General features: G+C 58.1%; 1 protein-coding gene across 3 annotated transcripts; it reads right to left on the bottom strand.

Moving 5' to 3' along the window:
- Positions 1–42,695: 42,695 nt before the first annotated feature.
- On the bottom strand, positions 42,696–139,435 carry LOC140424663 (uncharacterized). 3 transcript variants are annotated; one of them, XM_072507916.1, is made up of 5 exons: positions 139,288–139,435; positions 56,172–56,236; positions 47,755–47,841; positions 46,680–46,730; positions 42,696–44,841 (listed from the first exon to the last, which is right to left on the bottom strand). In XM_072507916.1, the coding sequence occupies exon 5, from the start codon at positions 44,790–44,792 to the stop codon at positions 43,608–43,610; it is 1,185 nt and encodes a 394-aa protein (XP_072364017.1). In that variant the 5' UTR covers positions 44,793–44,841; positions 46,680–46,730; positions 47,755–47,841; positions 56,172–56,236; positions 139,288–139,435; the 3' UTR covers positions 42,696–43,607. The 3 variants fall into 3 exon arrangements, with proteins under 3 accessions (XP_072364017.1, XP_072364015.1, XP_072364016.1); XM_072507914.1 differs by lacking the exon at positions 47,755–47,841; XM_072507915.1 differs by lacking the exons at positions 47,755–47,841; positions 139,288–139,435 and adding an exon at positions 139,264–139,284.
- Between the last annotated feature and the right edge of the window lie 3,861 nt (positions 139,436–143,296).

The raw sequence follows: 143,296 nt of genomic DNA, 5'->3' as shown, positions 1-143,296 counted from the left end.
CAGTTGGTTGCAGCTGACTGGGAGCAGAGTCGGAGGGCACAGTTCCAGTTGGTTGCAGCTGACTGGGAGCAGAGTCGGAGGGCGCAGTTCCAGTTGGTTGCAGCTGACTGGGAGCAGAGTCGGAGGGCGCAGTTCCAGTTGGTTGCTGCTGACTGTGAGCATTGTCGGAGGGCGCAGTTCCCAGTTGGTTGCAGCTGACTGGGAGCAGAGTCGGAGGGCACAGTTCCAGTTGGTTGCAGCTGACTGGGAGCAGAGTCGGAGGGCGCAGTTCCAGTTGGTTGCAGCTGACTGGGAGCAGAGTCGGAGGGCGCAGTTCCAGTTGGTTGCAGCTGACTGGGAGCAGAGTCGGAGGGCGCAGTTCCAGTTGGTTGCAGCTGACTGGGAGCAGAGTCGGACGGCGGAGTTCCAGTTGGATGTAGCTGACTGGGAGCAGAGTCGGAGGGCGGAGGGCCAGTTGGATGCAGCTGACTGGGAGCAGAGTCGGAGGGCGGAGTTCCAGTTGGTTGCTGCTGACTGGGAGCAGAGTCAGAGGGCGGAGGGCCAGTTGGATGCAGCTGACTGGGAGCAGAGTCGGAGGGCGGAGTTCCAGTTGGTTGCTGTTGACTGGGAGCAGAGTCGGAGGGCGGAGTTCCAGTTGGTTGCTGTTGACTGGGAGCAGAGTCGGAGGGCGGAGTTCCAGTTGGTTGCTGTTGACTGGGAGCAGAGTCGGAGGGCGGAGGGCCAGTTGGTTGCAGCTGACTGGGAGCAGAGTCGGAGGGAACAGTTCCAGTTGGTTGCTGCTGACTGGGAGCAGAGTCGGAGGGCGGAGGGCCAGTTGGATGCAGCTGACTGGGAGCAGAGTCGGAGGGCGGAGGGCCAGTTGGTTGCAGCTGACTGGGAGCAGAGTCGGAGGGCGCAGTTCCAGTTGGTTGCAGCTGACTGGGAGCAGAGTCGGAGGGCACAGTTCCAGTTGGTTGCTGCTGCCTGGGAGCAGAGTCGGAGTGCGGAGGGCCAGTTGGTTGCTGCTGACCGGGAGCAGAGTCGGAGGGCACAGTTCCTGTTGGTTGCAGCTGACTGGGAGCAGAGTCGGAGGCCGCAGTTCCAGTTAGTTGCAGCTGACTGGGAGCAGAGTCGGAGGGCACAGTTCCAGTTGGTTGCAGCTGACTGGGAGCAGAGTCGGAGGGCGGAGGGCCAGTTAGTTGCTGCTGACTGGGAGCAGAGTCGGAGGGCACAGTTCCAGTTGGTTGCTGCTGACTGGGAGCAGAGTCGGAGGGCGCAGTTCCAGTTGGTTGCTGCTGACAGGGAGCAGAGTCGGAGGGCACAGTTCCAGTTGGTTGCTGCTGACTGGGAGCAGAGTCGGAGGGCGCAGTTCCAGTTGGTTGCAGCTGACAGGGAGCAGAGTCGGAGGGCGGAGTTCCAGTTGGTTGCAGCTGACTGGGAGCAGAGTCGGAGGGCGCAGTTCCAGTTGGTTGCAGCTGACTGGGAGCAGAGACGGAGGGCGGAGGGCCAGTTGGTTGCAGCTGACTGGGAGCAGAGTCGGAGGGCACAGTTCCAGTTGGTTGCAGCTGACTGGGAGCAGAGTCGGAGGGCGGAGTTCCAGTTGGTTGCAGCTGACTGGGAGCAGAGTCGGAGGGCACAGTTCCAGTTGGTTGCAGCTGACTGGGAGCAGAGTCGGAGGGCGCAGTTCCAGTTGGTTGCAGCTGACTGGGAGCAGAGTCGGAGGGCGCAGTTCCAGTTGGTTGCTGCTGACTGTGAGCATTGTCGGAGGGCGCAGTTCCCAGTTGGTTGCAGCTGACTGGGAGCAGAGTCGGAGGGCACAGTTCCAGTTGGTTGCAGCTGACTGGGAGCAGATTCGGAGGGCGCAGTTCCAGTTGGTTGCAGCTGACTGGGAGCAGAGTCGGAGGGCGCAGTTCCAGTTGGTTGCAGCTGACTGGGAGCAGAGTCGGAGGGCGCAGTTCCAGTTGGTTGCAGCTGACTGGGAGCAGAGTCGGACGGCGGAGTTCCAGTTGGATGTAGCTGACTGGGAGCAGAGTCGGAGGGCGGAGGGCCAGTTGGATGCAGCTGACTGGGAGCAGAGTCGGAGGGCGGAGTTCCAGTTGGTTGCTGCTGACTGGGAGCAGAGTCAGAGGGCGGAGGGCCAGTTGGATGCAGCTGACTGGGAGCAGAGTCGGAGGGCGGAGTTCCAGTTGGTTGCTGTTGACTGGGAGCAGAGTCGGAGGGCGGAGTTCCAGTTGGTTGCTGTTGACTGGGAGCAGAGTCGGAGGGCGGAGTTCCAGTTGGTTGCTGTTGACTGGGAGCAGAGTCGGAGGGCGGAGGGCCAGTTGGTTGCAGCTGACTGGGAGCAGAGTCGGAGGGAACAGTTCCAGTTGGTTGCTGCTGACTGGGAGCAGAGTCGGAGGGCGGAGGGCCAGTTGGATGCAGCTGACTGGGAGCAGAGTCGGAGGGCGGAGGGCCAGTTGGTTGCAGCTGACTGGGAGCAGAGTCGGAGGGCGCAGTTCCAGTTGGTTGCAGCTGACTGGGAGCAGAGTCGGAGGGCACAGTTCCAGTTGGTTGCTGCTGCCTGGGAGCAGAGTCGAAGGGCGGAGTTCCAGTTGGTTGCAGCTGACTGGGAGCAGAGTCGGAGGGCGGAGTTCCAGTTGGTTGCAGCTGACTGGGAGCAGAGTCGGAGGGCGGAGTTCCAGTTGGTTGCAGCTGACTGGGAGCAGAGTCGGAGGGCGCAGTTCCAGTTGGTTGCAGCTGACTGGGAGCAGAGTCGGAGGGCACAGTTCCAGTTGGTTGCAGCTGACCGGGAGCAGAGTCGGAGGGCGCAGTTCCAGTTGGTTGCTGCTGACTGGGAGCAGAGTCGGAGGGCGGAGTTCCAGTTGGTTGCTGCTGACTGGGAGCAGAGTCGGAGGGCACAGTTCCACTTGGTTGCAGCTGACTGGGTGCAGAGTCGGAGGGCGCAGGTCCAGTTGGTTGCAGCTGACTGGGAGCAGAGTCGGAGGGCGGATTTCCAGTTGGTTGCAGCTGACTGGGAGCAGAGTCGGAGGGCGGAGTTCCAGTTGGTTGCAGCTGGCTGGGAGCAGAGTCGGAGGGCGGAGATCCAGTTGGTTGCAGCTGACTGGGAGCAGAGTCGGAGGGCGGAGTTCCAGTTGGTTGCAGCTGACTGGGAGCAGAGTCGGAGGGCGCAGTTCCAGTTGGTTGCAGCTGACTGTGAGCAGAGTCGGAGGGCGCAGTTCCAGTTGGTTGCAGCTGACTGTGAGCAGAGTCGGAGGGCGCAGTTCCAGTTGGTTGCAGCTGACTGGGAGCAGAGTCGGAGGGCGCAGTTCCAGTTAGTTGCAGCTGACTGGGAGCAGAGTCGGATTGCGCAGTTCCAGTTAGTTGCAGCTGACTGGGAGCAGAGTCGGAGGGCGGAGTTCCAGTTGTTTGCAGCTGACTGGGAGCAGAGTCGGAGGGCGGAGTTCCAGTTGGTTGCAGCTGACTGGGAGCAGAGTCGGAGGGCGCAGTTCCAGTTGGTTGCAGCTGGCTGGGAGCAGAGTCGGAGGGCGGAGTTCCAGTTAGTTGCAGCTGGCTGGGAGCAGAGTCGGAGGGCACAGGTCCAGTTAGTTGCAGCTGACTGGGAGCAGAGTCGGAGGGCGGAGTTCCAGTTGGTTGCAGCTGACTGGGAGCAGAGTCGGAGGGCGGAGTTCCAGTTGGTTGCAGCTGACTGGGAGCAGAATCGGACGGCGGAGTTCCAGTTAGTTGCAGCTGACTGGGAGCAGAGTCGGAGGGCGCAGTTCCAGTTGGTTGCAGCTGACTGGGAGCAGAATCGCAGGGCGGAGTTCCAGTTGGTTGCAGCTGACTGGGAGCAGAGTGGGAGGGCGGAGGGCCAGTTGGATGCAGCTGACTGGGAGCAGAGTCGGAGTGCGCAGTTCCAGTTGGTTGCAGCTGACTGGGAGCAGAGTCGGAGGGCACAGTTCCAGTTGGTTGCTGCTGACTGGGAGCAGAGTCGGAAGGCACAGTTCCAGTTGGTTGCAGCTGACTGGGAGCAGAGTCGGAGGGCGCAGTTCCAGTTGGTTGCAGCTGACTGGGAGCAGAGTCGGAGGGCGGAGTTCCAGTTGGTTGCAGCTGACTGGGAGCAGAGTCGGAGGGCGGAGTTCCAGTTGGTTGCAGCTGACTGGGAGCAGAGTCGGAGGGCGCAGTTCCAGTTGGTTGCAGCTGACTGGGAGCAGAGTCGGAAGGCGCAGTTCCAGTTGGTTGCAGCTGACTGGGAGCAGAGTCGGAGGGCGGAGGGCCAGTTGGTTGCAGCTGACTGTGAGCAGAGTCGGAGGGCGGAGGGCCAGTTGGATGCAGCTGACTGGGAGCAGAGTCGGAAGGCGCAGTTCCAGTTGGTTGCAGCTGACTGGGAGCAGAGTCGGAAGGCGCAGTTCCAGTTGGTTGCAGCTGACTGGGAGCAGAGTCGGAGGGCACAGTTCCAGTTGGTTGCAGTGACTGGGAGCAGAGTCGGAGGGCGGAGTTCCAGTTGGTTGCAGCTGACTGGGAGCAGAGTCGGAGGGCGCAGTTCCAGTTGGTTGCAGCTGACTGGGAGCAGAGTCGGAGGGCGCAGTTCCAGTTGGTTGCTGCTGACTGGGAGCAGAGTCGGAGGGCGGAGGTCCAGTTGGTTGCTGCTGACTGGGAGCAGAGTCGGAGGGCACAGTTCCAGTTGGATGCAGCTGACTGGGAGCAGAGTCGGAGGGCGCAGTTCCAGTTGGTTGCAGCTGACTGGGAGCAGAGTCGGAGGGCGCAGTTCCAGTTGGTTGCTGCTGACTGGGAGCAGAGTCGGAGGGCGGAGGGCCAGTTGGTTGCAGCTGACTGGGAGCAGAGTCGGAGGGCGGAGTTCCAGTTGGTTGCAGCTGACTGGGAGCAGAGTCGGAGGGCGCAGTTCCAGTTGGTTGCAGCTGACTGGGAGCAGAGTCGGAGGGCAGAGTTCCAGTTGTTTGCAGCTAACTGGGAGCAGAGTCGGAGGGCGGAGGGCCAGTTGGTTGCAGCTGACTGGGAGCAGAGTCGGAGGGCACAGTTCCAGTTGGTTGCAGCTGACTGGGAGCAGAGTCGGAGGGCACAGTTCCAGTTGGTTGCAGCTGGCTGGGAGCAGAGTCGGAGGGCGGAGTTCCAGTTAGTTGCAGCTGGCTGGGAGCAGAGTCGGAGGGCACAGGTCCAGTTAGTTGCAGCTGACTGGGAGCAGAGTCGGAGGGCGGAGTTCCAGTTGGTTGCAGCTGACTGGGAGCAGAGTCAGAGGGCGCAGTTCCAGTTGGTTGCAGCTGACTGGGAGCAGAGTCGGAGGGCGGAGTTCCAGTTGGTTGCAGCTGACTGGGAGCAGAGTCGGAGGGCGGAGTTCCAGTTGGTTGCAGCTGACTGGGAGCAGAATCGGAGGGCGGAGTTCCAGTTAGTTGCAGCTGACTGGGAGCAGAGTCGGAGGGCGCAGTTCCAGTTGGTTGCAGCTGACTGGGAGCAGAGTCGGAGGGCACAGTTCCAGTTGGTTGCAGCTGACTGGGAGCAGAGTCGGAGGGCACAGTTCCAGTTGGTTGCAGCTGACTGGGAGCAGAGTCGGAGGGCACAGTTCCAGTTGGTTGCAGCTGACTGGGAGCAGAGTCGGAGGGCGGAGTTCCAGTTGGTTGCAGCTGACTGGGAGCAGAGTCGGAGGGCGCAGTTCCAGTTGGTTGCAGCTGACTGGGAGCAGAGTCGGAGGGCACAGTTCCAGTTGGTTGCAGCTGACTGGGAGCAGAGTCGGAGGGCGGAGTTCCAGTTGGTTGCTGCTGACTGGGAGCAGAGTCGGAGGGCACAGTTCCACTTGGTTGCAGCTGACTGGGTGCAGAGTCGGAGGGCGCAGGTCCAGTTGGTTGCAGCTGACTGGGAGCAGAGTCGGAGGGCGGATTTCCAGTTGGTTGCAGCTGACTGGGAGCAGAGTCGGAGGGCGGAGTTCCAGTTGGTTGCAGCTGGCTGGGAGCAGAGTCGGAGGGCGGAGATCCAGTTGGTTGCAGCTGACTGGGAGCAGAGTCGGAGGGCGGAGTTCCAGTTGGTTGCAGCTGACTGGGAGCAGAGTCGGAGGGCGCAGTTCCAGTTGGTTGCAGCTGACTGTGAGCAGAGTCGGAGGGCGCAGTTCCAGTTGGTTGCAGCTGACTGTGAGCAGGGTCGGAGGGCGCAGTTCCAGTTGGTTGCAGCTGACTGGGAGCAGAGTCGGAGGGCGCAGTTCCAGTTAGTTGCAGCTGACTGGGAGCAGAGTCGGATTGCGCAGTTCCAGTTGGTTGCAGCTGACTGGGAGCAGAGTCGGAGGGCGGAGTTCCAGTTGTTTGCAGCTGACTGGGAGCAGAGTCGGAGGGCGGAGTTCCAGTTGGTTGCAGCTGACTGGGAGCAGAGTCGGAGGGCGCAGTTCCAGTTGGTTGCAGCTGGCTGGGAGCAGAGTCGGAGGGCGGAGTTCCAGTTAGTTGCAGCTGGCTGGGAGCAGAGTCGGAGGGCACAGGTCCAGTTAGTTGCAGCTGACTGGGAGCAGAGTCGGAGGGCGGAGTTCCAGTTGGTTGCAGCTGACTGGGAGCAGAGTCGGAGGGCGCAGTTCCAGTTGGTTGCAGCTGACTGGGAGCAGAGTCGGAGGGCGGAGTTCCAGTTGGTTGCAGCTGACTGGGAGCAGAGTCGGAGGGCGGAGTTCCAGTTGGTTGCAGCTGACTGGGAGCAGAATCGGAGGGCGGAGTTCCAGTTAGTTGCAGCTGACTGGGAGCAGAGTCGGAGGGCGCAGTTCCAGTTGGTTGCAGCTGACTGGGAGCAGAATCGGAGGGCGGAGTTCCAGTTGGTTGCAGCTGACTGGGAGCAGAGTGGGAGGGCGGAGGGCCAGTTGGATGCAGCTGACTGGGAGCAGAGTTGGAGTGCGCAGTTCCAGTTGGTTGCAGCTGACTGGGAGCAGAGTCGGAGGGCACAGTTCCAGTTGGTTGCTGCTGACTGGGAGCAGAGTCGGAGGGCGCAGTTCCAGTTGGTTGCAGCTGACTGGGAGCAGAGTTGGAGGGCGGAGTTCCAGTTGGTTGCAGCTGACTGGGAGCAGAGTCGGAGGGCGGAGTTCCAGTTGGTTGCAGCTGACTGGGAGCAGAGTCGGAGGGCGCATTTCCAGTTGGTTGCAGCTGACTGGGAGCAGAGTCGGAAGGCGCAGTTCCAGTTGGTTGCAGCTGACTGGGAGCAGAGTCGGAGGGCGGAGGGCCAGTTGGTTGCAGCTGACTGGGAGCAGAGTCGGAGGGCGGAGGGCCAGTTGGATGCAGCTGACTGGGAGCACAGTCGGAAGGCGCAGTTCCAGTTGGTTGCAGCTGACTGGGAGCAGAGTCGGAAGGCGCAGTTCCAGTTGGTTGCAGCTGACTGGGAGCAGAGTCGGAGGGCACAGTTCCAGTTGGTTGCAGTGACTGGGAGCAGAGTCGGAGGGCGGAGTTCCAGTTGGTTGCAGCTGACTGGGAGCAGAGTCGGAAGGCGCAGTTCCAGTTGGTTGCAGCTGACTGGGAGCAGAGTCGGAGGGCGCAGTTCCAGATGGTTGCTGCTGACTGGGAGCAGAGTCGGAGGGCGGAGGTCCAGTTGGTTGCTGCTGACTGGGAGCAGAGTCGGAGGGCACAGTTCCAGTTGGATGCAGCTGACTGGGAGCAGAGTCGGAGGGCGCAGTTCCAGTTGGTTGCAGCTGACTGGGAGCAGAGTCGGAGGGCGCAGTTCCAGTTGGTTGCTGCTGACTGGGAGCAGAGTCGGAGGGCGGAGGGCCAGTTGGTTGCAGCTGACTGGGAGCAGAGTCGGAGGGCGGAGTTCCAGTTGGTTGCAGCTGACTGGGAGCAGAGTCGGAGGGCGCAGTTCCAGTTGGTTGCAGCTGACTGGGAGCAGAGTCGGAGGGCAGAGTTCCAGTTGTTTGCAGCTGACTGGGAGCAGAGTCGGAGGGCGGAGGGCCAGTTGGTTGCAGCTGACTGGGAGCAGAGTCGGAGGGCACAGTTCCAGTTGGTTGCAGCTGACTGGAAGCAGAGTCGGAGGGCGCAGTTCCAGTTGGTTGCAGCTGACTGGGAGCAGAGTCGGAGGGCAGAGTTCCAGTTGTTTGCAGCTGACTGGGAGCAGAGTCGGAGGGCGGAGTTCCAGTTGGTTGCAGCTGACTGGGAGCAGAGTCGGAGGGCGGAGTTCCAGTTGGTTGCAGCTGACTGGGAGCAGAGTGGGAGGGCGGAGGGCCAGTTGGATGCAGCTGACTGGGAGCAGAGTCGGAGGGCGGAGTTCCAGTTAGTTGCAGCTGACTGGGAGCAGAGTCGGAGGGCACAGTTCCAGTTGGTTGCAGCTGACTGGGAGCAGAGTCGGAGGGCACAGTTCCAGTTGGTTGCAGCTGACTGGGAGCAGAGTCGGAGGGCACAGTTCCAGTTGGTTGCAGCTGACTGGGAGCAGAGTCGGAGGGCACAGTTCCAGTTGGTTGCAGCTGACTGGGAGCAGAGTCGGAGGGCACAGTTCCAGCTGGTTGCAGCTGACTGGGAGCAGAGTCGGAGGGCACAGTTCCAGTTGGTTGCAGCTGACCGGGAGCAGAGTCGGAGGGCGCAGTTCCAGTTGGTTGCAGCTGACTGGGAGCAGAGTCGGAGGGCACAGTTCCAGTTGGTTGCAGCTGACTGGGAGCAGAGTCGGAGGGCACAGTTCCAGTTGGTTGCAGCTGACTGGGAGCAGAGTCGGAGGGCGGAGTTCCAGTTGGTTGCAGCTGACTGGGAGCAGAGTCGGAGGGCACAGTTCCAGTTGGTTGCAGCTGACTGGGAGCAGAGTCGGAGGGCGGAGTTCCAGTTGGTTGCAGATGACTGGGAGCAGAGTCGGAGGGCGCAGTTCCAGTTGGTTGCAGCTGACTGGGAGCAGAGTCGGAGGGCACAGTTCCAGTTGGTTGCAGCTGACTGGGAGCAGAGTCGGAGGGCGCAGTTCCAGTTGGTTGCAGCTGACTGGGAGCAGAGTCGGAGGGCGGAGTTCCAGTTGGTTGCAGCTGGCTGGGAGCAGAGTCGGAGGGCGGAGATCCAGTTGGTTGCAGCTGACTGGGAGCAGAGTCGGAGGGCGGAGTTCCAGTTGGTTGCAGCTGACTGGGAGCAGAGTCGGAGGGCGCAGTTCCAGTTGGTTGCAGCTGACTGTGAGCAGAGTCGGAGGGCGCAGTTCCAGTTGGTTGCAGCTGACTGTGAGCAGAGTTGGAGGGCGCTGTCGGAGCTCCTCCTGTATGATGTGGGTGGTGAGGGATACCACCGCTGTCCCCGCTGACTATACCTGCGGGAAGTGCACCCAACTCGAGCTCCTCAGAGACCACGTTGGGGAACTGAAGCTGTAGCTGGATGAACTTCGGATCATCCGGGAGGCAGAGGGGGTGATAGAGAAGAGTTACAGGAAGGTAACCACACCCAAGGTACAGGACAAGAGTAGCTGGGTTACAGTCAGGGGGAAAAAAACAAACAAGCAGACAGTGCAGGGATCCCTTGTGGCCGTTCCCCTTCAAAACAAATATACCGTTTTGGATGCTGTTGCGGGGGGGGGGCTGACCTACTGGGGGAAGGCCCTAGCGGCCAGGTCTCTGGCACTGAGTCTGGCTCTGGGGCTCAGAAGGGAAGGGGGGAGAATAGAAAAGCAATAGTGATCGGAGATTCAATGGTTAGGGGAATAGATCGGAGATTCTGTGGTCGCGAGCGAGACTCCCGTAAGGTATGTTGCCTCCCGGGTGCCGGGGCCCGGGATGTCTCTGATCGAGTCAACAAGATTCTTTAGGGGGAGGGGGAGCAGCCAGAAGTCATGGTGCACATAGGCACCAATGACATAGCTAAGAAAAGGGATGAGGATCTAAAAAGTGATTTTAGAGAGTTAGCTTGGAAGCTAAAGAGCAGGACAAGCAGAGTAGTGATCTCAGGATTGCTACCAGTGCCACGTGCAAGTGAGGCAAGGAACAGAGAGCGAGTGCAGCTCGCTCCTTCCCCACCCGGCACGTCCCCGATCCTGGTCACCCCGATAGCCACAGCTCGCTCCTCCCCCACCCGGCACATCCCCGATCCTGGTCACCCCGATAGCCACAGCTCGCTCCTCCCCCACCCGGCACGTCCCCGATCCTGGTCACCCCGATAGCCACAGCTCGCTCCTCTCCCACCCGGCACGTCCCCGATCCTGGTCACCCCGATAGCCACAGCTCGCTCCTCCCCTACCCGGCACGTCCCCGATCCTGGTCACCCCGATAGCCACAGCTCGCTCCTCCGCCCCCCAGCACGTCACCGATCCTGGTCACCCCGATAGCCACAGCTCGCTCCTCCCCCACCCGGCACGTCCCCGATCCTGGTATCCCCGATAGCCACAGCTCGCTCCTCCCCCACCCGGCACGTCCCCGATCCTGTTCACCCCGATAGCCACAGCTCGCTCCTCCCCCACCCGGCATGTCCCCGATCCGGGTCACCCCGATAGCCACAGCTCGCTCCTCCCCCACCCGGCACGCCCCCGATCCTGGTCACCCCGATAGCCACAGCTCGCTGCTCCCCCACCCGGCATGTCCCCGATCCTGGTCACCCCGATAGCCACAGCTCGCTCCTCCGCCCCCCAGCACGTCACCGATCCTGGTCACCCCGATAGCCACAGCTCGCTCCTCCGCCCCCCAGCACGTCCCCGATCCTGGTCACCCCGATAGACACAGCTCGCTCCTCCCCCACGTCCCCGATCCTGGTCACCCCGATAGCGACAGCTCGCTCCTCCGCCCCCCAGCACGTCCCCGATCCTGGTCACCCCGATAGCCACAGCTCGCTGCTCCCCGACCCGGCATGTCCCCGATCCGGGTCACCCCGATAGCCACAGCTCGCTCCTCCCCCACCCGGCACGTCCCCGATCCTGGTATCCCCGATAGCCACAGCTCGCTCCTCCCCCATCCGGCACGTCCCTGATCCCGGTCACCCCGATAGCCACAGCTCGCTCCTCCCCCACCCGGCACGTCCCCGATCCTGGTCACCCCGATAGCCACAGCTCGCTCCTCCGCCCCCCCCAGCACGTCCCCGATCCTGGTAACCCCGATAGCCACAGCTCGCTCCTCCCCCACCCGGCACATCCCCGATCCTGGTCACCCCGATAGCCACAGCTCGCTCCCCAGCCACGCGGCACGTCCCCAATCCTGGTCACCCCGATAGCCACAGCTCGCTCCACCCCCACCCGGCACGTCCCCGATCCTGGTCACCCCGATAGCCACAGCTCGCTGCTCCCCCACCCGGCATGTCCCCGATCCTGGTCACCCCGATAGCCACAGCTCGCTCCTCCGCCCCCCAGCACGTCAGCGATCCTGGTCACCCCGATAGCCACAGCTCGCTCCTCCGCCCCCCAGCACGTCCCCGATCCTGGTCACCCCGATAGCCACAGCTCGCTCGTCCGCCCCCCAGCACGTCCCCGATCCTGGTCACCCCGATAGCCACAGCTCGCTCCTCCCCCACCCGGCACGTCCCCGATCCTGGTCACCCCGATAGCCACAGCTCGCTCCTCCCCGACCCGGCATGTCCCCGATCCGGGTCACCCCGATAGCCACAGCTCGCTCCTCCCCCACCCGGCACGTCCCCGATCCTGGTATCCCCGATAGCCACAGCTCGCTCCTCCCCCACCCGGCACGTCCCTGATCCCGGTCACCCCGATAGCCACAGCTCGCTCCTCCCCCACCCGGCACGTCCCCGATCCTGGTCACCCCGATAGCCACAGCTCGCTCCTCCGCCCCCCAGCACGTCCCCGATCCTGGTCACCCCGATAGCCACAGCTCGCTCCTCCCCCACCCGGCACATCCCCGATCCTGGTCACCCCGATAGCCACAGCTCGCTCCCCAGCCACGCGGCACGTCCCCAATCCTGGTCACCCCGATAGCCACAGCTCGCTCCTCCCCCACCCGGCACGTCCCCGATCCTGGTCACCCCGATAGCCACAGCTCGCTCCTCCCCGACCCGGCATGTCCCCGATCCTGGTCACCCCGATAGCCACAGCTCGCTCCTCCCCCACCCGGCACGTCCCCGATCCTGGTTACCCCGATAGCCACAGCTCGCTCCTCCGCAATCCGGCACGTCCCCGATCCTGGTCACCCCGATAGCCACAGCTCGCTCCTCCCCCACCCGGCACGTCCCCGATCCTGGTCACCCCGATAGCCACAGCTCGCTCCTCCCCCACCCGGCACGTCCCCGATCCTGGTCACCCCGATAGCCACAGCTCGCTCCTCCCCCACCCGGCACGTTCCCGATCCTGGTTACCCCGGTAGCCACAGCTCGCTCCTACCCCACCCGACATGTCCCCGATCCTGGTCACCCCGATAGCCACAGCTCGCTCCTCCGCAATCCGGCACGTCCCCGATCCTGGTCACCCCGATAGCCACAGCTCGCTCCTCCCCCACCCGGCACGTCCCCGATCCTGGTCACCCCGATAGCCACAGCTCGCTCCTCCCCCACCCGGCACGTCCCCGATCCTGGTCACCCCGATAGCCACAGCTCGCTCCTCCCCCACCCGGCACGTTCCCGATCCTGGTTACCCCGGTAGCCACAGCTCGCTCCTACCCCACCCGACACGTCCCCGATCCTGGTCACCCCGATAGCCACAGCTCGCTCCTCCCCCACCCAGACCATCCCCGATCCTGGTCAGCCCGATAGCCACAGCTCGCTCCTCCCACACCCGGCACGTCCCCGATCCTGGTCACCCCGATAGCCACAGCTCGCTCCTCCCACACCCGGCACGTCGCCGATCCTGGTCACCTCGATAGCCACAGCTCGCTCCTCCCCCACCCGGCACGTCCCCGATCCTGGTCACCCCGATAGTCACAGCTCGCTCCTCCCCCACCCAGACCATCCCCGATCCTGGTCAGCCCGATAGCCACAGCTCGCTCCTCCCCCACCCGGCACGTCCCCGATCCTGGTCACCCCGATAGCCACAGCTCGCTGCTCCCCCAGCCGGCACGTCCCCGATCCTGGTCACCCCAATAGCCACAGCTCGCTCCTCCCCCACCCGGCACGTCCCCGATCCTGGTCACCCCGATAGCCACAGCTCACTCCTCCCACACCCGGCACGTCCCCGATCCTGGTCACCCCGATAGCCACAGCTCGCTCCTCCCCCACCTGGCACGTCCCCGATCCTGGTCACCCCGATAGCCACAGCTCGCTCCACCCCCACCCGGCACGTCCCCGATCCTGGTCACCCCGATAGCCACAGCTCGCTCCTCCTTCACCCGGCACGTCCCCGATACTGGTCACCCCGATAGCCACAGCTCGCTCCCCCGCCACTCGGCACGTCCCCGATCCTGGTCACCCCGATAGCCACAGCTCGCTCCTCCCCAACCCGGCACGTCCCCGATCCTGGTCACCCCGATAGCCACAGCTCGCTCCTCCCCCACCCGGCACGTCCCCGATCCTGGTCACCCCGATAGCCACAGCTCGCTCCTCCCCCACCCGGCACGTTCCCGATCCTGGTTACCCCGGTAGCCACAGCTCGCTCCTACCCCACCCGACACGTCCCCAATCCTGGTCACCCCGATAGCCACAGCTCGCTCCTCCGCCACTCGGCACGTCCCCGATCCTGGTCACCCCGATAGCCACAGCTCGCTCCTCCCCCACCTGGCACGTCCCCGATCCTGGTCACCCCGATAGCCACAGCTCGCTCCTCCCACACCCGGCACGTCCCCGATCCTGGTCACCCCGATAGCCACAGCTCGCTCCCCAGCCACTCGGCACGTCCCCGATCCTGGTCACCCCGATAGCAACAGCTCGCTCCTCCCCCACCCGGCACGTCCCCGATCCTGGTCACCCCGATAGCCACAGCCCGCTCCTCCCCCACCCGGCACGTTGCCGATCCTGTTTACCCCGATAGCCACAGCTCGCTCCTCCGCTATCCGGCGCGTGCCCGATCCCGTTCACCCCGATAGCCACAGCTCGCTCCTCCCCCACCCAGACCATCCCCGATCCTGGTCAGCCCGATAGCCACAGCTCGCTCCTCCCCCACCTGGCACGTCCCCGATCCTGGTCACCCCGATAGCCACAGCTCGCTCCTCCCCCACCCAGACCATCCCCGATCCTGGTCACCCCGATAGCCACAGCTCGCTCCTCCCACACCCGGCACGTCCCCGATCCTGGTCACCCCGATAGCCACAGCGCGCTCCTCCCCCACCCGGCACGTCCCCGATCCTGGTCACCCCGATAGCCACAGCTCGCTCCTCCCCCACCCGGCACGTCCCCGATCCTGGTCACCCCGATAGCCACAGCTCGCTCCTCCCACACCCGGCACGTCCCCGATCCTGGTCACCCCGATAGCCACAGCTCGCTCCTCCCCCACCCGGCACGTCCCCGATCCTGGTCACCCCGATAGCCACAGCTCGCTCCTCCGCAATCTGGCACGTCCCCGATCCTGGTCACCCCGATAGCCACAGCTCGCTCCTCCCCAACCCGGCACGTCCCCGATCGTGGTCACCCCGATAGCCACAGCTCGCTCCTCCCCCACCCGGCACGTCCCCGATCCTGGTCACCTCGATAGCCACAGATCGCTCCTCCCCCACCCGGCACGTCCCCGATCCTGGTCACCCCGATAGCCACAGCTCGCTCCTCCCCCACCCTGCACGTCCCCGATCCTGGTCACCCCGATAGCCACAGCTCGCTCCTCCCCCACCCTGCACGTCCCCGATCCTGATCACCCCGATAGCCACAGCTCGCTCCTCCCCCACCCGGCACGTGCCCGATCCTGGTCACCCCGATAGCCACAGCTCGCTCCTCCCCCACCCGGCACGTCCCCGATCCTGGTCACCCCGATAGCCACAGCTCGCTCCTCCGCAATCCGGCACGTCCCCGATCCCGGTCACCCCGATAGCCACAACTCGCTGCTCCCCCACCCGGCTCGTCCCCGATCCTGGTCAGCCCGATAGCCACAGCTCGCTCCTCCCCCACCCTGCACGTCCCCGATCCTGGTCACCCCGATAGCCACAACTCGCTGCTCCCCCACCCGGCTCGTCCCCGATCCTGGTCAGCCCGATAGCCACAGCTCGCTCCTCCCCCACCCGGCACGTCCCCGATCCTGGTCACCCCGATAGCCACAGCTCGCTCCTCCCACACCCGGCACGTCCCCGATCCTGGTCACCCCGATAGCCACAGCTCGCTCCTCCGCAATCCGGCACGTCCCCGATCCTGGTCACCCCGATAGCCACAGCTCGCTCCTCCCCCACCCGGCACGTCCCCGATCCTGGTCACCCCGATAGCCACAGCTCGCTCCTCCCCCACTCGGCACGTCCCCGATCCCGGTCACCCCGATAGCCACAGCTCGCTCCTCCCCCACCCTGCACGTCCCCGATCCTGATCACCCCGATAGCCACAGCTCGCTCCTCCCCCACCCGGCACGTTCCCGATCCTGGTTACCCCGGTAGCCACAGCTCGCTCCTACCCCACCCGACACGTCCCCGATCCTGGTCACCCCGAAAGCCACAGCTCGCTCCTCACCCACACGGCACGTCCCCGATCCTGGTCACCCCGATAGCCACAGCTCGCTCCTCCCCCACCCGGCACGTCCCCGATCCTGGTCACCCCGATAGCCACAGCTCGCTCCTCCCCCACCCGGCACGTCCACGATCCTGGTCACCCCGATAGCCACAGCTCGCTCCTCCCCCACCCGGCACGTCCCCGTTCCTGGTCACCCCGACAGCCACAACTCGCTGCTCTCCCACCCGGCTCGTCCCCGATCCTGGTCAGCCCGATAGCCACAGCTCGTTCCTCCCCCACCCGGCACGTCCCCGATCCTGGTCACCCCGATAGCCACAGCTCGCTCCTCCCCCACCCGGCACGTCCCCGATCCTGGTCACCCCGATAGCCACAGCTCGCTCCTCCCCCACCCGGCACGTCCCCGATCCCGGTCACCCCGATAGCCACAGCTCGCTCCTCCGCAATCCGGCACGTCCCCGATCCTGGTCACCCCGATAGCCACAGCTCGCTCCTCCCCCACTCGGCACGTCCCCGATCCTGGTCACCCCGATAGCCACAGTTCGCTCCTCCCCCACCCGGCACGTCCCCGATCCTGGTCACCCCGATAGCCACAGCTCACTCCTCCCCCACCCGGCACGTCCCCGATCCTGGTCACCCCGATAGACACAGCTCGCTCCTCACCCACCCGGCACGTCCCCGATCCTGGTCACCCCGATAGACACAGCTCGCTCCTCACCCACCCGGCACGTCCCCGATCCTGGTCACCCCGATAGCCACAGCTCGCTCCTCCGCAATCCGGCTCGTCCCCGATCCTGGTCACCCCGATAGCCACAGCTCACTCCTCCCCCACCCGGCACGTCCCCGATCCTGGTCACCCCGATAGACACAGCTCGCTCCTCACCCACCCGGCACGTCCCCGATCCTGGTCACCCCGATAGACACAGCTCGCTCCTCCCCCACCCGGCACGTCCCCGATCCCGGTCACCCCGATAGCCACAACTCGCTCCTCCCCCACCCGGCACGTCCCCGATCCTGGTCACCCCGATAGCCACAGCTCGCTCCTCCCCCACCCGGCACGTCCCCGATCCCGGTCACCCCGATAGCCACAGCTCGCTCCTCCCCCACCCGGCACGTCCCCGATCCTGGTTACCCTGATAGCCACAGCTCGCTCCTCCCCCACCCGGCACGTCCCGATCCTGGTCACCCCGATAGCCACAGCTCGCTCCTCCGCAATCCGGCACGTCCCCGATCCTGGTCACCCCGATAGCCACAGCTCGCTCCTCCCCCACCCGGCACGTCCCCGATCCTGGTCACCCCGATAGCCACAGCTCGCTCCTCCCCCACCCTGCACGTCCCCGGTCCTGGGCACCCCGATAGCCACAGCTCGCTCCTCCCCCACCCGGCACGTCCCCGATCCTGGTCACCCCGATAGCCACAGCTCGCTCCTCCCCCACCTGGCACGTCCCCGATCCTGGTCACCCCGATAGCCACAGCTCGCTCCTCCCCGACCCGGCATGTCCCCGATCCTGGTCACCCCGATAGCCACAGCTCGCTCCTCCCCCACCCGGCATGTCCCCGATCCTGGTCACCCCGATAGCCACAGCTTGCTCCTCCGCAATCCGGCACGTCCCCGATCCTGGTCACCCCGATAGCCACAGCTCGCTCCTCCCCCACCCGGCACGTCCCCGATCCTGGTCACCCCGATAGCCACAGCTCGCTCCCCCGGCACCCGGCACGTCCACGATCCTGGTCACCCCGATAGTCACAGCTCGCTCCTCCCCCACCCGGCACGTCCCCGATCCTGGTCACCCCGATAGCCACAGCTCGCTCCTCCCCCACCCAGCACGTCCCCGATCCTGGTCACCCCGACAGCCACAGCTCGCTCCTCTCCCACTCGGCACGTCCCCGATCCTGGTCACCCCGATAGCCACAGCTCGCTCCTCCCCCACCCGGCACGTCCCCGATCCTGGTCACCCCGATAGCCACAGCTCGCTCCTCCGCAATCTGGCACGTCCCCGATCCTGGTCACCCCGATAGCCACAGCTCGATCTTCCGCTACTCGGCCCGTCCCCGATCCTGGTCACCCCGATAGCCACAGCTCGCTCCTCCCCCAGCCGGCACGTCGCCGATCCTGGTCACCCCGATAGCCACAGCGCGCTCCTCCCCCACCCGGCACGTCCCCGATCCTGGTCACCACGATAGCCACAGCTCGCTCCTCCCCCACCCGGCACGTCCCCGATCCTGGTCACCCCGATAGCCACAGCTCGCTCCTCCGCAATCCGGCACGTCCCCGATCCTAGTCACCCCGATAGCCACAGCTCGCTCCTCCCCCACCCGGCACGTCCCCGATCCTGGTCACCCCGATAGCCACAGCTCGCTCCTCCCCCACCCGGCACGTCCCCGATCCTGGTCACCCCGATAACCACAGCTCGCTCCTCCGCCACCCGGCACGTCCCCGATCCTGGTCACCCCGATAGCCACAGCTCGCTCCTCCCCCACCCGGCACGTCCCCGATCCTGATCACCCCGATAACCACAGCTCGCTCCTCCCCCACCCGGCACGTCCCCGATCCTGGTCACCCCGATAGCCACAGCTCGCTCCTCCCCCACCCGGCACGTCCCCGATCCTGGTCACCCCGATAACCACAGCTCGCTCCTGCCCCACCCGGCACGTCCCCGATCCTGGTCACCCCGATAGCCACAGCTCGCTCCTCCCCCACCCGGCACGTCCCCGATCCGGGTCACCCCGATAGCCACAGCTCGCTCCTCCCCCACCCGGCACGTCCCCGATCCCGGTCACCCCGATAGCCACAGCTCGCTCCTCCCCCACCCGGCACGTCCCCGATCCTGGTCACCCCGATAGCCACAGCTCGCTCCTCCCCCACCCGGCACGTCCCCGATCCTGGTCACCCCGATAGCCACAGCTCGGTCCTCCCCCACCCGGCACGTCCCCGATCCTGGTCACCCCGATAGCCACAGCTCGCTCCTCTCCCACCCGGCACGTCCCCGATCCTGGTCACCCCGATAGCCACAGCTCGCTCCTCCCCTACCCGGCACGTCCCCGATCCTGGTCACCCCGATAGCCACAGCTCGCTCCTCCGCCCCCCAGCACGTCACCGATCCTGGTCACCCCGATAGCCACAGCTCGCTCCTCCCCCACCCGGCACGTCCCCGATCCTGGTATCCCCGATAGCCACAGCTCGCTCCTCCCCCACCCGGCACGTCCCCGATCCTGGTCACCCCGATAGCCACAGCTCGCTCCTCCCCCACCCGGCATGTCCCCGATCCGGGTCACCCCGATAGCCACAGCTCGCTCCTCCCCCACCCTGCACGTCCCCGATCCTGGTCACCCCGATAGCCACAGCTCGCTGCTCCCCCACCCGGCATGTCCCCGATCCTGGTCACCCCGATAGCCACAGCTCGCTCCTCCGCCCCCCAGCACGTCACCGATCCTGGTCACCCCGATAGCCACAGCTCGCTCCTCCGCCCCCCAGCACGTCCCCGATCCTGGTCACCCCGATAGACACAGCTCGCTCCTCCCCCACCCGGCACGTCCCCGATCCTGGTCACCCCGATAGCCACAGCTCGCTCCTCCCCCACCCGGCACGTCCCCGATCCCGGTCACCCCGATAGCCACAGCTCGCTCCTCCCCCACCCGGCACGTCCCCGATCCTGGTTACCCTGATAGCCACAGCTCGCTCCTCCCCCACCCGGCACGTCCCGATCCTGGTCACCCCGATAGCCACAGCTCGCTCCTCCGCAATCCGGCACGTCCCCGATCCTGGTCACCCCGATAGCCACAGCTCGCTCCTCCCCCACCCGGCACGTCCCCGATCCTGGTCACCCCGATAGCCACAGCTCGCTCCTCCCCCACCCTGCACGTCCCCGGTCCTGGGCACCCCGATAGCCACAGCTCGCTCCTCCCCCACCCGGCACGTCCCCGATCCTGGTCACCCCGATAGCCACAGCTCGCTCCCCCGGCACCCGGCACGTCCACGATCCTGGTCACCCCGATAGTCACAGCTCGCTCCTCCCCCACCCGGCACGTCCCCGATCCTGGTCACCCCGATAGCCACAGCTCGCTCCTCCCCCACCCAGCACGTCCCCGATCCTGGTCACCCCGACAGCCACAGCTCGCTCCTCTCCCACTCGGCACGTCCCCGATCCTGGTCACCCCGATAGCCACAGCTCGCTCCTCCCCCACCCGGCACGTCCCCGATCCTGGTCACCCCGATAGCCACAGCTCGCTCCTCCGCAATCTGGCACGTCCCCGATCCTGGTCACCCCGATAGCCACAGCTCGATCTTCCGCTACTCGGCCCGTCCCCGATCCTGGTCACCCCGATAGCCACAGCTCGCTCCTCCCCCAGCCGGCACGTCGCCGATCCTGGTCACCCCGATAGCCACAGCGCGCTCCTCCCCCACCCGGCACGTCCCCGATCCTGGTCACCACGATAGCCACAGCTCGCTCCTCCCCCACCCGGCACGTCCCCGATCCTGGTCACCCCGATAGCCACAGCTCGCTCCTCCGCAATCCGGCACGTCCCCGATCCTAGTCACCCCGATAGCCACAGCTCGCTCCTCCCCCACCCGGCACGTCCCCGATCCTGGTCACCCCGATAGCCACAGCTCGCTCCTCCCCCACCCGGCACGTCCCCGATCCTGGTCACCCCGATAACCACAGCTCGCTCCTCCGCCACCCGGCACGTCCCCGATCCTGGTCACCCCGATAGCCACAGCTCGCTCCTCCCCCACCCGGCACGTCCCCGATCCTGATCACCCCGATAACCACAGCTCGCTCCTCCCCCACCCGGCACGTCCCCGATCCTGGTCACCCCGATAGCCACAGCTCGCTCCTCCCCCACCCGGCACGTCCCCGATCCTGGTCACCCCGATAACCACAGCTCGCTCCTCCCCCACCCGGCACGTCCCCGATCCTGGTCACCCCGATAGCCACAGCTCGCTCCTCCCCCACCCGGCACGTCCCCGATCCGGGTCACCCCGATAGCCACAGCTCGCTCCTCCCCCACCCGGCACGTCCCCGATCCCGGTCACCCCGATAGCCACAGCTCGCTCCTCCCCCACCCGGCACGTCCCCGATCCTGGTCACCCCGATAGCCACAGCTCGCTCCTCCCCCACCCGGCACGTCCCCGATCCTGGTCACCCCGATAGCCACAGCTCGGTCCTCCCCCACCCGGCACGTCCCCGATCCTGGTCACCCCGATAGCCACAGCTCGCTCCTCTCCCACCCGGCACGTCCCCGATCCTGGTCACCCCGATAGCCACAGCTCGCTCCTCCCCTACCCGGCACGTCCCCGATCCTGGTCACCCCGATAGCCACAGCTCGCTCCTCCGCCCCCCAGCACGTCACCGATCCTGGTCACCCCGATAGCCACAGCTCGCTCCTCCCCCACCCGGCACGTCCCCGATCCTGGTATCCCCGATAGCCACAGCTCGCTCCTCCCCCACCCGGCACGTCCCCGATCCTGGTCACCCCGATAGCCACAGCTCGCTCCTCCCCCACCCGGCATGTCCCCGATCCGGGTCACCCCGATAGCCACAGCTCGCTCCTCCCCCACCCTGCACGTCCCCGATCCTGGTCACCCCGATAGCCACAGCTCGCTGCTCCCCCACCCGGCATGTCCCCGATCCTGGTCACCCCGATAGCCACAGCTCGCTCCTCCGCCCCCCAGCACGTCACCGATCCTGGTCACCCCGATAGCCACAGCTCGCTCCTCCGCCCCCCAGCACGTCCCCGATCCTGGTCACCCCGATAGACACAGCTCGCTCCTCCCCCACGTCCCCGATGCTGGTCACCCCGATAGCGACAGCTCGCTCCTCCGCCCCCCAGCACGTCGCCGATCCTGGTCACCCCGATAGCCACAGCTCGCTGCTCCCCGACACGGCATGTCCCCGATCCGGGTCACCCCGATAGCCACAGCTCGCTCCTCCCCCACCCGGCACGTCCCCGATCCTGGTATCCCCGATAGCCACAGCTCGCTCCTCCCCCATCCGGCACGTCCCTGATCCCGGTCACCCCGATAGCCACAGCTCGCTCCTCCGCCCCCCCCAGCACGTCCCCGATCCTGGTAACCCCGATAGTCACAGCTCGCTCCACCCCCACTCGGCACGTCCCCGATCCTGGTCACCCCGATAGCCACAGCTCGCTCCTCCCCCACCCGGCACGTCCCCGATCCTGGTCACCCCGATAGCCACAGCTCGCTGCTCCCCCACCCGGCATGTCCCCGATCCTGGTCACCCCGATAGCCACAGCTCGCTCCTCCGCCCCCCAGCACGTCAGCGATCCTGGTCACCCCGATAGCCACAGCTCGCTCCTCCCCCACCCGGCACGTCCCCGATCCTGGTCACCCCGATAGCCACAGCTCGCTCCTCCGCCCCCCAGCACGTCCCCGATCCTGGTCACCCCGATAGCCACAGCTCGCTCCTCCGCCCCCCAGCACGTCCCCGATCCCGGTCACCCCGATAGCCACAGCTCGCTCCTCCCCCACCCGGCACGTCCCCGATCCTGGTCACCCCGATAGCCACAGCTCGCTCCTCCGCCCCCCAGCACGTCCCCGATCCTGGTCACCCCGATAGCCACAGCTCGCTCCTCCCCCACCCGGCACATCCCCGATCCTGGTCACCCCGATAGCCACAGCTCGCTCCCCAGCCACGCGGCACGTCCCCAATCCTGGTCACCCCGATAGCCACAGCTCGCTCCTCCCCCACCCGGCACGTCCCCGATCCTGGTCACCCCGATAGCCACAGCTCGCTCCTCCCCGACCCGGCATGTCCCCGATCCTGGTCACCCCGATAGCCACAGCTCGCTCCTCCCCCACCCGGCATGTCCCCGATCCTGGTCACCCCGATAGCCACAGCTCGCTCCTCCGCAATCCGGCACGTCCCCGATCCTGGTCACCCCGATAGCCACAGCTCGCTCCTCCCCCACCCGGCACGTCCCCGATCCTGGTCACCCCGATAGCCACAGCTCGCTCCTCCCCCACCCGGCACGTCCCCGATCCTGGTCACCCCGATAGCCACAGCTCGCTCCTCCCCCACCCGGAACGTTCCCGATCCTGGTTACCCCGGTAGCCACAGCTCGCTCCTACCCCACCCGACATGTCCCCGATCCTGGTCACCCCGATAGCCACAGCTCGCTCCTCCGCAATCCGGCACGTCCCCGATCCTGGTCACCCCGATAGCCACAGCTCGCTCCTCCCCCACCCGGCACGTCCCCGATCCTGGTCACCCCGATAGCCACAGCTCGCTCCTCCCCCACCCGGCACGTCCCCGATCCTGGTCACCCCGATAGCCACAGCTCGCTCCTACCCCACCCGACACATCCCCGATCCTGGTCACCCCGATAGCCACAGCTCGCTCCTCCCCCACCCAGACCATCCCCGATCCTGGTCAGCCCGATAGCCACAGCTCGCTCCTCCCCCACCCGGCACGTCCCCGATCCTGGTCACCCCGATAGCCACAGCTCGCTCCTCCCACACCCGGCACGTCGCCGATCCTGGTCACCTCGATAGCCACAGCTCGCTCCTCCCCCACCCGGCACATCCCCGATCCTGGTCACCCCGATAGTCACAGCTCGCTCCTCCCCCACCCAGACCATCCCCGATCCTGGTCAGCCCGAAAGCCACAGCTCGCTCCTCCCCCACCCGGCACGTCCCCGATCCTGGTCACCCCGATAGCCACAGCTCGCTGCTCCCCCAGCCGGCACGTCCCCGATCCTGGTCACCCCGATAGCCACAGCTCGCTCCTCCCCCACCCGGCACGTCCCCGATCCTGGTCACCCCGATAGCCACAGCTCGCTCCTCCCACACCCGGCACGTCCCCGATCCTGGTCACCCCGATAGCCACAGCTCGCTCCTCCCCCACCTGGCACGTCCCCGATCCTGGTCACCCCGATAGCCACAGCTCGCTCCTCCCCCACCCGGCACGTCCCCGATCCTGGTCACCCCGATAGCCACAGCTCGCTCATCCTTCACCCGGCACGTCCCCGATACTGGTCACCCCGATAGCCACAGCTCTCTCCCCCGCCACTCGGCACGTCCCCGATCCTGGTCACCCCGATAGCCACAGCTCGCTCCTCCCCAACCCGGCACGTCCCCGATCCTGGTCACCCCGATAGCCACAGCTCGCTCCTCCCCCACCCGGCACGTCCCCGATCCTGGTCACCCCGATAGCCACAGCTCGCTCCTCCCCCACCCGGCACGTTCCCGATCCTGGTTACCCCGGTAGCCACAGCTCGCTCCTACCCCACCCGACACGTCCCCAATCCTGGTCACCCCGATAGCCACAGCTCGCTCCTCCGCCACTCGGCACGTCCCCGATCCTGGTCACCCCGATAGCCACAGCTCGCTCCTCCCCCACCCGGCACGTCCCCGATCCTGGTCACCCCGATAGCCACAGCTCGCTCCTCCCACACCCGGCACGTCCCCGATCCTGGTCACCCCGATAGCCACAGCTCGCTCCCCAGCCACTCGGCACGTCCCCGATCCTGGTCACCCCGATAGCCACAGCTCGCTCCTCCCCCACCCGGCACGTCCCCGATCCTGGTCACCCCGATAGCCACAGCTCGCTCCTCCCCCACCCGGCACGTTGCCGATCCTGTTTACCCCGATAGCCACAGCTCGCTCCTCCGCTATCCGGCGCGTGCCCGATCCCGGTCACCCCGAAAGCCACAGCTCGCTCCTCCCCCACCCAGACCATCCCCGATCCTGGTCAGCCCGATAGCCACAGCTCGCTCCTCCCCCACCTGGCACGTCCCCGATCCTGGTCACCCCGATAGCCACAGCTCGCTCCTCCCCCACCCAGACCATCCCCGATCCTGGTCACCCCGATAGCCACAGCTCGCTCCTCCCACACCCGGCACGTCCCCGATCCTGGTCACCCCGACAGCCACAGCGCGCTCCTCCCCCACCCGGCACGTCCCCGATCCTGGTCACCTCGATAGCCACAGATCGCTCCTCCCCCACCCGGCACGTCCCCGATCCTGGTCACCCCGATAGCCACAGCTCGCTCCTCCCCCACCCTGCACGTCCCCGATCCTGGTCACCCCGATAGCCACAGCTCGCTCCTCCCCCACCCGGCACGTCCCCGATCCCGGTCACCCCGATAGCCACAGCTCGCTCCTCCTCCACTCGGCACGTCCCCGATCCCGGTCACCCCGATAGCCACAGCTCGCTCCTCCACCACCCTGCACGTCCCCGATCCTGATCACCCCGATAGCCACAGCTCGCTCCTCCCCCACCCGGCACGTTCCCGATCCTGGTTACCCCGGTAGCCACAGCTCGCTCCTACCCCACCCGACACGTCCCCGATCCTGGTCACCCCGAAAGCCACAGCTCGCTCCTCCCCCACCCGGCACGTCCCCGATCCTGGTCACCCCGATAGCCACAGCTCGCTCCTCCCCCACCCGGCACGTCCCCGATCCTGGTCACCCCGATAGCCACAGCTCGCTCCTCCCCCACCCGGCACGTCCCCGATCCTGGTCACCCCGATAGCCACAGCTCGCTCCTCCGCAATCCGGCACGTCCCCGATCCCGGTCACCCCGATAGCCACAACTCGCTGCTCCCCCACCCGGCTCGTCCCCGATCCTGGTCAGCCCGATAGCCACAGCTCGCTCCTCCCCCACCCTGCACGTCCCCGATCCTGGTCACCCCGATAGCCACAGCTCGCTCCTCCCCCACCCGGCACGTCCCCGATCCTGGTCACCCCGATAGCCACAGCTCGCTCCTCCCACACCCGGCACGTCCCCGATCCCGGTCACCCCGATAGCCACAGCTCGCTCCTCCGCAATCCGGCACGTCCCCGATCCTGGTCACCCCGATAGCCACAGCTCGCTCCTCCCCCACTCGGCACGTCCCCGATCCTGGTCACCCCGATAGCCACAGTTCGCTCCTCCCCCACCCGGCACGTCCCCGATCCTGGTCACCCCGATAGCCACAGCTCACTCCTCCCCCACCCGGCACGCCCCCGATCCTGGTCACCCCGATAGACACAGCTCGCTCCTCCCCCACCCGGCACGTCCCCGATCCTGGTCACCCCGATAGACACAGCTCGCTCCTCCCCCACCCGGCACTTCCCCGATCCCGGTCACCCCGATAGCCACAACTCGCTCCTCCCCCACCCGGCACGTCCCCGATCCTGGTCACCCCGATAGCCACAGCTCGCTCCTCCCCCACCCGGCACGTCCCCGATCCCGGTCACCCCGATAGCCACAGCTCGCTCCTCCCCCACCCGGCACGTCCCCGATCCTGGTTACCCTGATAGCCACAGCTCGCTCCTCCCCCACCCGGCACGTCCCGAACCTGGTCACCCCGATAGCCACAGCTCGCTCCTCCGCAATCCGGCACGTCCCCGATCCTGGTCACCCCGATAGCCACAGCTCGCTCCTCCCCCACCCGGCACGTCCCCGATCCTGGTCACCCCGATAGCCACAGCTCGCTCCTCCCCCACCCTGCACGTCCCCGATCCTGGGCACCCCGATAGCCACAGCTCGCTCCCCCGGCACCCGGCACGTCCCCGATCCTGGTCACCCCGATAGTCACAGCTCGCTCCTCCCCCACCCGGAACGTCCCCGATCCTGGTCACCCCGATAGCCACAGCTCGCTCCTCCCCCACGCGGCACGTCCCCGATCCTGGTCACCCCGACAGCCACAGCTCGCTCCTCTCCCACTCGGCACGTCCCCGATCCTGGTCACCCCGATAGCCACAGCTCGCTCCTCCCCCACCCGGCACGTCCCCGATCCTGGTCACCCCGATAGCCACAGCTCGCTCCTCCGCAATCTGGCACGTCCCCGATCCTGGTCACCCCGATAGCCACAGCTCGATCTTCCGCTACTCGGCCCGTCCCCGATCCTGGTCACCCCGATAGCCACAGCTCGCTCCTCCCCCACCCGGCACGTCCCCGATCCTGGTCACCCCGATAGCCACAGCTCGCTCCTCCCCCACCCGGCACGTCGCCGATCCTGGTCACCCCGATAGCCACAGCGCGCTCCTCCCCCACCCGGCACGTCCCCGATCCTGGTCACCCCGATAGCCACAGCTCGCTCCTCCCCCACCCGAAACGTCCCCGATCCTGGTCACCCCGATAGCCACAGCTCGCTCCTCCGCAATCCGGCACGTCCCCGATCCTAGTCACCCCGATAGCCACAGCTCGCTCCTCCCCCACCCGGCACGTCCCCGATCCTGGTCACCCCGATAGCCACAGCTCGCTCCTCCCCCACCCGGCACGTCCCCGATCCTGGTATCCCCGATAGCCACAGCTCGCTCCTCCCCCACCCGGCACGTCCCCGATCCTGGTCACCCCGATAACCACAGCTCGCTCCTCCCCCACCCGGCACGTCCCCGATCCTGGTCACCCCGATAGCCACAGCTCGCTCCTCCCCCACCCGGCACGTCCCCGATCCTGGTCACCCCGATAACCACAGCTCGCTCCTCCGCCACCCGGCACGTCCCCGATCCTGGTCACCCCGATAGCCACAGCTCGCTCCTCCCCCACCCGGCACGTCCCCGATCCTGGTCACCCCGATAACCACAGCTCGCTCCTCCCCCACCCGGCACGTCCCCGATCCTGGTCACCCCGATAGCCACAGCTCGCTCCTCCCCCACCCGGCACGTCCCCGATCCTGGTCACCCCGATAACCACAGCTCGCTCCTCCGCCACCCGGCACGTCCCCGATCCTGGTCACCCCGATAGCCACAGCTCGCTCCTCCCCCACCCGGCACGTCCCCGATCCTGGTCACCCCGATAACCACAGCTCGCTCCTCCCCCACCCGGCACGTCCCCGATCCTGGTCACCCCGATAGCCACAGCTCGCTCCTCCCCCACCCGGCACGTCCCCGATCCTGGTCACCCCGATAACCACAGCTCGCTCCTCCCCCACCCGGCACGTCCCCGATCCTGGTCACCCCGATAGCCACAGCTCGCTCCTCCCCCACCCGGCACGTCCCCGATCCGGGTCACCCCGATAGCCACAGCTCGCTCCTCCCCCACCCGGCACGTCCCCGATCCTGGTCACCCCGATAACCACAGCTCGCTCCTCCGCCACCCGGCACGTCCCCGATCCTGGTCACCCCGATAGCCACAGCTCGCTCCTCCCCCACCCGGCACGTCCCCGATCCTGGTCACCCCGATAGCCACAGCTCGCTCCTCCCCCACCCGGCACGTCCCCGATCCTGGTCACCCCGATAGCCACAGCTCGCTCCTCCCCCACCCAGCACGTCCCCGATCCTGGTCACCCCGATAGCCACAGCTCGCTCCTCCTTCACCCAGCACGTCCCCGATCCCGGTCACCCCGATAGCCACAGCTCGCTCCCCCGGCACCCGGCACATCCCCGATCCTGGTCACCCCGATAGCCACAGCTCGCTCCTCCCCCACCCGGCCTGCCCCCGATCCTGGTCACCCCGATAGCCACAGCTCGCTCCTCCCCCACCCGGCACGTCCCCGATCCTGGTCACCCCGATAGCCACAGCTCGCTCCCCCCCCACCCGGCACGTCCCCGATCCTGGTCACCCCGACAGCCACAGCTCGCTCCCCCCCCACCCGGCACGTCCCCGATCCTGGTCACCCCGATAGCCACAGCTCGCTCCTCCCCCACCCAGCACGTCCCCGATCCTGGTCACCCCGATAGCCACAGCTCGCTCCTCCTTCACCCAGCACGTCCCCGATCCCGGTCACCCCGATAGCCACAGCTCGCTTCCCCGGCACCCGGCACATCCCCGATCCTGGTCACCCCGATAGCCACAGCTCGCTCCTCCCCCACCCGGCCTGCCCCCGATCCTGGTCACCCCGATAGCCACAGCTCGCTCCTCCCCCACCCGGCACGTCCCCGATCCTGGTCACCCCGATAGCCACAGCTCGCTCCTCCCCCACCCGGCACGTCCCCGATCCCGGTCACCCCGATAGCCACAGCTCGCTCCTCCCCCACCCGGCACGTCCCCGATCCTGGTCACCCCGATAGCCACAGCTCGATCCCCCGGCACCCGGCACGTCCCTGATCCCGGTCACCCCGATAGCCACAGCTCGCTCCTCCCCCACTCGGCACGTCCCCGATCCTGGTCACCCCGATAGCCACAGCTCGCTCCTCCCCCACCCGGCACGTCCCCGATCCCGGTCACCCCGATAGCCACAGCTCGCTCCTCCCCCACCCGGCACGTCCCCGATCCTGGTCTCCCCAATAGCCACAGCTCGCCCCTCCCCCACCCGGCCTGCCCCCGGTCCTGGTCACCCCGATAGCCACAGCTCGCTCCTCCCCCACCCGGCCTGCCCCCGGTCCTGCTCACCCCGATAGCCACAGCTCGCTCCTCCCCCACCCGGCACATCCCCGATCCTGGTCACCCCGATAGCCACAGCTCGCTCCTCCCCCACCCTGCACGTCCCCGATCCTGGTCACCCCAATAGCCACAGTTCGCTCCTCCCCCACCCGGCACGTCCCCGATCCTGGTCACCCCGATAGCCACAGCTCGCTCCTCCCCCACCCGGCACGTCCCCGATCCTGGTCACCCCGATAGCCACAGCTCGCTCCTCCCCCACCCGGCACGTCCCCGATCCTGGTCACCCCAATAGCCACAGCGTGTTCCTACGCCAGCCTGGCGGAGATGCGGATTCCCGAGCGACAACTCCCTGGCGACAGCCATCACTCGTGTGGGACTGCGGCTCGAGGCGACAATGTCAGGGATAATCCAGGGAATTATAGACCGGTGAGCCTGACGTCAGTGGTAGGGAAGTTGCTGGAGAAGATACTGAGGGATAGGATCTATTCACATTTGGAAGTAAATGGGCTTATCAGTGATAGGCAACATGGTTTTGTGCAGGGAAGGTCAGGTCTTACCAACTTAATAGAATTCTTTGAGGAAGTGACAACGTTAATTGATGATGTCATACACATGGACTTCAGTAAGGCGTTTGATAAAGTTCCCCATGGCAGGTTGATGGAAAAAGTGGAGTCAACAAAGAACAAAGAACAAAGAAAGGTACAGCACAGGAACAGGCCCTTCGGCCCTCCAGGCCCGTGCCGACCATGCTGCCCGACTAAACTACAGTCTCTGTATGGGGTTCAGGGTGTACTAGCTAAATGGATAAAGAACTGGCTGGGCAACAGGAGACAGAGAGTAGTGGTGGAAGGGAGTGTCTCAAAATGGAGAAAGGTGACTAGTGGTGTTCCACAGGGATCCGTGCTCGGACCACTGTTGTTTTTGATAGACATAAATGATCTGGATGACGGTATAGGTGGTCTGATTAGCAAGTTTGCAGATGACACGAAGATTGGTGGAGTAGCAGATAGCGAGGGGGACTGTCAGAGAATACAGCAAAATATAGATAGATTGGAGAGTTGGGCAGAGAAATGGCAGATGGAGTTCAATCCAGGCAAATGCGAGGTGATGCATTTTGGAAGATCTAATTCAAGAGCGGACTGTACGGTCAATAGAAGAGTCCTGGGGAAAATTGATGTACAGAGAGATCTGGGAGTTCAGGTCCATTGTACCCTGAAGGTGGCAACGCAGGTCGATAGAGTGGTCAAGAAGGCATACTGCATGCTTTCCTTCACCGGACGGGGTATTGAGTACAAGAGTCGGCAGGTCATGTTACAGTTGTATAGGACTTTGGTTAGGCCACATTTGGAATACTGCGTACAGTTCTGGTCGCCACATTACCAGAAGGATGTGGATGCTTTAGAGAGGGTGCAGAGGAGGTTCACCAGGATGTTGCCTGGTATGGAGGGTGCTAGCTATGAAGAGAGGTTGAGTAGATTAGGATTGTTTTCGTTGGAAAGACGGAGGTTGAGGGGGGACCTCATTGAGCTCTACAAAATTATGAGAGATATGGACAGGGTGGATAGCAACAAGCCTTTTCCAAGAGTGGGGGTGTCAATTACAAGGGGTCACTATTTCAAGGTGAGATGGGGAAAGTTTAAGGGAGATGTGCGTGGAAAGTTTTTTACGCAGAGGGTGGTGGGTGCCTGGAACGCTTTGCCAGCGGAGGTGGTAGAGGCGGGCACGATAGCATCATTTAAGATGCATCTAGACCGATATATGAACGGGCGGGGAACAGAGGGAAGTAGATCCTTGGAAAATAGGTGACAGGTTTAGATAAAGGGTCTGGATCGGGGCAGGCTGGGAGGGCCGAAGGGCCTGTTCCTGTGCTGTAATTTTTCTTTGTTCTTTGTTCTTTGTTCCAGACTTTGAGCAGCGGAAGGAGCTGCTGACGGACTCCGCCCGTTTTTTACAGCGAGTGGAAGAAGGTGGAGCCGCGGTCCATATCCGTAAGTTTCTGGATCCGCGACCTCACATACGCGCCCCGGGACCCAACAAGTTGCAGGTCCCGCAGCACGCCCTTCTTCTCTCTGTCCACCAGCCGCAGGGCCGGGTCCTCATCGGGCTGACCGAGACCTGACTCCAGGTCGAGCACCTCCTTCTCCAACATCCCGACCCTGGATTTCTGCCTCTTTGTCGACCCCCTCGCATACTCCTGACAGAAGGTTCACAGGTGAGTCTTGCCCACGTCCCACCATAGCCTCAAGGAGGGGACGCCTCCCCGCTTCCTTCTCCAGCCGGTCCAGAAGTGACAAAACGAGCCCAGGAACCGCTCGTCCTCCAGCAGCAGGTAGACATTCACAAAGTGAAGTACCTCGATCCCCCGTGCAACAACCGGCCTGACACTGGCTCCTTCACCCCTAAAACCTGCGGCTGAAAATGTGGGGCCAATAAGATAGCCACCCCGCCAAAACGTGAGGTTAGATGCCTCATGTAGACCCCCCCCCCTCGCCACTCCAGCTGCCCACGTGGCTTTGACTCCCGGAGCGAGGTGGGTTTCTTGCAGGAAGCACACCGCATGCATCCCGTCCCGGAGGACCGAGAAGTTCTGGAACCTGCGGAGCGCGTCCCTGCTGCCGTTAATGTTGAGGCTGCCTCTGGTCACCTCCATGTCAGTAGCAAAGTGCTACCTTCACCTTTTCAGAGCGCGGATGGGGCGCGGGCCCCTTTGCCCCCTCAGGAGTCCAGCGAGGAAAGATTTCTGGCAGCGCTGCTCAGAAGTGCCCGCGTCTCCCGCCTCTTTAACGTAGGCCTGGGAAGACCACTGGTCGAGGGCGAGCTGCACTCGGTTTCAGTGACCGCGGTTTGCACGCAGAAAATCCCAGAGTTCCCCGGGGGGGGGGGGTGACGGGCGACTCGGTGTCAGGCACAAGGGAGTCCACCGCCTTGCTGCTGATGGACCCAAAATCATCATCCCACCCGCCCCACCTTTCTTTTTATAAATTTAGAGTACCCAATTCATTTGTAAGTCTCTCTGAGATTCCCCCCTCATTCTTCTGAACTCCAGCGAGAACAATCCCAACCGAGTCGATCTCTCCTCATATGACAGTCCCGCCATCCCTGGAATCAGTCTGGTAAACCTTCGCTGCGCTCCCTCGAGAGCAAGAACATCCTTCCTCAGAGAAGGAGACCAAAACTGCGCACAATACTCCAGGTGTGGCCTCACCAAGGCCCTGTAGAACTGCAGCAACACATCCCTGCTTCTATACTCGAAACCTCTCGCAATGAAGGCCAACATACCATTAGCCTTCTTTACCGCCTGCTGCACCTGCATGCTTACCTTCAGCGAATGGTGCACAAGGACACCCAGGTCCCGCTGCACACTCCCCTCTCCCAATTTACAACCATTCAGGTAGTAATCTGCCTTCCTGTTTTTGCTTCCAAAGTGAATAACCTCACACTTATCCAAATTATACTGCATCTGCCATTGGTTTGCCCACTCGCCCAACCGGTCCAGATCATATTGTAGGATCTCTGCATCCTCGTCACAGTTCACCCTCCCACCTAATCTGGCATCATCTGCAAACTTTGAGATGTTACATTGTGTTCCCTCATCCAAATCATTAATATATATTGTGAATAGGAGGGAGATAGTAAATGGGTGACCAAAAGACAGAGCAAGAGTAGGAAGGCAGTGCAGGCGTCCTCTGCGGTCATCTCCCTGCAAAACAGATATACCGCTTTGGATACTGTTGAGGGAGATGGCTCACCAGGGGAAGGCAGCAGCAGCCAGGTTCATGGCACCGTGGCTGGCTCTGCTGCGCAGCTGGGCAGGAAGAAGAATGGCAGGGCTATAGTGATAGGGGACTCAATTGTAAGGGGAATAGACAGGCGGTTCTGCGGACGCAATCGAGACTCCAGGATGGTATGTTGCCTCCCTGGTGCAAAGGTCAAGGATGTCTCAGAGCGGCTGCAGGGCATTCTGGGGGGTGGGGGGTGAACAGCCAGCTGTCGTGGTGCACATAGGCACAAACGATATAGATGGAAAATGGGATGAGGTCCTACAAGCTGAATTTAGGGAGCTAGGAGTTAAACTAAAAAGTAGGACCTCAAAGGTAGTAATCTCAGGATTGCTACCAGTGCCACGAGCTAGTCAGAGTAGGAATGTCAGGATAGAGAGGATGAATATGTGGCTCGAGAGATGGTGCAAGAGGGAGGGATTCAAATTCCTGGGACATTGGAACTGGTTCTGGGGGAGGTGGGACCAGTACAAGCCGGACGGTCTGCACCTGGGCAGGACTGGATTCTCTGGGAGGCCAGGGAAGAGATTGCTGGGCCTTTGGCTTTGATTTTTAGGTCATCATTGGCTACAGGAATAGTGCCAGAGGACTGGAGGATAGCAAATGTGGTCCCTTTGTTCAAAAAGGAGAGTAGAGACAACCCCGGCAACTATAGACCGGTGAGCCTCACGTCTGTAGTGGGAAAAGTCTTGGAGGGGATTATAAGAGACAAGATTTATAATCATCTAGATAGGAATAATATGATCAGGGATAGTCAGCATGGCTTTGTGAAGGGTAGGTCATGCCTCACAAACCTTATCGAGTTCTTTGAGAAGGTGACTGAACAGGTAGACGAGGGTTGAGCAGTTGATGTGGTGTATATGGATTTCAGTAAAGCGTTTGATAAGGTTCCCCACGGTAGGCTATTGCAGAAAATACGGAGGCTGGGGATTGAGAGTGATTTAGAGATGTGGATCAGAAATTGGCTAGCTGAAAGAAGACAGAGGGTGGTGGTTGATGGGAAATGTTCAGAATGGAGTTCAGTTACAAGTGGCGTACCACAAGGATCTGTTCTGGGGCCGTTGCTGTTTGTCATTTTTATCAATGACCTAGAGGAGGGCGCAGAAGGGTGGGTGAGTAAATTTGCAGACGACACTAAAGTCGGTGGTGTTGTCGACAGTGTGGAAGGAAGTAGCAGGTTACAGAGGGACATAGATAAGCTGCAGAGCTGGGCTGAGAGGTGGCAAATGGAGTTTAATGTAGAGAAGTGTGAGGTGATTCACTTAGGAAGGAATAACAGGAATGCAGAATATTTGGCTAATGGTAAAGTTCTTGAAAGTGTGGCTGAGCAGAGGGATCTAGGTGTCCATGTACATTGATCCCTGAAAGTTGCCACCCAGGTTGATAGGGTTGTGAAGAAGGCCTATGGAGTGTTGGCCTTTATTGGTAGAGGGATTGAGTTCCGGAGTCATGAGGTCATGTTGCAGCTGTACAGAACTCTGGTACGGCCGCATTTGGAGTATTGCGTACAGTTCTGGTCACCGCATTATCGGAAGGATGTGGAGGCTTTGGAGCGGGTGCAGAGGAGATTTACCAGGATGTTGCCTGGTATGGAGGGAAAATCTTATGAGGAAAGGCTGATGGACTTGAGGTTGTTTTCGTTGGAGAGAAGAAGATTAAGAGGAGACTCAATAGAGGCATACAAAATGATCAGGGGGTTGGATAGGGTGGACAGTGAGAGCCTTCTCCCGCGGATGGAAATGGCTGGCACGAGGGGACATAGCTTTAAACTTCGATTTCGGCGGGAGAACAGCTGGTGAGTCAGTTTCAGCTGGAGCATTGCGGAAGTGGCTGCCGGGAGGTAAGTCAACCTTTAAAAGCACTTGTCTTTGCAGGGGCAGGCCAGTCGATTTCGGCGGGAGTGGAGCTGGCTGGTTAGTAAATTTCAGCAGGAGCTGAGAATTTTTCTTTTTTTTAAATTAGTTTTTTAGGCGGGAACAGGAAGTCGACCCGCGGACGTCTGGGAAGACCCTCACCAATAAATTCTGGTGGAGAGGAAACCCATTGGTCTGAGGTAAGTACCATATTTTATTATATTATTATTATTTTTTATAAAAATTTAATTTAGTTGTTAGCCAGATCTTGGTAGAAAGTAAGAGGAATGGCAGGGAAGGGAGTGCAATGTTCCTCCTGCAGGATGTTTGAGGTGAGGGATGCAGTTAGTGTCCCTGCTGATTTTACCTGCAGGAAGTGCTGCCATCTCCAGCTCCTCCAAGACCGAGTTAGGGAACTGGAGCTGGAGTTGGAAGAACTTCGGATCATTCGGGAGGCAGAAGGGGTCATAGATAGCAGCTTCAGGGAATTAGTTACACCAAAGATTGGAGATAGGTGGGTAACTGTCAGAGGGACTGGGAAAAAGCAGTCAGTGCAGGGATCCCCTGCGGTCATTCCCCTGAGAAACAAGTATACCGCTTTGGATACTTGTGGGGGGGGGGGGGGACTTACCAGGGGTAAGCCATGGGGTACGGGCCTCTGGCACGGAGTCTGTCCCTGTTGCTCAGAAGGGAAGGGGGGAGAGGAGCAGAGCATTAGTAATTGGGGACTCTATAGTCAGGGGCACAGATAGGAGATTTTGTGGGAGCGTGAGAGACTCACGTTTGGTATGTTGCCTCCCAGGTGCAAGGGTACGTGATGTCTCGGATCGTGTTTTCCGGGTCCTTAGGGGGGAGGGGGAGCAGCCCCAAGTCGTGGTCCACATTGGCACTAACGACATAGGTAGGAAAGGGGACAAGGATGTCAGGCAGGCTTTCAGGGAGCTAGGATGGAAGCTCAGAACTAGAACAAACAGAGTTGTTATCTCTGGGTTGTTGCCCGTGCCACGTGATAGTGAGATGAGGAATAGGGAGAGAGAGCATTTAAACACGTGGCTACAGGGATGGTGCAGGCGGGAGGGATTCAGATTTCTGGATAACTGGGGCTCTTTCTGGGGAAGGTGGGACCTCTACAGACAGGATGGTCTATATCTGAACCTGAGGGGCACAAATATCCTGGGGGGGAGATTTGTTAGTGCTCTTTGGGGGGGGGTTTAAACTAATGCAGCAGGGGCATGGGAACCTGGATTGTAGTTTTAGGGTAAGGGAGAATGAGAGTATAGAGGTCAGGAGCACAGATTTGACGTCGCAGGAGGGGGCCAGTGTTCAGGTAGGTGGTTTGAAGTGTGTCTACTTCAATGCCAGGAGTGTACGAAACAAGGTAGGGGAACTGGCAGCATGGGTTGGTACCTGGGACTTCGATGTTGTGGCCATTTCGGGGACATGGATAGAGCAGGGACAGGAATGGATGTTGCAGGTTCCGGGGTTTAGGTGTTTTAGTAAGCTCAGAGAAGGAGGCAAAAGAGGGGGAGGTGTGGCGCTGCTAGTCAAGAGCAGTATTACGGTGGCGGAGAGGATGCGAGATGGGGACTCTTCTTCCGAGGTAGTATGGGCTGAAGTTAGAAACAGGAAAGGAGAGGTCACCCTGTTGGGAGTTTTTTATAGGCCTCCTAATAGTTCTAGGGATGTAGAGGAAAGGATGGCGAAGATGATTCTGGATATGAGCGAAAGTAACAGGGTAGTTATTATGGGAGACTTTAACTTTCCAAATATTGACTGGAAAAGATATAGTTCGAGTACAATAGATGGGTCGTTTTTTGTACAGTGTGTGCAGGAGGGTTTCCTGAAACAATATGTTGACAGGCCAACAAGAGGCGAGGCCACGTTGGATTTGGTTTTGGGTAATGAACCAGGCCAGGTGTTGGATTTGGAGGTAGGAGAGCACTTTGGGGACAGTGACCACAATTCGGTGACGTATACGTTAATGATGGAAAGGGATAAGTATACACCGCAGGGCAAGCGTTATAGCTGGGGGAAGGGCAATTATGATGCCATTAGACGTGACTTGGGGGGGATAAGGTGGAGAAGTAGGCTGCAAGTGTTGGGCACACTGGATAAGTGGGGCTTGTTCAAGGATCAGCTACTGCGTGTTCTTGATAAGTATGTACCGGTCAGGCAGGGAGGAAGGCATCGAGCGAGGGAACCGTGGTTTACCAAGGAAGTGGAATCTCTTGTTAAGAGGAAGAAGGAGGCCTATGTGAAGATGAAGTGTGAAGTTTCGGTTGGGGCAATGGATAGTTACAAGGTAGCGAGGAAGGATCTAAAGAGAGAGCTAAGACGAGCAAGGAGGGGACATGAGAAGTATTTGGCAGGAAGGATCAAGGAAAACCCAAAAGCTTTCTATAGGTATGTCAGGAATAAGCGAATGACTAGGGAAAGAGTAGGACCAGTCAAGGACAGGGATGGGAAATTGTGTGTGGAGTCTGAAGAGATAGGCGAGATACTAAATGCATATTTTTCATCAGTATTCACTCAGGAAAAGGATAATGTTGTGGAGGAGAATGCTGAGCCCCAGGCTAATAGAATAGATGGCATTGAGGTACGTAGGGAAGAGGTGTTGGCAATTCTGGACAGGCTGAAAATAGATAAGTCCCCGGGACCTGATGGGATTTATCCTAGGATTCTCTGGGAGGCCAGGGAAGAGATTGCTGGACCTTTGGCTTTGATTTTTATGTCATCATTGGCTACAGGAATAGTGCCAGAGGACTGGAGGAGAGCAAATGTGGTCCCTTTGTTCAAAAAGGGGAGCAGAGACAACCCCGGCAACTATAGACCGGCGAGCCTCACGTCTGTAGTGGGTGAAGTCTTGGAGGGGATTATAAGAGACAAGATTTATAATCATCTAGATAGGAATAATATGATCAGGGATAGTCAGCATGGCTTTGTGAAGGGTAGGTCATGCCTCACAAACCTTATTGAGTTCTTTGAGAAGGTGACTGAACAGGTAGACGAGGGTAGAGCAGTTGATGTGGTGTATATGGATTTCAGCAAAGCGTTTGATAAGGTTCCCCACGGTAGGCTATTGCAAAAAATACGGAGGCTGGGGATTGAGGGTGATTTAGAGATGTAGATCAGAAATTGGCTAGCTGAAAGAAGACAGAGGGTGGTGGTTGATGGGAAATGTTCAGAATGGAGTACAGTCACAAGTGGAGTACCACAAGGATCTGTTCTGGGGCCGTTGCTGTTTGTCATTTTTATCAATGACCTAGAGGAAGGCGCAGAAGGGTGGGTGAGTAAATTTGCAGACGATACTAAAGTCGGTGGTGTTGTCGATAGTGTGGAAGGATGTAGCAGGTTACAGAGGGATATAGATAAGCTGCAGAGCTGGGCTGAGAGGTGGCAAATGGAGTTTAATGTAGAGAAGTGTGAGGTGATTCACTTTGGAAGGAATAACAGGAATGCAGAATATTTGGCTAATGGTAAAGTTCTTGAAAGTGTGGATGAGCAGAGGGATCTAGGTGTCCATGTACATAGATCCCTGAAAGTTGCCACCCAGGTTGATAGGGTTGTGAAGAAGGCCTATGGAGTGTTGGCCTTTATTGGTAGAGGGATTGAGTTCCGGAGTCGGGAGGTCATGTTGCAGCTGTACAGAACTCTGGTACGGCCGCATTTGGAGTATTGCGTACAGTTCTGGTCACCGCATTATAGGAAGGACGTGGAGGCTTTGGAGCGGGTGCAGAGGAGATTTACCAGGATGTTGCCTGGTATGGAGGGAAAATCTTATGAGGAAAGGCTGATGGACTTGAGGTTGTTTTTGTTGGAGAGAAGAAGGTTAAGAGGAGACTTAATAGAGGCATACAAAATGATCAGGGGGTTGGATAGGGTGGACAGTGAGAGCCTTCTCCCGCGGATGGATATGGCTGGCACGAGGGGACATAACTTTAAACTGAGGGGTAATAGATATAGAACAAAGGTCAGAGGTAGGTTCTTTACACAAAGAGGAGTGAGGCCGTGGAATGCCCTACCTGCTACAGTAGTGAACTCGCCAACATTGAGGGCATTTAAAAGTTTATTGGATAAACATATGGATGATAATGGCATAGTGTAGGTTAGATGGCTTTTGTTTCGGTGCAACATCGTGGGCCGAAGGGCCTGTACTGCGCTGTATTGTTCTATGTTCTATGTTCTATTTGTGAAGACAGAACCAAAGTATGTCTTCAATTGCTCAGCCAACTCTTTGTCCCTTATTATGCATTCCCCTGTTTCTGTCTGTAGGGGGCCTACATTTCTCTTTCTCTGCACATACCTACAGAAACTCTTAGTGTCAAGTCTTTATGTTCCCTGCAAGCTTCTTTCGGACTGTACTTTCCCCTTCTTAATCAATCCCGTCGTCCTTCTTTGCTGAATTCTAAACTGCTCCCAATCCTACAACCTATTATGTTTCTTGGCCAATCTGTATGCTTCTTCCTTGTATCGGATAATTTCTAATTTCCTTTGTGAGCCATGGATTGGCCCTCTTACCCCCTTTGCTTTATAGCCAGACAGGAATGAACAGTTGCTGTAGATCCTCCATGTGTTCCTTGAATGTTTGCCATTGTCTATCCATTGTTATCCCTTTTCGTAACTCTCCCCAATCTGTCAAGGCCAACTCATGCCTCATATCCTCTTAGTTCCCTTTATTAAGATTCAGCACCCTAGTCTCCGAATCAACTACTTCACTCTCCATCTTGATCAAAAATTCTATCATGTTATGGTCGCTCATCCCCAAGGGGTCTCGTACAGCCAGATTGGCAATGATTCCCTTCTCATTACACAGTACCCAGTCTAAGACGGCCTGCTCTAGAACATAGAACATTACAGCGCAATACAGGCCCTTCGGCCCTCGATGTTGCGCCGACCTGTGAAACCACTCTAAAGCCCATCTACACTATTCCCTTATCGTCCATATGTCTATCCAATGACCATTTGAATGCCCTTAGTGTTGGCGAGTCCATTACTGTTTCAGGCAAGGCATTCCGTGTCCTTACTACTCTCCAGAACCTACCTCTGACATCTGTCCTATATCTATCTCCCCTCAATTTAAAGCTATGTCCCCTCATGCTAGACATCACCATCCGAGGAAAAAGGCTCTCACTGTCCACCCTATCCAATCCTCTGATCATCTTGTATGCCTCAATTAAGTCACCTCTTAACCTTCTTCTCTCTAACGAAAACAGCCTCAAGTCCCTCAGCCTTTCCTCATAAGATCTTCCCTCCATACCAGGCAACATTTTGGTAAATCTCCTCTGCACCCTTTCCAATGCTTCCACATCCTTCCTATAATGCGGCGACCAGAATTGCACGCAATACTCCAAATGTGGCCGCACCAGAGTTTTGTACAGCTGCAACATTACCTCATGGCTCCTAAACTCTATCCCTCTACCAATAAAAGCTAACACACCGTACGCCTTCTTAACAACCCTCTCAACCTGGGTGGCAACTTTCAGGGATCTATGTACATGGACACCAAGATCTCTCTGCTCATCCACACTGCCAATAATCTTACCATTAGCCCAGTACTCTGTCTTCCTGTTATTCCTTCCAAAATGAATCACCTCACACTTTTCTGCATTAAACTCCATTTGCCACCTCTCAGCCCAGCGCTGCAGCTTATCTATGTCCCTCTGTAACTTGTACCCTTCCGCACTGTCCACAACTCCACCGACTTTAGTGTCATCTGCAAATTTACTCACCCATCCTTCTACGCCCTCCTCCAGGTCATTTGTAAAAATGACAAATAGCAGTGGCCCCAAAACAGATCCTTGTGGTACACCACTAGTAACTGGACTTCAGTCTGAATATTTCCCATCAACCACCACCCTTTGTCTTCTTCCAGCTAGCCAATTTCTGATCCAAACTGCTAAATCACCCTGAATCCCATGCCTCCGTATTTTCTGCAGTAGCCTACCGTGGGAAACCTTATCAAACGCTTTACTGAAATCCATATACACCACATCAACTGCTTTACCCTCATCCACCTGTTTGGTCACCTTCTCAAAGAACTCAATAAGGTTTGTGAGGCACGACCTACCCTTCTCAAAACCGTGTTGATTATCTCTCATCAAATTATTCCTTTCCAGATGATTATACATCCTATCTCTTATAAACCTTTCCAAGGTTTTGACCACAACAGAAGTAAGGCTCACTTGTCTATAGTTACCGGGGTTGTCTCTACTCCCCTTCTTGAACAAGGGGACAACATTTGCTGTCCTCCAGTCTTCCGGCACTTTCCTGTAGACAAAGATGACTTAAAGATCAAAGCCAAAGGCTCGGCAATCTCCTCCCTAGCTTCCCAGAGAATCCTAGGATAAATCCCATCCGGCCCAGGGGACTTATCTATTTTCACACTTTCCAGAATTGCTAACACCTCCTCCTTATGAACCTCAAGCCCTTCTAGTCTAATAGCCTGAATCTCAGTATTCTCCTCGACAACATTGTCTTTTTCCTGTGTGAATACTGACGAAAAATATTCATTTAGCACCTCTCCTATCTCCTCGGACTCCAAGCACAACTTCCCACTACTGTCCTTGACTGGCCCTACTCTTACCCTAGTCATTCATTTATTCCTGACATATCTATATAAAGCTGTAGGGTTATCCTTGATCCTACCTGCCAAAGACTTCTCATGTCCCCTCCTGGCTCTTCTTAGCTCTCTCTTTAGGTAATTCCTAGCTAACTTGTAACTCTTGAGCGCCCTAACTGAACCTTCATGTCTCATCTTTACATAAGCCTCCTTCTTCCTCTTGACAAGTGTTTTGACTGCTTTAGTAAACCACGGTTCCCTTGCTCGGCCACTTCCTCCCTGCCTGACAGGTAGATACTTATCAAGGACACGCAGTTGCTGTTCCTTGAATAAGCTCCACATTTCCATTGTGCCCATCCCCTGCAGTTTTCCTCTCCATCTGATGCATCCTAAGTCTTGCCTCATCGCATCATAATTGCCTTTCCCCCAGATATAACTCTTGCCCTGCGGTATATACCTATCCCTTTCCATCACTAAAGTAAACGTAATCGAATTGTGGTCACTATCACCAAAGTGCTCACCTACCTCCAAATCTAACACCTGTCCTGGTTCATTACCCAGTACCAAATCCAATATGGCCTCGCCTCTCGTTGGCCTATCTACATACTGTGTCAGGAAACCCTCCTGCTCACATTGGACAAAAACAGACCCATCTAAAGCACTCGAACTATAGCGATTCCAGTCAATATTTGGAAAGTTAATGTCCCCCATAACAACTACCCTGTTGCTTTCGCTCCTATCCAGAATCATCTTTGCAATCCTTTCCTCTACATCTCTGGAACTATTCGGAGGCCTATAGAAAACCCCTAACAGGGTGACCTCTCCTTTCTTGTTTCTAACCTCAGCCCATACTACCTCAGTAGACGGGTCCTCATCAAACGTCCTTTCTGCCATCGTAATGCTGTCCTTGACTAACAATGCCACCCCTCCCCCTCTTTTACCACCTTCCCTGAGCTTACTGAAATATCTAAACCCCGGCACCTACAACAATCATTCCTGTCCCTGCTCTATCCATGTCTCCGAAATGGCCACAACATCGAAGTCCCAGGTACCAACCCATGCTGCAAGTTCACCCACCTTATTCCGGATGCTCCTGGCATTGAAGAAGACACACTTTAAACCACCTTCCTGCCTGCCGGTACACTCCTGCAACTTTGAAACCTTACTCATGACCTCACTACTCTCAACCTCCTGTATACTGGAGTTACAATTCAGGTTCCTAAGCCCCAGCTGAACTAGTTTAAACCCTCCCGAAGAGCATTAGCAAATTTCCCCCCCAGGATATTGGTACCCCTCTGGTCATCCCGTTTGTAGAGGTCCCACCGACCCCAGAATGAGCCCCAATTATCCAGGTATCTAAAACCCTCCCTCCTGCACCATCCCTGTAGCCACGTGTTCAACTCTTCTCTCTCCCTATTCCTCGTCTCGCTATCACGTGGCACGGGTAACAACCCAGAGATAATAACTCTGTCCTAGATCTACGTTTCCACCCTAGCTCCCTGAATTCCTGCCTTACATCCCTATCTCTTTTCTCTTGTTGGTTCCTCCACATATTGGTCAAGAAAACCATCCCGTCCAGGAATTCCTCCTCTCCGGCATTGTGACTAATTTGATTTGCCCAATCTGTGTGAAGATTAAAATCACCCATGATCACCGATATTCCCTTGTTTCATTCATCACTAATTTTGTGTTTAATGCCATTCCCAACCTCACCAGTGCAGTTTGGGGGTCTATATATGACACCCACTGATGTTTTTTGCCCCTTGGTATTTCTAACTCCACCCATACAGACTCCACATTGTCAGAGAGTCACCGCCTATTGCCTGATTGAGTTAGTTCAGCACACCGCAGTCAATGGTATGAACCAATTTTATTTCAGCAGTCCCAAGCATTTTAAACAAACCTCAGAAATTATAGAAATTAAACTGGAAAGAGTCGAAGATATTGGACAGAAAGATAATGAATGTCCAATTTACAGAGGCTTCTTCACAGTTACAAACTGAGCTAGTGGCTGAAATCAGATAGTTACAGATGTATTCATTGAAAATTAATTGCACCATCATTGATTACAGAGCTTTTGCAATCCATGTCCGTTGCTTACACAAATGTTAGACGGTATATTCTACATGAGTCAGTGTTCAGTCTGTATATTGACAGTGAACTGTGATAGTGTGGAGATTCCCAATGGAGCTTTGTCATTGGGTAGTGTCAGGACGATGGGCCTTGTGAACTCTGTTGTCTAGAACCCTCCTCACTAGCTGAAGATTCCATGAAATGAAAGCTGGATGTGGTTCATGATGAGCTGAACATACGCACTCAGACACACATATCTGTCACTGAGAATAATGAACCAGTCTGCCCCTTTGCTCTCTGTTGAGCTGGTTCATGTGGGCTCTGCGTAGTGGCCTCCGCCAGACCGTTTATTCCATATGATTCCAGACCGGTCCTCACATAATAACCTCCTTTGTCTCCTCAACTCAAGCTGGCCCCTCAATATGGACCCACCCACTGACCCTCACACACCCTGACAGTGACTTTGAATGGACATGACTGACCAGATTTCTGATTGGATGTAATTAGTTGCTTAGCTCTCAGTAAAGGTTAGGATCATTTTCAGTATCAGAATAATTTTCAGGATTAATTTGTTAGAAGTAGGATAGCGATGAACAATAACGCACTGTGTCCACATATCACAGACACACATTCCCTGGGAACAGCAGCATTGAATCAGGGGCGGAGTAACTGAGAAGCTCAGGGGGACATTTATGTGGAATGGACACACAGGGTCACTCCTGAATAATTTTCCCAGAAATGACTATTTTGGGGAAAGCTCCAGGCCCCCCACAGCCCCTTGTATCGTCTCACTGCGTGTACAACATCCCCCGAGGGAAGGTTATTGCACACAGAGTCAGCAACTTCTCTTGCATCATTCCAGCCATCTTTCCCCTCCATTAACTTCTTGATTTGTGCCTCATTAAGAGCTTTTGGATCAATGGCATAGGAGACAACAGCATTCAGATCATTGAGTCTGAAAAAGTGAAACCGATTGGGACCAATGACACAGTGATTGTTGAACCCAGAGACAGGGTTATAGACCCGCACAGACCAGCAAACCCAGTCATATTTCTTCACCAATCCATCATGTATATAGCTTACACAATCCTGGTTATTTCTCCCACCTTTATCTTGTATCATTTTTTTAACATCTATTTCTGCCTGCTCGGCAAATTCATTTATGCATCGATCTACCATGGATTTCATTCTACTCTCAACCTCACCCAATTTTCCATTCCATTCTTTCTTTAACGCCTCAACGTCAGTTCCAGTGAGGGCAGCGTGACCCAATGTGGCAATCAGGCCAATACAGAAGAGCTGCTTCAGTCGGGAGCAGAGCTCTTCCATGAGGCGTCGATTTCTCTGATCATATAGCATGGCGGTTTCCAGGATGGGTTTTCCAAAGATGGAAGAATGTCCCATCACAGCATCATAGAGAGTGTAAAGGTTCTGGTCACCTTTAGTCGCAGTGAAGTGTGAGAGAAACTCTTGTTTCTCACTCTCCCGGAACTCTGCTGCTACATTCAGGAGGTCCATGTATTTCCTGAACTGATTTTTCAGATTCTCTTCAATGGCGAAATATTGATTATTGACTGTACTGCTCTCAATTGCACGAAGCACTTCGTGAATCTGATCTGAAATAACATCGAGCTGGTTCCTGACTATCTGGAATTGCTCCTTCATGTATTTCAGCTCCGCACTCTCCACATTTCCTAAAATAAGTTTAACAATTGCTGCGGCTATCCCAAAAATAGCCCCCACTATTCCAGCAGCAGATGCTAGCTTTTCTAAACTCTCAATTACTGACATGGCATTTTTCACCACAACAACTGCTTTCACAACCTCAGTGGAGGCTTTTGCCAGTTCCAATGAATTTGTTGCAGTTTCAGACATTCTGAGGATCCGAGTCTCTTGTTTGGATGGTCACTTCCTCCTGTTGTCCCTGAAAAGAAAGTTAGGATAGTTTATATGTGACTCTGTAATTCACTGTTGCTCTTTATAGCGAGAAGATTTGAGTATAGTATCAGGTGGATGTACCTTTAAGAAATGGGTGCTTATCAAATAGCTGCAGTGATGTCAGTGTGTGGGTGGAGCTGGGCTGTCTGACTTTCACTTTCGTTTTTGAGCTGGCAGATGCAGTGTGTTTTTGGTTTTGTTTTCTCTCAACAAGCTAAGCTCTCCAGATCATTGATGATTTCAAAGTAATATCTGTTGCTGTAGAGCATTTAAAACTGCTGTCTTTATTTTAAGAAAAGGATTTAACTTATGGATGTTGTTTGGGAAGTTATTAAGGGTTACCTATAGAATATTGTATTTGAGAAAGTATTAGTGTTTGTAGTTGCTAAGGTATTTACTGTGTGTTTGTAAAATGTTAACTGGGTTCATAGAATAAACATTGTTTTGTTTTAAAAGTACTTTAAAAGATCTCTGTTGCATCACACCTGTAAAGTGGGCCCTTGTGCTCCCCATAACCAAAATCTATTAAAAGTTGTGGGTCAGGTGAACTCCATGATGTACTTTGGGGTTCTCTCAACCCTGGCCCATAATAATAGGAATAGTGATATTTTACTACAATTGTATCGGGCATTGGTGAGGCCACACTTGGAGTATTGTGTGCAGTTTTGGTCTCCTTCTCTGAGGAAGGATGTTCTTGCTGTCGAGGGAGTGCAGCGAAGGTTTACCAGACTGATTCCAGGGATGGCGGGACTGTCATATGAGGAGAGACTAAAACGGTTAGGATTATATTATATAGGGGCTGTTTAGCACAGGGCTAAATTGCTGGCTTTGAAAGCAGGCCAGCAGCACGGTTCAATTCCCGTACCAGCCTTTCCGAACAGGTGCCGGAATGTGGCGACTAGGGGCTTTTCACAGTAACTTCATTTGAAGCCTACTTGTGACAATAAGTGATTTTCATTTCATATTCTTTGGAGTTTGGAAGAGTGAGAGAGGATCTCATGGAAACCTTAACAGGATTAGATTCAGAAAGAATGTTCCCGATGGTGGGTGAGTCCAGAACTAGGGGTCATAGTTTTGTGGATAAGTCCTTTTAAAAACGTAAAGTTAAATAATCTTTATTGTCACAAGTAGGCTTACATTAACACTGCAATGAAGTTACTGTGAAAAGCCCCTAGTCGCCACATTCCGGCGCCTGATCAGGTACACGGAGGGAGAATTCAGAATTCTCAACTGTTACGGGAATTGAACCCGCGCTGGCCTTGTTCTGCATCACAAACCAGCTGTCTAGCCCACTGAGATAAATTTCCAATGTCCTGCAACGCCCCCCCCCCCCCCCTCCTGCTGGCATCGGGATCGAGGTTCGCGCCCCACACAAGTGGATGGGTGAAATTGGGTCAGTAAGACCCATTCGCATCTACGTGGTGGCTCGGGCACTGTATTCTCCAGGTGCGTGTGATTCTCTGGTCCTCTGGGCCGAGAATCACAGGGGTGAGAATTTCTACTGGTCCTGACAATCATGTACCTGACCTCACGGTGGGACAAGGGGGTAATTCTTAAAGGAGCTATCCCAAAGTCCATCTGAGGGTCACCCTCCCCTCACAATGTCAGATCTGCCCACTCCCTAAATAAAGAGAGCCCCCCACAAAGACCTCCTAAATAAGGAGATCTACACCCAGACCCTCCCCCAGAAGAGAGACCCCCGTCAGCAAACCCCCAGAAAAGTGACGTCTGTCAGGAAGCCCCCCAAGAAGAGAGACGCCTGTCAGGAAGCTAGAGAGCAGTACTTACAGAGGCAACAAGAAAAAACACTGCTTTAACACTCACCTGGGTAACACACCTGCTGGCTCAGACACAGGAAGCAGCAACTGTCAATTCCTGGAAAGAGAAAACCAGTCAGCTGTGTTTAAACTCCCTCAGATCTTTGAACTGCAAGCCAGTCATTCATTTCTCTTTGATATTGATTTTCCTAGGCTTTGATTGATAGCTTTCACACACCCCTAGCTGCCAGTATTGTTTTATTCCTTCACGGTAGAGCAACTCTCAATTAATCAAACCATAATGTTTATAAACATCAAGCTTCGATTCACAGATCCTGGACCACCAAGTAGAATTAAGTGCTGACATCAATTAACTCTGTTTGAAGTGGTCCAGGAGCTGTCAGTCAAAGCTGCATGTTTGCAAACAATGCGGTAACACCACCTCAGAGTCTCCACACAGGTAGAAAGCAACTCCTACCTTTCGTCAACGTCAAGAACTAAGGTTCCTCTATCACACCTGATAGATCCCCATACCTGCCTGACTCGGAGATACAACCTCCTGTACCTGACCATTGTCCAACTCCAGGTTTCTGCTTAACCTTAGGGGTGCGTCTGCCAACTGGAAGAAAATGTCCTGGAGTAACTCTTGTACTCCTTAATACTCTGTAACTTGGACTCCAGTTTAGCAACTCTAAGCTGAAATACTGACACTTAACACAGATTTGATTGTCTGGGACTACGGTGCATTCCACTGATTCCCACATGTTGCAGCCATGGAACACCACCATTCTTCCCATGTCTGTCTAACATTATATTAAATAGTTAATTATTAATTTACACAGCAGAATTTATTGAACGTTACAGTCTCCTCGTGGGAAACAAAATAAGAATAATCCCCAGCTGCTGGATTGTAAAAAACCTTTCTAGCCTTATAGAGATCGGATGAGTCCCATCCACTTTCCAACTGATAAGTCAGCTTCCTGCTTCAGTAATTAACATCTGTTAAGGTAAACACTTTGTTTATTGGCAGGTAACTGTCACTGCCAGACAGTTTCTGTTAATTAGCCTCCATATCTAGGTTGCAGTTTTCAATATCTAAGTCAGAGTCTGACTGTTAATCTAAAGGTTTAAGAAAAATTTACCAGAGAGATTTCCTCTTTACCAACTTTCCGACTGAGAACTTTTTGTTCCTCTATGTACACAGTGTCTGCTCGCTCTGTGGTCCAACTCTGTCAACACAATGCTCTGGGAATGAGATCCGGATTTGAATCGAACCATATGAACATACCAATCATGCCCCTCGAGCCTGCTCCACCATTTCTAATCTCCATCTTAAATGGAGCCCCCTTATTTTTAAACTCTGCTCCCTCGTGCTAGTCCCTTCCGTAAGAGAAAACATCCTCTCAACGTCCATCATGTCTTGGCCCCGCTGGATCAATTCTTCTAAACTCCAATGGATACAGGTCTAATTTGTCTTTCCTCTTCAGACAACCTCCTCATCCCAGGGATCAGCCCACTGAACCTCCTCTGACATGCTTCGAATGCAATTATATCCTTTCTTAATAAAGGCAACCAAAACTGTGCACACTGCTCCAGATGTGGTCTTCCCAAGGCCCTGTACAGCTGCAGTGAAACCTCCCCAATATTCCATTCCCCTCATAATAACAAACACCAACATTCCATCTGCCTCCCTCAACACTTGCTGTAGCTGCAGATTAACCTTATGTGATTCTGTAATCTCTCCATTTGAATAATTTTTTAATTCTTCCTGTCAACGTGGCTAAGTTTGCATTTTCCACATTAAATAGAGTAGTGGGTTTTTATTAAGGAGAGCATTGCAGTTCTGGAGGGAGGGGATATGTCCCAGAAGAGTCAAGGACAGAATCAAATCAAAGAGCTAAAGATCAAAAAAGGTTGCTCAGTGGTCTGTGTGTTACTGACAGTGAGAAAGATGTTGAGGATCAGATCTTCAAGGAAGTTACAGAGCAGTGGGCAAATAATAGAGTGGCTGTAATGGGGGTCTTTAATAATCCAACTGTAGACTGGGACAGCAGTTGTGTAAAGGGCAGAGAGGGGCAAGAGTTCTTAGAGTGTGTTCAGGAGAATTTTCTACCGCAGCGCGTGCCCAGGCCAATGGGAAAGGAGGTAGTGCTGGACTTGCTTCTTGGGAATGAAGTGGATCAAGAGTCAGTAGAAGAACATTTAGGAAACAGTGATCATTATGTCAGAATGTTTCAGCTCTCTATGAATCTATCCCTCAATGCCAGCAAAACTAAAGAGCCGGTCATTGACTTCAGGAAGCAAAGTACTGTACACACCCCTGTCTGCATCAATGGGGCCGAGGTGGAGATGGTTAGCAGTTTCAAATTCCTAGGTGTGCACATCTCCAAAAATCTGTCCTGGTCCACCCACGTCGACACTACCACCAAGAAAGCACAACAGCGCCTATACTTCCTCAGGAAACTAAGGAAATTTGGCATGTCCACATTGACTCTTACCAACTTTTACAGATGCACCATAGAAAGCATCCTATCGGGCTGCATCACAGCCTGGTATGGCAACTGCTCGGCCCAGGACCGCAAGAAACTTCAGAGAGTCGTGAACACCGCCCAGTCCATCACACGAACCTGCCTCCCATCCATTGACTCCATCTACACCTCCCGCTGCCTGGGGAAAGCGGGCAGCATAATCAAAGATCCCTCCCACCCGGCTTACTCACTCTTCCAACTTCTTCCATCGGGCAGGAGATACAGAAGTCTGAGAACACGCACGAACAGACTCAAAAACAGCTTCTTCCCCACTGTCACCAGACTCCTAAATGACCCTCTTATGGGCTGAACTGATCTCTTCACACATCTTCTCTACTGAGCAGTACTACACTCTGTACGCTTCACCCGATGCCTGTGTCTATGTGTGTTTGCCCTATTATGTATTTTCTTTTCATGTCCGGAATGATCTGTTTGAGCTGCACGCAGAACAATACTTTTCACTGTACCTCGGTACACGTGACAATAAACAAATCCAATCCAATCCAATCCAGAGAAGGACAAGGAACAACCCAGAACAAGAATAATTAACTGGGGGAAAGCCAAATTCAATAGGTAAAGAACGGAACCAGCATCAGAGAAAAATACAGAGCAGAAAAGGCCCATCGGCCCATCGAGTCTGCACTGCCACATGAAAGGCACCTGACCTGTAAAAATAATAATAGGGTAATTATATTAGGTGATTTCAATTTTCCAACATTAACTGGGATGGTCATTGTGTTCAGGGCTTAGATGAAGCAGAGTTCGTAAAATGTATACAGGAGAATGTTTCAGCTCAATATGTAGAGGATCCAACAAGGAATGGTGGAGAACTGGAGCTAACTCTGGGGAATGAAGCCGGGTAGAACATAGAACATTACAGCGCAGTACAGGCCCTTCAGCCCTCGATGTTGCGCCGACCTGTGAAACCACTCTAAAGCCCATCTACACTATTCCCTTATCGTCCATATGTCTATCCAATGGCCATTTGAATGCCATGATGTGGAGATGCCGGCGTTGGACTGGGGTGAGCACAGTACGAAGTCTTACAACACCAGGTTAAAGTCCAACAGGTTTGTTTCGATGTCACTAGCTTTCGGAGCGCTGCTCCTTCCTCAGGTGAATGAAGAGGTCTGTTCCAGAGACACATATATAGACAGATTCAAAGATGCCAGACAATGCTTGGAATGCGAGCATTAGCAGGTGATTAAATCTTTACAGATCCAGAGATGGGGTAACCCCAGGTTAAAGAGGTGTGAATTGTACCAAGCCAGGACAGTTGGTAGGATTTCGCAGGCCAGATGGTGGGGGATGAATGTAATGCGACATGAATCCCAGGTCTCCAGGAAGATCGCGCATATAGACACTGACATTAAGTTTCTACAAAGATGCAAGAAAGCAGACAAGATCCCGAAAGGGCTACAGATCACAAACCCACTCAAGTCGACCTACAACACAGACTTCGCTGAGAGACTCTGCCGTCGCACCTCTCTCACGCTCCTCAACCACCTCGTCCGCCAGCTCTACAGCAGACGACGCAACCTGGAAACCAAGATAGAGGCCATATTCTCAACTTGCGCTCAGGACGCAGCAGACCAGCTGCGGAACACCGCCAAACAGATGAGACAACAATACTATGCCACCTATATGCACACCAAGAACAGAAAGCTTGAGAAACTTGGCATCACCACCGGCAGCAACCAAGCCACCCCCGGTGTCACAGTAGAAAACAATACAGGGAAATCTATTGTCAACTTGTCAGACTGCACCCTTCAACCAGATGAAATCGAAGTCCTCAGCAGAGGGCTTAATTTCTGTACCACCACCAAAATGGACCCCATCAGTCTCGCGGCAGACACGGAGGAATTCATCAGGCGAATGAGGCTCCGGGAATTCTTCCACAGACCCCAAGAGGCCAACAGCGAACCCAAGCAGACTACCAATGAACCGGAACAGCAGACCGAGAGATCTGCGGTGCGGCAACCGAAGAGGAAAGAGTCGAATTGGACCCCTCCGGAAGGCCGCTGCCCTAGACTCGACATGTATGCTCAAGCCGTCAGGAGTCGCGTCAATGCCAGGTTCATCAGTCGCATTCACAAGACAGCCCCGAACATCACCCAAGCACAACGCAATGCCATCCGCGCTCTCAAGACCAACCGCAGCATCGTCATCAAACCAGCAGACAAAGGGGGGGCCACTGTCGTACTGAACAGAACGGACTACTGCAAAGAAGTATACCGACAACTGAACAACCAAGAACACTACAGACAGTTACCCGCAGATCCGACCAAGGAACACATCCGCCAACTTAACAGACTGATCAAGACCTTGGATCCAGATCTTCAGAGCACCCTACGTGCTCTCATCCCACGTACTCCCCGCATTGGAGATCTCTACTGCCTCCCGAAAATACATAAGGCCAACACACCAGGCCGCCCTATCGTTTCAGGCAATGGGACCCTGTGTGAGAACCTCTCTGGCTACATCGAGGGCATCTTGAAACCCATCGTACAAGGAACGCCCAGCTTCTGTCGCGACACGACAGACTTCCTACAGAAACTCAGCACCCATGGACCAGTTGAACCAGGAACATTCCTCGTCACAATGGACGTCTCGGCACTCTACACCAGCATCCCCCATGACGACGGCAATTGCTGCAACAGCCTCAGTACTCAACACCGACAACTGCCAATCTCCAGATGCAATTCTGCAACTCATCCGCTTCATTCTGGATCACAACGTCTTCACCTTCGATAACAAGTTCTTAATCCAGACGCACGGAACAGCCATGGGGACCAAGTTCGCACCCCAATACGCCAACATCTTCATGCACAAGTTTGAACAGGACCTACTCACCGCACAGGACCTTCAACCGATGTTATACACCAGATACATCGATGATATTTTTTTCCTTTGGACCCACGGCGAAGAATCACTGAAACGACTACACGATGACATTAATAAGTTCCATCCAACCATCAGACTCACCATGGACTACTCTCCAAAATCAGTTGCATTCTTGGACACACTCGTCTCCATCAAGGACGGTCACCTCAGCACTTCGCTTTACCGCAAACCCACGGATAACCTCATGATGCTCCACTTCTCCAGCTTCCACCCTAAACACATTAAAGGAGCCATCCCCTATGGACAAGCGCTCCGTATACACAGGATCTGCTCAGACGAGGAGGAGCGTAACAGACATCTACAGACGTTGAAAGATGCCCTCGTACGAACGGGATATGGCACTCGACTCATCGATCGACAGTTCCAACGCGCCACAGCGAAAAACCGGACCGACCTCCTCAGAAGACAAACATGGGACACAACCGACAGAATACCCTTCGTCGTCCAGTACTTCCCCGGAGCGGAGAAACTACGTCATCTTCTTCACAGCCTTCAACACGTCATTGATGACGATGAACATCTTGCCAAGGTCATCCCCACACCCCCACTACTTGCCTTCAAACAACCGCACAACCTCAAACAAACCATTGTTTGCAGCAAACTACCCAGTCTTCAGAACAGTGACCACGACACCACACAACCCTGTCATGGCAATCTCTGCAAGACGTGCCAGATCATTGACATGGATACCACTATTACACGTGAGAACACCACCCACCAGGTACGCGGTACATACTCGTGCGACTCGGCCAACGTTGTCTACCTCATACGCTGCAGGAAAGGATGTCCCGAAGCGTGGTACATTGGCGAGACCATGCAGACGCTGCGACAACGAATGAACGGACATCGCGCAACAATCACCAGGCAGGAATGTTCCCTTCCAGTCAGGGAACACTTCAGCAGTCAAGGGAATTCAGCCTCTGATCTCCGGGTAAGCGTTCTCCAAGGCGACCTTCAGGACGCGCGACAACACAGAATCGCCGAGCAGAAACTTATAGCCAAGTTCCGCACACATGAGTGCGGCCTCAACCGGGACCTGGGATTCATGTCGCATTACATTCATCCCCCACCATCTGGCCTGCGAAATCCTACCAACTGTCCTGGCTTGGTACAATTCACACCTCTTTAACCTGGGGTTACCCCATCTCTGGATCTGTAAAGATTTAATCACCTGCTAATGCTCGCATTCCAAGCATTGTTTGGCATCTTTGAATTTGTCTATATATGTGTTTCTGGAACATACCTCTTCATTCACCTGAGGAAGGAGCAGCGCTCCGAAAGCTAGTGACATCGAAACAAACCTGTTGGACTTTAACCTGGTGTTGTAAGACTTCGTACATTTGAATGCCCTTAGTCTTGGCGAGTCCACTACTGTTGCAGGCAGCGCATTCCACACCCTTACTACTCTCTGAGTAAAGAACCTACCTCTGACATCTGCCTTATATCTATCTCCCCTCAATTTAAAGCTATGTCCCCTCGTGCTAGACATCACCATCCGAGGAAAAAGGCTCTCACTGTCCACCCTATCCAATCCTCTGATCATCTTGTATGCCTCAATTAAGTCACCTCTTAACCTTCTTCTCTCTAACGAAAACAGCCTCAAGTCCCTCAGCCTTTCCTCATAAGATCATCCCTCCATACCAGGCAACATTCTGGTAAATCTCCTCTGCACCCTTTCCAATGCTTCCACATCCTTCCTATAATGTGGCGACCAGAATTGCACGCAATACTCCAAATGTGGTCTCACCAGAGTTTTATACAGCTGCAACATGACCTCATGGCTCCTAAACTCTATCCCTCTACCAATAAAAGCTAACACACCGTATGCCTTCTTAACAACCCTCTCAACCTGGGTGGCAACTTTCAGGGATCTATGTACATGGACACCGAGATCTCTCTGCTCATCCACACTGCCAAGAATCTTACCATTAGCCCAGTACTCTGTCTTCCTGTTATTCCTTCCAAAATGAATCACCTCACACTTTTCTGCATTAAACTCCATTTGCCACCTCTCAGTCCAGCGCTGCAGATTATCTATGTCCCTGTGTAACTTATAACATCCTTCCGCACTGTCCGCAACTCCACCGACTTTAGTGTCGTCTGCAAATTTACTCACCCATCCTTCTACGCCCTCCTCCAGGTCATTTATAAAACTGACAAACAGCAGTGGCCCCAAAACAGATCCTTGTGGTACACCACTAGTAACTGGACTCCAGTCTGAACATTTCCCATCAACCACCACCCTTTGTCTTCTTCCAGCTAGCCAATTTCTGATCCAAACTGCTAAATCACCCCCTGAATCCCATGCCTCCGTATTTTCTGCAGTAGCCTACCGTGGGGAACCTTATCAAACGCTTTACTGAAATCCATATACACCACATCAACTGCTTTACCCTCATCCACCTGTTTGGTCACCTTCTCAAAGAACTCAATAAGGTTTGTGAGGCACGACCTACACTTCACAAAACCATGTTGACTATCTCTAATCAAATTATTCCTTTCCAGATGATTATACATGCTATCTCTTGTAAACCTTTCCAAGATTTTTCCCACAACAGAAGTAAGGCTCACTGGTCTATAGTTACCGTGGTTGTCTCTCCTCCCCTTCTTGAACAAGGGGACAACATTTGCTATCCTCCAGTCTTCTGGCACTATTCCTGTCGACAAAGATGACTTAAAGATCAAAGCCAATGGCTCAGAAATCTCCTCCCTAACTTCCCAGAGAATCCTAGGATAAATCCCATCCGGCCCAGGGGACTTATCTATTTTCACACTTTCCAGAATTGCTAACACCTCTTCCTTATGAACCTCAAGCCCTTCTAGTCTAGTAGCCTGAATCTCAGTATTCTCCTCAACAACATTGCCTTTTTCCAGTGTGAATACTGACGAGAAATATTCATTTAGCACCTCTCCAATCGCCTCGGACTCCAAGCACAACTTTCCACTACTGTCCTCGACTGGCCCTACTCTTAAACTAGTCATTCTTTTATTCCTGACATATCTATAGAAAGCTTTAGGGTTATCCTTGATCCTACCTGCCAAAGACTTCTCATGTCCCCTCCTGGCTCTTCTGAGCTCTCTCTTTAGGTCCTTCCTAGCTAACCTGTTACTCTCGAGCGCCCTAACTGAACCTTCATGTCTCATCTTTACATAAGCCTCCTTCTTCCTCTTGACAAGTGTTTTGACTGCTTTAGTAGACCACGGTTCCCTTGCTCGACCACTTCCTCTGTGCCTGACAGGTACATACTTATCAAGGACACGCAGTAGCTGTTCCTTGAACAAGCTCCACATTTCCATTGTGCCCATCCCCTGCAGTTTTCCTCTCCATCCGATGCATCCTAAGTCTTGCCTCATCGCATCATAATTGCCTTTCCCCCAGATATAACTCTTGCCCTGCGGTATATACCTGTCCCTTTCGATCACTAAAGTAAACATAATCGAATTGTGGTCACGATCACCGAAGTGCTCACCTACTTCCAAATCTAACACCTGTCCTGGTTCATTACCCAGTACCAAATCCAATATAGCCTCGCCTCTCGTTGGCCTATCTACATACTGTGTCAGGAAACCCTCCTGCACACATTGGACAAAAACAGACCCATCTAAAGTACTTGAACTATAGCGTTTCCAGTCAATATTTGGAAAGTTAAAGTCCCCCATAACAACTACCCTGTTGCTTTCGCTCCTATCCAGAATCACCTTTGCAATCCTTTCCTCTACATCTCTGGAACTTTTCGGAGGCCTATAGAAAACCCCTAACAGGGTGACCTCTCCTTTCCTGTTTCTAACCTCAGCCCACATGACCACAGGGGATCCCTGTACTGACTGCTTCCTCCCAGCCCCTCTCACCGTCACCCATCTATCTTTATTCTTCGGAGTAACTAACATCTCTGAAGCTACTATCTATGACCACCTCTGCCTCCCGAATGATCCGAAGTTCATCCAGCTCCAGCTCCAGTTCCCTAACGCGGTTTCTGAGGAGCTGGAGATGGGTGCACTTCCCACAGATGAAATCAGCAGGGACACTGACAGCGTCCCTCACCTCAAACATTCTGCAGGAGGAACATTGCACTACCCTCCCTGCCATCCCCTCTAGATAAAAAACGAAAAAGAAAGAAAGAGCTTACCTGTTATTCACTCCCCTACTCAGCAAGCACTCACTCAGCAACCTCTGCGCCCCGCACGATAACACCTGAGGGAAAATAAAAGATAAACTACTTAACAGTTTTTCACCAGGCTGTGACATCACGGTTCAACTTCTTTCTATTTCTACCTGCCCTCGAGCCTTCCTCTTGATCTTTACAGCGGTTGTTTTTTTTTGTTAGAGGATGGGGTAGGGAGGGAAACACTGAAGAAGTGTTTCGGGTTTAAGTGGCACTTGACAACAGCTCCTCCACAAACCACCTTCAAGTTAGGAGGACCACAATGCACGTATGCAAATCAGAAGCTCTGCTCTACTTCCCTCTGCTGGATGCTTGTCTTCACTTGAACAGCTAGGGTCTCTTGCTCAGGTACACCTTCAAGTTAGAATGACCACAATGCACGTATGCAAATCAGAAGCTCTGCTCTACTGCTCTCTGCTGGATGCTTGCCTTCACTTGAACAGCTAGGGTCTCTTGCTCAGGTACACCTTCAAGTTAGAATGACCGCAATGCACGTATGCAAATCAGAAGCTCTGCTCTACTGCCCTCTGCTGGATGCTTGTCTTCACTTGAACAGCTAGGGTCTCTTGCTCAGGTACACCTTCAAGTTAGGAGGACCACAATGCACGTATGCAAATCAGCAGCTCCGCTCTACTGCCCTCTGCTGGATGCTTGTCTTCACTTGAACAGCTAGGGTCTCTTGCTCAGATACACCTTCAAGTTAGGAGGACCACAATGCACGTATGCAAATCAGCAGTCCCGCTCTACTGCCCTCTGCTGGATGATTGTCTTCACTTGAACAGCTAGGGTCTCTTGCTCAGTTACACCTTCAAGTTAGGATGACCACAATGCACGTATGCAAATCAGCAGCTCCGCTCTACTGACCTCTGCTGGATGATTGTCTTCACTTGAACAGCGAGGGTCTCTTGATCAGGTCCACCTTCAAGTTAGGATGACCACAATGCAAGTATGCAAATCAGCAGCTCCGCTCTACTGCCCTCTGCTGGATGCTTGTCTTCACTTGAACAGCTAGGGACTCTTGCTCAGGTACACCTTCAAGTTAGAATGACCACAATGCACGGATGCAAATCAGCAGCTCCGCTCTACTGCCCTCTGCTGGATGCTTGTCTTCACTTGAACAGCTAGGGTCTCTTGCTCAGGTATACCTTCAAGTTAGGAGGACCACTATGCACGTATGCAAATCAGCAGCTCTGCTCTACTGCCCTCTGCTGGATGCTTGTCTTCACTTGAACAGCTAGGGTCTCTTGCTCAGGTACACCTTCAAGTTAGGATGACCACAATGCACGTATGCAAATCAGTAGCTGCGCTCTACTGCCCTCTGCTTGATGCTTGTATTCACTTGAAAAGCTAGGTTTTCTTGCCCAGGTACACCTTCAAGTTAGGATGACCACAATGCACGTATGCAATTCAGCAGTTCCGCTCTACTGCCGTCTGCTGGATGCTTGTCTTCACTTGAACAGCTCGGGTCTCTTGCTCAGGTACACCTTCAAGTTAGGAGGACCACAATGAACGTATGCAAATCAGCAGCTACGCTCTACTTCCCTCTGCTGGATGCTTGTCTTCACTTGAAAAGCTAGGGTCTCTTGCTCAGGTACACCTTCACGTTAGGATGACCACAATGCACGGATGCAAATCAGCAGCTCTGCTCTACTGCCCTCTGCTGGATGCTTGTCTTCACTTGAACAGCTAGGGTCTCTTGCTCAGGTACACCTTCAAGTTAGGATGACCACAATGCACGTATGCAAATCAGTAGCTGCGCTCTACTGCCCTCTGCTTGATGCTTGTATTCACTTGAAAAGCTAGGTTTTCTTGCCCAGGTACACCTTCAAGTTAGGATGACCACAATGCACGTATGCAATTCAGCAGTTCCGCTCTACAGCCCTCTGCTGGATGCTTGTCTTCACTTGAACAGCTAGGGTCTCTTGCTCAGGTACACCTTCAAGTTAGGATGACCACAATGCACGTATGCAAATCAGAAGCTGCGCTCTACTGCCCTCTGCTGGATGCTTGTATTCACTTGAAAAGCTAGGTTTTCTTGCCCAGGTACACCTTCAAGTTAGAATGACCACAATGCACGTGTGCAATTCAGCAGTTCCGCTCTACTGCCGCCTGCTGGATGCTTGTCTTCACTTGAACAGCTAGGTTTTCTTGCTCAGGTACACCTTCAAGTTAGGAGGACCACAATGAACATATGCAAATCAGCAGCTACGCTCTACCTCCCTCTGCTGGATGCTTGTCTTCACTTGGAAAGCTAGGGTCTCTTGCTCAGGTACACCTTCACATTAGGATGACCACAATGCACATATGCAAATCAGCAGCTCCGCTCTAGTTTCCTCTGCTGGAAGCTTGTCTTCACTTGAACAGCTAGGGTCTCTTGCTCAGGTACACCTTCAAGTTAGGATGACCACAATGCACGTATGCAAATCAGCAGCTACGCTCTACAGCCCTCTGCTGGATGCTTGTCTTCACTTGAACAGCTAGGTTTTCTTGCTCAGGTACACCTTCAAGTTAGGATGACTACAATGCACGGACGAAATTCAGCAGTTCCGCTCTACTGCCCTCTACTGGATGCTTGTCTTCACTTGAACAGCTAGGGTATCTTGCTCAGGTACACCTTCACGTTAGGATGACCACAATGCACGTATGCAAATCAGCAGCTACGCTCTACAGCCCTCTGCTGGATGCTTGTCTTCACTTGAACAGCTAGGTTTTCTTGCTCAGGTACACCTTCAAGTTAGGATGACTACAATGCACGGACGAAATTCAGCAGTTCCGCTCTACTGCCCTCTACTGGATGCTTGTCTTCACTTGAACAGCTAAGGTATCTTGCTCAGGTACACCTTCAAGTTAGGATGACCACAATGCACGTATGCAAATCAGCAGCTCTGCTCTACTACCCTCTGCTGGATAGGTCGTTCATTTGATGGTGGGGGAGCATTTTGGTGATAGCGACTTCAACATGGCACAATTTAAGTTTATGGACAAGGAGATGAGAAATTGCAGGAAACGGTTTTGGATTGTGGAGAGCAAATTTTTACAAAATTAGGCAGGACCAGGCCAAGGTAGATTGGGAAGAGTTACTTGTGGGAAAATTGACAGAAGAGCAATGGGGGACATTCAAAAAGGAAATGGGGAGGGTGCCGGCCTAACATGTTCCCTCTAGGGTAACAGGAAGGACTAACAAGCCCAGAGAACCATGGACGACCAGAGACAATCAGGATGCAAAGAGAAGGAAAAGAGAGACTTTTAGCAAATACAAACAGAGCAAATCAACAGAGGTATTAATGGAGTACAGAAAGTGCAGAACCGGGAGTGCACTCAGCTCGCTGTCTACAACGGGAGTGCACTCAGCTCGCTGTCTACACCGGGAGTGCACTCAGCTCACTGTCTACACCGGGAGTGCACTCAGCTTGCTGTCTACACCGGGGGTGCACTCAGCTCGCTGTCTACACCGGGAGTGCACTCAGCTCGATGTCTACACCGGGAGTGCACTCAGCTCGCTGTCTACACCGGGTGTGCATTCAGCTCGCTGTCTACACCGGGAGTGCACTCAGCTCCCTGTCTACACCGGGAGTGCACTCAGCTCACTGTCTACACCGGGAGTGCACTCAGCTTGCTGTCTACAACGGGAGTGCACTCAGCTCGCTGTCTACACCGGGAGTGCACTCAGCTTGCTGTCCACACCGGGAGTGCACTCAGCTCGCTGTCTACACCGGGAGTGCATTCAGCTCGCTGTCTACACCGGGAGTGCACTCAGCTCACTGTCTACACCGGGAGTGCATTCAACTCACTGTCTACACCCGGAGTGCACTCAGCTCGCTTTCTACACCGGGAGTGCATTCAGCTCACTGTCTACACCGGGAGTGCACTCAGCTTGCTGTCTACACCGGGAGTGCACTCAGCTCGCTGTCTACACCGGGAGTGCACTCAGCTTGCTGTCTACACCGGGAGTGCACTCAGCTCGCTGTCTACACCAGGAGTGCATTCAGCTCGCTGTCTACACTGAGAGTGCATTCAGCTCGCTGTCTACACCGGGTGTGCGCTCAGCTAGCTGTCTACACCGTGAGTGCATTCAGCTCGCTGTCTACACCGGGAGTGCACTCAGCTTGCTGTCTACACCGGGAGTGCATTCAGCTCGCTGTCTACACCGGGAATGCACTCCGCTCGCTGTCTACACCGGGGTGAGCACTCAGCTCGCTGTCTACACCGGGAGTGCACTCAGCTCGCTGTCTACACCGGGAGTGCATTCAGCTCGCTGTCTACACCGGGAGTGCACTCAGCTCGCTGTCTACACCGGGAGTGCATTCAGCTCGCTGTCTACACCGGGAGTGCACTCAGCTCGCTCTCTACTCCGGGAGTGCACTCAGCTCGCTGTCTACACCGGGAGTGCACTCAGCTCGCTGTCTACACCGGGTGTGCGCTCAGCTAGCTGTCTACACCGTGAGTGCATTCAGCTCGCTGTCTACACCGGGAGTGCACGCAGCTTGCTGTCTACACCGGGAGTGCATTCAGCTCGCTGTCTACACCGGGAATGCACTCCGCTCGCTGTCTACACCGGGAGAGCACTCAGCTCGCTGTCTACACCGGGAGTGCACTCTGCTCGCTGTCTACACCGGGAGTGCATTCAGCTCGCTGTCTACACCGGGAGTGCACTCAGCTCGCTCTCTACTCCGGGAGTGCACTCAGCTCGCTGTCTACACCGGGGGTGCACCCAGCTTGCTGTCGACACCGGGTGTGCATTCAGCTCGCTGTCTACACCGGGAGTGCATTCAGCTCGCTGTCGACACCCGGAGTGCACTCAGCACGCTGTCTACACCTGGAGTGCATTCAGCTCGCTGTCTACACCAGGAGTGCATTCAGCTCGCTGTCTACACCGGGAGTGCACTCAGCTTGCTGTCTACACCAGGAGTGCATTCAGCTCGCTGTCTACACCGGGAGTGCACTCAGCTTGCTGTCTACACCGGGAGTGCATTCAGCTCGCTGTCTACACCGGGAGTGCACTCAGCTTGCTGTCTACACCGGGAGTGCACTCAGCTTGCTGTCTACACCGGGAGTGCATTCAGCTCGCTGTCTACACCGGGAGTGCACTCAGCTTGCTGTCTACACCGGGAGTGCATTCAGCTCGCTGTCTACACCGGGAATGCACTCCGCTCGCTGTCTACACCGGGGTGAGCACTCAGCTCGCTGTCTACACCGGGAGTGCACTCAGCTCGCTGTCTACACCGGGAGTGCATTCAGCTCGCTGTCTACACCGGGAGTGCACTCAGCTCGCTGTCTACACCGGGAGTGCATTCAGCTCGCTGTCTACACCGGGAGTGCACTCAGCTTGCTGTCTACACCAGGAGTGCATTCAGCTCGCTGTCTACACCGGGAGTGCACTCAGCTTGCTGTCTACACCGGGAGTGCATTCAGCTCGCTGTCTACACCGGGAATGCACTCCGCTCGCTGTCTACACCGGGGTGAGCACTCAGCTCGCTGTCTACACCGGGAGTGCACTCAGCTCGCTGTCTACACCGGGAGTGCATTCAGCTCGCTGTCTACACCGGGAGTGCACTCAGCTCGCTGTCTACACCGGGAGTGCATTCAGCTCGCTGTCTACACCGGGAGTGCACTCAGCTCGCTCTCTACTCCGGGAGTGCACTCAGCTCGCTGTCTACACCGGGAGTGCACTCAGCTCGCTGTCTACACCGGGTGTGCGCTCAGCTAGCTGTCTACACCGTGAGTGCATTCAGCTCGCTGTCTACACCGGGAGTGCACGCAGCTTGCTGTCTACACCGGGAGTGCATTCAGCTCGCTGTCTACACCGGGTGTGCACTCAGCTCGCTGTCTACACCGGGTGTGCGCTCAGCTAGCTGTCTACACCGTGAGTGCATTCAGCTCGCTGTCTACACCGGGAGTGCACTCAGCTTGCTGTCTACACCGGGAGTGCATTCAGCTCGCTGTCTACACCGGGAATGCACTCCGCTCGCTGTCTACACCGGGGTGAGCACTCAGCTCGCTGTCTACACCGGGAGTGCACTCAGCTCGCTGTCTACACCGGGAGTGCATTCAGCTCGCTGTCTACACCGGGAGTGCACTCAGCTCGCTGTCTACACCGGGAGTGCATTCAGCTCGCTGTCTACACCGGGAGTGCACTCAGCTCGCTCTCTACTCCGGGAGTGCACTCAGCTCGCTGTCTACACCGGGAGTGCACTCAGCTCGCTGTCTACACCGGGTGTGCGCTCAGCTAGCTGTCTACACCGTGAGTGCATTCAGCTCGCTGTCTACACCGGGAGTGCACGCAGCTTGCTGTCTACACCGGGAGTGCATTCAGCTCGCTGTCTACACCGGGAATGCACTCCGCTCGCTGTCTACACCGGGAGAGCACTCAGCTCGCTGTCTACACCGGGAGTGCACTCAGCTCGCTGTCTACACCGGGAGTGCATTCAGCTCGCTGTCTACACCGGGAGTGCACTCAGCTCGCTGTCTACACCGGGAGTGCATTCAGCTCACTGTCAACACCGAGAGTGCACTCAGCTCGCTCTCTACTCCGGGAGTGCACTCAGCTCGCTGTCTACACCGGGGGTGCACCCAGCTTGCTGTCGACACCGGGTGTGCATTCAGCTCGCTGTCTACACCGGGAGTGCATTCAGCTCGCTGTCGACACCCGGAGTGCACTCAGCACGCTGTCTACACCTGGAGTGCATTCAGCTCGCTGTCTACACCGGGAGTGCACTCAGCTCGCTGTCTACACCAGGAGTGCATTCAGCTCGCTGTCTACACCGGGAGTGCACTCAGCTCGCTGTCTACACCGGGAGTGCATTCAGCTCGCAGTCTACACCGGGAGTGCACTCAGCTCGCTGTCTACACCGGGAGTGCATTCAGTTCGCTGTCTACACCGGGAGTGCACTCAGCTCGCTGTCTACACCGGGAGTGCATTCAGCTCGCTGTCTACACCGGGAGTGCACTCAGCTCGCTGTCTACACCGGGAGTGCACTCAGCTCGTTGTCTACACCGGGAGTGCACTCAGCTCGCTGTCTACACCGGGAGTGCACTCAGCTCGCTGTCTACACCGGGAGTGCACTCAGCTCGCTGCCTACACCGGAAGTGCACTCAGCTCGCTGTCTACACCGGGAGTGCACTCAGCTCGCTGTCTACACCGGGAGTGCACTCAGCTCGCTGTCACACCGGGAGTGCACTCAGCTCGCTGTCTACACCCGGAGTGCACTCAGCTCGCTGTCTACACCGGGAGTGCACTCAGCTCGCTGTCTAAACCGGGAGTGCACTCAGCTCGCTGTCTACACCGGGAGTGCACTCAGCTCGCTGTCTACACCGGGAGTGCACTCAGCTCGCTGTCTACAGCGGAAGTGCACCCAGCTCGCTGTCTACACCGGGAGTGCATTCAGCTCGCTGTTGACACCGGGAGTGCAGTCAGCTCGCTGTCTACACCGCGAGTGCATTCAGCTCGCTGTCTACACCGGGAGTGCACTCCGCTCGCTGTCTACAACGGGAGTGCACTCAGCTCGCTGTCTACACCGGGAGTGCGCTCAGCTCGCTGTCTACACCGGGAGTGCGCTCAGCTCGCTGTCTACCCCGGGAGTGCGCTCAGCTCGCTGTCTACACCGGGAGTGCACTCAGCTCGCTGTCTACACCGAGAGTGCACTCAGCTTGCTGTCTACACCGGGAGTGCGCTCAGCTCGCTGTCTACACCGGGAGTGCGCTCAGCTCGCTGTCTACACCGGGAGTGCGCTCAGCTCGCTGTCTACAACGGGAGTGCGCTCAGCTCGCTGTCTACACCGGGCGTGCGCTCAGCTCGCTGTCTATCCCGGGAGTGCGCTCAGCTCGCTGTCTACACCGGGAGTGCGCTCAGCTCGCTGTCTACAACGGGAGTGCGCTCAGCTCGCTGTCTACACCGGGAGTGCGCTCAGCTCGCTGTCTACCCCGGGAGTGCGCTCAGCTCGCTGTCTACACCGGGAGTGCACTCAGCTCGCTGTCTACACCGGGAGTGCACTCAGCTCGCTGTCTACACCGGGAGTGCATTCAGCTCGCTGTCTACACCGGGAGTTCACTCAGTTCGCTGTCTACACCGGGAGTGCACTCAGCTCGCTGTCTACACCGGGAGTGCATTCAGCTCACTGTCTACACCGGGAGTGCACTCAGCACCCTGTCTACACCGGGAGTGCACTCAGCTCGCTGTCTACACCGGGAGTGCACTCAGCTCGCAGTCTACACCGGGAGTGCATTCAGCTCGCTGTCTACACTTGGAGTGCACTCAGCTCGCTGTCTACACCGGGAGTGCATTCAGCTCGCTGTCTACACCGGGAGTGCATTCAGCTCGCTGTCTACACCGGGAGTGCATTCAGCTCGCTGTCTACACAGTGAGTGCACTCAGCTCGCTGTCTACACCGGGAGTGCACTCAGCTCACTGTCTACACCGGGAGTGCACTCAGCTCGCTGTCTACACCGGGAGTGCATTCAGCTCGCTGTCTACACCGGGGGTGCATTCAGCTCGCTGTCTAAACCGGGAGTGCACTCAGCTCGCTCTCTACACCGGGAGTGCACTCAGCTCGCTGTCTACACCGGGAGTGCACTCAGCTCGCTGTCTACACCGGGAGTGCATTCAGCTCGCTGTCTACACTGGGAGTGCACTCAGCTCGCTGTCTACACCGGAAGAGCATTCAGCTCGCTGTCTACACCGGGAGTGCATTCAGCTCGCTGTCTGCACCGGGAGTACACTCAGCTCGCTGTCTACACCGGGAGTGCACTCAGCTCGCTGTCTACACCGGGAGTGTATTCAGCTCGCTGTCTACACCGGGAGTGCATTCAGCTCGCTGTCTACACCGGGAGTGCATTCAGCTCGCTGTGTACACCGGAAGTGCACCCAGCTCGCTGTCTACACCGGGAGTGCACTCAGCTCGCTGTCTACACCGGGAGTGCACTCAGCTCGTTGTCTACACCGGGAGTGCACTCAGCTCGCTGTCTACACCGGGAGTGCACTCAGCTCGCTGCCTACACCGGAAGTGCACTCAGCTAGCTGTCTACACCGGGAGTGCACTCAGCTCGCTGTCTACACCGGGAGTGCACTCAGCTCGCTGTCACACCGGGAGTGCACTCAGCTCGCTGTCTACACCGGGAGTGCACTCAGCTCGCTGTCTACACCGGGAGTGCACTCAGCTCGCTGTCTACACCGGGAGTGCACTCAGCTCGCTGTCTACACCGGGAGTGCACTCAGCTCGCTGTCTACACCGGGAGTGCACTCAGCTCGCTGTCTACACCGGAAGTGCACCCAGCTCGCTGTCTACACCGGGAGTGCATTCAGCTCGCTGTTGACACCGGGAGTGCAGTCAGCTCGCTGTCTACACCGCGAGTGCATTCAGCTCGCTGTTTACACCGGGAGTGCACTCCGCTCGCTGTCTACAACGGGAGTGCACTCAGCTCGCTGTCTACACCGGAAGTGCGCTCAGCTCGCTGTCTACACCGGGAGTGCACTGAGCTCGCTGTCTACACCGGGAGTGTATTCAGCTCGCTGTCTACACTGAGAGTGCATTCAGCTCGCTGTCTACACCGGGAGTGCACTCAGCTTGCTGTCTACACCGGGAGTGCATTCAGCTCGCTGTCGACACCGGGAGTGCACTCAGCTCGCTGGCTACACCGGGAGTGCATTCAGCTCGCTGTCTACACCGGGAGTGCACTCAGCTCGCTGTCACACCGGGAGTGCACTCAGCTCGCTGTCTACACCGGGAGTGCACTCAGCTCGCTGTCTACACCGGGAGTGCACTCAGCTCGCTGTCTACACCGGGAGTGCACTCAGCTCGCTGTCTACACCGGGAGTGCACTCAGCTCGCTGTCTACACCGGGAGTGCACTCAGCTCGCTGTCTACACCGGAAGTGCACCCAGCTCGCTGTCTACACCGGGAGTGCATTCAGCTCGCTGTTGACACCGGGAGTGCAGTCAGCTCGCTGTCTACACCGCGAGTGCATTCAGCTCGCTGTCTACACCGGGAGTGCACTCCGCTCGCTGTCTACAACGGGAGTGCACTCAGCTCGCTGTCTACACCGGAAGTGCGCTCAGCTCGCTGTCTACACCGGGAGTGCGCTCAGCTCGCTGTCTACACCGGGAGTGCGCTCAGCTCGCTGTCTACACCGGGAGTGCACTCAGCTCGCTGTCTACACCGGGAGTGCACTCAGCTTGCTGTCTACACCGGGAGTGCGCTCAGCTCGCTGTCTACACCGGGAGTGCGCTCAGCTCGCTGTCTACACCGGGAGTGCGCTGAGCTCGCTGTCTACAACGGGAGTGCGCTCAGCTCGCTGTCTACACCGGGAGTGCGCTCAGCTCGCTGTCTATCCCGGGAGCGCGCTCAGCTCGCTGTCTACACCGGGAGTGCGCTCAGATCGCTGTCTACAACGGGAGTGCGCTCAGCTCGCTGTCTACACCGGGAGTGCGCTCAGCTCGCTGTCTACCCCGGGAGTGCGCTCAGCTCGCTGTCTGCACCGGGAGTGCACTCAGCTCGCTGTCTACACCGGGAGTGCACTCAGCTCGCTGTCTACACCGGGAGTGCATTCAGCTCGCTGTCTACACCGGGAGTGCACTCAGTTCGCTGTCTACACCGGGAGTGCACTCAGCTCGCTGCCTACACCGGGAGTGCATTCAGCTCGCTGTCTACACCGGGAGTGCACTCAGTTCGCTGTCTACACCGGGAGTGCGCTCAGCTCGCTGTCTACACCGGGAGTGCGCTCAGCTCGCTGTCTACAACGGGAGTGCGCTCAGCTCGCTGTCTACACCAGGAGTGCGCTCAGCTCGCTGTCTACCCTGGGAGTGCGCTCAGCTCGCTGTCTGCACCGGCAGTGCACTCAGCTCGCTGTCTACACCGGGAGTGCACTCAGATCGCTGTCTACACCGGGAGTGCATTCAGCTCGCTGTCTACACCGGGAGTGCACTCAGTTCGCTGTCTACACCGGGAGTGCACTCAGCTCGCTGCCTACACCGGGAGTGCATTCAGCTCGCTGTCTACACTTGGAGTGCACTCAGCTCGCTGTCTACACCGGGAGTGCATTCAGCTCGCTGTCTACACCGGGAGTGCATTCAGCTCGCTGTCTACACCGGGAGTGCATTCAGCTCGCTGTCTACACAGTGAGTGCACTCAGCTCGCTGTCTACACCGGGAGTGCACTCAGCTCGCTGTCTACACCGGGAGTGCACTCAGCTCACTGTCTACACCGGGAGTGCACTCAGCTCGCTGTCTACACCGGGAGTGCATTCAGCTCGCTGTCTACACCGGGAGTGCATTCAGCTCGCTGTCTACACCGGGAGTGCACTCAGCTCGCTCTCTACACCGGGAGTTCACTCAGCTCGCTGTCTACACCGGGAGTGCACTCAGCTCGCTGTCTACACCGGGAGTGCATTCAACTCGCTGTCTACACTGGGAGTGCACTCAGCTCGCTGTCTACACCGGAAGAGCATTCAGCTCGCTGTCTACACCGGGAGTGCATTCAACTCGCTGTCTGCACCGGGAGTACACTCAGCTCGCTGTCTACACCGGTAGTGCACTCAGCTCGCTGTCTACAACGGGAGTGTATTCAGCTCGCTGTCTACACTGAGAGTGCATTCAGCTCGCTGTCTACACCGGGAGTGCACTCAGCTCGCTGTCTACACTGGGAGTGCATTCAGCTCGCTGTCGACACCGGGAGTGCACTCAGCTCGCTGTCTACACCGGGAGTGCATTCAGCTCGCTGTCTACACCGGGAGTGCATTCAACTCGCTGTGTACACTGGAAGTGCACCCAGCTCGCTGTCTACACCGGGAGTGCACTCAGCTCGCTGTCTACACCGGGAGTGCATTCAGCTCGCTGTCTACACCGGGAGTGCACCCATCTCGCTGTCTACACCGGGAGTGCACTCAGCTCGCTGTCTACACCGGAAGTGCACCCAGCTCGCTGTCTACACCGGGAGTGCATTCAGCTCGCTGTCGACACCGGGAGTGCAGTCAGCTCGCTGTCTACACCGCGAGTGCATTCAGCTCGCTGTCTACACCGGGAGTGCACTCAGCTCGCTTTCTACACCGGGAGTGCACCCAGCTCGCTGTCTACACCGGGAGTGCACTCCGCTCGCTGTCTACACCGGGAGTGCACTCAGCTCGCAGTCTACACCGGGAGTGCACTCAGCTCGCTGTCTACACCGGAAGTGTACCCAGCTCGCTGTCTACACCGGGAGTGCACTCAGCTCGCTGTCTACACCGGGAGTACACTCAGCTCCCTGTCTACACCGGGAGTGCACTCAGCTCGCTGTCTACACCGGAAGTGCACCCAGCTCGCTGTCTACACCGGGAGTGCATTCAGCTCGCTGTCGACACCGGGAGTGCAGTCAGCTCGCTGTCTACACCGGGAGTGCATTCAGCTCGCTGTCTACACCGGGAGTGCACTCAGCTCAATGTCTACACCGAGAGTGCACCCAGCTCGCTGTCTACACCGGGAGTGCACTCAGCTCGCTGTCTATACCAGGATTACACTCAGCTTGCTGTCTACACCGGGAGTGCGTTCAGCTCGCTGTCTACACCGGGAGTGCACTCAGCTCGCTGTCTACACCGGGAGTGCGCCCAGCTCGCTGTCTACACCGGGAGTGCGCTCAGCTCGCTGTCTACACCGGGAGTGCGCTCATCTCGCTGTCTACACCGGGAGTGCGCTCAGCTCGCTGTCTACACCGGGAGTGCGCTCAGCTCGCTGTCTACACCGGGAGTGCGCTCAGTTCGCTGTCTACACCGGGTGTGCGCTCAGCTCGCTGTCTACACCGGGAGTGCGCTCAGCTCGCTGTCTACCCCGGGAGTGCGCTCAGCTCGCTGTCTACACCGGGAGTGCACTCAGCTCGCTGTCTACACCGAGAGTGCACCCAGCTCGCTGTCTACACCAGGAGAGCACTCAGCTCGCTGTGTACACCGGGAGTGCATTCAGCTCGCTGTCTACACCCGGAGGGCACTCAACACGCTGTCTACACCGGGAGTGCAGTCAGCTCGCTGTCTACACCGGGAGTGCGCACAGCTCGCTGTCTACCCCGGGAGTGCGCTCAGCTCGCTGTCTGCCCCGGGAGTGCGCTCAGCTCGCTGTCTGCACCGGGAGTGCACTCAGCTCGCTGTCTACACCGAGAGTGCACGCAGCTCGCTGTCTACACCGGGAGTGCACTCAGCTCGCAGTCTACACCGGGAGTGCACTCAGGTCGCTGTCTACACCGGGAGTGCACTCAGCTCGCTGTCTACACCGGGAGTGCACTCAGCTCACTGTCTAGACCGGGAGTTCACTCAGCTCACTGTCTAGACCGGGAGTGCATTCAGCTCGCTGTCTACAACAAGAGTGCATTCAGCTCGCTGTCTACACCGGGAGTGCGTTCAGCTCACTGTCTACACCGGGAGTGCACTCAGCTCGCTGTCTACACCGGGAGTGCACTCAGCTCGCTGTCTACACCGGGAGTGCATTCAGCTCGCTGTCCACATGGGGAGTGCATTCTGCTCGCTGTCTCCACCGTGAGTGCACTCAGCTCGCTGTCTACACAGGGAGTGCACTCAGCTCACTGTCTACACCGGGAGTGCACTCAGCTCGCTGTCTGCACCGGGAGTGCATTCTGCTCGCTGTCTACACCGGGAGTGCATTCTGCTCGCTGTCTCCACCGGGAGTGCATTCAGCTCGCTGTCTACACCGGGAGTGCACTCAGCTCGCTGTCTACACCGGGAGTGCACTCAGCTCGCTGTCTACACCGCGAGTACACTCAGCTCCCTGTCTACACCGGGAGTGCACTCAGCTCGCTGTCTACACCGGAAGTGCACGCAGCTCGCTGTCTACACCGGGAGTGCATTCAGCTCGCTGTCGACACCGGGAGTGCAGTCAGCTCGCTGTCTACACCGGGAGTGCATTCAGCTCGCTGTCGACACCGGGAGTGCAGTCAGCTCGCTGTCTACACCGTGAGTGCATTCAGCTCGCTGTCTACACCGGGAGTGCACTCAGCTCAATGTCTACACCGAGAGTGCACCCAGCTCGCTGTCTACACCGGTAGTGCACTCAGCTCGCTGTCTATACCAGGATTAGACTCAGCTTGCTGTCTACACCGGGAGTGCGTTCAGCTCGCTGTCTTCACCGGGAGTGCACTCAGCTCGCTGTCTACACCGGGAGTGCGCCCAGCTCGATGTCTACACCGGGAGTGCGCTCAGCTCGCTGTCTACACCGGGAGTGCGCTCAGCTCGCTGTCTACACCGGGAGTGCGCTCAGCTCGCTGTCTACACCGGGAGTGCGCTCAGCTCGCTGTCTACACCGGGAGTGCGCTCAGTTCGCTGTCTACACCGGGTGTGCGCTCAGCTCGCTGTCTACACCGGGAGAGCACTCAGCTCGCTGTGTACACCGGGAGTGCATTCAGCTCGCTATCTACACCCGGAGGGCACTCAACACGCTGTCTACACCGGGAGTCCAGTCAGCTCGCTGTCTACACCGGGAGTGCGCTCAGCTCGCTGTCTACCCCGGGAGTGCGCTCAGCTCGCTGTCTGCACCGGGGGTGCACTCAGCTCGCTGTCTACACAGGGAGTGCACTCAGCTCACTGTCTACACCGGGAGTGCATTCAGCTCGCTGTCTACACCGGGAGTGCGCTCAGCTCGCTGTCTACCCCGGGAGTGCGCTCAGCTCGCTGTCTGCACCGGGGGTGCACTCAGCTCGCTGTCTACACCGAGAGTGCACCCAGCTCGCAGTCTACACCGGGAGTGCACTCAGCTCGCTGTCTACACCGGGAGTGCATTCAGCTCGCTGTCTACAACAAGAGTGCATTCAGCTCGCTGTCTACACCGGGAGTGCGTTCAGCTCACTGTCTACACCGGGAGTGCACTCAGCTCGCTGTCTACACCGGGAGTGCACTCAGCTCGCTGTCTACACCGGGAGTACATTCAGCTCGCTGTCCACATGGGGAGTGCATTCTGCTCGCTGTCTCCACCGGGAGTGCATTCAGCTCGCTGTCTACACCGTGAGTGCACTCAGCTCGCTGTCTACACAGGGAGTGCACTCAGCTCACTGTCTACACCGGGAGTGCACTCAGCTCGCTGTCTGCACCGGGAGTGCATTCTGCTCGCTGTCTACACCTGGAGTGCATTCTGCTCGCTGTCTCCACCGGGAGTGCATTCAGCTCGCTGTCTACACCGGGAGTGCACTCAGCTCGCTGTCTACACCGGGAGTGCACTCAGCTCGCTGTCTACACCGGGAGTGCACTCCGCTCGCTGTCTACACCGGGAGTGCACTCAGCTCGCTGTCTACACCGGGAGTGCACTCAGCTCGCTGTCTACACCGGGAGTGCACTCAGCTCGCTGTCTACACCGAGAGTGCACTCAGCTCGCTGTCTACACCGGGAGTGCACTCAGCTCGCTGTCTACACCGGGAGTGCACTCAGCTCGCTGTCGACACCGGGAGTGCAGTCATCTCGCTGTCTACACCGGGAGTGCATTCAGCTCGCTGTCTACACCGGGAGTGCACTCCGCTCGCTGTCTACACCGGGAGTGCACTCAGCTCGCTGTCTACACTGGAAGTGCACTCAGCTCGCTGTCTACACTGGGAGTGCACCCAGCTCGCTGTCTACACCGAGGGTGCACTCAGCTCGCTGTCTACACCGGGAGTGCACTCAGTTCGCTGTCTACACCGGGAGTGCACTCAGCTCGCTGTCGACACCGGGAGTGGAGTCAGCTCGCTGTCTACACCGCGAGTGCATTCAGCTCGCTGTCTACACCGAGTGTGCACTCAGCTCGCTGTCTACACCGGGAGTGCACTCAGCTCGCTGTCTACACCGGAAGTGCACCCAGCTCGCTGTCTGCACCGGGATTGCATTCAGCTCGCTGTCTACACCGTGAGTGCACTCAGCTCGCTGTCTACACAGGGAGTGCACTCAGCTCACTGTCTACACCGGGAGTGCACTCAGCTCGCTGTCTGCACCGGGAGTGCATTCTGCTCGCTGTCTACACCGGGAGTGCATTCTGCTCGCTGTCTCCACCGGGAGTGCATTCAGCTCGCTGTCTACACCGGGAGTGCACTCAGCTCGCTGCCTACACCGGGAGTGCACTCAGCTCGCTGTCTACACCGGGAGTGCACTCCGCTCGCTGTCTACACCGGGAGTGCACTCAGCTCGCTGTCTACACCGGGAGTGCACTCAGCTCGCTGTCTACACCGGGAGTGCACTCAGCTCGCTGTCTACACCGAGAGTGCACTCAGCTCGCTGTCTACACCGGGAGTGCACTCAGCTCGCTGTCTACACCGGGAGTGCACTCAGCTCGCTGTCGACACCGGGCGTGCAGTCATCTCGCTGTCTACACCGGGAGTGCATTCAGCTCGCTGTCTACACCGGGAGTGCACTCCGCTCGCTGTCTACACCGGGAGTGCACTCAGCTCGCTGTCTACACCGGAAGTGCACTCAGCTCGCTGTCTACACTGGGAGTGCACCCAGCTCGCTGTCTACACCGAGGGTGCACTCAGCTCGCTGTCTACACCGGGAGTGCACTCAGTTCGCTGTCTACACCGGGAGTGCACTCAGCTCGCTGTCGACACCGAGGGTGCACTCAGCTCGCTGTCTACACCGGGAGTGCACTCAGTTCGCTGTCTACACCGGGAGTGCACTCAGCTCGCTGTCGACACCGGGAGTGGAGTCAGCTCGCTGTCTACACCGGAAGTGCACCCAGCTCGCTGTCTACACCGGGAGTGCATTCAGCTCGCTGTCTACACCGGGAGTGCATTCAGCTCGCTGTCTACACCGAGTGTGCACTCAGCTCGCTGTCTACACCGGGAGTGCACTCAGCTCGCTGTCTACACCGGAAGTGCACCCAGCTCGCTGTCTGCACCGGGATTGCATTCAGCTCGCTGTCGACACCGGGAGTGCAGTCAGCTCGCTGTCTACACCGGGAGTGCATGCAGCTCGCTGTCTACACCGGGAGTGCATTCATCTCGCTGTCTACACCGTGAGTGCACTCAGCTCGCTGTCTACACCGGGAGTGCATGCAGCTCTCTGTCTGCACCAGGAGTGCATGCAGCTCGCTGTCTACACCGAGAGTGCATTCAGCTCGCTGTCTACACCGGGAGTGCACTCAGCTCGCTGTCTACACCGGGAGTGCACTCAGCTCGCTGTCTACACCAGGAGTGCATGCAGCTCGCTGTCTACACCGAGAGTGCATTCAGCTCGCGGACTACACCGGAAGTGCACCCAGCTCGCTGTCTACACCGGGAGTGCACTCAGCTCGCTGTCTACACCGGGAGTGCATTCAGCTCACTGTCTACACCGGGAGTGCACACAGCTCGCTGTCTACACCGGGAGTGCACTCAGCTCGGTGTCTACACCGGGAGTGCATTCAGCTCGCTGTCTACACCGGGAGTGCACTCAGCTCGCTGTCTACACCGGGAGTGCACTCAGCTCGCTGTCTACACCGGAAGTGCACCCAGCTCGCTGTCTACATCGGGAGTGCATTCAGCTCGCTGTCGACACCGGGAGTGCAGTCAGCTCGCTCTCTACACCGGGAGTGCATTCAGCTAGCTGTCTCCACCGGGAGTGCACTCAGCTCGCTGTCTACACCGGGAGTGCACTCAGCTCGCTGTCGACACCGGGAGTGCAGTCATCTCGCTGTCTACACCGGGAGTGCATTCAGCTCGCTGTCTACACCGGGAGTGCACTCCGCTCGCTGTCTACACCGGGAGTGCACTCAGCTCGCTGTCTACACCGGGAGTGCACTCAGCTCGCTGTCTACACCGGGAGTGCATTCAGCTCACTGTCTACACCGGGAGTGCACACAGCTCGCTGTCTACACCGGGAGTGCACTCAGCTCGGTGTCTACACCGGGAGTGCATTCAGCTCGCTGTCTACACCGGGAGTGCACTCAGCTCGCTGTCTACACCGGGAGTGCACTCAGCTCGCTGTCTACACCGGAAGTGCACCCAGCTCGCTGTCTACATCGGGAGTGCATTCAGCTCGCTGTCGACACCGGGAGTGCAGTCAGCTCGCTCTCTACACCGGGAGTGCATTCAGCTCGCTGTCTCCACCGGGAGTGCACTCAGCTCGCTGTCTACACCGGGAGTGCACTCAGCTCGCTGTCGACACCGGGAGTGCAGTCATCTCGCTGTCTACACCGGGAGTGCATTCAGCTCGCTGTCTACACCGGGAGTGCACTCCGCTCGCTGTCTACACCGGGAGTGCACTCAGCTCGCTGTCTACACTGGAAGTGCACTCAGCTCTCTGTCTACACTGGGAGTGCACCCAGCTCGCTGTCTACACCGAGGGTGCACTCAGCTCGCTGTCTACACCGGGAGTGCACTCAGTTCGCTGTCTACACCGGGAGTGCACTCAGCTCGCTGTCGACACCGGGAGTGGAGTCAGCTCGCTGTCTACACCGCGAGTGCATTCAGCTCGCTGTCTACACCGAGTGTGCACTCAGCTCGCTGTCTACACCGGGAGTGCACTCAGCTCGCTGTCTACACCGGAAGTGCACCCAGCTCGCTGTCTGCACCGGGATTGCATTCAGCTCGCTGTCGACACCGGGAGTGCAGTCAGCTCGCTGTCTACACCGGGAGTGCATTCATCTCGCTGTCTACACCGTGAGTGCACTCAGCTCGCTGTCTACACCGGGAGTGCATGCAGCTCGCTGTCTACACCAGGAGTGCATGCAGCTCGCTGTCTACACCGAGAGTGCATTCAGCTCGCTGTCTACACCGGGAGTGCACTCAGCTCGCTGTCTACACCGGGAGTGCACTCAGCTCGCTGTCTACACCAGGAGTGCATGCAGCTCGCTGTCTACACCGAGAGTGCATTCAGCTCGCGGTCTACACCGGAAGTGCACCCAGCTCGCTGTCTACACCGGGAGTGCACTCAGCTCGCTGTCTACACCGGGAGTGCATTCAGCTCACTGTCTACACCGGGAGTGCACACAGCTCGCTGTCTACACCGGGAGTGCACTCAGCTCGGTGTCTACACCGGGAGTGCATTCAGCTCGCTGTCTACACCGGGAGTGCACTCAGCTCGCTGTCTACACCGGGAGTGCACTCAGCTCGCTGTCTACACCGGAAGTGCACCCAGCTCGCTGTCTACATCGGGAGTGCATTCAGCTCGCTGTCGACACCGGGAGTGCAGTCAGCTCGCTCTCTACACCGGGAGTGCATTCAGCTCGCTGTCTCCACCGGGAGTGCACTCAGCTCGCTGTCTACACCGGGAGTGCATTCAGCTCGCTGTCTACACCGGGAGTGCATTCAGCTCGCTGTCTACACCGGGAGTGCACTCAGCTCGCTGTCTACACCGGGAGTGCATTCAGCTCGCTGTCAACACCGGGAGTGCATTCAGCTCGCTGTCTACACCGGGAGTGCATTCAGCTCGCTGTCTACACCGGGAGTGCATTCATCTCGCTGTCTACACCGGGAGTACACTCAGCTCGCTGTCTACACCGGGAGTGCACACAGATCGCTGTCTACACCGGGAGTGCATTCAGCTCGCTGTCTACACCGGGAGTGCACTCAGCTCGCTGTCTACACCGGGAGTGCATTCAGCTCGCTGTCTACACCGGGAGTTCATTCAGCTTCCTGTCTACACCGGGAGTGCATTCAGCTCGCTGTCTACACCGGGAGTGCATTCAGCTCGCTGTCTATACCGGGAGTGCACCCAGCTCGCTGTCTACACCGGGAGTGCACTCAGCTCGCTGTCTACACCGGGAGTGCATTCAGCTCGCTGTCGACACCGGGAGTGCAGTCAGCTCGCTGTCTACACCGGAAGTGCACCCAGCTCGCTGTCTACACCGGGAGTGCATTCAGCTCGCTGTCGACACCGGGAGTGCAGTCAGCTCGCTGTCTACACCGCGAGTGCATTCAGCTCGCTGTCTACACCGGGAGTGCACTCAGCTCGCTTTCTACACCGGAAGTGCACCCAGCTCGCTGTCTACACCGGGAGTGCATTCAGCTCGCTGTCGACACCGGGAGTGCATTCAGCTCGCTGTCTACACTGCGAGTGCATTCAGCTCGCTGTCTACACCGGGAGTGCACTCCGCTCGCTGTCTACACCGGGAGTGCACTCAGCTCGCTGTCTACACCGGGAGTGCATTCAGCTCGCTGTCTACACCGGGAGTGCACTCAGCTCGCTGTCTACACCGGGAGTGCACTCAGCTCGCTGTCTACACCGGGAGTGCATTCAGCTCGCTGTCTACACCGGGAGTGCACTCAGCTCGCTGTCTACACCGGAAGTGCACCCAGCTCGCTGTCTACACCGGGAGTGCATTCAGCTCGCTGTCTACACCGGGAGTGCACTCAGCTCGCTGTCTACACCGGGTGTGCACTCCGCTCGCTGTCTACACCGGGAGTGCACTCAGCTCGCTGTCTACACCGGGAGTGCACTCAGCTCGCTGTCTACACCGGGTGTGCACTCAGCTCGCTGTCTACACCGGAAGTGCACCCAGCTCGCTGTCTACACCGGGAGTGCATTCAGCTCGCTGTCGACACCGGGAGTGCAGTCAGCTAGCTGTCTACACCGGGAGTGCACTCAGCTCGCTGTCTACACCGGGTGTGCACTCCGCTCGCTGTCTACACCGGGATTGCACTCAGCTCGCTGTCTATACCAGGAGTACACTCAGCTTGCTGTCTACACCGGGAGTGCGTTCAGCTCGCTGTCTACACCGGGAGTGCACTCAGCTCGCTGTCTACACCGGGAGTGTGCCCAGCTCGCTGTCTACACCGGGAGTGCGCTCAGCTCGCTGTCTACACCGGGAGTGCGCTCAGCTCGCTGTCTACACCGGGAGTGCGCTCAGCTCGCTGTCTACACCGGGAGTGCGCTCAGCTCGCTGTCTACACCGGGAGTGCGCTCAGTTCGGTGTCTACACCGGTTGTGCGCTCAGCTCGCTGTCTACACCGGGAGTGCGCTCAGCTCGCTGTCTACCCCGGGAGTGCGCTCAGCTCGCTGTCTACACCGGGAGTGCACTCAGCTCGCTGTCCACACCGAGAGTGCACCCAGCTCGCTGTCTACACCGGGAGTGCACTCAGCTCGCTGTCTACACCGGGAGTGCACTCAGCTCGCTGTCTACACCGGAAGTGCACCCAGCTCGCTGTCTACATCGGGAGTGCATTCAGCTCGCTGTCGACACCGGGAGTGCAGTCAGCTCGCTCTCTCCACCGGGAGTGCATTCAGCTCGCTGTCTCCACCGGGAGTGCACTCAGCTCGCTGTCTACACCGGGAGTGCACTCAGCTCGCTGTCGACACCGGTAGTGCAGTCATCTCGCTGTCTACACCGGGAGTGCATTCAGCTCGCTGTCTACACCGGGAGTGCACTCCGCTCGCTGTCTACACCGGGAGTGCACTCAGCTCGCTGTCTACACCGGGAGTGCACTCAGCTCGCTGTCTACACCGGGAGTGCATTCAGCTCACTGTCTACACCGGGAGTGCACACAGCTCGCTGTCTACACCGGGAGTGCACTCAGCTCGGTGTCTACACCGGGAGTGCATTCAGCTCGCTGTCTACACCGGGAGTGCACTCAGCTCGCTGTCTACACCGGGAGTGCACTCAGCTCGCTGTCTACACCGGAAGTGCACCCAGCTCGCTGTCTACATCGGGAGTGCATTCAGCTCGCTGTCGACACCGGGAGTGCAGTCAGCTCGCTCTCTACACCGGGAGTGCATTCAGCTCGCTGTCTCCACCGGGAGTGCACTCAGCTCGCTGTCTACACCGGGAGTGCACTCAGCTCGCTGTCGACACCGGGAGTGCAGTCATCTCGCTGTCTACACCGGGAGTGCATTCAGCTCGCTGTCTACACCGGGAGTGCACTCCGCTCGCTGTCTACACCGGGAGTGCACTCAGCTCGCTGTCTACACTGGAAGTGCACTCAGCTCGCTGTCTACACTGGGAGTGCACCCAGCTCGCTGTCTACACCGAGGGTGCACTCAGCTCGCTGTCTACACCGGGAGTGCACTCAGTTCGCTGTCTACACCGGGAGTGCACTCAGCTCGCTGTCGACACCGGGAGTGGAGTCAGCTCGCTGTCTACACCGCGAGTGCATTCAGCTCGCTGTCTACACCGAGTGTGCACTCAGCTCGCTGTCTACACCGGGAGTGCACTCAGCTCGCTGTCTACACCGGAAGTGCACCCAGCTCGCTGTCTGCACCGGGATTGCATTCAGCTCGCTGTCGACACCGGGAGTGCAGTCAGCTCGCTGTCTACACCGGGAGTGCATTCATCTCGCTGTCTACACCGTGAGTGCACTCAGCTCGCTGTCTACACCGGGAGTGCATGCAGCTCGCTGTCTACACCAGGAGTGCATGCAGCTCGCTGTCTACACCGAGAGTGCATTCAGCTCGCTGTCTACACCGGGAGTGCACTCAGCTCGCTGTCTACACCGGGAGTGCACTCAGCTCGCTGTCTACACCAGGAGTGCATGCAGCTCGCTGTCTACACCGAGAGTGCATTCAGCTCGCGGTCTACACCGGAAGTGCACCCAGCTCGCTGTCTACACCGGGAGTGCACTCAGCTCGCTGTCTACACCGGGAGTGCATTCAGCTCACTGTCTACACCGGGAGTGCACACAGCTCGCTGTCTACACCGGGAGTGCACTCAGCTCGGTGTCTACACCGGGAGTGCATTCAGCTCGCTGTCTACACCGGGAGTGCACTCAGCTCGCTGTCTACACCGGGAGTGCACTCAGTTCGCTGTCTACACCGGAAGTGCACCCAGCTCGCTGTCTACATCGGGAGTGCATTCAGCTCGCTGTCGACACCGGGAGTGCAGTCAGCTCGCTCTCTACACCGGGAGTGCATTCAGCTCGCTGTCTCCACCGGGAGTGCACTCAGCTCGCTGTCTACACCGGGAGTGCATTCAGCTCGCTGTCTACACCGGGAGTGCATTCAGCTCGCTGTCTACACCGGGAGTGCACTCAGCTCGCTGTCTACACCGGGAGTGCATTCAGCTCGCTGTCAACACCGGGAGTGCATTCAGCTCGCTGTCTACACCGGGAGTGCCTTCAGCTCGCTGTCTACACCGGGAGTGCATTCATCTCGCTGTCTACACCGGGAGTACACTCAGCTCGCTGTCTACACCGGGAGTGCACACAGATCGCTGTCTACACCGGGAGTGCATTCAGCTCGCTGTCTACACCGGGAGTGCACTCAGCTCGCTGTCTACACCGGGAGTGCATTCAGCTCGCTGTCTACACCGGGAGTTCATTCAGCTTCCTGTCTACACCGGGAGTGCATTCAGCTCGCTGTCTACACCGGGAGTGCATTCAGCTCGCTGTCTATACCGAGAGTGCACCCAGCTCGCTGTCTACACCGGGAGTGCACTCAGCTCGCTGTCTACACCGGAAGTGCACCCAGCTCGCTGTCTACACCGGGAGTGCATTCAGCTCGCTGTCGACACCGGGAGTGCAGTCAGCTCGCTGTCTACACCGCGAGTGCATTCAGCTCGCTGTCTACACCGGGAGTGCACTCAGCTCGCTTTCTACACCGGGAGTGCATTCAGCTCGCTGTCTACACCAGGAGTGCACTCAGCTCGCTGTCTCCACCGGGAGTGCACTCAGCTCGCTGTCTACACCGGGAGTGCATTCAGCTCGCTGTCTACACCGGGAGTGCACTCAGCTCGCTGTCTACACCGGGAGTGCACTCAGCTCGCTGTCTACACCGGGAGTGCATTCAGCTCGCTGTCTACACCGGGAGTGCACTCAGCTCGCTGTCTACACCGGGAGTGCACTCAGCTCGCTGTCTACACCGGGAGTGCACTCAGCTCGCTGTCTACACCGGGAGTGCAGTCAGCTCGCTGTCTACACCGGGAGTGCACTCAGCTCGCTGTCTACACCGGGAGTGCACTCAGCTCGCTGTCTACACCGGAAGTGCACCCAGCTCGCTGTCTATACCGGGAGTGCATTCAGCTCGCTGTCGACACCGGGAGTGCATTCAGCTCGCTGTCTACACCGGGAGTGCACTCAGCTCGCTGTCTACACCGGGAGTGCATTCAGCTCGCTGTCTACACCGGGAGTGCAGTCAGCTCGCTGTCTACACCGCGAGTGCATTCAGCTCGCTGTCTACACCGGGAGTGCACTCAGCTCGCTGTCTACACCGGGAGTACACTCAGCTCCCTGTCTACACCGGGAGTGCGCTCAGCTCGCTGTCTACACCGGGAGTGCACTCAGCTCGCTGTCTACACCGGGAGTGCACTCAGCTCGCTGTCTACCCCGGGAGTGCACTCAGCTCGCTGTCTACACCGGGAGTGCACTCAGCTCGCTGTCTACACCGGGAGTGCATTCAGCTCGCTGTCTACACCGGGAGTGCACTCAGCTCGCTGTGTACACCGGGAGTGCACTCAACTCGCTGTCTACACCGGGAGTGCATTCAGCTCGCTGTCTACACCGGAAGTGCACCCAGCTCGCTGTCTACACCGGGAGTGCATTCAGCTCGCTGTCGACACCGGGAGTGCATTCAGCTCGCTGTCTACACCGGGAGTGCACTCAGCTCGCTGTCTACACCGGGAGTGCATTCAGCTCGCTGTCTACACCGGGAGTGCAGTCAGCTCGCTGTCTACACCGCGAGTGCATTCAGCTCGCTGTCTACACCGGGAGTGCACTCAGCTCGCTGTCTACACCGGGAGTACACTCAGCTCCCTGTCTACACCGGGAGTGCGCTCAGCTCGCTGTCTACACCGGGAGTGCACTCAGCTCGCTGTCTACACCGGGAGTGCACTCAGCTCGCTGTCTACCCCGGGAGTGCACTCAGCTCGCTGTCTACACCGGGAGTGCACTCAGCTCGCTGTCTACACCGGGAGTGCATTCAGCTCGCTGTCTACACCGGGAGTGCACTCAGCTCGCTGTGTACACCGGGAGTGCACTCAGCTCGCTGTCTACACCGGGAGTGCATTCAGCTCGCTGTCTACACCGGGAGTGCATTCAGCTCGCTGTCTACACTGGGAGTGCACTCAGCTCGCTGTCTACACCGGAAGTGCACCCAGCTCGCTGTCTACACCGGGAGTGCATTCAGCTCGCTGTCGACACCGGGAGTGCATTCAGCTCGCTGTCTACACTGCGAGTGCATTCAGCTCGCTGTCTACACCGGGAGTGCACTCCGCTCGCTGTCTACACCGGGAGTGCACTCAGCTCGCTGTCTACACCGGGAGTGCATTCAGCTCGCTGTCTACACCGGGAGTGCACTCAGCTCGCTGTCTACACCGGGAGTGCATTCAGCTCGCTGTCTACACCGGGAGTGCACTCAGCTCGCTGTCTACACCGGAAGTGCACCCAGCTCGCTGTCTACACCGGGAGTGCATTCAGCTCGCTGTCTACACCGGGAGTGCACTCAGCTCGCTGTCTACACCGGGTGTGCACTCCGCTCGCTGTCTACACCGGGAGTGCACTCAGCTCGCTGTCTACACCGGGAGTGCACTCAGCTCGCTGTCTACACCGGGTGTGCACTCAGCTCGCTGTCTACACCGGAAGTGCACCCAGCTCGCTGTCTACACCGGGAGTGCATTCAGCTCGCTGTCGACACCGGGAGTGCAGTCAGCTAGCTGTCTACACCGGGAGTGCACTCAGCTCGCTGTCTACACCGGGTGTGCACTCCGCTCGCTGTCTACACCGGGATTGCACTCAGCTCGCTGTCTATACCAGGAGTACACTCAGCTTGCTGTCTACACCGGGAGTGCGTTCAGCTCGCTGTCTACACCGGGAGTGCACTCAGCTCGCTGTCTACACCGGGAGTGTGCCCAGCTCGCTGTCTACACCGGGAGTGCGCTCAGCTCGCTGTCTACACCGGGAGTGCGCTCAGCTCGCTGTCTACACCGGGAGTGCGCTCAGCTCGCTGTCTACACCGGGAGTGCGCTCAGCTCGCTGTCTACACCGGGAGTGCGCTCAGTTCGGTGTCTACACCGGTTGTGCGCTCAGCTCGCTGTCTACACCGGGAGTGCGCTCAGCTCGCTGTCTACCCCGGGAGTGCGCTCAGCTCGCTGTCTACACCGGGAGTGCACTCAGCTCGCTGTCCACACCGAGAGTGCACCCAGCTCGCTGTCTACACCGGGAGAGCACTCAGCTCGCTGTCTACAGCGGGAGTGCATTCAGCTCGCTGTCTACACCGGGAGTGCACTCAGCTCGCTGTCTACACCGGGAGTGCACTCAGCTCCCTGTCTACACCGGGAGTGCACTCAGCTCGCTGTCTACAGCGGGAGTGCATTCAGCTCGCTGTCTACACCGGGAGTACCCTCAGCTCGCTGTCTACACCGGGAGTACACTCAGCTCGCTGTGTACACCGGGAGTGCATTCAGCTCGCTGTCTACACCGGGAGTGCGCTCAGCTCGCTGTCTACCCCGGGAGTGCACTCAACTCGCTGTCTACACCGGGAGTGCAGTCAGCTCGCTGTCTACACCGGGAGTGCGCTCAGCTCGCTGTCTACCCCGGGAGTGCGCTCAGCTCGCTGTCTGCACCGGGAGTGCACTCAGCTCGCTGTCTACACCGAGAGTGCACCCAGCTCGCTGTCTACACCGGGAGTGCACTCAGCTCGCAGTCTACACCGGGAGTGCACTCAGGTCGCTGTCCACATGGGGAGTGCATTCTGCTCGCTGTCTCCACCGGGAGTGCATTCTGCTCGCTGTCTCCACCGGGAGTGCATTCAGCTCGCTGTCTACACCGTGAGTGCACTCAGCTCGCTGTCTACACAGGGAGTGCCCTCAGCTCACTGTCTACACCGGGAGTGCACTCAGCTCGCTGTCTGCACCGGGAGTGCATTCTGCTCGCTGTCTACACCGGGAGTGCATTCTGCTCGCTGTCTCCACCGGGAGTGCATTCAGCTCGCTGTCTACACCGGGAGTGCACTCAGCTCGCTGTCTACACCGGGAGTGCACTCAGCTCGCTGTCTACACCGGGAGTGCACTCCGCTCGCTGTCTACACCGGGAGTGCACTCAGCTCGCTGTCTACACCGGGAGTGCACTCAGCTCGCTGTCTACACCGGGAGTGCACTCAGCTCGCTGTCTACACCGGGAGTGCACTCAGCTCGCTGTCTACACCGGGAGTGCACTCAGCTCGCTGTCGACACCGGGAGTGCAGTCAGCTGGCTGTCTACACCGGGAGTGCATTCAGCTCGCTGTCTACACCGGGAGTGCACTCCGCTCGCTGTCTACACCGGGAGTGCACTCAGCTCGCTGTCTACACTGGAAGTGCACTCAGCTCGCTGTCTACACTGGGAGTGCACCCAGCTCGCTGTCTACACCGAGGGTGCACTCAGCTCGCTGTCTACACCAGGAGTGCACTCAGTTCGCTGTCTACACCGGGAGTGCACTCAGCTCGCTGTCGACACCGGGAGTGGAGTCAGCTCGCTGTCTATACCGCGAGTGCATTCAGCTCGCTGTCTACACCGAGTGTGCACTCAGCTCGCTGTTTACACCGGGAGTGCACTCAGCTCGCTGTCTACACCGGAAGTGCACCCAGCTCGCTGTCTGCACCGGGATTGCATTCAGCTCGCTGTCGACACCGGGAGTGCAGTCAGCTCGCTGTCTACACCGGGAGTGCATGCAGCTCGCTGTCTACACCGGGAGTGCATTTATCTCGCTGTCTACACCGTGAGTGCACTCAGCTCGCTGTCTACACCGGGAGTGCATGCAGCTCGCTGTCTACACCAGGAGTGCATGCAGCTCGCTGTCTACACCGAGAGTGCATTCAGCTCGCTGTCTACACCGGGAGTGCACTCAGCTCGCTGTCTACACCGGGAGTGCACTCAGCTCGCTGTCTACACCAGGAGTGCATGCAGCTCGCTGTCTACACCGAGAGTGCATTCAGCTCGCGGTCTACACCGGAAGTGCACCCAGCTCGCTGTCTACACCGGGAGTGCACTCAGCTCGCTGTCTACACCGGGAGTGCATTCAGCTCACTGTCTACACCGGGAGTGCACTCAGCTCGCTGTCTACACCGGGAGTGCACTCAGCTCGGTGTCTACACCGGGAGTGCATTCAGCTCGCTGTCTACACCGGGAGTGCACTCAGCTCGCTGTCTACACCGGGAGTGCACTCAGCTCGCTGTCTACACCGGAAGTGCACCCAGCTCGCTGTCTACATCGGGAGTGCATTCAGCTCGCTGTCGACACCGGGAGTGCAGTCAGCTCGCTGTCTACACCGGGAGTGCACTCAGCTCGCTGTCTACACCGAGAGTGCACCCAGCTCGCTGTCTACACCGGGAGTGCACTCAGCTCGCAGTCTACACCGGGAGTGCACTCAGGTCGCTGTCCACATGGGGAGTGCATTCTGCTCGCTGTCTCCACCGGGAGTGCATTCTGCTCGCTGTCTCCACCGGGAGTGCATTCAGCTCGCTGTCTACACCGTGAGTGCACTCAGCTCGCTGTCTACACAGGGAGTGCACTCAGCTCACTGTCTACACCGGGAGTGCACTCAGCTCGCTGTCTGCACCGGGAGTGCATTCTGCTCGCTGTCTACACCGGGAGTGCATTCTGCTCGCTGTCTCCACCGGGAGTGCATTCAGCTCGCTGTCTACACCGGGAGTGCACTCAGCTCGCTGTCTACACCGGGAGTGCACTCAGCTCGCTGTCTACACCGGGAGTGCACTCCGCTCGCTGTCTACACCGGGAGTGCACTCAGCTCGCTGTCTACACCGGGAGTGCACTCAGCTCGCTGTCTACACCGGGAGTGCACTCAGCTCGCTGTCTACACCGGGAGTGCACTCAGCTCGCTGTCTACACCGGGAGTGCACTCAGCTCGCTGTCGACACCGGGAGTGCAGTCAGCTGGCTGTCTAGACCGGGAGTGCATTCAGCTCGCTGTCTACACCGGGAGTGCACTCCGCTCGCTGTCTACACCGGGAGTGCACTCAGCTCGCTGTCTACACTGGAAGTGCACTCAGCTCGCTGTCTACACTGGGAGTGCACCCAGCTCGCTGTCTACACCGAGGGTGCACTCAGCTCGCTGTCTACACCAGGAGTGCACTCAGTTCGCTGTCTACACCGGGAGTGCACTCAGCTCGCTGTCGACACTGGGAGTGGAGTCAGCTCGCTGTCTATACCGCGAGTGCATTCAGCTCGCTGTCTACACCGAGTGTGCACTCAGCTCGCTGTCTACACCGGGAGTGCACTCAGCTCGCTGTCTACACCGGAAGTGCACCCAGCTCGCTGTCTGCACCGGGATTGCATTCAGCTCGCTGTCGACACCGGGAGTGCAGTCAGCTCGCTGTCTACACCGGGAGTGCATGCAGCTCGCTGTCTACACCGGGAGTGCATTTATCTCGCTGTCTACACCGTGAGTGCACTCAGCTCGCTGTCTACACCGGGAGTGCATGCAGCTCGCTGTCTACACCAGGAGTGCATGCAGCTCGCTGTCTACACCGAGAGTGCATTCAGCTCGCTGTCTACACCGGGAGTGCACTCAGCTCGCTGTCTACACCGGGAGTGCACTCAGCTCGCTGTCTACACCAGGAGTGCATGCAGCTCGCTGTCTACACCGAGAGTGCATTCAGCTCGCGGTCTACACCGGAAGTGCACCCAGCTCGCTGTCTACACCGGGAGTGCACTCAGCTCGCTGTCTACACCGGGAGTGCATTCAGCTCACTGTCTACACCGGGAGTGCACTCAGCTCGCTGTCTACACCGGGAGTGCACTCAGCTCGGTGTCTACACCGGGAGTGCATTCAGCTCGCTGTCTACACCGGGAGTGCACTCAGCTCGCTGTCTACACCGGGAGTGCACTCAGCTCGCTGTCTACACCGGAAGTGCACCCAGCTCGCTGTCTACATCGGGAGTGCATTCAGCTCGCTGTCGACACCGGGAGTGCAGTCAGCTCGCTGTCTACACCGGGAGTGCATTCAGCTCGCTGTCTACACCGGGAGTGCACTCAGCTCGCTGTCTACACCGGGAGTGCATTCAGCTCGCTGTCTACACCGGGAGTGCATTCAGCTCGCTGTCTACACCGGGAGTGCACTCAGCTCGCTGTCTACACCGGGAGTGCATTCAGCTCGCTGTCAACACCGGGAGTGCATTCAGCTCGCTGTCTACACCGGGAGTGCATTCAGCTCGCTGTCTACACCGGGAGTGCATTCATCTCGCTGTCTACACCGGGAGTACACTCAGCTCGCTGTCTACACCGGGAGTGCACACAGATCGCTGTCTACACCGGGAGTGCACTCAGCTCGCTGTCTACACCGGAAGTGCACTCAGCTCGCTGTCTACACCGGGAGTGCATTCAGCTCGCTGTCTACACCGGGAGTTCATTCAGCTTCCTGTCTACACCGGGAGTGCATTCAGCTCGCTGTCTACACCGGGAGTGCATTCAGCTCGCTGTCTATACCGGGAGTGCACCCAGCTCGCTGTCTACACCGGGAGTGCACTCAGCTCGCTGTCTACACCGGAAGTGCACCCAGCTCGCTGTCTACACCGGGAGTGCATTCAGCTCGCTGTCGACACCGGGAGTGCAGTCAGCTCGCTGTCTACACCGCGAGTGCATTCAGCTCGCTGTCTACACCGGGAGTGCACTCAGCTCGCTTTCTACACCGGGAGTGCATTCAGCTCGCTGTCTACACCAGGAGTGCACTCAGCTCGCTGTCTACACCGGGAGTGCACTCAGCTCGCTGCCTACACCGGGAGTGCATTCAGCCTGCTGTCTACACCGGGAGTGCACTCAGCTCGCTGTCTACACCGGGAGTGCACTCAGCTCGCTGTCTACACCGGGAGTGCATTCAGCTCGCTGTCTACACCGGGAGTGCACTCAGCTCGCTGTCTACACCGGGAGTGCACTCAGCTCGCTGTCTACACCGGGAGTGCATTCAGCTCACTGTCTACACCGGGAGTGCATTCAGCTCGCTGTCTACACCGGGAGTGCACTCAGCTCGCTGTCTACACCGGGAGTGCACTCAGCTCGCTGTCTACACCGGAAGTGCACCTAGCTCGCTGTCTACACCGGGAGTGCATTCAGCTCGCTGTCGACACCGGGAGTGCATTCAGCTCGCTGTCTACACCGGGTGTGCACTCAGCTCGCTGTCTACACCGGGAGTGCATTCAGCTCGCTGTCTACACCGGGAGTGCAGTCAGCTCGCTGTCTACACCGCGAGTGCATTCAGCTCGCTGTCTACACCGCGAGTGCACTCAGCTCGCTGTCTACACCGGGAGTACACTCAGCTCCCTGTCTACACCGGGATTGCGCTCAGCTCGCTGTCTACACCGGGAGTGCACTCAGCTCGCTGTCTACACCGGGAGTGCACTCAGCTCGCTGTCTACCCCGGGAGTGCACTCAGCTCACTGTCTACACCGGGAGTGCACTCAGCTCGCTGTCTACACCGGGAGTGCATTCAGCTCGCTGTCTACACCGGGAGTGCACTCAGCTCGCTGTCTACACCGGGAGTGCATTCAGCTCGCTGTCTACACCGGGAGTGCACTCAGCTCGCTGTGTACACCGTGAGTGCACTCAGCTCGCTGTCTACACCGGGAGTGCATTCAGCTCGCTGTCTACACTGGGAGTGCACTCAGCTCGCTGTCTACACAGGAAGTGCACCCAGCTCGCTGTCTACACCGGGAGTGCATTCAGCTCGCTGTCGACACCGGGAGTGCATTCAGCTCGCTGTCTACACTGCGAGTGCATTCAGCTCGCTGTCTACACCGGGAGTGCACTCCGCTCGCTGTCTACACCGGGAGTGCACTCAGCTCGCTGTCTACACTGGGAGTGCATTCAGCTCGCTATCTACACCGGGAGTGCACTCAGCTCGCTGTCTACACCGGGAGTGCATTCAGCTCGCTGTCTACACCGGGAGTGCACTCAGCTCGCTGTCTACACCGGAAGTGCACCCAGCTCGCTGTCTAAACCGGGAGTGCATTCAGCTCGCTGTCGACACCGGGAGTGCAGTCAGCTCGCTGTCTACACCGGGAGTGCACTCAGCTCGCTGTCTACACCGGGTGTGCACTCCGCTCGCTGTCTACACCGGGAGTGCACTCAGCTCGCTGTCTACACCGGGAGTGCACTCAGCTCGCTGTCTACACCGGGTGTGCACTCAGCTCGCTGTCTACACCGGAAGTGCACCCAGCTCGCTGTCTACACCGGGAGTGCATTCAGCTCGCTGTCGACACCGGGAGTGCAGTCAGCTAGTTGTCTACACCGGGAGTGCACTCAGCTCGCTGTCTACACCGGGTGTGCACTCCGCTCGCTGTCTACACCGGGATTGCACTCAGCTCGCTGTCTATACCAGGAGTACACTCAGCTTGCTGTCTACACCGGGAGTGCACTCAGCTCGCTGTCTACACCGGGAGTCTGCCCAGCTCGCTGTCTACACCGGGAGTGCGCTCAGCTCGCTGTCTACACCGGGAGTGCGCTCAGCTCGCTGTCTACACCGGGAGTGCGCTCAGCTCGCTGTCTACACCGGGAGTGCGCTCAGCTCGCTGTCTACACCGGGAGTGCGCTCAGTTCGCTGTCTACACCGGGAGTGCGCTCAGCTCGCTGTCTACCCCGGGAGTGCGCTCAGCTCGCTGTCTACACCGGGAGTGCACTCAGCTCGCTGTCCACACCGAGAGTGCACCCAGCTCGCTGTCTACACCGGGAGAGCACTCAGCTCGCTGTCTACAGCGGGAGTGCATTCAGCTCGCTGTCTACACCGGGAGTGCACTCAGCTCGCTGTCTACACCGGGAGTGCACTCAACTCGCTGTCTACACCGGGAGTGCACTCAGCTCACTGTCTAGACCGGGAGTGCATTCAGCTCGCTGTCTATACCGGGAGTGCACCCAGCTCGCTGTCTACACCGGGAGTGCACTCAGCTCGCTGTCTACACCGGAAGTGCACCCAGCTCGCTGTCTACACCGGGAGTGCATTCAGCTCGCTGTCGACACCGGGAGTGCAGTCAGCTCGCTGTCTACACCGCGAGTGCATTCAGCTCGCTGTCTACACCGGGAGTGCACTCAGCTCGCTTTCTACACCGGGGGTGCATTCAGCTCGCTGTCTACACCAGGAGTGCACTCAGCTCGCTGTCTACACCGGGAGTGCACTCAGCTCGCTGCCTACACCGGGAGTGCATTCAGCCTGCTGTCTACACCGGGAGTGCACTCAGCTCGCTGTCTACACCGGGAGTGCACTCAGCTCGCTGTCTACACCGGGAGTGCATTCAGCTCGCTCTCTACACCGGGAGTGCACTCAGCTCGCTGTCTACACCGGGAGTGCACTCAGCTCGCTGTCTACACCGGGAGTGCACTCAGCTCGCTGTCTACACCGGGAGTGCATTCAGCTCGCTGTCTACACCGGGAGTGCACTCAGCTCGCTGTCTACACCGGGAGTGCACTCAGCTCGCTGTCTACACCGGAAGTGCACCTAGCTCGCTGTCTACACCGGGAGTGCATTCAGCTCGCTGTCGACACCGGGAGTGCATTCAGCTCGCTGTCTACACCGGGAGTGCACTCAGCTCGCTGTCTACACCGGGAGTGCATTCAGCTCGCTGTCTACACCGGGAGTGCAGTCAGCTCGCTGTCTACACCGCGAGTGCATTCAGCTCGCTGTCTACACCGGGAGTGCACTCAGCTCGCTGTCTACACCGGGAGTACACTCAGCTCCCTGTCTACACCGGGAGTGCGCTCAGCTCGCTGTCTACACCGGGAGTGCACTCAGCTCGCTGTCTACACCGGGAGTGCACTCAGCTCGCTGTCTACCCCGGGAGTGCACTCAGCTCGCTGTCTACACCGGGAGTGCACTCAGCTCGCTGTCTACACCGGGAGTGCATTCAGCTCGCTGTCTACACCGGGAGTGCACTCAGCTCGCTGTCTACACCGGGAGTGCACTCAGCTCGCTGTCTACACCGGGAGTGCATTCAGCTCGCTGTCTACACCGGGAGTGCACTCAGCTCGCTGTGTACTCCGTGAGTGCACTCAGCTCGCTGTCTACACCGGGAGTGCATTCAGCTCGCTGTCTACACTGGGAGTGCACTCAGCTCGCTGTCTACACCGGAAGTGCACCCAGCTCGCTGTCTACACCGGGAGTGCATTCAGCTCGCTGTCGACACCGGGAGTGCATTCAGCTCGCTGTCTACACTGCGAGTGCATTCAGCTCGCTGTCTACACCGGGAGTGCACTCCGCTCGCTGTCTACACCGGGAGTGCACTCAGCTCGCTGTCTACACCGGGAGTGCATTCAGCTCGCTGTCTACACCGGGAGTGCACTCAGCTCGCTGTCTACACCGGGAGTGCATTCAGCTCGCTGTCTACACCGGGAGTGCACTCAGCTCGCTGTCTACACCGGAAGTGCACCCAGCTCGCTGTCTACACCGGGAGTGCATTCAGCTCGCTGTCGACACCGGGAGTGCAGTCAGCTCGCTGTCTACACCGGGAGTGCACTCAGCTCGCTGTCTACACCGGGTGTGCACTCCGCTCGCTGTCTACACCGGGAGTGCACTCAGCTCGCTGTCTACACCGGGAGTGCACTCAGCTCGCTGTCTACACCGGGTGTGCACTCAGCTCGCTGTCTACACCGGAAGTGCACCCAGCTCGCTGTCTACACCGGGAGTGCATTCAGCTCGCTGTCGACACCGGGAGTGCAGTCAGCTAGCTGTCTACACCGGGAGTGCACTCAGTTCGCTGTCTACACCGGGTGTGCACTCCGCTCGCTGTCTACACCGGGATTGCACTCAGCTCGCTCTCTATACCAGGAGTACACTCAGCTTGCTGTCTACACCGGGAGTGCGTTCAGCTCGCTGTCTACACCGGGAGTGCACTCAGCTCGCTGTCTACACCGGGAGTGTGCCCAGCTCGCTGTCTACACCGGGAGTGCGCTCAGCTCGCTGTCTACACCGGGAGTGCGCTCAGCTCGCTGTCTACACCGGGAGTGCGCTCAGCTCACTGTCTACACCGGGAGTGCGCTCAGCTCGCTGTCTACACCGGGAGTGCGCTCAGTTCGCTGTCTACACCGTGAGTGCGCTCAGCTCGCTGTCTACCCCGGGAGTGCGCTCAGCTCGCTGTCTACACCGGGAGTGCACTCAGCTTGCTGTCCACACCGAGAGTGCACCCAGCTCGCTGTCTACACCGGGAGAGCACTCAGCTCGCTGTCTACAGCGGGAGTGCATTCAGCTCGCTGTCTACACCGGGAGTGCACTCAGCTCGCTGTCTACACCGGGAGTGCACTCAACTCGCTGTCTACACCGGGAGTGCACTCAGCTCACTGTCTAGACCGGGAGTGCACTCAGCTCACTGTCTAGACCGGGAGTGCATTCAGCTCGCTGTCTACAACAAGAGTGCATTCAGCTCGCTGTCTACACCGGGAGTGCGTTCAGCTCACTGTCTACACCGGGAGTGCACTCAGCTCGCTGTCTACACCGGGAGTGCACTCTGCTCGCTGTCTACACCGGGAGTGCAATCAGCTCGCTGTCCACATGGGGAGTGCATTCTGCTCGCTGTCTCCACCGGGAGTGCATTCAGCTCGCTGTCTACACAATGAGTGCACTCAGCTCGCTGTCTACACTGGGAGTGCACTCAGCTCGCTGTCTACACCGGGAGTGCACTCAGATCGCTGTCTACACCGGGAGTGCACTCAGCTCGCTGTCTACACCGGGAGTGCACTCAGCTCGCTGTCTACACCGGGAGTGCACTCAGCTCGCTGTCTACACCGGGAGTGCACTCAGCTCGCTGTCGACACCGGGAGTGCACTCAGCTCGCTGTCTACACCGGGAGTGCATTCAGCTCGCTGTCTACACCGGGAGTGCACTCAGCTCGCTGTCTACACCGGGAGTGCACTCAGCTCGCTGTCTACACCGGGAGTGCACTCAGATCGCTGTCTACACCGGGAGTGCACTCAGCTCGCTGTCTACACCGGGAGTGCACTCAGCTCGCTGTCTACACCGGGAGTGCACTCAGCTCGCTGTCTACACCGGAAGTGCGCCCAGCTCGCTGTCTACACCAGGATTGCATTCAGCTCGCTGTCGAAACCGGGAGTGCAGTCAGCTCGCTGTCTACACCGCGAGTGCATTCATCTCGCTTTCTACACCGGGAGTGCACTCAGCTCGCTGTCTACACCAGGAGTGCACTATGCTCGTTGTCTACACCGGGAGTGCACTCAGCTCGCTGTCTACACCGGGAGTGCATTCAGCTCGCTGTCTACACCGGGAGTGCACTCAGCTCGCTGTCTACACCGGGAGTGCACTCAGCGCGCTGTCTACACCGGGAGTGCATTCAGCTCGCTGTCTACACCGGGAGTGCACTCAGCACGCTGTCTACACCGGGAGTGCACTCAGCTCGCTGTCTACACCGGGAGTGCATTCAGCTCGCTGTCTACACCGGGAGTGCACTCAGCTCGCTGTCTACACCGGGAGTGCACTCAGCTCGCTGTCTACACCGGAAGTGCACCCAGCTCGCTGTCTACACCGAGAGTGCATTCAGCTCGCTGTCTACACCGGGAGTGCACTCAGCTCGCTGTCTACACCGGGAGTGCATTCAGCTCGCTGTCTACACCGGGAGTGCATTCAGCTCGCTGTCTACACCGGGAGTGCATTCAGCTCGCTGTCTACACCGGGAGTGCATTCAGCTCGCTGTCCACACCGGGAGTGCATTCAGCTCGCTGTCGACACCGGGAGTGCAGTCAGCTCGCTGTCTACACCGGAAGTGCATCCAGCTCGCTGTCTACACCGGGAGTGCATTCAGCTCGCTGTCGACACCGGGAGTGCAGTCAGCTCGCTGTCTACACCGCGAGTGCATTCAGCTCGCTGTCTACACCGGGAGTGCACTCAGCTCGCTGTCTACACCGGGAGTGCATTCAGCTCGCTGTCTACACCGGGAGTGCACTCAGCACGCTGTCTACACCGGAAGTGCACCCAGCTCGCTGTCTACACCGGGAGTGCACTCAGCTCGCTGTCTACACCGGGAGTGCACTCAGCTCGCTGTCTACACCGGGAGTGCATTCAGCTCGCTGTCTACACCGAGAGTGCATTCAGCTCGCTGTCTACACCGGGAGTGCATTCAGCTCGCTGTCTACACCGGGAGTGCATTCAGCTCGCTCTCTACACCGGGAGTGCATTCAGCTCGCTGTCTACACCGGGAGTGCATTCAGCTCGCTGTCCACACCGGGAGTGCATTCAGCTCGCTGTCGACACCGGGAGTGCAGTCAGCTCGCTGTCTACACCGGAAGTGCATCCAGCTCGCTGTCTACACCGGGAGTGCATTCAGCTCGCTGTCGACACCGGGAGTGCAGTCAGCTCGCTGTCTACACCGCGAGTGCATTCAGCTCGCTGTCTACACCGGGAGTGCACTCAGCTCGCTGTCTACACCGGGAGTGCATTCAGCTCGCTGTCTACACCGGGAGTGCACTCAGCACGCTGTCTACACCGGAAGTGCACCCAGCTCGCTGTCTACACCGGGAGTGCACTCAGCTCGCTGTCTACACCGGGAGTGCACTCAGCTCGCTGTCTACACCGGGAGTGCATTCAGCTCGCTGTCTACACCGAGAGTGCATTCAGCTCGCTGTCTACACCGGGAGTGCATTCAGCTCGCTGTCTACACCGGGAGTGCATTCAGCTCGCTCTCTACACCGGGAGTGCATTCAGCTCGCTGTCTACACCGGGAGTGCATTCAGCTCGCTGTCCACACCGGGAGTGCATTCAGCTCGCTGTCGACACCGGGAGTGCAGTCAGCTCGCTGTCTACACCGGAAGTGCATCCAGCTCGCTGTCTACACCGGGAGTGCATTCAGCTCGCTGTCGACACCGGGAGTGCAGTCAGCTCGCTGTCTACACCGCGAGTGCATTCAGCTCGCTGTCTACACCGGGAGTGCACTCAGCTCGCTGTCTACACCGGGAGTGCATTCAGCTCGCTGTCTACACCGGGAGTGCACTCAGCTCGCTGTCTACACCGGGAGTGCACTCAGCTCGCTGTCTACACCGGGAGTGCATTCAGCTCGCTGTCTACACCGGGAGTACACTCAGCTCGCTGTCTACACCGGGAGTGCACACAGATCGCTGTCTACACCGGGAGTGCACTCAGCTCGCTGTCTACACCAGGAGTGCACTCAGCTCGCTATCTACACCGGGAGTGCACTCAGCTCGCTGTCTACACCGGGAGTGCACCAAGCTCGCTGTCTCCACCGAGAGTGCACTCAGCTCGCTGTCTACACCGGGAGTGCACTCAGCTCGCTGTCTACACCGGGAGTGCACTCAGCTCGCTGTCTACACCGGAAGTGCACCCAGCTCGCTGTCTACACCGGTAGTGCACTCAGCTCGCTGTCTACACCGGAAGTGCATTCAGCTCGCTGTCTACACCGGAAGTGCACCCAGCTCGCTGTCTACACCGGAAGTGCACCCAGCTCGCTGTCTACACCGGGAGTGCATTCAGCTCGCTGTCGACACCGGGAGTGCAGTCAGCTCGCTGTCTACACCGCGAGTGCATTCAGCTCGCTGTCTACACCGTGAGTGCATTCAGCTCGCTGTCTACACGGGGAGTGCATTCAGCTCGCTGTCTACACCGGGAGTGCACTCAGCTCGCTGTCTACACCGGGAGTGCACTCAGCTCGCTGTCTACACCGGGAGTGCATTCAGCTCGCTGTCTACACCGGGAGTGCACTCAGCTCGCTGTCTACACCGAGAGTGCACTCAGCTCGCTGTCTACACCGGGAGTGCACTCAGCTCGCTGTCTACACCGGGAGTGCACTCAGCTCGGTGTCTACACCGGGAGTGCATTCAGCTCGCTGTCTACACCGGGAGTGCACTCAGCTCGCTGTCTACATCGGGAGTGCACTCAGCTCGCTGTCTACACCGGAAGTGCATCCAGCTCGCTGTCTACATCGGGAGTGCATTCAGCTCGCTGTCGACACCGGGAGTGCAGTCAGCTCGCTGTCTACACCGGGAGTGCATTCAGCTCGCTGTCTACACCGGGAGTGCACTCCGCTCGCTGTCTACACCGGGAGTGCACTCAGCTCGCTGTCTACACCGGGAGTGCACTCAGCTCGGTGTCTACACCGGGAGTGCACTCAGCTCGCTGTCTACACCGGGAGTGCACTCAGCTCGCTGTCTACACCGGGAGTGCACTCAGCTCGCTGTCTACACCGGAAGTGCACCCAGCTCGCTGTCTACATCGGGAGTGCATTCAGCTCGCTGTCGACACCGGGAATGCAGTCAGCTCGCTGTTTACACGCGAGTGCATTCAGCTCGCTGTCTACACCGGGAGTGCACTCCGCTCGCTGTCTACACCGGGAGTGCACTCAGCTCGCAGTCTACACCGGGAGTGCATTCAGCTCGCTGTCTACACCGGGAGTGCACTCAGCTCGCTGTCTACACCGGGTGTGCATTCAGCTCGCTGTCTACACCGGGAGTGCACTCAGCTCGCTGTCTACACCGGAATGTGCACCCAGCTCGCTGTCTACACCGGGAGTGCATTCAGCTCGCTGTCGACACCGGGAGTGCACTCAGCTCGCTGTCTACACCGGGAGTGCACTCAGCTCACTGTCTATACCGGGAGTGCACTCCGCTCGCTGTCTACACCGGGAGTGCACTCCGCCCGCTGTCTACACCGGGATTGCACTCAGCTCGCTGTCTATACCAGGAGTACATTCAGCTCGCTGTCTACACCGGGAGTGCGTTCAGCTCGCTGTCTACACCGGGAGTGCACTCAGCTCGCTGTCTACCCCGGGAGTGCGCTCAGCTCGCTGTCTACACCGGGAGTGCGCTCAGCTCGCTGTCTACACCGGGAGTGCGCTCAGCTCGCTGTCTACACCGGGAGTGCGCTCAGCTCGCTGTCTACACCGGGAGTGCGTTCAGCTCGCTGTCTACACCGGGAGTGCGCTCAGCTCGCTGTCGACACCGGGAGTGTGCTCAGCTCGCTGTCTACACCGGGAGTGCGCTCAGCTCGCTGTCTACACCGGGAGTGCGCTCAGCTCGCTGTCTACACCGAGAGTGTACCCAGCTCGCTGCCTACACCGGGAGTGCACTCAGCTAGCTGTGTACACCGGGATTGCATTCAGCCCGCTGTCTACACCGGGAGCGCACTCAACTCGCTGTCTACAGGGGGAGTGCATTCAGCTCGCTGTCTACACCGGGAGTGCGCACAGCTCGCTGTCTACCCCGGGAGTGCGCTCAGCTCGCTGTCTGCACCGGGAGTGCACTCAGCTCGCTGTCTACACCGGGAGTGCACTCAGCTCGCTGTCTACACCGGAAGTGCACCCAGCTCGCTGTCTACACCGGGAGTGCATTCAGCTCGCTGTCGACACCGGGAGTGCAGTCAGCTCGCTGTCTACACCGCGAGTGCATTCAGCTTGCTGTCTACATCGGGAGTGCACTCAGCTCGCTGTCTACACCGGGAGTGCACTCAGCTCGCTGTCTACACCGGGAGTGCATTCAGCTCGCTGTCTACACCGGGAGTGCACTCAGCTCGCTGTCTACACCGGGAGTGCATTCAGCTCGCTGTCTACACCGGGAGTGCACTCAGCTCGCTGTCTACACCGGGAGTGCACTCAGCTCGCTGTCTACACCGGGAGTGCATTCAGCTCGCTGTCTACACCGGGAGTGCACTCAGCTCGCTGTCTACACCGGGAGTGCACTCAGCTCGCTGTCTACACCGGGAGTGCATTCAGCTCGCTGTCTACACCGGGAGTGCACTCAGCTCGCTGTCTACACCGGGAGTGCATTCAGCTCGCTGTCTACACCGGGAGTGCACTCAGCTCGCTGTCTACACTTGGAGTGCACTCAGCTCGCTGTCTACACCGGGAGTGCACTCAGCTCGCTGTCTACACCGGGAGTGCATTCAGCTCGCTGTCTACACCGGGAGTGCACTCAGCTCGCTGTCTACACCGGGAGTGCACTCAGCTCGCTGTCTACACCGGAAGTGCACCCAGCTCGCTGTCTACATCGGGAGTGCATTCAGCTCGCTGTCGACAGCGGGTGTGCAGTCAGCTCACTGTCTACACCGGGAGTGCACTCCGCTCGCTGTCTACACCGGGAGTGCACTCCGCTCGCTGTCTACACCGGGATTGCACTCAGCTCGCTGTCTACACCGGGAGTGCACTCAGCTCGCTCTCTACACCGGGAGTGCACTCAGCTCGCTGTCTACACCGCGAGTGCATTCAGCTCGCTGTCTACACCGGGAGTGCACTCAGCTCGCTGTCTACACCGGGAGTGCACTCATCTCGCTGTCTACACCGGAAGTGCACCCAGCTCGCTGTCTACACCAGGAGTGAATTCAGCTCGCTGTCTACACCGGGAGTGAATTCAGCTCGCTGTCGACACCGGGAGTGCAGTCAGCTCACTGTCTACACCGGGATTGCATTCAGCTCGCTGTCTACACCGGGAGTGCACTCCGCTCGCTGTCTACACCGGGATTGCACTCAGCTCGCTGTCTATACCAAGAGTACACTCAGCTCGCTGTCTACACCGGGAGTGCACTCAGCTCGCTGTCTACACCGGGAGTGCGCTCAGCTCGCTGTCTACACCGGAAGTGCACTCAGCTCGCTGTCTACACCGGGAGTGCATTCAGCTCACTGTCTACACCGGGAGTGCACTCAGCTCCATGTCTACACCGGGAGTGCAGTCAGCTCGCTGTCTACACCGCGAGTGCATTCAGCTTGCTGTCTACAACGGGAGTGCACTCAGCTCGCTGTCTACACCGGGAATGCATTCAGCTCGCTGTCTACACTGGGAGTGCACTCAGCTCGCTGTCTACACCGGGAGTGCACTCAGCTTGCTGTCTACACCGGGAGTGAAATCAGCTCGCTGTCTACACCGGGAGTGCACTCAGCTCGCTGTCTACACCGGGAGTGCACTCAGCTCGCTGTCTACACCGGGAGTGCACTCAGCTCGCTGTCTACACCGGGAGTGCACTCAGCTCGCTGTCTACACCGGGAGTGCACTCAGCTCGCTGTCTACACCGGGAGTGCACTCAGCTCGCTGTCTACACCGGAAGTGCACCCAGCTCGCTGTCTACATCGGGAGTGCATTCAGCTCGCTGTCGACACCGGGAGTGCAGTCAGCTCGCTGTCTACACCGCGAGTGCATTCAGCTCGCTGTCTACACCGGGAGTGCACTCCGCTCGCTGTCTACACCGGGAGTGCACTCAGCTCGCTGTCTACACCGGGAGTGCATTCAGCTCGCTGTCTACAGCGGGAGTGCACTCAGCTCGCTGTCTACACCGGGAGTGCACTCAGCTCGCTGTCTACACCGGGAGTGAATTCAGCTCGCTGTCGACACCGGGAGTGCAGTCAGCTCGCTGTCTACACCGGGAGTGCACTCCACTCGCTGTCTACACCGGGAGTGCACTCCGCTCGCTGTCTACACCGGAAGTGCACTCCGCTCGCTGTCTACACCGGGATTTCACTCAGCTCGCTGTCTATACCAGGAGTACACTCAGCTTGCTGTCTACACCAGGAGTGCGTTCAGCTCGCTGTCTACACCGGGAGTGCACTCAGCTCGCTGTCTACACCGGGAGTGCATTCAGCTCGCTGTCTACACCGGGAGTGCACTCAGCTCGCTGTCTACACCGGGAGTGCATTCAGCTCGCTGTCTACACCGGGAGTGCACTCAGCTCGCTGTCTACACTTGGAGTGCACTCAGCTCGCTGTCTACACCGGGAGTGCACTCAGCTCGCTGTCTACACCGGGAGTGCATTCAGCTCGCTGTCTACACCGGGAGTGCACTCAGCTCGCTGTCTACACCGGGAGTGCACTCAGCTCGCTGTCTACACCGGAAGTGCACCCAGCTCGCTGTCTACATCAGGAGTGCATTCAGCTCGCTGTCGACAGCGGGAGTGCAGTCAGCTCACTGTCTACACCGGGAGTGCACTCCGCTCGCTGTCTACACCGGGAGTGCACTCCGCTCGCTGTCTACACCGGGATTGCACTCAGCTCGCTGTCTACACCGGGAGTGCACTCAGCTCGCTCTCTACACCGGGAGTGCACTCAGCTCGCTGTCTACACCGCGAGTGCATTCAGCTCGCTGTCTACACCGGGAGTGCACTCAGCTCGCTGTCTACACCGGGAGTGCACTCAGCTCGCTGTCTACACCGGAAGTGCACTCCGCTCGCTGTCTACACCGGGATTGCACTCAGCTCGCTGTCTATACCAGGAGTACACTCAGCTCGCTGTCTACACCGGGAGTGCACTCAGCTCGCTGTCTACACCGGGAGTGCGCTCAGCTCGCTGTCTACACCGGAAGTGCACTCAGCTCGCTGTCTACACCGGGAGTGCATTCAGCTCACTGTCTACACCGGGAGTGCACTCAGCTCCATGTCTACACCGGGAGTGCACTCAGCTCGCTGTCTACACCGGGAGTGCACTCAGCTTGCTGTCTACACCGGGAGTGCACTGAGCTCGCTGTCTACACCGGGAGTGCATTCAGCTCGCTGTCGACACCGGGAGTGCAGTCAGCTCGCTGTCTACACCGCGAGTGCATTCAGCTTGCTGTCTACAACGGGAGTGCACTCAGCTCGCTGTCTACACCGGGAATGCATTCAGCTCGCTGTCTACACTGGGAGTGCACTCAGCTCGCTGTCTACACCGGGAGTGCACTCAGCTTGCTGTCTACACCGGGAGTGAAATCAGCTCGCTGTCTACACCGGGAGTGCACTCAGCTCGCTGTCTACACCGGGAGTGCACTCAGCTCGCTGTCTACACCGGGAGTGCACTCAGCTCGCTGTCTACACCGGGAGTGCACTCAGCTCGCTGTCTACACCGGGAGTGCACTCAGCTCGCTGTCTACACCGGGAGTGCACTCAGCTCGCTGTCTGCACCGGAAGTGCACCCAGCTCGCTGTCTACATCGGGAGTGCATTCAGCTCGCTGTCGACACCGGGAGTGCAGACAGCTCGCTGTCTACACCGCGAGTGCATTCAGCTCGCTGTCTACACCGGGAGTGCACTCCGCTCGCTGTCTACACCGGGAGTGCACTCAGCTCGCTGTCTACACCGGGAGTGCATTCAGCTCGCTGTCTACACCGGGAGTGCACTCAGCTCGCTGTCTACACCGGGAGTGCACTCAGCTCGCTGTCTACACCGGGAGTGCACTCAGCTCGCTGTCTAAACTGGAAGTGCACCCAGCTCGCTGTCTACATCGGGAGTGCACTCAGCTCGCTGTCTACACCGGAAGTGCACCCAGCTCGCTGTCTACATCGGGAGTGTACTCCGCTCGCTGTCTACACCGGGAGTGCACTCAGCTCGATGTCTACACCGGGAGTGCATTCAGCTCGCTGTCTACACCCGGAGTGCATTCAACTCGCTGTCTACACCGGGAGTGCACTCAGCTCGCTGTCTACACCGGAAGTGCACCCAGCTCGCTGTCTACACCGGGAGTGCATTCAGCTCGCTGTCGACACCGGGAGTGCAGTCAGCTAGCTGTCAACGCCGGGAGTGCACTCAGCTCGCTGTCTACACCGGGAGTGCACTCCGCCCGCTGCCTACACCGGGAGTGCACTCCGCTCGCTGTCTACACCGGGAGTGCACTCAGCTCGCTGTCTACACCGGGAGTGCACTCCGCTCGTTGTCTACACCGGGATTGCACTCATCTCGCTGTCTACACCGGGAGTGCACTCAGCTCGCTGTCTACACCGGGAGTGCACTCCGCTCGCTCTCTACACCGGGATTGCACTCAGCTCGCTGTCTATACCAGGAGTACACTCAGCTTGCTGTCTACAACGGGAGTGCGTTCAGCTCGCTGTCTACACCGGGAGTGCACTCAGCTCGCTGTCTACACCGGGAGTGCACTCAGCTCGCTGTCTACACCGGGAGTGCACTCAGCTCGCTGTCTACACCGGGAGTGCATTCAGCTCGCTGTCTACACCGGGAGTGCACTCAGCTCGCTGTCTACACCGGGAGTGCACTCAGCTCGCTGTCTACACCGGAAGGGCACTCAGCTCGCTGTCTACACCGGGAGGGCATTCAGCTCGCTGTCTACACCGGGAGTGCACTCAGGTCGCTGTCTACACCGGGAGTGCACTCAGCTCGCTGTCTACACCGGAACTGCACCCAGCTCGCTGTCTACATCGGGAGTGCACTCAGCTCGCTGTCTACACCGGAAGTGCACCCAGCTCGCTGTCTACATCGGGAGTGCACTCCGCTCGCTGTCTACACCGGGAGTGCACTCAGCTCGCTGTCTACACCGGGAGTGCATTCAGCTCGCTGTCTACACCGGGAGTGCACTCAGCTCGCTGTCTACACCGCGAGTGCATTCAGCTCGCTGTCTACACCGGGAGTGCACTCCGCTCGCTGTCTACACCGGGAGTGCACTCAGCTCGCTGTCTACACCGGGAGTGCATTCAGCTCGCTGTCTACACCGGGAGTGCACTCAGCTCGCTGTCTACACCGGGAGTGCACTCAGCTCGCTGTCTACACCGGGAGTGCACTCAGCTCGCTGTCTAAACTGGAAGTGCACCCAGCTCGCTGTCTACATCGGGAGTGCAGTCAGCTCGCTGTCTACACCGGAAGTGCACCCAGCTCGCTGTCTACATCGGGAGTGTACTCCGCTCGCTGTCTACACCGGGAGTGCACTCAGCTCGATGTCTACACCGGGAGTGCATTCAGCTCGCTGTCTACACCGGGAGTGCATTCAACTCGCTGTCTACACCGGGAGTGCACTCAGCTCGCTGTCTACACCGGAAGTGCACCCAGCTCGCTGTCTACACCGGGAGTGCATTCAGCTCGCTGTCGACACCGGGAGTGCAGTCAGCTAGCTGTCAACGCCGGGAGTGCACTCAGCTCGCTGTCTACACCGGGAGTGCACTCCGCTCGCTGCCTACACCGGGAGTGCACTCCGCTCACTGTCTACACCGGGAGTGCACTCAGCTCGCTGTCTACACCGGGAGTGCACTCCGCTCGTTGTCTACACCGGGATTGCACTCATCTCGCTGTCTACACCGGGAGTGCACTCAGCTCGCTGTCTACACCGGGAGTGCACTCCGCTCGCTCTCTACACCGGGATTGCACTCAGCTCGCTGTCTATACCAGGAGTACACTCAGCTTGCTGTCTACAACGGGAGTGCGTCCAGCTCGCTGTCTACACCGGGAGTGCACTCAGCTCGCTGTCTACACCGGGAGTGCACTCAGCTCGCTGTCTACACCGGGAGTGCACTCAGCTCGCTGTCTACACCGGGAGTGCATTCAGCTCGCTGTCTACACCGGGAGTGCACTCAGCTCGCTGTCTACACCGGGAGTGCACTCAGCTCGCTGTCTACACCGGAAGGGCACTCAGCTCGCTGTCTACACCGGGAGGGCATTCAGCTCGCTGTCTACACCGGGAGTGCACTCAGGTCGCTGTCTACACCGGGAGTGCACTCAGCTCGCTGTCTACACCGGAACTGCACCCAGCTCGCTGTCTACATCGGGAGTGCACTCAGCTCGCTGTCTACACCGGAAGTGCACCCAGCTCGCTGTCTACATCGGGAGTGCACTCCGCTCGCTGTCTACACCGGGAGTGCACTCAGCTCGCTGTCTACACCGGGAGTGCATTCAGCTCGCTGTCTACACCGGGAGTGCCCTCAGCTCGCTGTCTACACCGGGTGTGCATTCAACTCGCTGTCTACACCGGGAGTGCACTCAGCTCGCTGTCTACACCGGAAGTGCACCCAGCTCGCTGTCTACACCGGGAGTGCATTCAGCTCGCTGTCGACACCGGGAGTGCAGTCAGCTCGCTGTCAACACCGGGAGTGCACTCAGCTAGCTGTCTACACCGGGAGTGCACTCCGCTCGCTGTCTACACCGGGAGTGCACTCAGCTCGCTGTCTACACCGGGAGTGCACTCCGCTCGCTGTCTACACCGGGATTGCACTCAGCTCGCTGTCTATACCAGGAGTACACTCAGCTTGCTGTCTACACCGGGAGTGCGTTCAGCTCGCTGTCTGCACCGGGAGTGCACTCAGCTCGCTGTCTACACCGGTAGTGCGCTCAGCTCGCTGTCTACACCGGGAGTGCGCTCAGCTCGCTGTCTACACCGGGAGTGCGCTCAGCTCGCTGTCTACACCGGGAGTGCGCTCAGCTCGCTGTCTACACCGGGAGTGCGCTCAGCTCGCTGTCTACACCGGGAGTGCGCTCAGCTCGCTGTCAACACCGGGAGTACGCTCAGCTCGCTGTCTACACCGGGAGTGCGCTCAGCTCGCTGACTACACCGGGAGTGCGCTCAGCTCGCTGTCTACACCGGGAGTGCGCTCAGCTCTCTGTCTACCCCGGGAGTGCGCTCAGCTCGCTGTCTACACCGGGAGTGCACTCAGCTCGCTGTCTACACCGAGAGTGCACCCAGCTCGCTGTCTACACCGGGAGTGCACTCAGCTCGCTGTGTACACCGGGAGTGCATTCAGCTCACTGTCTACACCGGGAGTGCACTCAGCTCGCTGTCTACACCGGGAGTGCACTCAACGCGCTGTCTACACCGGGAGTGCATTCAGCTCGCTGTCTACACCGGGAGAGCGCTCAGCTCGCTGTCTACCCCGGGAGTGCGCTCAGCTCGCTGTCTGCACCGGGAGTGCACTCAGCTCGCTGTCTACACCGAGAGTGCACCCAGCTCGCTGTCTACACCGGGAGTGCACTCAGCTCGCTGTCTACACCGGGAGTGCATTCAGCTCGCTGTCTACACCGGGAGTGCACTCAGCTCGCTGTCTACACCGGGAGTGCATTCAGCTCGCTGTCTACACCGGGAGTGCACTCAGCTCGCTGTCTACACCGGGAGTGCAGTCAGCTCGCTGTCTACACCGGGAGTGCACTCAGCTCGCTGTCTACACCGGGAGTGCACTCAGCTCGCTGTCTACACCGGGAGTGCATTCAGCTCACTGTCTACACCGGGAGTGCACTCAGCTCCATGTCTACACCGGTGGTGCACTCAGCTCGCTGTCTACACCGGGAGTGCACTCAGCTCGCTGTCTACACCGGGAGTGCACTCAGCTCGCTGTCTACACCGGGAGTGCACTCAGCTCGCTGTCCACACCGGGAGTGCACTCAGCTCGCTGTCTACACCGGGAGTGCATTCAGCTCACTGTCTACACCGGGAGTTCACTCAGCTCGCTGTCTACACCGGGAGTGCACTCAGCTCGCTGTCTACACCGGGAGTGCACCCAGCTCGCTGTCTACATCGGGAGTGCACTCCGCTCGCTGTCTACACCGGGAGTGCACTCAGCTCGCTGTCTACACCGGGAGTGCATTCAGCTCGCTGTCTACACCGGGAGTGCACTCAGCTCGCTGTCTACACCGGGTGTGCATTCAACTCGCTGTCTACACCGGGAGTGCACTCAGCTCGCTGTCTACACCGGAAGTGCACCCAGCTCGCTGTCTACACCGGGAGTGCATTCAGCTCGCTGTCGACACCGGGAGTGCAGTCAGCTCGCTGTCAACACCGGGAGTGCACTCAGCTAGCTGTCTACACCGGGAGTGCACTCCGCTCGCTGTCTACACCGGGAGTGCACTCAGCTCGCTGTCTACACCGGGAGTGCACTCCGCTCGCTGTCTACACCGGGATTGCACTCAGCTCGCTGTCTATACCAGGAGTACACTCAGCTTGCTGTCTACACCGGGAGTGCGTTCAGCTCGCTGTCTGCACCGGGTGTGCACTCAGCTCGCTGTCTACTCCGGTAGTGCGCTCAGCTCGCTGTCTACACCGGGAGTGCGCTCAGCTCGCTGTCTACACCGGGAGTGCGCTCAGCTCGCTGTCTACACCGGGAGTGCGCTCAGCTCGCTGTCTACACCGGGAGTGCGCTCAGCTCGCTGTCTACACCGGGAGTGCGCTCAGCTCGCTGTCAACACCGGGAGTACGCTCAGCTCGCTGTCTACACCGGGAGTGCGCTCAGCTCGCTGTCTACACCGGGAGTGCACTCAGCTCGCTGTCTACACTGGAAGTGCACCCAGCTCGCTGTCTACACCGGGAGTGCACTCAGCTCGCTGTCTACACCGGGAGTGCACTCAGCTCGCTGTCTACATCGGGAGTGCACTCAGCTCGCTGTCTACATCGGGAGTGCACTCAGCTCGCTGTCTACACCGGAAGTGCACCCAGCTCGCTGTCTACACCGGGAGTGCACTCAGCTCGCTGTCTACATCGGGAGTGCACTCAGCTCGCTGTCTACACCGGAAGTGCACCCAGCTCGCTGTCTACATCGGGAGTGCACTCAGCTCGCTGTCTACATCGGGAGTGCACTCAGCTCGCTGTCTACACCGGAAGTGCACCCAGCTCGCTGTCTACATCGGGAGTGTACTCCGCTCGCTGTCTACACCGGGACTGCACTCAGCTCGATGTCTACACCGGGAGTGCATTCAGCTCGCTGTCTACACCGGGAGTGCATTCAACTCGCTGTCTACACCGGGAGTGCACTCAGCTCGCTGTCTACACCGGAAGTGCACCCAGCTCGCTGTCTACACCGGGAGTGCATTCAGCTCGCTGTCGACACCGGGAGTGCAGTCAGCTAGCTGTCAACGCCGGGAGTGCACTCAGCTCGCTGTCTACACCGGGAGTGCACTCCGCTCGCTGCCTACACCGGGAGTGCACTCCGCTCGCTGTCTACACCGGGAGTGCACTCAGCTCGCTGTCTACACCGGGAGTGCACTCCGCTCGTTGTCTACACCGGGATTGCACTCATCTCGCTGTCTACACCGGGAGTGCACTCAGCTCGCTGTCTACACCGGGAGTGCACTCCGCTCGCTCTCTACACCGGGATTGCACTCAGCTCGCTGTCTATACCAGGAGTACACTCAGCTTGCTGTCTACAACGGGAGTGCGTCCAGCTCGCTGTCTACACCGGGAGTGCACTCAGCTCGCTGTCTACACCGGGAGTGCACTCAGCTCGCTGTCTACACCGGGAGTGCACTCAGCTCGCTGTCTACACCGGGAGTGCATTCAGCTCGCTGTCTACACCGGGAGTGCACTCAGCTCGCTGTCTACACCGGGAGTGCACTCAGCTCGCTGTCTACACCGGAAGGGCACTCAGCTCGCTGTCTACACCGGGAGGGCATTCAGCTCGCTGTCTACACCGGGAGTGCACTCAGGTCGCTGTCTACACCGGGAGTGCACTCAGCTCGCTGTCTACACCGGAACTGCACCCAGCTCGCTGTCTACATCGGGAGTGCACTCAGCTCGCTGTCTACACCGGAAGTGCACCCAGCTCGCTGTCTACATCGGGAGTGCACTCCGCTCGCTGTCTACACCGGGAGTGCACTCAGCTCGCTGTCTACACCGGGAGTGCATTCAGCTCGCTGTCTACACCGGGAGTGCCCTCAGCTCGCTGTCTACACCGGGTGTGCATTCAACTCGCTGTCTACACCGGGAGTGCACTCAGCTCGCTGTCTACACCGGAAGTGCACCCAGCTCGCTGTCTACACCGGGAGTGCATTCAGCTCGCTGTCGACACCGGGAGTGCAGTCAGCTCGCTGTCAACACCGGGAGTGCACTCAGCTAGCTGTCTACACCGGGAGTGCACTCCGCTCGCTGTCTACACCGGGAGTGCACTCAGCTCGCTGTCTACACCGGGAGTGCACTCCGCTCGCTGTCTACACCGGGATTGCACTCAGCTCGCTGTCTATACCAGGAGTACACTCAGCTTGCTGTCTACACCGGGAGTGCGTTCAGCTCGCTGTCTGCACCGGGAGTGCACTCAGCTCGCTGTCTACACCGGTAGTGCGCTCAGCTCGCTGTCTACACCGGGAGTGCGCTCAGCTCGCTGTCTACACCGGGAGTGCGCTCAGCTCGCTGTCTACACCGGGAGTGCGTTCAGCTCGCTGTCTACACCGGGAGTGCGCTCAGCTCGCTGTCTACACCGGGAGTGCGCTCAGCTCGCTGTCAACACCGGGAGTACGCTCAGCTCGCTGTCTACACCGGGAGTGCGCTCAGCTCGCTGACTACACCGGGAGTGCGCTCAGCTCGCTGTCTACACCGGGAGTGCGCTCAGCTCTCTGTCTACCCCGGGAGTGCGCTCAGCTCGCTGTCTACACCGGGAGTGCACTCAGCTCGCTGTCTACACCGAGAGTGCACCCAGCTCGCTGTCTACACCGGGAGTGCACTCAGCTCGCTGTGTACACCGGGAGTGCATTCAGCTCACTGTCTACACCGGGAGTGCACTCAGCTCGCTGTCTACACCGGGAGTGCACTCAACGCGCTGTCTACACCGGGAGTGCATTCAGCTCGCTGTCTACACCGGGAGAGCGCTCAGCTCGCTGTCTACCCCGGGAGTGCGCTCAGCTCGCTGTCTGCACCGGGAGTGCACTCAGCTCGCTGTCTACACCGAGAGTGCACCCAGCTCGCTGTCTACACCGGGAGTGCACTCAGCTCGCTGTCTACACCGGGAGTGCATTCAGCTCGCTGTCTACACCGGGAGTGCACTCAGCTCGCTGTCTACACCGGGAGTGCATTCAGCTCGCTGTCTACACCGGGAGTGCACTCAGCTCGCTGTCTACACCGGGAGTGCAGTCAGCTCGCTGTCTACACCGGGAGTGCACTCAGCTCGCTGTCTACACCGGGAGTGCACTCAGCTCGCTGTCTACACCGGGAGTGCATTCAGCTCACTGTCTACACCGGGAGTGCACTCAGCTCCATGTCTACACCGGTGGTGCACTCAGCTCGCTGTCTACACCGGGAGTGCACTCAGCTCGCTGTCTACACCGGGAGTGCACTCAGCTCGCTGTCTACACCGGGAGTGCACTCAGCTCGCTGTCCACACCGGGAGTGCACTCAGCTCGCTGTCTACACCGGGAGTGCATTCAGCTCACTGTCTACACCGGGAGTTCACTCAGCTCGCTGTCTACACCGGGAGTGCACTCAGCTCGCTGTCTACACCGGGAGTGCATTCAGCTCGCTGTCTACACCGGGAGTGCACTCAGCTCGCTGTCTACACCGGGAGTGCATTCAGCTCACTGTCTACACAGGGAGTGCACTCAGCTCGCTGTCTACACCGGGAGTGCATTCAGCTCGCTGTCTACACTGGGAGTGCACTCAGCTCGCTGTCTACACCGGGAGTGCACTCAGCCCGCTGTCTACACCGGGAGTGCATTCAGCTCGCTGTCTACACCGAGAGTGCACCCAGCTCGCTGTCTACACCGGGAGTGCACTCAGCTCGCTGTGTACACCGGGAGTGCATTCAGCTCACTGTCTACACCGGGAGTGCACTCAGCTCGCTGTCTACACCGGGAGTGCACTCAACTCGCTGTCTATACCGGGAGTGCATTCAGCTCGCTGTCTACACCGGGAGAGCGCTCAGCTCGCTGTCTACCCCGGGAGTGCGCTCAGCTCGCTGTCTGCACCGGGAGTGCACTCAGCTCGCTGTCTACACCGAGAGTGCACCCAGCTCGCTGTCTACATCGGGAGTGCACTCAGCTCGCTGTCTACACCGGGAGTGCATTCAGCTCGCTGTCTACACCGGGAGTGCACTCAGCTCGCTGTCTACACCGGGAGTGCATTCAGCTCGCTGTCTACACCGGGAGTGCACTCAGCTCGCTGTCTACACCGGGAGTGCAGTCAGCTCGCTGTCTACACCGGGAGTGCACTCAGCTCGCTGTCTACACCGGGAGTGCACTCAGCTCGCTGTCTACACCGGGAGTGCATTCAGCTCACTGTCTACACCGGGAGTGCACTCAGCTCCATGTCTACACCGATGGTGCACTCAGCTCGCTGTCTACACCGGGAGTGCACTCAGCTCGCTGTCTACACCGGGAGTGCACTCAGCTCGCTGTCTACACCGGGAGTGCACTCAGCTCGCTGTCCACACCGGGAGTGCACTCAGCTCGCTGTCTACACCGGGAGTGCATTCAGCTCACTGTCTACACCGGGAGTTCACTCAGCTCGCTGTCTACACCGGGAGTGCACTCAGCTCGCTGTCTACACCGGGAGTGCATTCAGCTCGCTGTCTACACCGGGAGTGCACTCAGCTCGCTGTCTACACCGGGAGTGCATTCAGCTCACTGTCTACACAGGGAGTGCACTCAGCTCGCTGTCTACACAGGGAGTGCACTCAGCTCGCTGTCTACACCGGGAGTGCATTCAGCTCACTGTCTACACAGGGAGTGCACCCAGCTCGCCGTCTACACAGGGAGTGCACTCAGCTCGCTGTCTACACCGGGAGTGCATTCAGCTCGCTGTCTACACCGGGAGTGCACTCAGCTCGCTGTCTACACCGGGAGTGCATTCAGCTCGCTGTCTACACCGGGAGTGCACTCAGCTCGCTGTCTACACCGGGAGTGCAGTCAGCTCGCTGTCTACACCGGGAGTGCACTCAGCTCGCTGTCTACACCGGGAGTGCACTCAGCTCGCTGTCTACACCGGGAGTGCATTCAGCTCACTGTCTACACCGGGAGTGCACTCAGCTCCATGTCTACACCGGTGGTGCACTCAGCTCGCTGTCTACACCGGGAGTGCACTCAGCTCGCTGTCTACACCGGGAGTGCACTCAGCTCGCTGTCTACACCGGGAGTGCACTCAGCTCGCTGTCCACACCGGGAGTGCACTCAGCTCGCTGTCTACACCGGGAGTGCACTCAGCTCGCTGTCTACACCGCAGTGCACTCAGCTCGCTGTCTACACCGGGAGTGCTTTCAGCTCGCTGTCTACACCGGGAGTGCATTCAGCTCGCTGTCTACACCGGGAGTGCACTCAGCTCCCTGTCTACACCGTGAGTGCACTCAGCTCGCTGTCTACACCGGGAATGCACTCAGCTCGCTGTCTACACCGGGAGTGCACTCAGCTCGCTGTCTACACTGGGAGAGCACTCAGCTCGCTGTCTACACCGGGTGCGCACCCAGCTCGCTGTCTACACCGAGAGTGCACTCAGCTCGCTGTCTACACCGGGAGTGCACTCAGCTCGCTGTCTACACCGGGAGTGCACTCAGCTCGCTGTCTACACCGGAAGTGCACCCAACTCGCTGTCTACACCGGGAGTGCATTCAGCTCGCTGTCGACACCGGGAGTGCAGTCAGCTCGCTGTCTACACCGCGAGTGCATTCAGCTCGCTGTCTACACCGAGAGTGCATTCAGCTCGTTGTCGACACCGGGAGTGCATTCAGCTCGCTGTCTACACCGGGAGTGCATTCAGCTCGCTGTCTACACCGGGAGTGCACTCAGCTCGCTGTCTACACCGGGAGTGCATTCAGCTCGCCGTCTACACCGGGAGTGCACTCAGCTCGCTGTCTACACCGGGAGTGCATTCAGCTCGCTGTCTACACCGGGAGTGCATTCAGCTCGCTGTCTACACCGGGAGTGCATTCAGCTCGCCGTCTACACCAGGAGTGCACTCAGCTCGCTGTCTACACCGGGAGTGCATTCAGCTCGCTGTCTACACCGGGAGTGCACTCAGCTCGCTGTCTACACCGGGTGTTCACTCAGCTCGCTGTCTACACCGGGAGTCCATTCAGCTCGCTGTCTACACCGGGAGTGCACTCAGCTCGCTGTCTACACCGGGAGTGCATTCAGCTCGCTGTCTACACCGGGAGTGCACTCAGCTCGCTGCCTTCAACGGGAGTGCATTCAGCTCGCTGTCTACACCGGGAGTGCACTCAGCTTGCTGTCTACACCAGGAGTGCACTCAGCTCGCTGTCTACACCGGGAGTGCATTCAGCTCGCTGTCTACACCGTGAGTGCATTCAGCTCGCTGTCTACACCGGGAGTGCATTCAGCTCGCTGTCTACACCGGGAGTGCACTCAGCTCGCTGTCTACACCGGGAGTGCATTCAGCTCGCTGTCTACACCGGGAGTGCATTCAGCTCTCTGTCTACACCGGGAGTGCACTCAGCTCGCTGTCTGCACAGGGAGTGCACTCAGCTCGCTGTCTACCCCGGGAGTGCACTGAGCTCGCTGTCTACACCGGGAGTGCATTCAGCTCGCTGTCTACACCGGGAGTGCAGTCAGCTCGCTGTCGACACCGGGAGTGCACTCAGCTCCATGTCTACACCGATGGTGCACTCAGCTCGCTGTCTACACCGGGAGTGCACTCAGCTCGCTGTCTACACCGGGAGTGCACTCAGCTCGCTGTCTACACCGGGAGTGCACTCAGCTCGCTGTCCACACCGGGAGTGCACTCAGCTCGCTGTCTACACCGGGAGTGCATTCAGCTCACTGTCTACACCGGGAGTTCACTCAGCTCGCTGTCTACACCGGGAGTGCACTCAGCTCGCTGTCTACACCGGGAGTGCATTCAGCTCGCTGTCTACACCGGGAGTGCACTCAGCTCGCTGTCTACACCGGGAGTGCATTCAGCTCACTGTCTACACAGGGAGTGCACTCAGCTCGCTGTCTACACAGGGAGTGCACTCAGCTCGCTGTCTACACCGGGAGTGCATTCAGCTCACTGTCTACACAGGGAGTGCACCCAGCTCGCTGTCTACACCGGGAGTGCACTCAGCTCGCTGTCTACACCGGGAGTGCATTCAGCTCGCTGTCTACACCGGGAGTGCACTCAGCTCGCTGTCTACACCGGGAGTGCACTCAGCTCGCTGTCTACACCGGGAGTGCACTCAGCTCGCTGTCTACACCGGGAGTGCACTCAGCTCGCTGTCTACACCGGGAGTGCACTCAGCTCGCTCTCTACACCGGGAGTGCACTCAGCTCGCTGTCTACACCGGGAGTGCACTCAGCTCGCTGTCTACACCGGGAGTGCACTCAGCTCGCTGTCCACACCGGGAGTGCAGTCAGCTCGGTGTCTACACCGGGAGTGCACTCAGCTCGCTGTCTACACCGGGAGTGCACTCAGCTCGCTGTCTACACCGGGAGTGCACTCAGCTCGCTGTCCACACCGGGAGTGCATTCAGCTCGCTGTCTACAGCGGGAGGTCATTCAGCTCGCTGTCCACACCGGGAGTGCAGTCAGCTCGCTGTCCACACCGGGAGTGCACTCAGCTCGCTGTCCACACCGGGAGTGCACTCAGCTCGCTGTCTACAGCGGGAGGTCATTCAGCTCGCTGTCTACACCGGGAGTGCACTCAGCTCGCTGTCTACACCGGGAGTGCACTCAGCTCGCTGTCTACACCGGGAGTGCATTCAGCTCGCTGTCTACACCGGGAGTGCATTCAGCTCGCTGTCTACACCGGGAGTGCATTCAGCTCGCTGTCTACACCGGGAGTGCATTCAGCTCGCTGTCTACACCGGGAGTGCACTCAGCTCGCTGTCTACACCGGGAGTGCACTCAGCTCGCTGTCTACACAGAGTGCACTCAGCTCGCTGTCTACACCGGGAGTGCACTCAGCTCGCTGTCTACACCGGGAGTGCATTCAGCTCGCTGTCTACACCGGGAGTGCACTCAGCTCGCTGTCTACACCGGGAGTGCATTCAGCTCGCTGTCTACACCGGGAGTGCACTCAGCTCGCTGTCTACACGGGAGTGCACTCAGCTCGCTGTCTACACCGGGAGTGCACTCAGCTCGCTGTCTACACCGGGAGTGCACTCAGCTCGCTGTCTACACCGGGAGTGCACTCAGCTCGCTGTCTACACCGGGAGTGCACTCAGCTCGCTGTCTACACCGGGAGTGCACTCAGCTCGCTGTCTACACCGGGAGTGCACTCAGCTCGCTGTCTACACCGGGAGTGCACTCAGCTCGCTGTCTACACCGGGAGTGCACTCAGCTCGCTGTCTACACCGGGAGTGCACTCAGCTCGCTGTCTACACCGGGAGTGCACTCAGCTCGCTGTCTACACCGGGAGTGCACTCAGCTCGCTGTCTACACCGGGAGTGCACTCAGCTCGCTGTCTACACCGGGAGTGCACTCAGCTCGCTGTCTACACCGGGAGTGCACTCAGCTCGCTGTCTACACCGGGAGTGCACTCAGCTCGCTGTCTACACCGGGAGTGCACTCAGCTCGCTGTCTACACCGGGAGTGCATTCAGCTCGCTGTCTACACCGGGAGTGCACTCAGCTCGCTGTCTACACCGGGAGTGCATTCAGCTCGCCGTCTACACCGGGAGTGCACTCAGCTCGCTGTCTACACCGGGAGTGCATTCAGCTCGCTGTCTACACCGGGAGTGCATTCAGCTCGCTGTCTACACCGGGAGTGCATTCAGCTCGCTGTCTACACCGGGAGTGCACTCAGCTCCATGTCTACACCGGGTGTTCACTCAGCTCGCTGTCTACACCGGGAGTCCATTCAGCTCGCTGTCTACACCGGGAGTGCACTCAGCTCGCTGTCTACACCGGGAGTGCATTCAGCTCGCTGTCTACACCGGGAGTGCACTCAGCTCGCTGCCTTCAACGGGAGTGCATTCAGCTCGCTGTCTACACCGGGAGTGCACTCAGCTTGCTGTCTACACCAGGAGTGCACTCAGCTCGCTGTCTACACCGGGAGTGCATTCAGCTCGCTGTCTACACCGTGAGTGCATTCAGCTCGCCGTCTACACCGGGAGTGCATTCAGCTCTCTGTCTACACCGGGAGTGCACTCAGCTCGCTGTCTGCACAGGGAGTGCACTCAGCTCGCTGTCTACCCCGGGAGTGCACTGAGCTCGCTGTCTACACCGGGAGTGCATTCAGCTCGCTGTCTACACCGGGAGTGCAGTCAGCTCGCTGTCGACACCGGGAGTGCACTCAGCTCCATGTCTACACCGATGGTGCACTCAGCTCGCTGTCTACACCGGGAGTGCACTCAGCTCGCTGTCTACACCGGGAGTGCACTCAGCTCGCTGTCTACACCGGGAGTGCACTAAGCTCGCTGTCCACACCGGGAGTGCACTCAGCTCGCTGTCTACACCGGGAGTGCATTCAGCTCACTGTCTACACCGGGAGTTCACTCAGCTCGCTGTCTACACCGGGAGTGCACTCAGCTCGCTGTCTACACCGGGAGTGCAGTCAGCTCGCTGTCTACACCGGGAGTGCACTCAGCTCGCTGTCTACACCGGGAGTGCATTCAGCTCACTGTCTACACAGGGAGTGCACTCAGCTCGCTGTCTACACAGGGAGTGCACTCAGCTCGCTGTCTACACCGGGAGTGCATTCAGCTCACTGTCTACACAGGGAGTGCACCCAGCTCGCTGTCTACACCGGGAGTGCACTCAGCTCGCTGTCTACACCGGGAGTGCATTCAGCTCGCTGTCTACACCGGGAGTGCACTCAGCTCGCTGTCTACACCGGGAGTGCATTCAGCTCGCTGTCTACACCGGGAGTGCACTCAGCTCGCTGTCTACACCGGGAGTGCAGTCAGCTCGCTGTCTACACCGGGAGTGCACTCAGCTCGCTGTCTACACCGGGAGTGCACTCAGCTCGCTGTCTACACCGGGAGTGCATTCAGCTCACTGTCTACACCGGGAGTGCACTCAGCTCCATGTCTACACCGGTGGTGCACTCAGCTCGCTGTCTACACCGGGAGTGCACTCAGCTCGCTGTCTACACCGGGAGTGCACTCAGCTCGCTGTCTACAGCGGGAGTGCACTCAGCTCGCTGTCCACACCGGGAGTGCACTCAGCTCGCTGTCTACACCGGGAGTGCACTCAGCTCGCTGTCTACACCGCAGTGCACTCAGCTCGCTGTCTACACCGGGAGTGCTTTCAGCTCGCTGTCTACACCGGGAGTGCATTCAGCTCGCTGTCTACACCGGGAGTGCACTCAGCTCCCTGTCTACACCGTGAGTGCACTCAGCTCGCTGTCTACACCGGGAATGCACTCAGCTCGCTGTCTACACCGGGAGTGCACTCAGCTCGCTGTCTACACTGGGAGAGCACTCAGCTCGCTGTCTACACCGGGTGCGCACCCAGCTCGCTGTCTACACCGAGAGTGCACTCAGCTCGCTGTCTACACCGGGAGTGCACTCAGCTCGCTGTCTACACCGGGAGTGCACTCAGCTCGCTGTCTACACCGGAAGTGCACCCAACTCGCTGTCTACACCGGGAGTGCATTCAGCTCGCTGTCGACACCGGGAGTGCAGTCAGCTCGCTGTCTACACCGGGAGTGCATTCAGCTCGCTGTCTACACCGAGAGTGCATTCAGCTCGTTGTCGACACCGGGAGTGCTGTCAGCTCGCTGTCTACACCGCGAGTGCATTCAGGTCGCTGTCTACACCGGGAGTGCATTCAGCTCGCTGTCTACACCGGGAGTGCACTCAGCTCGCTGTCTACACCGGGAGTGCATTCAGCTCGCCGTCTACACCGGGAGTGCACTCAGCTCGCTGTCTACACCGGGAGTGCATTCAGCTCGCTGTCTACACCGTGAGTGCACTCAGCTCCCTGTCTACACTGGGAGTGCACTCAGCTCGCTGTCTACACCGGGAGTGCACTCAGCTCCCTGTCTACACCGGGAGTGCATTCAGCTCGCTGTCTACACTGGGAGTGCACTCAGCTCGCTGTCTACACCGGGAGTGCACTCAGCTCGCTGTCTACACCGGGAGTGCACTCAGCTCGCTGTCTACACCGGGAGTGCATTCAGCTCGCTGTCTACACCGGGAGTGCATTCAGCTCGCCGTCTACACCAGGAGTGCACTCAGCTCGCCGTCTACACCGGGAGTGCACTCAGCTCGCTGTCTACACCGGGAGTGCATTCAGCTCGCTGTCTACACCGGGTGTTCACTCAGCTCGCTGTCTACACCGGGAGTGCATTCAGCTCGCTGTCTACACCGGGAGTGCACTCAGCTCGCTGTCTACACCGGGAGTGCATTCAGCTCGCTGTCTACACCGGGATTGCACTCAGCTCGCTGCCTACACCGGGAGTGCAGTCAGCTCGCTGTCTACACCGGGAGTGCACTCAGCTCGCTGTCTACACCGGGAGTGCATTCAGCTCGCTGTCTACACCGGGAGTGCATTCAGCTCGCTGTCTACACCGGGAGTGCACTCAGCTCGCTGTCTACACCGGGAGTGCACTCAGCTCGCTGTCTACACCGGGAGTGCACTCAGCTCGCTGTCTACATCGGGAGTGCACTCAGCTCGCTGTCTACACCGGGAGTGCATTCAGCTCGCTGTCTACATCGGGAGTGCACTCAGCTCGCCGTCTACACCGGGAGTGCACTCAGCTCGCCGTCTACACCGGGAGTGCACTCAGCTCGCTGTCTACATCGGGAGTGCACTCAGCTCGCTGTCTACACCGGGAGTGCATTCAGCTCGCTGTCTACACCGGGAGTGCACTCAGCTCGCTGTCTACACCGGGAGTGCATTCAGCTCGCTGTCTACACCGGGAGTGCATTCAGCACGCTGTCTACACCGGGAGTGCACTCAGCTTGCTGTCTACTCCGGGAGTGCATTCAGCTCGCTGTCTACACCGGGAGTGCATTCAGCTCGCTGTCTACACCGGGAGTGCACTCAGCTCGCTGTCTACACCGGGAGTGCACTCAGCTCCCTGTCTACACAGGGAGTGCATTCAGCTCGCTGTCTACACCGGGTGTGCGCTCAGCTCGCTGTCTACACCGGGAGTGCATTCAGGTCGCTATTTACACCGGGAGTGCACTGAGCTCGCTGTCTACACCGGGAGTGCATTCAGCTCGCTGTCTACACAGGGAGTGCACTCAGCTCGCTGTCTACACCGGGGGTGCACTCAGCTCGCTGTCTACACCGGGAGTGCACTCAGCTCGCTGTCTACACTGGGAGTGCACTCAGCTCGCTGTCTACACCGGGAGTGCACTCAGCTCGCTGTCTACACCGGGAGTGCATTCAGCTCGCTGTCTACACCGGGAGTGCATTCAGCTCGCTGTCTACACCGGGAGTGCACTCAGCTCGCTGTCTACACCGGGTGTGCACTCAGCTCGCTGTCTACACCGGGAGTGCATTCAGCTCGCTGTCTACACTGGGAGTGCACTCAGCTCGCTGTCTACACCGGGAGTGCTCTCAGCCCGCTGTCTACACCGGGAGTGTACTCAGCTCCCTGTCTACACCGGGAGTGCATTCAGCTCGCTGTCTACACCGGGAGTGCATTCAGCTCTCTGTCTACACCGGGAGTGCATTCAGCTCGCCGTCTACACCGGGAGTGCATTCAGCTCGCTGTCTACACCGGGAGTGCACTCAGCTCCCTGTCTACACCGTGAGTGCACTCAGCTCGCTGTCTACACCGGGAGTGCATTCAGCTCGCTGTCTACACCGGGAGTGCACTCAGCTCGCTGTCTACACCGCAGTGCACTCAGCTCGCTGTCTACACCGGGAGTGCATTCAGCTCGCTGTCTACACCGGGAGTGCATTCAGCTCGCTGTCTACACCGGGAGTGCACTCAGCTCCCTGTCTACACCGTGAGTGCACTCAGCTCGCTGTCTACACCGGGAGTGCACTCAGCTCGCTGTCTACACCGGGAGTGCATTCAGCTCGCTGTCTACACCGGGAGTGCACTCAGCTCGCTGTCTACACCGGGAGTGCATTCAGCTCGCCGTCTACACCGGGAGTGCACTCAGCTCGCTGTCTGCACCGGAAGTGCATTCAGCTCGCCGTCTACACCGGGAGTGCACTCAGCTCCCTGTCTACACCGTGAGTGCACTCAGCTCGCTGTCTACACCGGGAGTGCACTCAGCTCGCTGTCTACACCGGGAGTGCATTCAGCTCGCTGTCTACACCGGGAGTGCATTCAGCTCGCCGTCTACACCGGGAGTGCACTCAGCTCGCCGTCTACACCGGGAGTGCACTCAGCTCGCTGTCTACACCGGGAGTGCATTCAGCTCGCTGTCTACACCGGGAGTTCACTCAGCTCGCTGTCTACACCGTGAGTGCATTCAGCTCACTGTCTACATCGGGAGTGCATTCAGTTCGCTGTCTACACCGTGAGTGCACTCAGCTCGCTGTCTACACCGTGAGTGCATTCAGCTCGCTGTCTACACCGGGAGTGCATTCAGCTCGCTGTCTACACCGGAAGTGCACTCAGCTCGCTGTCTACACCGGGTGTTCACTCAGCTCGCTGTCTACACCGGGAGTCCATTCAGCTCGCTGTCTACACCGGGAGTGCACTCAGCTCGCTGTCTACACCGGGAGTGCATTCAGCTCGCTGTCTACACCGGGAGTGCACTCAGCTCGCTGCCTTCAACGGGAGTGCATTCAGCTCGCTGTCTACACCGGGAGTGCACTCAGCTTGCTGTCTACACCAGGAGTGCACTCAGCTCGCTGTCTACACCGGGAGTGCATTCAGCTCGCTGTCTACACCGTGAGTGCATTCAGCTCGCTGTCTACACCGGGAGTGCATTCAGCTCTCTGTCTACACCGGGAGTGCACTCAGCTCGCTGTCTGCACAGGGAGTGCACTCAGCTCGCTGTCTACCCCGGGAGTGCACTGAGCTCGCTGTCTACACCGGGAGTGCATTCAGCTCGCTGTCTACACCGGGAGTGCAGTCAGCTCGCTGTCGACACCGGGAGTGCACTCAGCTCCATGTCTACACCGATGGTGCACTCAGCTCGCTGTCTACACCGGGAGTGCACTCAGCTCGCTGTCTACACCGGGAGTGCACTCAGCTCGCTGTCTACACCGGGAGTGCACTCAGCTCGCTGTCCACACCGGGAGTGCACTCAGCTCGCTGTCTACACCGGGAGTGCATTCAGCTCACTGTCTACACCGGGAGTTCACTCAGCTCGCTGTCTACACCGGGAGTGCACTCAGCTCGCTGTCTACACCGGGAGTGCATTCAGCTCGCTGTCTACACCGGGAGTGCACTCAGCTCGCTGTCTACACCGGGAGTGCATTCAGCTCACTGTCTACACAGGGAGTGCACTCAGCTCGCTGTCTACACAGGGAGTGCACTCAGCTCGCTGTCTACACCGGGAGTGCATTCAGCTCACTGTCTACACAGGGAGTGCACCCAGCTCGCTGTCTACACCGGGAGTGCACTCAGCTCGCTGTCTACACCGGGAGTGCATTCAGCTCGCTGTCTACACCGGGAGTGCACTCAGCTCGCTGTCTACACCGGGAGTGCATTCAGCTCGCTGTCTACACCGGGAGTGCACTCAGCTCGCTGTCTACACCGGGAGTGCAGTCAGCTCGCTGTCTACACCGGGAGTGCACTCAGCTCGCTGTCTACACCGGGAGTGCACTCAGCTCGCTGTCTACACCGGGAGTGCATTCAGCTCACTGTCTACACCGGGAGTGCACTCAGCTCCATGTCTACACCGGTGGTGCACTCAGCTCGCTGTCTACACCGGGAGTGCACTCAGCTCGCTGTCTACACCGGGAGTGCACTCAGCTCGCTGTCTACACCGGGAGTGCACTCAGCTCGCTGTCCACACCGGGAGTGCACTCAGCTCGCTGTCTACACCGGGAGTGCACTCAGCTCGCTGTCTACACCGCAGTGCACTCAGCTCGCTGTCTACACCGGGAGTGCTTTCAGCTCGCTGTCTACACCGGGAGTGCATTCAGCTCGCTGTCTACACCGGGAGTGCACTCAGCTCCCTGTCTACACCGTGAGTGCACTCAGCTCGCTGTCTACACCGGGAATGCACTCAGCTCGCTGTCTACACCGGGAGTGCACTCAGCTCGCTGTCTACACTGGGAGAGCACTCAGCTCGCTGTCTACACCGGGTGCGCACCCAGCTCGCTGTCTACACCGAGAGTGCACTCAGCTCGCTGTCTACACCGGGAGTGCACTCAGCTCGCTGTCTACACCGGGAGTGCACTCAGCTCGCTGTCTACACCGGAAGTGCACCCAACTCGCTGTCTACACCGGGAGTGCATTCAGCTCGCTGTCGACACCGGGAGTGCAGTCAGCTCGCTGTCTACACCGGGAGTGCATTCAGCTCGCTGTCTACACCGAGAGTGCATTCAGCTCGTTGTCGACACCGGGAGTGCTGTCAGCTCGCTGTCTACACCGCGAGTGCATTCAGGTCGCTGTCTACACCGGGAGTGCATTCAGCTCGCTGTCTACACCGGGAGTGCACTCAGCTCGCTGTCTACACCGGGAGTGCATTCAGCTCGCTGTCTACACCGGGAGTGCATTCAGGTCGCTGTCTACACCGGGAGTGCATTCAGCTCGCTGTCTACACCGGGAGTGCATTCAGCTCGCTGTCTACACCGGGAGTGCATTCAGCTCGCCGTCTACACCGGGAGTGCACTCAGCTCGCTGTCTACACCGGGAGTGCATTCAGCTCGCTGTCTACACCGGGAGTGCATTCAGCTCGCCGTCTACACCAGGAGTGCACTCAGCTCGCCGTTGTCATGATATTCAAACACACACATCATGATGGACACACTAACAGGCAAATCAGAGTACACAACACCACAACCAATCACAGACAAGAACACCAACCACATAAAAAGCACGAGCACGACACCTGGAGGTCAGTAGGTCTGGGGAGAAGGAAGCATGAAAGAGCTGTTGAAACACAACAAGCAGGGAGCCCCCCACGTGCAGAGTGCAAAGACCAAGTTGTAAATAGTGAGTTTAAATAAACAAGTGTTGTACCATATGCAACTGTGTTGGCTCTAGCCGTCTACACCGGGAGTGCACTCAGCTCGCTGTCTACACCGGGAGTGCATTCAGCTCGCTGTCTACACCGGGTGTTCACTCAGCTCGCTGTCTACACCGGGAGTGCATTCAGCTCGCTGTCTACACCGGGAGTGCACTCAGCTCGCTGTCTACACCGGGAGTGCATTCAGCTCGCTGTCTACACCGGGATTGCACTCAGCTCGCTGCCTACACCGGGAGTGCAGTCAGCTCGCTGTCTACACCGGGAGTGCACTCAGCTCGCTGTCTACACCGGGAGTGCATTCAGCTCGCTGTCTACACCGGGAGTGCATTCAGCTCGCTGTCTACACCGGGAGTGCACTCAGCTCGCTGTCTACACCGGGAGTGCACTCAGCTCGCTGTCTACACCGGGAGTGCACTCAGCTCGCTGTCTACATCGGGAGTGCACTCAGCTCGCTGTCTACACCGGGAGTGCATTCAGCTCGCTGTCTACATCGGGAGTGCACTCAGCTCGCCGTCTACACCGGGAGTGCACTCAGCTCGCCGTCTACACCGGGAGTGCACTCAGCTCGCTGTCTACATCGGGAGTGCACTCAGCTCGCTGTCTACACCGGGAGTGCATTCAGCTCGCTGTCTACACCGGGAGTGCACTCAGCTCGCTGTCTACACCGGGAGTGCATTCAGCTCGCTGTCTACACCGGGAGTGCATTCAGCACGCTGTCTACACCGGGAGTGCACTCAGCTTGCTGTCTACTCCGGGAGTGCATTCAGCTCGCTGTCTACACCGGGAGTGCATTCAGCTCGCTGTCTACACCGGGAGTGCACTCAGCTCGCTGTCTACACCGGGAGTGCACTCAGCTCCCTGTCTACACAGGGAGTGCATTCAGCTCGCTGTCTACACCGGGTGTGCGCTCAGCTCGCTGTCTACACCGGGAGTGCATTCAGGTCGCTATTTACACCGGGAGTGCACTGAGCTCGCTGTCTACACCGGGAGTGCATTCAGCTCGCTGTCTACACCGGGAGTGCATTCAGCTCGCTGTCTACACCGGGAGTGCATTCAGCTCGCTGTCTACACCGGGGGTGCACTCAGCTCGCTGTCTACACAGGGAGTGCACTCAGCTCGCTGTCTACACCGGGGGTGCACTCAGCTCGCTGTCTACACCGGGAGTGCACTCAGCTCGCTGTCTACACTGGGAGTGCACTCAGCTCGCTGTCTACACCGGGAGTGCACTCAGCTCGCTGTCTACACCGGGAGTGCATTCAGCTCGCTGTCTACACCGGGAGTGCATTCAGCTCGCTGTCTACACCGGGAGTGCACTCAGCTCGCTGTCTACACCGGGTGTGCACTCAGCTCGCTGTCTACACCGGGAGTGCATTCAGCTCGCTGTCTACACCGGGAGTGCATTCAGCTCGCTGTCTACACCGGGAGTGCACTCAGCTCCCTGTCTACACCGTGAGTGCACTCAGCTCGCTGTCTACACCGGGAGTGCACTCAGCTCGCTGTCTACACCGGGAGTGCATTCAGCTCGCTGTCTACACCGGGAGTGCACTCAGCTCGCTGTCTACACCGGGAGTGCATTCAGCTCGCCGTCTACACCGGGAGTGCACTCAGCTCGCTGTCTGCACCGGAAGTGCATTCAGCTCGCCGTCTACACCGGGAGTGCACTCAGCTCCCTGTCTACACCGTGAGTGCACTCAGCTCGCTGTCTACACCGGGAGTGCACTCAGCTCGCTGTCTACACCGGGAGTGCATTCAGCTCGCTGTCTACACCGGGAGTGCATTCAGCTCGCCGTCTACACCGGGAGTGCACTCAGCTCGCCGTCTACACCGGGAGTGCACTCAGCTCGCTGTCTACACCGGGAGTGCATTCAGCTCGCTGTCTACACCGGGAGTTCACTCAGCTCGCTGTCTACACCGTGAGTGCATTCAGCTCACTGTCTACATCGGGAGTGCATTCAGTTCGCTGTCTACACCGTGAGTGCACTCAGCTCGCTGTCTACACCGTGAGTGCATTCAGCTCGCTGTCTACACCGGGAGTGCATTCAGCTCGCTGTCTACACCGGGAGTGCATTCAGCTCGCTGTCTACACCGGGAGTGCACTCAGCTCGCTGCCTACACCGGGAGTGCATTCAGCTCGCTGTCAGCACCGGGAGTGCACTCAGCTTGCTGTCTACACCGGGAGTGCACTCAGCTCGCTGTCTACACCGGGAGTGCACTCAGCTCGCTGTCTACACCGGGAGTGCACCCAGCTCGCTGTCTACACCAGGAGTGCACTCAGCTCGCTGTCTACACCGGGAGTGCATTCAGCTCGCTGTCTACACCGTGAGTGCATTCAGCTCGCTGTCTACACCGGGAGTGCACTCAGCTCGCTGTCTACACCGGGAATGCACTCAGCTCGCTGTCTACATCGGGAGTGCACTCAGCTCGCAGTCTACCCCGGGAGTGCACTCAGTTCGCTGTCTACACCGGGAGTGCATTCAGCTCGCTGTCTACACCGGGAGTGCAGTCAGCTCGCTGTCGACACCGGGAGTGCACTCAGCTCGCTGTCTACATCGGGAGTGCACTCAGCTCGCCGTCTACACCGGGAGTGCACTCAGCTCGCTGTCTACACCGGGAGTGCATTCAGCTCGCTGTCTACACCGGGAGTGCACTCAGCTCGCTGTCTACACCGGGAGGGCATTCAGCTCGCTGTCTACACCGGGAGTGCACTCAGCTCGCTGTCTACACAGGGAGTGCACTCAGCTCGCTGTCTACACCGGGAGCGCATTCAGCTCGCTGTCTACACCGGGAGCGCATTCAGCTCGCTGTCTACACCGGGAGCGCATTCAGCTCGCTGTCTACACTGGGAGCGCATTCAGCTCGCTGTCTACACTGGGAGTGCACTCAGCTCGCTGTCTACACCGGGAGTGCACTCAGCCCGCTGTCTACACCGGGAGTGCACTCAGCTCCCTGTCTACACCGGGAGTGCATTCAGCTCGCTGTCTACACCGGGAGTGCATTCAGCTCACTGTCTACACCGGGAGTGCATTCAGCTCGCCGTCTACACCGGGAGTGCACTCAGCTCCCTGTCTACACCGTGAGTGCACTCAGCTCGCTGTCTACACCGGGAGTGCACTCAGCTCGCTGTCTACACCGCAGTGCACTCAGCTCGCTGTCTACACCGGGAGTGCTTTCAGCTCGCTGTCTACACCGGGAGTGCATTCAGCTCGCTGTCTACACCGGGAGTGCACTCAGCTCCCTGTCTACACCGTGAGTGCACTCAGCTCGCTGTCTACACCGGGAATGCACTCAGCTCGCTGTCTACACCGGGAGTGCACTCAGCTCGCTGTCTACACTGGGAGAGCACTCAGCTCGCTGTCTACACCGGGTGCGCACCCAGCTCGCTGTCTACACCGAGAGTGCACTCAGCTCGCTGTCTACACCGGGAGTGCACTCAGCTCGCTGTCTACACCGGGAGTGCACTCAGCTCGCTGTCTACACCGGAAGTGCACCCAACTCGCTGTCTACACCGGGAGTGCATTCAGCTCGCTGTCGACACCGGGAGTGCAGTCAGCTCGCTGTCTACACCGCGAGTGCATTCAGCTCGCTGTCTACACCGAGAGTGCATTCAGCTCGTTGTCGACACCGGGAGTGCTGTCAGCTCGCTGTCTACACCGGGAGTGCATTCAGCTCGCTGTCTACACCGCGAGTGCATTCAGGTCGCTGTCTACACCGGGACTGCATTCAGCTCGCTGTCTACACTGGGAGTGCACTCAGCTCGCTGTCTACACCGGGAGTGCATTCAGCTCGCCGTCTACACCGGGAGTGCACTCAGCTCGCTGTCTACACCGGGAGTGCATTCAGCTCACTGTCTACACCGGGAGTGCACTCAGCTCCCTGTCTACACCGTGAGTGCACTCAGCTCCCTGTCTACACCGGGAGTGCACTCAGCTCGCTGTCTACACCGGGAGTGCATTCAGCTCGCTGTCTACACCGGGAGTGCATTCAGCTCGCCGTCTACACCAGGAGTGCACTCAGCTCGCCGTCTACACCGGGAGTGCACTCAGCTCGCTGTCTACACCGGGAGTGCATTCAGCTCGCTGTCTACACCGGGAGTGCACTCAGCTCGCTGTCTACACCGGGAGTCCATTCAGCTCGCTGTCTACACCGGGAGTGCATTCAGCTCGCTGTCTACACCGGGAGTGCATTCAGCTCGCTGTCTACACCGGGAGTGCACTCAGCTCGCTGTCTACACCGGGTGTTCACTCAGCTCGCTGTCTACACCGGGAGTCCATTCAGCTCGCTGTCTACACCGGGAGTGCATTCAGCTCGCTGTCTACACCGGGAGTGCACTCAGCTCGCTGTCTACACCGGGAGTGCATTCAGCTCGCTGTCTACACCGGGAGTGCACTCAGCTCGCTGCCTTCACCGGGAGTGCATTCAGCTCGCTGTCTACACCGGGAGTGCACTCAGCTTGCTGTCTACACCAGGAGTGCACTCAGCTCGCTGTCTACACCGGGAGTGCATTCAGCTCGCTGTCTACACCGTGAGTGCATTCAGCTCGCTGTCTACACCGGGAGTGCATTCAGCTCGCTGTCTACACCGGGAGTGCACTCAGCTCGCTGTCTGCACAGGGAGTGCACTCAGCTCGCTGTCTACCCCGGGAGTGCACTGAGCTCGCTGTCTACACCGGGAGTGCATTCAGCTCGCTGTCTACACCGGGAGTGCAGTCAGCTCGCTGTCGACACCGGGAGTGCACTCAGCTCGCTGTCTACACCGGGAGTGCACTCAGCTCCCTGTCTACACCGGGAGTGCGTTCAGCTCGCCGTCTACACCGGTAGTGCACTCAGCTCGCTGTCTACACCGGGAGTGCACTCAGCTCGCTGTCTACACCGGGAGTGCACCCAGCTCGCTGTCTACACCGGGAGTGCATTCAGCTCACTGTCTACACCTGGAGTGCACTCAGCTCGCTGTCTACACCGGGAGTGCACTCAGCTCGCTGTCTACACCTGGAGTGCACTCAGCTCGCTGTCTACACCGTGAGTGCACTCAGCTCGCTGTCTACATCGGGAGTGCACTCAGCTCGCTGTCTACACCGGGAGTGCACTCAGCTCGCTGTCTACACCGGGAGTGCACTCAGCTCACTGTCTACACCGGGAGTGCACTCAGCTCGCTGTCTACACCGGGAGTGCATTCAGCTCGCTGTCTACACCGGGAGTGCACTCAGCTCACTGTCTACACCGGGAGTGCATTCAGCTCGCTGTCTACACCGGGAGTGCATTCAGCTCGCTGTCTACACCGGGAGTGCACTCAGCTCGCTGTCTACACCGGGAGTGCATTCAGCTCGCTGTCTACACCGGGATTGCACTCAGCTCGCTGCCTACACCGGGAGTGCAGTCAGCTCGCTGTCTACACCGGGAGTGCACTCAGCTCGCTGTCTACACCGGGAGTGCATTCAGCTCGCTGTCTACACCGGGAGTGCATTCAGCTCGCTGTCTACACCGGGAGTGCACTCAGCTCGCTGTCTACATCGGGAGTGCACTCAGCTCGCTGTCTACACCGGGAGTGCACTCAGCTCGCTGTCTACATCGGGAGTGCACTCAGCTCGCTGTCTACACCGGGAGTGCATTCAGCTCGCTGTCTACATCGGGAGTGCACTCAGCTCGCCGTCTACACCGGGAGTGCACTCAGCTCGCCGTCTACACCGGGAGTGCACTCAGCTCGCTGTCTACATCGGGAGTGCACTCAGCTCGCTGTCTACACCGGGAGTGCATTCAGCTCGCTGTCTACACCGGGAGTGCACTCAGCTCGCTGTCTACACCGGGAGTGCATTCAGCTCGCTGTCTACACCGGGAGTGCATTCAGCACGCTGTCTACACCGGGAGTGCACTCAGCTTGCTGTCTACTCCGGGAGTGCAATCAGCTCGCTGTCTACACCGGGAGTGCATTCAGCTCGCTGTCTACACCGGGAGTGCACTCAGCTCGCTGTCTACACCGGGAGTGCACTCAGCTCCCTGTCTACACAGGGAGTGCATTCAGCTCGCTGTCTACACCGGGTGTGCGCTCAGCTCGCTGTCTACACCGGGAGTGCATTCAGGTCGCTATTTACACCGGGAGTGCACTGAGCTCGCTGTCTACACCGGGAGTGCATTCAGCTCGCTGTCTACACAGGGAGTGCACTCAGCTCGCTGTCTACACCGGGGGTGCACTCAGCTCGCTGTCTACACCGGGAGTGCACTCAGCTCGCTGTCTACACCGGGAGTGCACTCAGCTCGCTGTCTACACCGGGAGTGCATTCAGCTCGCTGTCTACACTGGGAGTGCACTCAGCTCGCTGTCTACACCGGGAGTGCACTCAGCTCGCTGTCTACACCGGGAGTGCACTCAGCTCGCTGTCTACACCGGGAGTGCATTCAGCTCGCTGTCTACACTGGGAGTGCACTCAGCTCGCTGTCTACACCGGGAGTGCTCTCAGCCCGCTGTCTACACCGGGAGTGTACTCAGCTCCCTGTCTACACCGGGAGTGCATTCAGCTCGCTGTCTACACCGGGAGTGCATTCAGCTCTCTGTCTACACCGGGAGTGCATTCAGCTCGCCGTCTACACCGGGAGTGCATTCAGCTCGCTGTCTACACCGGGAGTGCACTCAGCTCCCTGTCTACACCGTGAGTGCACTCAGCTCGCTGTCTACACCGGGAGTGCATTCAGCTCGCTGTCTACACCGGGAGTGCACTCAGCTCGCTGTCTACACCGCAGTGCACTCAGCTCGCTGTCTACACCGGGAGTGCATTCAGCTCGCTGTCTACACCGGGAGTGCATTCAGCTCGCTGTCTACACCGGGAGTGCACTCAGCTCCCTGTCTACACCGTGAGTGCACTCAGCTCGCTGTCTACACCGGGAGTGCACTCAGCTCGCTGTCTACACCGGGAGTGCATTCAGCTCGCTGTCTACACCGGGAGTGCACTCAGCTCGCTGTCTACACCGGGAGTGCATTCAGCTCGCCGTCTACACCGGGAGTGCACTCAGCTCGCTGTCTGCACCGGAAGTGCATTCAGCTCGCCGTCTACACCGGGAGTGCACTCAGCTCCCTGTCTACACCGTGAGTGCACTCAGCTCGCTGTCTACACCGGGAGTGCACTCAGCTCGCTGTCTACACCGGGAGTGCATTCAGCTCGCTGTCTACACCGGGAGTGCATTCAGCTCGCCGTCTACACCGGGAGTGCACTCAGCTCGCCGTCTACACCGGGAGTGCACTCAGCTCGCTGTCTACACCGGGAGTGCATTCAGCTCGCTGTCTACACCGGGAGTGCAGTCAGCTCGCTGTCTACACCGGGAGTTCACTCAGCTCGCTGTCTACACCGTGAGTGCATTCAGCTCACTGTCTACATCGGGAGTGCATTCAGTTCGCTGTCTACACCGTGAGTGCACTCAGCTCGCTGTCTACACCGTGAGTGCATTCAGCTCGCTGTCTACACCGGGAGTGCATTCAGCTCGCTGTCTACACCGGGAGTGCATTCAGCTCGCTGTCTACACCGGGAGTGCACTCAGCTCGCTGCCTACACCGGGAGTGCATTCAGCTCGCTGTCAGCACCGGGAGTGCACTCAGCTTGCTGTCTACACCGGGAGTGCACTCAGCTCGCTGTCTACACCGGGAGTGCACTCAGCTCGCTGTCTACACCGGGAGTGCACCCAGCTCGCTGTCTACACCAGGAGTGCACTCAGCTCGCTGTCTACACCGGGAGTGCATTCAGCTCGCTGTCTACACCGTGAGTGCATTCAGCTCGCTGTCTACACCGGGAGTGCACTCAGCTCGCTGTCTACACCGGGCGTGCACTCAGCTCGCTGTCTACATCGGGAGTGCACTCAGCTCGCTGTCTACCCCGGGAGTGCACTCAGTTCGCTGTCTACACCGGGAGTGCATTCAGCTCGCTGTCTACACCGGGAGTGCAGTCAGCTCGCTGTCGACACCGGGAGTGCACTCAGCTCGCTGTCTACATCGGGAGTGCACTCAGCTCGCCGTCTACACCGGGAGTGCACTCAGCTCGCCGTCTACACCGGGAGTGCACTCAGCTCGCTGTCTACATCGGGAGTGCACTCAGCTCGCTGTCTACACCGGGAGTGCACTCAGCTCGCTGTCTACACCGGGAGTGCACTCAGCTCACTGTCTACACCGGGAGCGCACTCAGCTCGCTGTCTACACCGGGAGTGCACTCAGCTCGCTGTCTACACCGGGAGTGCATTCAGCTCGCTGTCTACACCGGGAGTGCACTCAGCTCACTGGCTACACCGGGAGTGCATTCAGCTCCCTGTCTACACCGGGAGTGCACTCAGCTCGCTGTCTACACCGGGAGTGCATTCAGCTCGCTGTCTACACCGGGAGTGCACTCAGCTCGCTGTCTACACTGGGAGTGCATTCAGCTCGCTGTCTACACCGGGAGTGCACTCAGCTCGCTGTCTACACCGGGAGTGCATTCAGCTCACTGTCTACACCGGGAGCGCACTCAGCTCGCTGTCTACACCGGGAGTGCATTCAGCTCGCTGTCTACACCGGGAGTGCATTCAGCTCGCTGTCTACACCGGGAGTGCACTCAGCTCGCTGTCTACACCGGGAGTGCATTTAGCTCGCTGTCTACACCGGGAGTGCACTCAGCTCGCTGTCTACACCGGGAGTGCACTCAGCTCGCTGTCTACATCGGGAGTGCACTCAGCTCTCTGTCTACACCGGGAGTGCATTCAGCTCGCTGTCTACACCAGGAATGCAGAGGATCTGACACTCCCTGTTTTATACAGAGAATGGGATTCCCTGATTGGGCCACTGATCAGGAAACTCATATTCGAATTGGCCAATCTCAAAGGCCTAAGTCATTCCAGGGGATGACAGACGGCTGTGTTAGTGACTGGAATCTGGTGACCAGTGGGGTATCACAGGGATCTGTGCTGGGCTCCCTGTTATTCGTCATTTACAGAAATGACATAGATGACTATGTGTCGGGCAGGATCAGTACGTTTGCGGATGACACAAAGATTGGCCAGTGGGTTAGGGGCAGCACGGTAGCATTGTGGATACACAATTGCTTCACAGCTCCATGGTCCCAGGTTCGATTCCCGGCTTGGGTCACTGTCTGTGTGGAGTCTGCACATCCTCCCCGTGTCTGCGTGGGTTTCCTCCGGGTGCTCCGGTTTCCTCCCACAGTCCAAAGATGTGCAGGTTAGGTGGATTGGCCGTGATAAATTGCCCTTAGTGTCCAAAATTGCCCTTAGTGTTGGGTGGGGTTACTGGGTTATGGGGATAGGGTGGAGGTGTTGACCTTGGGTAGGGTGCTCTTTCCAAGAGCCGGTGCAGACTCGATGGGCCGAATGGCCTCCTTCTGCACTGTAAATTCTATGATAACAGTGAGGGTGAGTGTCTTGGGTTACAGGTAGATATAGACGGGATGGTCAATTGGGCAGAAATGTGGCAGATTATGAGGGGCACGGACAGGGTGGAGAGGGAGCAGCTGTTCCCCTTAGTTGAAGGGTCAGTTATGAGGGGGACACAAGTTCAAGGTGAGGGTTGGGAGGTTTAGGGGGGATTTGAGGAAAAACGTTTTTACCCAGAGGGTGGTGAGGGTCTGGAACGCACGGCCTGGGAGGGGGGGAGAGGCGGGTCTGGAACGCACGGCCTGGGAGGGGGGTAGAGGCGGGTCTGGAACGCACGGCCTGGGAGGGGGGTAGAGGCGGGTCTGGAACGCACGGCCTGGGAGGGGGGTAGAGGCGGGTCTGGAACGCACGGCCTGGGAGGTGGGAGAGGCGGGTCTGGAACGCACTGCCTGGGAGGGGGGGAGAGGCGGGTCTGGAACGCACTGCCTGGGAGGGGGGTAGAGGCGGGTCTGGAACGCACGGCCTGGGAGGGGGGGGAGAGGCGGGTCTGGAACGCACGGCCTGGGAGGGGGGAGAGGCGGGTCTGGAACGCACGGCCTGGGAGGGGGGAGAGGCGGGTCTGGAACGCACGGCCTGGGAGGGGGGTAGAGGCGGGTCTGGAACGCACGGCCTGGGAGGGGGGGGAGAGGCGGGTCTGGAACGCACGGCCTGGGAGGGGGGAGAGGCGGGTCTGGAACGCACGGCCTGGGAGGGGGGTAGAGGCGGGTCTGGAACGCACGGCCTGGGAGGGGGGGGAGAGGCGGGTCTGGAACGCACGGCCTGGGAGGGGGGGGAGAGGCGGGTCTGGAACGCACGGCCTGGGAGGGGGGAGAGGCGGGTCTGGAACGCATGGCCTGGGAGGGGGAGAGAGGCGGGTCTGGAACGCACGGCCTGGGAGGGGGGAGAGGAGGGTTGCCTCACATCCTTTAAAATGTACCTGGGTGAACACTTGAGCATGTCATAACATTCAAAGCAATGGCCAAAGTGCTGGTAAGTGGGATTAGATGGGCAGGTCAGGGCCTGTCATGTGGTAGTGCAGACTCGACGGGGCTGAAGCGCCTCTTCGGGACTGTATTATTGTGTGATTCTGTGAAGTAGATGGAAGCATTATGTGGAAAATTGTCTGGTTTGTGCCCAGAATAATCCAGACCACTAAGAAATGAGAGCTTGGTCACACCACCCGGGAAATGGGTCATGGACAAATTTACAAATAGACTTTGTGGGCCCCTTGCCAACATGTAAGGGGGGGTGCAAATACATTTTGGTCATCGTTGATACCTTTAGTAAATGGATTGAAGCATTCCCTATCAGCATGGACACAGTAAAGGTAAAGGCTGATGCGCTGGCAAAGCAGGTTTTCACGAAATGGGGATACCCCATCACATTGAATCAGACCAAGGAACCCATTTCTCTGCTCAGGTGATGCAGAATGTAATGACCCTATTCGGAACAAAACAGATATTCTACAGAGCCTTGATGCACGGTCAATGACCACTAAAGCGAGGCTGTCGTCCAACTGAAGGCTTTAATAAGGTAGATGTTTCCCCCAGCAGCTCAGGTACAGAATGAGGGCTGCTGGGGCGGCACGGGCTCTTATACCCCGCCTTGCAGGGCGGAGCTACCACACAGCTTGACCAATAGGAAGCATACAATTTCTACCAATGGTGTTCCAGCATTACCAGGTACCGTAATACCTCTACACAGACTACCACATTCAGCCCCTGTTAAAAAAGAGTCCGGCGGGGATGGTGGCCTGATGCTACAAACATGGCAACGTGGTAGAATTAGTTATGGAGGTATCGTAATACCTCCGTACAGCGTTTAGTAACTATTTACAATTCTAGTAACTATTTACAATTTGTGATTTAAAATGAAGCAATCAGTCGATCGGGGGCCCTGGTCGTCCTCTGTGATCGTCGGAGCCTAGGTGGTGACTCCGGTGGAGGCTCGGGCGTCTGTGACTCCGGGAGCGTGGCCTCGATCTCTGTGGCAGCTTCGACACCCCTAGACGGCGCTGGTGGCGAAAACGGTTGACCTGGGAAGGGAGCGTCTGCGGGGTGCGTCGGTGGGTGGGGGGGGGGGGCCGAGACGGGGCCGGCGGAAGGACCGATCCTCCTGTAAGGTGCACTGGTGGTGGGAGGGTGGGACTGGTGGCTGGGATGTGCGTGGGGCTCCGGCGGGCACCAGGTCTCGTATGGAGACCGTATCATGTCGGCCGTCGGCCGTCGGGGTACCCGTCGGGTAGGCGTACTGGGGGTTAGCGTGGAGAAGGTGGACCCTCTCGACCAATGGGTCCGACTTGTGCGCCCGCACATGTTTTCGGAGCAGGATGTGTCTGGGAGCTGCCAGCCAGGTCGGGAGCGAGGTCCCAGAGGAGGACTTCCTGGGGAAGACAAGGAGCCGTTCGTGAGGTGTCTGGTTGGTTGTGGTACAAAGCAGTGACCGGATGGCGTGGAGGGCATCCGGGAGAACTTCTTGCCAGCGGGAGACTGGGAGATTCCTGGACCGTAGGGCCAGTAGGACGGTCCTCCAGACTGTTCCGTTCTCCCTCTCTACCTGTCCGTTACCCCGGGGGTTGTAACTGGTCTTCCTGCTCGAGGCGATGCCCTTACTGAGCAGGAATTGACGCAGTTCGTCGCTCATAAAGGAGGACCCCCTATCACTGTGTATGTACGCGGGGAAACCAAACAGTGTAAAGATACCCTGGAGGGCCTTGATGACGGTGTTTGCGGTCATGTCAGGACAGGGGATGGCGAATGGGAACCGGGAGCACTCGTCAATCACGTTCAGGAAATACGTGTTGCGATCGGTGGAGGGGAGGGGGCCTTTGAAGTCCATGCTGAGGCGTTCAAAGGGACGGGAAGCCTTTATCAGGTGCGCCCTCTCTGGCCGGTAGAAGTGCGGTTTGCATTCCGCGCAGATTTGGCAGTTCCTGATGGCTGTCCTGACCTCCTCGATGGAGTAGGGCAGGTTGCGGGTCTTGATAAAGTGGAAAAAGCGAGTGACCTCCGGGTGGCAGAGGTCCTTGTGGAGGGCTCGGAGGCAGTCCACTTGTGCGGTGACACATGTGCCGCGGGACAGGGTATCAGGAGGCTCATTTAGCTTCCCGGGACGATACAAGATCTCGTAGTTGTAGGTGGAGAGTTCGATCCTCCACCGCAAGATCTTATCGTTTGTTATCTTGCCCCGCTGTGCATTATCGAACATGAAAGCAACCGACCGTTGGTCCGTGAGGAAAGTGAATCTCCTGCCGGCCAGGTAATGCCTCCAATGTCGCACATCTTCCACTATGGCTTGGGCTTCCTTTTCCACTGAGGTGTGGCGAATTTCGGAAGCATGGAGGGTGCGTGAGAAGGCGGCCACGGGTCTGCCTGCTTGGTTGAGGGTGGCCGCCAGAGCTACGTCGGACGCATCGCTCTCGACCTGGAAGGGGAGGGACTTGTCGATGGCGTGCATCGTGGCCTTTGCAATGTCTGCTTTAATTCGGCTGAAGGCCTGGCGGGCCTCTATCGACAGGGGAAAAACTGTGGATTGGATCAGGGGACGGGCCTTGTCCGCGTAGTTGGGGACCCACTGGGCATAGTAACTGAAAAACCCGAGGCAGCGCTTCAGGGCCTTGGGGCAGTGAGGGAGGGGGAACTCCATAAGGGGGCGCACGCGTTCAGGATCGGGGCCTATAACTCCATTTCGCACTACATAGCCGAAGATGGCCAGGCGGTCGGTGCTAAACACGCATTTATCCTTGTTATATGTAAGGTTAATGATCTTTGCGGTCTGGAGGAATTTTCGGAGGTTGGTGTCGTGGTCCTGCTGGTCGTGGCCGCAGATGGTGACATTATCGAGATACGGGAATGTTGCCCGTAAACCGTACCGGTCAACCATTCGGTCCATCTCGCGCTGGAAGACCGAGGCCCCGTTAGTGACACCAAAGGGAACCCTTAAGAAGTGATAGAGCCGCCCATCTGCCTCGAAGGCAGTGTATTTGCGGTCACTAGTGCAGATGGGGAGCTGGTGGTAGGCGGACTTAAGATCCACCGTGGAGAAGACCTTGTATTGCGCGATCCTGTTTACCAGGTCGGATATACGGGGGAGAGGGTACGCGTCCAGCTGCGTAAACCTGTTGATGGTCTGACTGTAGTCGATGACCATCCTATGCTTCTCCCCGGTCTTTACCACCACTACTTGAGCTCTTCAGGGACTGTTGCTCGCTTCAATGACCCCTTCCCTCAGTAGCCTTTGGACCTCTGACCTAATAAAGGTCCGGTCCTGGGCACTGTACCGTCTGCTCCTGGTGGCGACGGGTTTGCAATCCGGGGTGAGGTTCGCAAACAGGGAAGGCGGGTCGACCTTGAGGGTCGCGAGGCCGCAGATAGTGAGGGGGGTATAGGGCCGCCGAATTTGAAAGTTAGACTTTGGAGATTACACTGGAAGTCTAAACCTAGGAGTGTGGCCGCGCAGAGGCGGGGAAGGACGTAGAGCCGGTAATTTTTAAACTCCCTTCCCTGGACCATGAGGTTTGCTGGACTGTGCTGTTTCCCGTACCAGCCTCCCCAAACAGGCGCCGGAATGTGGCGACTAGGGGCTTTTCACAGTAACTTCATTTGAAGCCGATTTGTGACAATAGCGATTTTCATTTCATTTCATTTTTTTTCCCACAAAACCCCTTTATCTCTACTGAGTGGGAACCGGAGGCCAGGGAGATTTTTTGATTAATGGGGTGGATGGGGAGAGAACAGCGCCTTACCGTGTCGGGGTGTATGAAGCTCTCCGTGCTCCCAGAGTCGATTAAGCAGGACGTCTCGTGCCCGTTGATAAATACAGCCGTTGCAGCAGTTGAGAGTGTTTGCGGCCGGGACTGGTCCAGGGTCACCAAGGCTAATCGCAGCAGTTGAGTGTTTTCTTCGGGCGGTGTGTGGTCAGCCGAGCTGGGGGCCTGGGGGTCCATCCAAGATGGCGGCTCCCATTGGTCGCACAATGTTGGGGGTGCACAAAATGGCGGCGCCCATCCATCTAACATGGCGTCCGCGGGACAAGATGGCGGCGCCCGGGGGCCGCACGTGGCCCTGGAGTAGGAAGATGGCGGCGCCCACTGGCCGCACGGGGACCATGCAGAGGTTTGTGGTGGCGGTCCGCATTCGCCGCCGGAGACCGCGGCAACCGCACGGGCCTGGCATACCCCCACGAAATGGCCCTTTTTACCGCATCCCTTGCAGGTGGATGCGCGGGCCGGGCAGCGCTGGCGGGGGTGCTTGGCCTGCCCGCAAAAGTAGCAGCGGGGCCCCCCGGGGTTGCCAGGCCGCCTTGCATCACAAGCTTGTGGGGGGATGTCTCATGGTCGGCTGCGGAGCGGTTCCACGCTGCCCAGGGGGCTGCCGCGCGGTCGGGAACATAAGCGCGGGCGTTTCTGGAGGCCACATCCAGGGAGCCTGCAAGGGCCTGTGCCTCCTTGAGGCCTAGGGTGTCTTTTTCCAGCAATCGCTGGCAGATTTGGGAGGACAGCATACCTGCCACGATAGCGTCCTGGACCAAGAGTTCTGTGTGCTTGCTCGCCGAAACTTGCGGGCAGCTGCAGTTTCTCCCCAACACCAGGAGTACACGGTAGAATTCTTCCAGCGATTCCCCAGGGATTTGTCGCGTCGTTGCCAGAAGATGTCGGGAGTAGACCTGGTTTACCGGGCAAATATAATGTCCTATTAGCAGCTCTATTGCTGCATCAAAGTCTTCCGCGTCCTCGATGAGATTGTAAATTTCCGGGCTCATCCTCGAGTGCAGGACTTGCAATTTCTGTTCTCCTGTGGGTGTGTTTTCGGCCGTCCCGAGATATCCTTTAAAACACGCCAGTCAGTGCTTGAAGAATGCCGCTGAGTTCGCCGCGTGGGGGCTGAGTTGCAGACACTCCGGCTTGATTCGGAGCTCCGTCCTTTTAAATCTAGCTTATTAAATTGATGCACGATCAATGACCACTAAAGCGAGGTTGTAGTCCAACTGAAGGCTTCAATAAGCTAGATGTTTCCCCCAGCAGCTCAGGTACAGAACGAAGGCTGCTGGGACGGCACGGGCTCTTATACCCCGCCTTGCAGGGCGGAGCTACCATACAGCTTGACCAATAGGAAGCATACAATATCTACCAATGGTGTTCCAGCATTACCAGGTACCGTAATACCTCTACTATCACAAGCCTATCATCCACAGTCTGGTGATACAGTGGACAGAGTGAACAGAAACATGAAACCTATTGGGAAAACTATCCAACAAAATAACTCGACTTGGAATGTAGTCCTGCCCATTGTCCTAAAAGTTGTATAGAATTCCGTATCCAGCTCAGCAGGTTTTACTCCTCAAGCCCTTATGACAGGAAGTCCCATGAGAGAGGAGTAGCCCTTGTTGGGAATGGATATGTCGGAGTCAGAATTGACAGCTGTCACCACAAAAAGGCTACACAACAATTGGGGGATAATATCCAAACCTCTCATATGGCCGGTGCAGTTAATGTGGGACAGAAATAGAAGGGAGCGAAGCAACTTTTGATGAGAAGTTCCAGCCTTGTGGATTTTGTGATTGGGAATAAAGTTGTGCTCCAACTTCACCAACAAGAAACGTCTCCTAAATGGAGTGGAGCACATTCTGTAGTCAAAGAAAGTCCATGGCTTTACAAAGTTTTATTAGGCTGTGGTAAAACGGGATGGTACAATGTAAATCAGTTACAGCTGTTCAGGCCCCAGGGCAGTCACCAGCACCATGTGTTGCTGGATGCTGGTGAGGGAGACGCAGGTACACCTCCCGTTCCTCCCCAAGTAGAGAATGTTGTGTCTGCACACGCTGCCACCAGCTCTAACCAGGCAACAGGCTTGTAGAGGCACCGGGACGCAAAATCTCGAAGGATATTCCCCCAGGTTGTGAAAGTGAAATGGGGAGAAGATTAATCCGATAAGATCCTAGTGAAGAAGGAATTTTGGCCGACTGGCTAGCTAGTTTGAAACTGTAAATAAGAGCATATACTATATTGACCGCAATAATAGGCACGAAAGGATAGACAGGTGGATGCATAGCATTAACAGAGATTACCATGTATGAAAATTATGTCATCATATACAAAACCATGAAAGCATAAAACAGTGGATATAAGCAAATTATCGCGGATGCTGGAATCTGAAACGAAAGAGAAAATGCTGGAAAATCTCAGCAGGTCCGGCAGCATTTGTAGGGAGAGAAAAGAGCGAACGTTTCCAGTCCGATGACTTTGACAAAGAGTCAACTGGACTCGAAACGTTAGCTCTTTTCTCTCCCGACAGATGCTGCCAGACCTGCTGAGATTTTCCAGCATTTTCTCTTTCGAAGCATAAAACAATGTCCACCGGGGAAACAACAAAATTAATTGTCTGTGAGAACTGGAACAGGATCTGAAAATGGAACTGTCTTGAAGAATATTGGAAAAACACTGAATTAGTACCAGTCGTCTAACGTGTTGCAAAGTTAGGATTCCCGAATTGAAGCCCTCCCCAGATCCGACAGACTAAAATATCGGCAGGCCAAGAAGCAGGGAATGATGGGAAAGAGAGAGGAAATGTACGATCGAGGAATGTTAACATTTTAAACTTGTAGAATCTGGATGAAAAAAAAATGTGACTTTAGGGAATTGTGTTCGGGAAATTTATCAAAAATGTTAAATAAAATATCCAAGGAAATGAAGAATCAAATCAGGCCTGGTTAGACGTTGTGGAAATACTGAAGGGAAATGCAAAAGAAAACAATTAACCAGATTATAAAAGAGAAAGCTAATGATTGAGACCAGAATTAGGATCAAATTCTTTGCAGTATTTATGGAAATTTGATGATAGAGCAATTCAGGGAATATTTGAAAGAAGTGAACAATGAGTTAGTTTGGAAATGAACTAAAATTCATTTGATTTGAAATGTGTTGAATGAAATTCTGTCTGTGGGGGAGAAAAAGCATTTTTGCAAACGTTAAAGCCAAGCCAAGTAAGTAATCCGTGTTCAGGGGAGATGCCGCATCCTGTTCCCAAACAAGAAGGGGAGACAAATTTGACACCAATCCAATTTGAGTCGTAAAAAATAATATTTGAGTCATAAAAAAAAAATGCCACTTAAAAATCTGTTTCACCAAAAATATGTCTTGCAACATGATTAGGAGGCAAAAATTGGGAATTAAAATTGGTTATGAAAAGAATAGAAAAGAAGATGAAATTCAAACACAATTGAAGAATAAGAACAAAATAAGTTTTTAAATTACATAAAGCGTCACAATGGCTTACCGAGTTCCCCCACCCACTCTCCCACCCCTTTAGGTTCTGCAGAAAATTAATCATTTCAGCATACAATTAATTTGTTCTAAATCACAAGGATAGGTGTGTCTCTACGATTATGCACAGGGCTAAATCGCTGGCTTTGAAAGCAGACCAAGGCAGGCCAGCAGCACGGTTCAATTCCCGTACCAGCCTCCCCGAACAGGCGCCGGAATGTGGCGACTAGGGGCTTTTCACAGTAACTTCATTTGAAGCCTACTTGTGACAATAAGCGGTTTTCATTTCATTTCATTTCATTCTGTATTGGTCTATGCTAATTTATAGAAAGTTTAATTATGAAATTGTGCGAATTCATCACGACCGGCTAAATGTGAAATCTTAAGCATAGTCCAGAGGAATTTGGTATAAATGTGAGAATTATATTATGTTTGCCGCATCCCCCTAGATAACATTGCTGACCATATGCTACCGGGCTGCGATTTAAAAATAGGGATAGCACAGCGACGCAGTGGGTTAGCCCTGCTGCCTCACGGCGCCGAGGTCCCAGGTTCGATCCCGGCTCTGGGTCACTGTCCATGTGGAGTTTGCACATTCTCCCCGTGTCTGCGTGGGTTTCGCCCCCACAACCCAAAGACGTGCAGGCTAGGTGGATTGGCCACGCTAAATTGCCCCCTAACTCGAGAAAATGAATTGGGTACTCTAAATTTATATTAAAAAAATTAAAATACAGATTGACATGTTTCTAAATATCAATGACATAAAGGGATAGTGTGGGGAAAATGGCATTGAAGTGAATGATCAACCAGGATCATATTGAATGGCTGAGCAAATCCGATCTGTGGAATGGCCGACTTGTGCCCCTATCTTCCTAATATTCCTTTAAGCAGCGCATCATGAAGAGAATCGCTGTAGGGATCTGGGGTGCCAGAGAGGGCAGAGGAGGCAGATTCAAGAATAACTTTCAAAAAGAAAAGAGATAAACACTGGTAGAATAGAAATGTGGTGGCCTGTGGAGCAATAAAACTGCTGGTCGAACCAGTGGCGTTCACAGCCCACAAAAGAATAGGAAAAAGAACAGCAGAGTCGTTTTTCCAGGAGCTAGCACATGAATAATGGGTTAAATGGGCGCCTCCTGTGTGTCGAAGGTCCTCCCCCTCCAACTCATTTATCTCCGAGAGGTTCAGTCACAGGTGTTAGAAGGTCTGGTTGGAATTGGTAATCTAAAAGTGCAATTCCAGCAGGACATAAATGGACATACATGACTGAGGCAGACCACGTGGCAAAGCTGATCCAGAAACTAAATTACTGATTTACTTCAAAAACAGTGAAGCATACAACCTGCCCCGTTTGAGAACTGCGGAAATGGTTGGCCAACTCTGCGTGGCTTGCGATCTTCTCTCCTGGATATTTTCTCAAATGGGGCTTCAATCTCAAACACTGATTGGGAAGCAGAGATTCAACCTTTTTATATCGGTTAGGTAAATAATCTAGGTGCAAAGTCCTCTTATCATGTGTGGATCTACCTTTTTGTTCAGGTATGCAGCACGGATTCTGGATCCTGCGACTGCAAATACTACACAATAAACATTATTCATAACCCAGTTACAATGAACAAATAAAAGACTAGGTCACCCAGTCTGCATTTAGTCTCCGCAGTGTAGAGGAGACCGCATTGAACAAAGAACAATGAAAAGTACAGCACAGGAACAGGCCCTTCGGTCTTCAAGTCTGTGCCGATCACGATGCCCTAACCAATACCCTCTGTCCTTACTCGGTCCGTATCCCTCTATTTCCTCCCTATTCATCGACCCATCCAGATGCCTCTTAAATGTTGTTAATGTGCTGCTTCCACCACATCCTCTAGCAGCGCGTTCCAGGCACCCACCACTCTCTGCGTGAAAAACTTACCCCACACATCTCCCTTAAACTCCCCCCTCTCACCCTGAACCTGTGCCCTGTGTAATCGACACTTCCATCCTGGGAAAAGCCTCTGACTGTCCACCCTGTCTATGCCTCTCATAATTTTGTTAACCTCTATCAGGTCTCCCCTCCGTCTTTCCAGTGAAAACAATCCAAGTTTATTCACCCTCTCCGCATAGCCAACACCCTCGAGACCAGGCAACATTCTGCTGAACCTTCTTTGCAAACTCTCTCCAAAGCTTCCACGTCCTTCTGATAATGTGGTGAGCAGAACTGCACGCAATACTCCAAATGCGGCCTAACCAAGGTTTTATTCAATTTCAACATGGTTTCCCAACTCCTGGATTTTCGATTTGGGCTTATTGCCACGTGTACCGAGGTACAGTGAAAGGTATTGCTCTGCATACAGTCCAGACAGATCATTCCATACATGAAACAAAATATAGGGCAAACATAAAATACACAATGTAAATACACAGGCCCAGGCATCGGGTGAAGCGTACAGAGTGTAGTACTGCTCAGTAGAGAAGATGTGTGAAGAGATCAGTTCAGTCCATAAGAGGGTCATTTAGGAGTCTGGTGACAGCGGAGAAGAAGCTGTTTTTGAATCTGTTCGTGCGTGTTCTCAGACTTCTGTACTCCTGCCCGATGGAAGAAGTTGAAAGAGTGAGTAAGCCGGGTGGGAGGGATCTTTGATTATGCTGCCCGCTTTCCCCAGGCAGCGGGAGGTGTAGATGGAGTCAATGGATGGGAGGCAGGTTCGTGTGATGGACTGGGCGGTGTTCACGACTCTCTGAAGTTTCTTGCGGTCCTGGGCCGAGCAGTTGCCATACCAGGCTGTGATGCAGCCCGATAGGATGCTTTCTATGGTGCATCTGTAAAAGTTGGTACGGGTTAATGTGGACATGCCGAATTTCCTTAGTTTCCTGAGGAAGTATAGGCGTTGTTGTGCTTTCTTTTTTAAAAAAATATATTTTATTAAAGTTTTTCGATCAACCAAGAATTTTCCATTTTTACAACTTTGTAACAATATATACATTGATCGTTTTTAAAATAATATATTAACTAACGACAAGTGCCAACACAAATAAAAAACAAAAAGAAATAGTAACATTGAGAAGATAAATATGAACAACTAATATGTAACAACACCCAAAAAACCCCAAAGACCCGAATACACCCCCCCCCCCCCCCACCCCCTTCCCCCCTGGGTTGCTGCTGTTGCCTTTCCTATTTTCCCTTATCGCTCTGCGCGATAGTCGAGGAACGGTCGCCACCGCCTGGTGAACCCCTGAGCCGAACATCTTAGTGCGTACTTTATCCGCTCCAATTTTATAAACCCTGCCATGTTGTTTATCCAGGCCTCCACCCCCGGGGGTTTAGCTTCCTTCCACATAAGTAGAATCCTTCGCCGGGCTACTAGGGACGCAAAGGCCAAAACGTCAGCCTCTCTCACCTCCTGCACTCCCGGCTCATCTGCAACCCCGAATATAGCCAACCCCCAGCCTGGTTCGACCCGGACCCCCACCACATTTGAAATCACTTTTGCCACACCCACCCAGAACCCATGCAATACCGGACATGACCAAAACATGTGGGTGTGGTTCGCAGGGCTTCCCGCGCACCTCCCGCACCTATCCTCCACTCCAAAAAATCTACTCAATCTTGTTCCCATCATATGCGCCCTGTGTAGTACCTTGAATTGGATCAGGCTGAGGCTGGCACATGAGGACGAGGAATTTACCCTACTTAGGGCATCTGCCCACAGCCCCTCCTCAATCTCTTCCCCCAGCTCCTCCTCCCATTTACCCTTCAGCTCCTCTACCATCGTCTCCCCCTCGTCCCTCATCTCCCTGTATATATCGGACGCCTTACCATCACCTACCCATGCCCCCGAAATCACTCTGTCCTGGATCTCTTGCGCCGGGAGCTGCGGAAATTCCCTCACCTGTTGCCTCACAAATGCCCTCACTTGCATATAGCGAAATGCATTCCCAGGTGGCAACCCGTATTTTTCTGTTAGTGCTCCCAGACTCGCGAATGTCCCGTCCAAGAACAAGTCCTTCAGTTTCACAATTCCTGCTCGCTGCCAAGATTGGAATCCCCCGTCTATCCTTCCCGGGACGAACCTGTGGTTGTTCCTTATCGGGGACCACACGGAGGCCCCCGTCACTCCCCTATGTTGTCTCCACTGCCCCCAAATCTTCAGAGTCGCCACCACCATTGGGTTTGTGGTGTACCTTTTCGGGGAGAACGGCAGCGGCGCCGTTGCCAGTGCTTTTAAGCTAGTTCCCCTACAGGACGCCATCTCCAGCCTTTTCCACGCCGCTCCTTCTTCTTCCCTCATCCACTTACATATCATAGACACGTTAGCGGCCCAATAGTAATCACTCAGACTCAGCAGTGCCAATCCCCCTCTATCTCTACTGCGCTGCAGGAACCCCCTCTTTACCCTTGGGGTCTTTCCGGCCCACACAAAGCTCATGATGCTCCTGTCCACCTTCTTAAAAAAGGCCTTTGTAATCAGTATGGGGAGGCACTGGAACACAAAACGAAACCTCGGGAGGACCACCATTTTAACCGCCTGCACCCTGCCCGCCAATGACAGGGGCACCATATCCCACCTCTTAAAGTCCTCCTCCATCTGCACTACCAGTCGCGTCAAGTTAAGCTTATGCAAGGTTCCCCAGTTCCTGGCCACCCGGATCCCTAAATACCGGAAATCTCTTGTTACCCTCCTCAGCGGCAGCTGGTCTATTCCCCTGCCCTGTTCCCCGGGGTGCATCACAAACAGTTCACTCTTCCCCATATTCAGTTTGTATCCCGAAAACTCTCCAAACTCCCTGAGTGTCTGCATTATCTCAGGCATCCCCTCCACTGGGTCCGCGACATATAACAGCAGATCATCCGCGTATCATGACACCCGTGTTCTTCTCTTCCTCGAAGCACCCCTCTCCACTTCCTAGAGCCCCTCAGCGCTATGGCCAATGGCTCAATTGCCAACGCAAACAGTAACGGGGATAGGGGGCACCCCTGTCTTGTGCCCCTATATAGTCGGAAGTAGTCGGATCGTTGCCTGTTCGTAATCACACTTGCCACCGGGGCCCCGGACAGGAGCCGAACCCATCTAATGAACCCCTCTCCAAATCCAAATCTCTTCAGTACCTCCCCCAGGTAGTCCCACTCCACTCTATCAAATGCCTTCTCTGCATCCATCGCCACCACTATCTCCGCCTCCCCCTCCGGTGGGGGCATCATCATCACCCCTAACAACCTCCGTATATTGGTATTCAATTGCCTCCCTTTAACAAATCCTGTGTGGTCACCATGCACCACCCCAGGGACACAGTCCTCTATCCTCATCGCCATCACTTTGGCCAATAACTTGGCATCTACGTTCAGGAGATGGATGGTCCTGTATGACCCG

The sequence above is a fragment of the Scyliorhinus torazame genome, chromosome 6 (genome assembly GCF_047496885.1).
Source record: "Scyliorhinus torazame isolate Kashiwa2021f chromosome 6, sScyTor2.1, whole genome shotgun sequence".
Lineage (NCBI taxonomy): Eukaryota > Metazoa > Chordata > Chondrichthyes > Carcharhiniformes > Scyliorhinidae > Scyliorhinus > Scyliorhinus torazame.
The sequence above is the reverse complement of the archived record's forward strand: the minus strand, read 5'-3'. Positions and strand labels throughout refer to the sequence as shown.

Excerpts from the sequence above, each read along its gene's own strand:
- LOC140424663 (XM_072507916.1), bottom strand. The coding sequence starts at position 44,792 with ATGTCTGAAACTGCAACAAATTCATTGGAACTGGCAAAAGCCTCCACT.